A 144,179-nucleotide genomic window follows, 5' to 3' on the forward strand; every position below is an offset into this window, starting at 1 on the left:
GGGTAGGGTATAGGTGCTTATTTAGATGGCAATGTCCAGTCAAAAGTCTGGTTACCCATCTTAGAATTCCCCTTTCCAAGGCTAGGGATCGTTTAGTTGTCAGGTTTTAGTTCTCCAATAAGTTTAGCTTGTCTCATATCTGTTGCAGATCTCTGCAACAACCTATCATTACAGAATTCACTCAAAACCTGCAGAGTGATTTGATCTAAAACCCAGTCTGTAATCTGTAGCGACCTATAACGTGAAAGATCTGCAACAGCATTGGTTTTTTACACTAAGTTACCTTTAGGCAAGGTTATTTTCCTTTCAAATTGAACGTAACTTTTAGCAAATAACTCCTCCTCTCCTCCCACTCCCATGGAGGGGAGGAATGATGCTTTTGATATTGTGGCCCATTCGTAGATGTATCCTGAGGCCATTCACTTGGTTTACAGCTCTCTACAGATCACAGAACTGGTACCTACACTGTATTGCAATAAGTTTAAGATCAGAATTATCAGCATTTCACTTTATTTTTCACAATTAAGCATTGTCATCTGGTGAATTAACAAAATCAATGCCTAGATTAATAACATTCACAAGTTATAACAAGTGTTGGAACAGCTGCATCCAAAAATGTTTGTTCGAAACTAGTCATTTTGGGGATGCCACAATTTCTGATAATCCGTTTGGACCAAGTTCCACTAAGTTGATCAGATACAGACAATGAGGGACATCACTAGAAGAAACATATACACATTCCTGGACCTCTTTGCCGCAGAGTCCCTTGGCGAGAGAGTGTGTGGAGTAGGCAACTGACAGGGACGTTCTTCCGACCCTATCCTTGGCATTTATAACATCCAGCGCTGTATTTCGAATACAGCAGACAAGGAATGTGAACACATCTTCCTGAAAGTATAAAAGATTCATCTCAAAACTAAAATTATCCATCCATTTCTCTATAATTGACATACATAGCAGTGGGGATTTGGGGAAAAAGAGTGAAAATATGTGATTTGGGCAGCAGAGGTAATATACAGAGTGTTTCCGGGATGGTGTTACAAACTTTCAGGGATGATGGGGGAAGGGCACATGTATCAATTTTGGATAAGGAACCCTGGTCTGGAAATGACTGAGTCGAAAGTTATAAGCAAAAATAGTTGTGTGAAAATAGAATTGTAATTTCACAACACGTGCCCTCCTTCCCTTAACCTTTGGAACAGTCATGGAAAGATAGTATGGGCAGAGGTCTCCTACATTGGTACTTGACCCGATACAATCTGTGAGCTTGTCTACTGTTTCCATTGGCTCATCCGTATTCGAAAATCAGGTCTGCATATTCCGCTCTCGGGTATTCCTCCATTTCACTAGGACTGATCGACTGGACAATGCAACTTGTACACATACACTGTTGTCTATAGACGTGCAAATCAGGACCGACCATGTCCGTTACACATTACGCCATCTGCATTGCTTTAGTGTAGTTTCCTGTCCCCACCCCTCAGACAGCCCACTGAATGGAATACTGTAAGTAGACAACGTAAATAACGTCAGCTAAATACACATAAATAAGGTGTACTCTTGGTTTCACAAGTAAAGAACCTTCGTTGCAGGGTTGGGTTCAGGAAGCCATAAATCTGACTGACACGCTCCCCCAATTAGTGAAACTGTGAACAAAGATACCGCCAGGAGACCGCCGAGAATGCTGTGTTGTGAATTTTCCATTTTTGAAAGAATCCAACCAGTTGCAAAAGAAAATACATTTAAAGAGTCCAGCCAAGAGCAAACGTGGCAACAGCTTCCCCTGACTGGCCTGTCAATCACTGTCATCTGTGCAGAAGTGGTGTGAGGCCAGGGTTCTTTACTTGTGGAGCCGAGAGTACAGAGAAATAAAATTATTTCATTTCCACACAACTATTTTTGCTTGTAACTTTCGACTCGGTCATTTCCGGACCAGGGTTCCTTATCTCAAATTGATACATGTGCCCTTCCCCATCATCCCTGAAAGTTTGTAACACTAGCCCGGAAACACTCTGTATATACTTAAGAGCGTAAGTACAGTTTTGTGCATTGAAAAATTGACAATATGATATTTTTTCTCAGAGTACATAGTTGATACATGGTTGTAAATTAATACACAAAAAACTCTACACTTTCATTATATTAAAATAATTTTAAATTTTTTACCATAATTTAAATGCATAATGTAAGTATTCAAAATGGCGGCTACTCCATCATAATACAGATCTTGCTACCAGTGTAGCTCAGTCGACTAAGGCACTTGCCTGCCGATACTGGAGTTGCGCTGAAGCACGGGTTCAATTCCTGCTTGGGCTAATTACCTGGTTGGGTTTTTCCGAGGTTTTCCCTAACTGTAAGGCAAATGTCAGGTAATCTATGGCGAATCCTCGGCCTCATCGCCAAATATCTCACTATCACCAATTCCATTAATGCTAAATAACCTCGTAGTTGATACAACGTCATTAAATAACCAAGTAAAAAAATACTGATTTTCGTTCTTAACCAATTTTCAACATTTCCATGTTCTGTTATTTTCATTTTAAAATTGAGATATAGCTCTATAAGACTGACCATAATCAGTATATTTTTAATTTATGTAACAAATTTTCTAGATATTTTACCTTAAAATAATTTTTTTAGACAAAATAACAGAGTGTACATAGCTGATACATGGTTGTAAATTAATACACAAAAAACTCAATCTTTTCATTATATTAAAATATTTTTCAATTCCTTATCATGATTTAAATAATGCAGTTATTCAAAATGGCGGCTACTCCATCATAATACAGATTTTCAACATTTCCATGTTCTGTTATTTTCATTTTAAAACTGAAATATAGCTCTATAAGACTGACCATAATCAGATTTCTAGGCAAATAAGTATATTTTAAATTTATGTAACAATTTTCTAGATATTTTAGTTAAAACATTTTTTTTAGACAAAGTAACAGAGGGGGCTTGAGTCTGGTCACTTTGGTAGATAATGTACGCATATGTAAACATGCAAAAACAAATTTTTTTCATAAAATTCTGTTTAATAGTTTCAGAATTATCACTGATATGGATTTTCAAAATGTAGTTAACCGGAAGAGAGCATTGAAGATATAACATGCAATGTAGTACCATGAGCAGCATCTTGCACTAAAATTCATAACTTTAAAACTAATAAAATAAATATTATTTTAATGTACCGAAGTACATATGATATTTCCATGCAGATATTCTGCGTCATCATACGATGAAAGAGTAATGGAACGGAGAAAAATTCTCTCCGGCGCCGGGATTTGAACTCGGGTTTTCAACTCTACGTGCTGATGCTTTATCCACTAAGCGACACCGGATACAACTCCGACGCCGGTTAGAATCGTCTCAGATTAAGCTCCAACTCTTGGGTTCCCTCTAGTGGCCGCCCTCTGCACTACGTCATAGATGTCTATGAACACAGGACCGAAGTCCACACATGTGCTGAGGTGCACTCGATATGAGTGACTAGTTGGCCGGGATCCGACGGAATAAGCGCCGTCTTAAATCACGAAGTGATTTACGCATATCATATATATTATTTTAATGTACCGAAGTACATATGATATTTCCATGCAGATATTCTGCGTCATCATACGATGAAAGAGGGAACCCAAGAGTTGGAGCTTAATCTGAGACGATTCTAACCGGCGTCGGAGTTGTATCCGGTGTGGCTTAGTGGATAAAGCATCAGCACGTAGAGCTGAAAACCCGGGTTCAAATCCCGGCGCCGGAGAGAATTTTTCTCCGTTCCATTACTCTTTCATCGTATGATGACGCAGAATATCTGCATGGAAATATCATATGTACTTCGGTACATTAAAATAATATATATGATATGCGTAAATCACTTCGTGATTTAAGACGGCGCTTATTCCGTCGGATCCCGGCCAACTAGTCACTCATATCGAGTGCACGTCAGCACATGTGTGGACTTCGGTCCTGCGTTCATAGACATCTATGACGTAGTGCAGAGGGCGGCCACTAGAGGGAACCCAAGAGTTGGAGCTTAATGTGAGACGATTCTAACCGGCGTCGGAGTTGTATCCGGTGTGGCTTAGTGGATAAAGCATCAGCACGTAGAGCTGAAAACCCGGGTTCAAATCCCGGCGCCAGAGAGAATTTTTCTCCGTTCCATTACTCTTTCATCGAATAAAATAAATATTGAAATATATTGTTTCACCGAAATAAACTTTAATGGTTGCTGCATTTGAAAATAATATTGAAATGCATATAAATAATAAAAGTCAACAAATGTTAATTAGACTAGTTAGCACACGTTACATTTGTAATTGCCACACAAAACGTTTCTGAACGTGGCTTCCTATATTATCTCGTCTATCATCCCTAAAAATTTGTAACGGAGTCACAGAATTACCACGTATAACAGAGGTACTGATACGTATTTAATCTTTTTCGCTAATAGACATCCAAAATACTTTTTTTTTTTCGCTAATAGACATCCAAAATACTTTTTTCTATCTTCGTTTCCCCAAACTGCATTGCATTTATATGAGAAACAATAAAATACTATGATTGATGTTGTATGCAAAAGAAATTATTATTATTATTATTATTATTATTATTATTATTATTATTCATAGATACAGTACCGTAAGTTAGTTATTGATACAATAAAAACAATGAATTACGTAAAATATTACTGAAGCAAAGAAAAACAAGATGAGATATTGTAAAAGAGAATATGTAAACTTCAGTAATTATCAACAAGTATAATATAATATTACACAAATTGGCAGTTCACTATTAGTTGGGATCCTATTTTCATGTGAATAAAAATTTTTAATTTTGGTGTAAAAATTTGATTAATTTCGGTGTTATTTCGCACAAAAAAAATCAGCATTATTTTCACGTAGCCTATAGAAAAAACAACTTTTTCATTCTAGTCGTTTAAAATACATTATTGTATGTTCCTACAAAGGCTAGAGGTCTCTACCACCATCAAGGGAACCTTAAGGTTCCTTGTACATTTTAACAGTTTTCTATCCGAAATTCGGCATTTACATGTTGTGTAGAGAAATTTGTGTAACAGTTTGCCATCCTCTATGTGAATAATATATAAACTAATAAGGCATCACAAAACATTCAGGCTATTTCTACTTTTATGTTTAAAAATAAAGTCACTCGAAATCCAGTTTGAATATCAGATTCAAAATTTTGTATTGAAATAAGATTTGAATATTAAACTCTGAATTCTGTAGCTGTATAAACATCAGAGTTTGCCCATTTTAAATCGAAATTTCGTAAAAAAATTAGGCCTAATAAACTTTTCCTTCTTGAAAAACAACTGATTTGAAATAAATTCGTATACTAAAAACAAAAAATTTCATCACTTTAAACTTATGATATTTTGAGCTGGAAGGGCTTGAAACATAATATTTTTGCTCTTAATAGCAGAAAAACCGTATTTCACGAATCCGTGGTTTGCAAAAACTAGTCATCTTTAACTATTAGATTTTGATAAAAGGTTAAATAAATCAAAGTGCATCTTCGTTGTGCCAGGTCCATTCTGTGTGGAAGCCAACACATATCTGTCGAAAACTAAGATTCTCATTTAATAGGTACCGGCACTACTAACGTAAAATCAATGTTATTGTAAGCGTGTGAAACCTAATAACTAATACAATGGAAAGTTCCTGAACAGAGTCTGTTGTTAATTGACCTATCCCACGTACCTAACTTCTTGTGGGATATCTTATTCTCAGCTGGGATCACCTTGAAGAAAGGTGAGTTGAATTTGAAGCAGGGTTTGGTTTCCAGAGGCCTGGCACCAGTGTCTGGCCAGAGTTGCTTCTGGTAACTGGCACCATGATGCCTGTGGGGTTCAGGCACATCCTTTCTGCCACTAAAGTGCTGGCCCGCACCATGTGCACAGCTGCAATGCCGAACACCTTGTTCGCATAATAGCAGTTATTCCTCTTGAGTATTTCGGACATCACATGAAGTTCTTCAATTAGAAGATGTACTATCTAGCACAGGAGACATGAAGACAGACAGGCTTGAAGAGAGGAATATCTGCAGTACCTGTCCCAATCAAAAGACAGGAAAAACAACATAATTATAAGTATTCTAAATGTACGTTACCAATATCTTTGGAATGTTCGTACAAGATCTGCAAATCTTGCTCATAAAATACATATAACTGTTGTTGAGTAGGATTTTAGTGTATCTTTCGGGTTAAGGGTTTCAATAATCCAGAGGCCTTTGTAGGTTTTATACAACTTCAGAAACTAAAATAATTTGGTCATTATTTCACTTACTATTGTTTCCTATTATTTTTACGTTTCCAGTAGATCAGAAAAACCATCAGCTGTTAATTTTACGCTCTTAAAACAGCTATAATTCAAATTCCCGCGCTTTTCCCCTTGAATTCAAGTTATTTCAAGTGTCCTTTCAAGTCAAGTAAAAACGGACTCAACTTCACTTGAAACTTGAATTCAAGCCGTTACTTGATTTCAAGCGAACTTGAAATAGTTCACACTTTTCAAGTTCGTCGAATCAAGTAATTGAATTCAAGTTACTTGAAAAGTGTGAACGAGGCTTAACTGATGACGTCTATCTCATGACATCATCCCTTCTTCAATCTAGCCAACATAAATTCTCATAAACTTACTACCGATATCCTAGTCAAATAGACCCCATAAATTCTCAACTCACTACTCATAGACCCTAACCTAGCACCTAATCACGTATTAATAAATGCTTCGTTGGAATGAAATTCTCGTACTTTATTGTCGATATTCATTTTTTTTTCTTTTTTAGATCTTCATCTTCAGAAAATCTAAAAACATATAGCCTACTTTAGTTTTAGCACCGTAGTTTCCCCTACAATTGGACACACATTTATAGATCATAATTTAATGCGTATATCATAAAAGGTGTATATTTTAGCACACAATGAGTCAATTTTCAATACGCTGGATACACAATGCAATCGCCTCTACAATTCATTTTCATTTTAATCTCGACTCCATGCAAAGGCCTTGTAATCTAGGATTCTAGGTGGTATTGAGTAATTTCTGGAACAATAGTAATCATCTGATTGATATTCATAATTCAAATTAGCCCAAATTCCTGAGTTTGTAAAGTTGGTTGTATTGTTTAATAACGACCGTGGGCAACACCTATATGACGTCATCTGACATCAAATTCCTGAGTTGTAGAAGGTTGCCGCTAGGTGTCGGTGAATCCGGGAGATATTCAACATGGTTGTTGATTGTTACTGTGCACCGCGTTGTCCAGAATCCGTTATTTTGTTTAATACAATCTTATTCTACTTCTAAAAGTATCTTATTTTTATATATACACATATATTTGAAATAATGAAAATGATGAACATTTGAACAATAATTTTGATTATATGGCCGTATTATGAGCGGAACTGTCAGGCTGTCATTTGATTGTAAACCTACCTAGGCCTAATTTATTAAAGGTAAGAAATATACATAAGTGTTAATGCTTGGACATAATGTCTCAGGTTTGTAGGTTGTAACTAGATGCTTATTGTTGTTAGAAATATTTAACATGTGCCAGTACTGTACAGTACTACTATTTTTATAAAGAAACATTTGCTGAATGTGAGGTTATTTAAGATGATAGGTTGGACTGTTAAATTTTGCATGTTGAACATTTTTGGCACTGAAATGTTCAATAGCTAGTATTTCATAGTATACTTATATTTATAAGAACAGTGTTCACATGTCGTAATGTAGATAAACAGAATTGTAATTAAATTTTTAGCCTCTGGAGACATGTTTTCTAAGAAAAAGAAGAAGCCCCAGATTTCTCCACCAACAAACTTCGAACATAGAGTTCACACCGGTTTTGATAAACGAGAAGGACGTTACGTGGGTCTTCCCCTTCAGTGGGCAAGCATTGTTGGAAATAATCAAATACTAAAAAGTACAAATCGTCCACTTCCACTAGTGGACCCTTCAGAAATTACACCGACAGAAATATTAGATCTGAAGGTAAGTGACCAGTGCATTAGAAAAGTTGACTTGAGACCATAATACTGCCGCCAAATGTGAATGACATTAAAAAAGTTACGCTATTTTGCTTAGCTAAGCTTATCTTAGTATAGGCCTAGGCTAGTTCACATTTTACGCCCTGTTGTATGGAGTCACCACCCATATTATACTAGTAGTCCACAATAGAATTCTACTTTCTTGTAGCACTACACAAACTAAAATAAGAACAATATGTGAACATTAAGACATTTTAAGCTTTTTATTTCGAAAATTACCTCAGGTCAGAATAACTCATGCGGAATTCTTTCTGCTGAAATAATGTTTATTATTATTATTATTATTATTATTATTATTATTATTATTATTATTATTATTATTAACTTTGAATCATTGGTTTTTTTTCCTATCCTTAACTTTGTTTAATTACTTGCCATACTTCAAAATTTGTTTTTGGAATTCTGTTATGCATTTTTTCGACATGATATTTTCACTGTGCAGTTGTTTGTTTGGAATAAATTCTATAGTTGGTTGTGTTGTTAATTATTTTATAATATCAATTTTATATTTAGGGCCTAGTTACCTATGAAGAAAATTCTTATTATAGAGCCCACATCAGACTTCCAATCTTTTTGAAACATTCCATTACATTAAATTTTTTTTATCCATGACTGGTATCTAAACTGGTCTTTATTTCACCATCCTTAGCAACCTAAACGCAATGAATTTATTCACAGCAGTGAATTAAACGTTTTTAACTCAGCAGTGAATTAAACTTTTTTAATAATTTTCTCCATGAAAGTCAGCATATTAGTAACAAAATCTATACATTCATTCATTTATAACTTTCCCAGGTAATTAGCAAGGGACTGCCGGTCTTTTATTATCGCCACGATCTCATGCTTAAAATTCAGCAGCTCTTTGAGCGGCCTTGTGCTTAGCATTCGGCAGGTCTTTGAAATTTACTTATATTATTGTTTTCAATTTCTTATGCCGCCTCTCCAATCACTTGCCTCAATTTCAATGTTGCAACCAATAAGCTGCTTCCATTATAAAATGACATCTACTTGTCTAATCCATATGGACTAAAACCGAGATTGCAATGTCTTGTGCTGAAGACGAACATTAAGGTATGTGATTAAAATTATTATTAAAGAGTTATTATTAAGAGTTAAGAATGTCAACGTACTCGTATATGAAACAACAACAATAATAATAATAATAATAGCCATTTAACAATATAACTAACTAGTGCTTATTCTTATTGAGGAAGTAGATGTGACAATGTGACGCTTAGAGTGAAACCTACAGAGCAACAATTGGTCAACAAAATTATGTTTTAAAAGCACGCCGCACGTTATTGTATGATGCCGGCACGTTAAGCATGAGGCCGCAGCAATTATACAAGGTATGTAACAAGGCTAATGAGTTAGTTGGGAGGATATCTAAGTGACGCGAGGCCTAGGATCTTAAATCTTTGAAATCTTTTCACATACGCCTTGGCTACATGTTGCTTAGATATTCCCTCAACTAATCCACTAAACTTGTGACAAGTCCTGTAAAAGACAGATGGTCCCTTGCTAATTACCCCTCTTCACAAACAACACATTACAAAGAAAGACCTACAATTTAAAATTAAATTTAGTTACCAGTAATGGATAAAATATTCTATAGACCTTCCACACAGGAGTAAACAGATTTTATGCGCTTGTGGAAATTATCACCCTTGACTTTGCCTCGGCTGCTAAACTTTCCATTCACGGATAAAATCTAATTTTACCCTTTTATAATATAAATTAGTATTATTTCGTCTTCTTCTTCCTATCACGTATTAAGCCTATGGCAGTCTCACTTCATTGTTTCAGCGGACGGCCCAAAGATCTTGGGGATTCTTTTATTATAGGATATCGCTTAATTTTCGTCAAGTTTGACAAACGATTCTGACGTCACAACATGGCCGACGTAAACCAACACGATGAGTAAATAAAACTCACTGAGATATCACCTTAACTAACCCACTAACCTTCTCACATACGTCGACCACATGACATCACCCCATTCTCCAATCTAGCCAACATATATTCTCATAAACACACTACCTATATCCTATAGTCATATAGACCCAGATCTTGTTCCTAAAAGGTGGTAATTTAATGCTTGAGGTGGTATCCTTGTTCTAGGCATCCTGAGAATATAAGAATTCTATTTCTGTCTGTAATTTTGAATTTTATCTAAAATTGGTTCAATATTTAATTATTTTAAAAATTCTAATTTTTCTTCTTGTCTAATCGAGTATAGCGAGCAGTTCTTCTTAAAAACTTCAGTTTATTAGCAGTGATTCGATATTCATCACATTTACCTATGATCCAAGTTTCATTTTCATGCATGGGAACAGGTCTTGCCAATGTTTTATAGGCTTTAATTCTTGTATGTTTTTGGATAATTAAACCGAGGGGAGAGTGGTATGAGATGAGGAATACAGTTTCTAATTTTTTTCTTAGTAATATACACAAACAGCACTGAGTTCTTATCAAATGAGGGCTTTGCCAGTACAATCTTGGTGGCCATATTTAGGTTTCAGAGAATGTAAAACTATATCATTAAGTTGAAATGAAATACCGGTAAGCATTTATTGATATCTATTCACACGATATTACTATATGAATACAGTGGAACTTCAATTATCATTTCTTTTAACTGCAGTCTGCTGTTTTGTGGTGTTATGAATCACGTGGTCGGATTTATAACTCAAGAAATGACATTGTGACAGTAGAATAAAATTAGTAATGAACTTATAATATGAGTGACCTAGTGAAGGTCGTTGTCTTCTTACAGATAATGGTGTAGTTTTATTTTATTCCAAATTTCACCAAAGAAGAGTGCTACAATATTATAAAAATAGTTAAAAAATGGTTAAGAGATCTAGAAATATCACTTCCTAGTGATTTAGAGACAGATAAACGAATTGTGGACATAACCCATAGATAAAAACGTCCTCATATAATGATTGTTGTTATTGTTTAATCAACTGTCCGAAGACAGGTCTGGACCCCACAGGTGACACTCGCTCATGAGGCAACTAGGTCAAGAGATAATGGGGTAAAGTGGTCAGTTCCTTTCTCCTTCCATTGGACACATCACTGACTAGTTACTGTACATATTACACTAATCAGACTTCAGGTGTATACAAACAATTGTTCTTTCTCTAACACATCGTCAAGTGAGATGTACTGCCTGATAATAGATGTACATATTCAGCCAGAACCTCAGTCAGAGGTAAATATAATGGTTAATAATCTGAAAATGCTAGATGAACTTTTGTTTTTAATTTGTTGATTTTACAATGCTTTATCAACTACAGTGGTTATCTTGGATCTGAATCAAGCGAAGATGATAATGCCAGTAAAATGAGTCCAGGGGCTAGCATTTACTCTTAATGGGTTGAGGGAAAATTTTGGGGGAAAAAACTTGTCCCAACCAGGATTAGAACTCGGGCCCACTTGTTTCACAGTCAGACATGCTGTTATTCCTCAGTGATGAATGCCAGACGAACTGTAATCGATTAAATTTAATCATCATCATCATCATATTCATCTTGTCAAATAAGAAACCCGTTACAGTCTGAGAAAGTGATTTTCATGCCATCTTAACAACAACAACAACAACAACTTAATAGGCTACAATCATTTCTTTTTATAATTTGTAACCTGTCAGGAAATTCGTTTGCATGTGGGTTGAACTTTCGAAAAAAAAGTTATGGCTATAACTAGAGACGAGAATTTCATCCACTATAAAATCCCAAAATATGCATGCATTCATGCACTATCAAACTATGAAACATGCACGATCAAGCAAAAACTATATTAAAACATGCACTTTCATTTTTGTTCCAAATTTCTTATCTCACTTGACTTTTCTTTTTTACACAGTTAAGTTCCTGCTCTTTTCAGTCAATATGTTTTTGTAAACAGAGAATGACCTCTCTACATCGCAAGAAGTTATGGGTGCAAACTTGAATGAACCTTTTTCTGTTACTTAGTTTTTTTTTTCCTTTTCCTTTTTCAGTCCTTATTCCTGAAGCTAAATGAGGTTCATAAAAATCGAGAAACTGAGGTGTCCACTCAAAACCATTAAAACATGCATTTAAACTGAATATAATGTATATTATATGCATGATTATACTAAAAATTGCTTAAATATGCATTATACATGTTTTTATCCCCAAAAAGGCCAAAACATGCAAATATGGACGAAAAAAGTACACATATTTGGAACCAGAAATAATGAAATGGATAAGTACTAAGTTTGAGCTGTGTCTTATGTTCCTATAAAAACATGCATTTGCATGGAATTCTCGTCTCTGCTTAGGTTTAAATTACTTGCTTATTGTTTTGATGAACTTACTTCATGGCACGCATTCCATTTTTTCAATCCGCTTACATCAAGATCATTCAAAATAGTCCCTTGGAATGTTATGATTGCTTCCTAACATTGTGGTAGATTTTGGATGCTGCTTAATTCTTCTTTGAAGTTTAGGTGTCGGATGCATTGAGTGACAGCTGTATTCAGACCATTTAACATTGCAAAAAGTTGACCCCAAAGTGGATTTTTCACGTTCGGGAAAAGATCATAGTCAGGTGGATTCATGTCCAGACTGTAGGCTAGCTAGTGAGTGTTTCTCACTTATAATCAGTCATATGCCATTCACTGGCTCAGCAATTTTCGGTCTTGCATTATACAGACTCCAATAGCTGCAGTTGGTTCTGGCGAATTTTTGAGCGCAGTTTCCTGTGGTTATGTCTGCACATGTTATCTGTGTCTTCTTTCAAACATTGACAACAATTACCTCTGTAGTGAAGTCCGGTGATGATTTCGGCCTTCCAGTGTGTTGATTGTCTTCTGTAGCAATATGACTTTCTCAGACACATCGAGACCATCAAGAAATGGTACTGCAATCTACTGTAGAGTCACCACACACTTCTTTTAAAGTGATTCATAAATTCCCAGTGGCCTACATCCACGTAAAGTTTCTATTTCAATGAATGATCTTTGATCTCAGACAATGACATGACCTGAGTGATTTCCGTCATCCATTTCAATCGTGTATACACAAAAAAAAAGTTTTTAAGCAATTTAATTGAACTTGCACAGAATTGTTCGGAATAACTCTCACTATTAACGCAATAAATAACAACCACTCATATCTTGGATATGGGAGCACATGCGCAGTGTGCATTACTTCTGGGATTGCCCTTGTAGTTTGCGAGAATGAATTAACGACATTAATTGAACTTTCACTGTATGACCTACTAATGTTTAGTCTTCCTTTAAATAATTTATAGTAAGAAACCAACTCCTTTATTAACAATAAATTAAGCTGCCTCATTTTGGAGATGCTATATACAGGGTTATTCACGAGGATTTACCGTCCTTTACGGAGCTTATTTCTGGAGAAATTTTGAGCAGAAAAGTCATATAAACATAGTTCCTATAGTTCCTGTTCTCAATATTTTCAGAGTTACACTAATTTAAAGTTGTTTGTAAAATACGTTTTTTCTCTAGTTTGAAGGTAAAAGAATAATACAAATAGAGAATGAACCATTCAGAAGTATCATTTCTTTAATTGGCAAGAATTACGAAGCTAAAAATGTGCTGTGAACTCCTTAGTTGCTTTGTACAGACATCTTTTTCTATTTTTAACTAGAAAATTACATTATTCTTACTCACTTATCACAACAGTTATTACAAATCACACCACTTCCACCAACTTAATTATTTGCAGTTCAATTTTGCATCCTAATTTACAGTCTTGGAGAGTTTACGACACATTTTGAAAAATGTCCTCGTCCGCTTGAGTACACTTGGCCACACACTTGTGAATGGCACTCGACGCGCTACGTAACTGCATACGGCTATCTTTGATTTCCTTAGCGCTCGCACTGGCTGCTGACTGCACGCTGACCAAGATCACGCATTCACAGCAATGCATTCCAATAACGAAACGTAACTCTGTAAATATTGAGAATATGACCCATTTTATATGGCATTTTTTGCTCAGAATGTTTTCAGAAATAAGCTCCGTAAAGGACGGTAAATCCTCTTGAATCACCCTGTATGTACAGTGTACTAATCAGTTAATTCTAGTTTAATAATTTTCAGTAAAAATAAATTAAAGTTATTTCCAAAAAGCTGTCCTATGACTAGGGTATTTGTAATGTACATAATACTGTACATATGACAACAGTGCAGTAAGCAAATGATTATGTATGGCACCAATTGTGGTTTATAATTTCCATTTTTTCTTTCTGTTTAGACTATAGTCAGAGGAGATCCAAGACTTAATGGCATTCCAAAAACTTCCAATGTTGCACGTTCCAACTCATTACGTTCATCCAGTCCTCCAAGGTTACGAAGGGACTACAGATCCAATGCAAATGTCCCACCTTCTGTTCCTGAAGGAGAGGTGATGACAGCTCCTCCTCATCAGTATCCCAGTAATCGACGTGACCCTCGAGACTCGGCTTATGTAAGTACTTGCAGCAGCATTTGAATTACAAAAAACTTTAATAAACACTTTTTGAGAAAACCTACATAAACAAAGAAGGTGAAACTGTAGCTTGTTATGATGGCCTTTTTTGTTTTTCTTCTTTCAAAAATGGCCATAATTCATGATTTTTCTGTAACTGAAATTATTGAAAAATGGCGGAAAAACACAATTTAAGTTTCTAACAAACTCCAAATTTTAAGAATGACTAAAAGTGTATAAGTAACTTAAAAAATGTAACACAAATTATACTTCTGCTTGTGTACCTGCCCACCAAAAAAAACATATATGCTTGGCATACCAAAAGCCTGAACAAACCAAACCCAACCTGTCACTTATCCTTTCCGTCTCTGTATTTTTTTTTTTATTTTGTTATTTAATGATGCTATATCATCTACGAGGTTATTTAGCGTCGATGGGATTGGTGATAGTGAGATGATATTTGGCGAGATGAGGCCGAGGATTCGCCATAGATTACCTGACATTTGCCTTATGGTTGGGGAAAACCTCGGAAAAAACCCAACCAGGTAATCAGCCCAAGCGGGAATCGAACCCGCACCCGAACGCAACTCCAGGTCGGCAAGCAAGCGCCTTAGCCAACTGAGCTATGCCGGTAGCTCCGTCTCTTTATCTACCAAAAAAACGTACATGCATGGTACACCAAAAGCCTGAACAAACCGAAGCCAACCTGTCACTTATGCTTTCCATCTCTGTATCTACCAAAAAACGTACATGCAAGACATACCAAAAGCCTAAACAAACCGAACCTAACGTGTCAGGAAACTAACATTGTTCCTTTACTATATTTACAGCAATACGAGTTGTATTTTTTTAACATAATACCCAATGTTGTCCTATGGCAACTTCGCAATTATTTATACTGTATCATCGTGTCAACAATAGAAACTTATTTTCAGAATACCAGTAAATGAGAGCATTAAAGAAAAGGAAATTTTCACTTTTAAAAGCAATTAATTTATATTCCCAATTACAGTGGCGTGCCCACGGGGGCTAAGGAGGATCAAGTCCTCCCCAATTAAAAAAGAAAAGGGGGGTAAGGAAGAGAGAAAGCAGAAAGCTTTTTAATGCCTTGATGTGTCTATCTGTTATTGTGGAAAGTGTGTGATCTTCAAAACATTTGTTTTTAAACAGGCCTGTATGATGTGAATGGGCTTTTACAACATACTATTTTTTTTTTTAAAGCTCGAACTTTGGTTAATGTTCAAAGTTGTGTGACTGTTATTTGAAACTTGTCTGATAGCTCCAACAATTCCAACCATCAATACTTCATTTAAGAATAGCCTATAGCTATATAGCTTCAATGTTGCTGCATGATATTGATTATTATAAATAGCCCCTACCCAAGCTATATTTCTGTCTGAGACCAATTATTAAACTTAATTTCAAATTGACTAATTATGTTTGTTAATCATTGACAATAATCATATTCTTGCTACCTGTAATTTAACATTGGTAGCTTTTAAAACATTAGTAAAAGTTTGTTTTCACGTTATGAAATAAAGAAGTACAGGCTATACCAAATTATGTCAAATTGTACCAAAAAAATCAATTTACGTGTCAACATACGGACCATTTAAGATTGTACCATATCCATACAATTGTGCAAAAAGTGATAACACTGTGTTGAAGAGTTCATCTTGCATAATTTCCTTTGAATGGGTTCTTGTTTGATTTTAGTTTTATATTGTTAATAAAAAAGCACAGAAAGAACAATAATAGTTGTGGTAATACAATAACAATGACAACAATAATAAAACAACAAAAACAATTACAATATAATAAATTTAGGGTAGGTGTCAATCCATCTGAAAATGACTGTGTTACAACATTAAAATGCATTTAAAATATGTCGACCCGTCTGAAATGATTATGTTACACCATTAAAATGTTGAAAAGGATGATCAACAAGCCAATAACATTAACGATGAAAAGAAGTCTATTTACAATCCATGTATTCCTCACTTCAGTGAGCGATACAAAATGAATATTAATACATGGGAATAGAAAGGACTTCTTTTTGGCACTAGGGGAACTTTATTTAAGTTAACCAAAACCATTCTCCTTTCTCTTAAATTTTCTAATGAAGACATTAACAAACTTTGTGTAACGGTATTGAGCGATTCATTATCCATTTTACACACTCACTTGTATAACACTATGTAATATTATTTACTTCATTTCATTATTTTTGGTATGAAATAACTTTCTTGATATTTTGGAATATAATACCCTGCTCCTGATGTCCCATTATTGGGATTTAGAGATCCATCTGTATAAATTTGAAGGTGATCTTTATATGTGCTGCAGAGTAGTTCCATGGCATCTAACTTAAGAATGTACGGAGGATCGGTTTTGGAATGATTTCCTGGAATTCGTATGCTATGTTCTGGAATCACCCATTTCCATGGAGGAATTTCGTTCACAACTGGAGTTTTAGCTTTTTAGTTTTTAGTTCATCCTCCTCCAGTCTTGACACTGAATTGCTAGCTATTGATGCTGCTCTTCAGTGTATTACTCAAATTTCTGAAAAATTTATTTGCATACTTACTGACTCCATCCCATTGTGGAATCCTGGGAAACGAGAATGCGGATGCTTTAGCAAAGAAGGGCAGCACTGCTACTTACAGACCTGTTACTAAATCTACGTATTACTCTGTGAAAAGATTTATTAAATCTACATACTTAGACTTCAACAAACAAAATTTGATAACACAGTCACAAGGGAAAAAATGGAACTCTCTGCATCAAAATCCACAGTTAATTCCCGATTTACCACGAAAATCGTCTGTAGCTGCATTTAGATTGGCAACAGGCCATGATTGTTTGGCCAAACACCTGCATAGAATTGGAATATATCAGTCCCCTAACTGTCCATTGTGCAGCTCAAACCAAGAAATGGATTCGGAACACCTCAAAATCTGTGCTTCAGTGGCTGGCCATGATAATATCTTTGAAAAATATTGGAGTGTAAGAGGTCAAATGACTTTATTGTCAAACGCCTGGCATTAGAAAACAACGACAACAACTTACTGACTCCAAGGGGGCTATATTTAATATAATTGAATATGTACCAAACCTATATGCACATAGAATTATTCCAATTCAGAAACAACTAAGTAAACTAAAAGAGCTCCAAAAGGAAATAACATTTCAATGGATACCTAGTCATTGTGGTATACCTGGAAACGAGAAAGTCGATAAATTTGCAAAACAGGCAACATATTTGCAACCAAGACCTCTTCAAGTGATATCTCTATCCATTGCTTTTGCTTCAGTAAAGTCTCATTTTACAAACCTATGGATCAACAATTGGCTCTCTTCTGACAAAGGAAAAATTTTACAATCTGTTCAAAAGAAACCAAATGACCTGGAAATGTACAAAAACTTGCCCAGACATATTGAAACATTTTTAACAAGAGCTAGAACAGGTCACATTGTCACTCAATTGTACCTACACCGTTTTCACATTTCTGATAATCCTAATTGTCTGTGGTGTAATAATCATGATAAAGATCTGGAACACATTCTTCTATACTGTGCATCCATAAACCACAAAAGAAGTAAATTAAAATCATCAGTACCGGTTGCAGAAGACACAGCCCTTCAGTATATATTGAATACACCCCAACTCTGGCTACTAACAACAGGCATCTATAATGAACACCGATGAAAATACCCCTCATTTTTCGTAAAAAAAAGAACAACTGAATAGACTACAGTGGACTATATGTTGTCAGCAAACAGCTGGATACCTTAAGAAGATTGATTGATTTCATTATTTTTCATTGTGCTTTCATCTCATGTTTCTCCAAAATCAAATTGTACTTTATTTTTGAAGAACTTTGCAGTAAAATTAAAAAAAAAAGAGATATATTCAGATTTTTTTTTTTAGGTGAAGCCTGGTATCAGAGATGGGTCTCCAGCTGAGTGGAATCAGGGCCATGAAGTCAGGTCACCAATAAACCCACCAGGACAAGAGGTACCTGAATATAGAGGTCTGCCACCATACTACCAGAATCATGTAGTCAATGGCAATTTACCTCCGCAGGTAAGAATCTTAGCAAGTTATTATTTATTTGTATTTTGGATTTGTTCGATCCTCTGACCACAATATAAGGACATACAGTAGGGACAACAAGTATATTTTGCTGCAACAAATTCCGAGTATACTTGTCACGAAACTGAATTTACTACATTTAATCTCCACCAGACAGTTCTGCATAAATATACAGTAAAACCTCAATAAGACGCGCCCGCTTATTACACTATCCCGTGTAATACACTTTTTTTTGTCCAGTCCTTGCACATTTCATATATAATGCCTTTATAAAATACCTCGTTTATTGCGCTCAATTCCCACATAATATGCTGATTTTGTGGAATATTTTCGATGTAATTTTCAGCAATGTACTGTAACAGCAATGAAACATTTTGGCTATTGAACTTACTGGTGCCATTAACCTGAAAAGTATTGGTATTCAACTCTTTACCTGCGCATTTAAACCTTCATACTATACAATACCCAATCTGTATGACTTGAGGCTTTCCTGGCATTTGATGTAGAATAACTCTTCTTGGGTTCTCAGCCAGGTGAGTTGGAGATTTGCTTCCAAGCTTTCGACGACTAGCTCTGCCATCTTCTTCAAATAATGAAGAAGATGGCAGAGCTAGTCGTCGAAAGCTTAGACGCAAATCTCCAACTCAGCTGGCTGAGAACCCGAGAAGAGTTATTCTAATACCCAACCTTCTTGTTACGCTCTCTTATTGGACCCTTTACCTGCACAGCTTACAGTTACAATAATCCACCCTCTTGCTAATCCTCTCTCTCTCAAGCAACATTCCTCACTCGACCGTAATAAAATTCTGGAAATTTTTGCTGGTCAGTTTGTTGTCCTTGTGTATTGAAGTGTCTGTGAGTATGATTACAATGCGTGTTAAACGAAAAATGCTTTCTGTATCGGAAAAATTGGAAATCTTACGAAATTACGATGAAAACAGTACTCTTCATCAGAAACAGCTGTCTTATTCATTAGGAATCCCATCATGGACATTAAGAACGATAATAAAAAATCGCGACTCGATCACTGCAGTTGCGACGTCGGGAGGATGTAAGCGCAAGAGAGTGAAGTGTGGTAAACATGAGGACTTGCAGAACACGCACATGGTAAACAACTATAAATGACTCTTTTCGAAAGAATTAAGTACCGTACATACATACAGTACAGTAATTACATAATAGAGTAATACTGTATTACCTTTCATGAATCATGTATTTCAGTAAAGAAGAATGCTAATAGATACTGTATATAAGTCAAAATTAGTATACCCGCCTAATATGCAGTCTTGGTTAATACGCGGTTTACACACGGTCCCTTAAACAGCGTCTTATCGGGGTTTTACTGTATGTAAAAAGCTGACAGGAATGGCATAAGTTAATACTAACTGACAAATGAGGATTACAATCGATAACGGATCTATCAGACAGTTAAATTATTGTTGATTGATGTCATGTGATTGTTGTTGTTGTTGGTATGTAATCCTTATTTGTATTTACTAAAACTATAATGTATTACTGCATACCTACTTATGAACCCTTTTGTATGTTATTCATTTTTTTAACACAAGGCAAAAGAATGGGGACATGTTGTTGTTGTTGTTGTTGTTGTTGTTTTTGTTTTCTAAGCCAGGCATTTGACAATAAAGTCTTTTGACCTCTGCACTCCAATATTTTTCAAAGATATTGTCATGGTCAGCTACTGAAGCACAGATTTTGAGGTGTTCCAAAACCATTTCTTGATTTGAATTGCACAATGGGCAGTTAGAGGACTGATTATTCCAATTCTATGCAGGTGTTTGGCCAAACAGTCATGGCCTGTTGCCAATCTAAATGCAGCTACAGACGATTTGCGTAGTAAATCGGAAATTAACTATGGATTATGATGCAGAGAGTTCCATTTTTTCCCTTGAGATTGTGTTATCAAATTTTTCTTTGTTGAAAACCATAGTAATCATTATTGTCATATGTAAACATTCTGAAATATTCACTAATTGATGGTAAACTTCAAGCCACTGATTTATGCTTATGTTGGCAGTATTTAACCATGTTTTAGCATGTAATTAGGTTACAGAAGAGATCATGGTAAGGCGATATTGCTGCTGTAAATAAAAAATGAAGATGGAAAAGAGATCATGGGATCTTTTTAGATGAAGTGCGGATGTCAGCAATGAATATAATTACTTTGACTTGCTAGTGACATTATATTAGTAATGTATATTATTAAATGCCAGTAACGTACTTACATGATGATTTGTATTGTTTACAGTAATATTCATAGTGATTTGGCTTTCAAATTGGAATTAACATAGATATTAAAATATCAGACTATATCGGTTGAATAGGATGTCTCTAAATAAGTGAAACCAAACCAAACCTAGGTTATGTAAATACTCGACTATCTCTAACAGTAGGTATTATGTGGTAAGATATTCTAAAAGAAATGAATACAAAAAAATTAACAACTCGAGCTGGTATTTTTGCAGTGAACAGTGACATTTCATATGTATATTCATATTATTATGTAAATTAAGACCATTGATTAACTTTACAACTTTTGTACCGTGTTAACTTTTAGAAAATTACCTGGCTGATTAGTTTCGAAGTGTTATTCTTCATTGTCCAAAGGCTAGTGAAGGTCCCACACTATCTTCTGGTTTCCTATTGTGATGGGGTGTGTTTATGATTGTGTCGAAAAGGGTGTGTGTTTTGAAATAGAGTTGAGTGTTCAGGATGTGCTGGGGGTGTGTTTTTGTATGTTTCTAAATTTCGTATTGTTCTAGTGTGTCAAATTTCTGATTTTTTGACTGAATGTGTAGTATTTTCATGTTGGTGTCTATGTTGCTGTAGTTGTGATTGGAGTTTGTGATGTGCTCTGGTGTAGATTTTGGATCATAGGCGTATACTTATTTAGTTATATGTGATAAGAGTTGAAGTAGATAATTATTAGTCCCACTTAGTACATCTAAGCAGTTAGCTCTACAATTAGTACATCAGTTGCACAGTGAACACATACTTTCAATTGTAATAGGTTACTCTAAATTCTTGTTCATTCATTAAATATTTCCTTAGTGTATGTATTTTACAACATATTATGATTCAAGACGAAATACAATGACCATGAAGAATTAGATGGGCACATTCCTTTGTTAAAATTTCACACATGACTTCAAATGTCATTGCCAAAGTAATTAATCACTTATACTTAGTTGCATTGACAAAATGAAATGCAATATTGAATAGTGATGTTTTATTTGTGATGTATTCATCACTTTATCTTTATGAAAAATATATTACAAAAATTAATTTTTGTAAATGGTATCAGCAGTCCATCCATGGTGATTTAAGTAGTCTTCTTGAGAAAAGGGTGGTGGAACTCTGTGAAGAATATATTATGGGGGATGGGAAGATGACTACTGTCCAGCGCATGGGAATTTTCTCATTTTTAACCTCTTGTCGTCCAACTTTAAGATATTCAAGGCATAAGTGGATTCAAAGAAAAATTATGTTAAAGACATAATTATTAACATATTTCTCGGTTCCGTGGCAAAAAATACAACAAAAAGGTGCCAGAAAAAAGCACTGGTTTTATCTCAGTTGTTATATTAATACCCAAAATGACCATTATCAGAACTAAGAATTATCATCATTTAATTCGAGAAAAATTCGTTCCGGCACCAGGAATCGAACCCGGGACATTTCAGCTCTGTAATTACAACGAGAGGAGTTCGGCCAGCACCGTGGATCGTGTCCCGGCATAGCTCAGTTGGAAAGAGCACTCAGCACGCAGAGCTGAGAGGTCCCGGGTTCGATTCCCGGTGCCGGAACGAATTTTTCTCGAATTAAATGATGATAATACACATTGGCTACTTCATAATAGTCGTGTAATATTCAATGAGGTAGGCGAGACCTCATATATAATGAATATGTGATGTAGAACTCAGAATATTCATACAAAATATTGGAAAAAACTGGAAGATGATATGCAGTCATTCTCGCATAATTATTAAATCCTATTTTTTTAAAGAGATGATAAACTCAGAATTTTATGTTACTTCAATAATATAGACTTCACTTTGGGGCAAATTAATCGAGGAAGAAAGTAGTTACTTCAGTGTATATGCTGTCAATTATTTAATGGCTGAAATTCATAATATCTTTGATAATTACATTGAAAGTCGTAAGATGGTCTCTTGAGTTCAGTATGTATTTTTTAATAGAAGGTTAAAGGTACAGATAAGGTATGGTAAGAATCCTCAACTAGTAACAAATTCCATGATTTGTTCTGTGTGTGCATACACAATATGTTAATAGTCAGTCTCTCCTAAAAATAATTAATATTTGAAGTTTACCACAAGAAACGAAGAAATTCCAACAGCAGAAAATAATAATAATCATAATACTGTACTCCAACCACGAGAAAGTCTCCAGGGAATGAAGGAAAGCGGGATGATGCTGTGAATGAATGTTGGTGTCATAAGATGTCATAAGGTCACACACGTGGGTACTCTTATCTCTATTGGCTAGCTCTCACAGCACAAACCATAACATTGATACAGGCATATTGATACTACCCTACTTACAAAATTAGATTACAGTTAATCTCCTGGTCTTCTAATCTCTTCATACAGGAAATAACATATGCAGGAGAGCGCATGGTTTTTAAACTGACGTTATAACGAAAATATTTTTTATCTACTTCGTTCCAATAGATGATGCAATAGTAAGCACATTCCTTTCACGGTTGATCTTCTGGTTGGAGAACAGTAGTAATAGTAATGTCGGAGTTAAACAGATCCATGGTTCACTGACTCACTACTATTATATGTTGAACCTTTCACAGACACCTCATAACAGCCTCGGTCCTCCGGGTACTGAAGGTCCAGGTCCATATACCATGGGTTCAGCCTATCCATCAGTGAGACCAGCTCATCTTCAAGCCAACCCTGTAACACCAGCAGCCAGTAGCGCAGCTCCAAGTCCACAGTCGACTCAGCTGCAACGCCCCATATCTCAACTTGTTCATCAGGTTCCACACAACATCAATAAGGTGAGTAACACCCATTGGCGGCTTGTGCCTTTCTTGATAGGTGTTCACAAACAAATATGAGTAACGAACACACTGATATATTCTCGTATAGCTGAATCACATGTCAGAGATAAACGAGTTCTAATATGCATGCACCAAATCTATGCATATAAAACCAAAATTAAAACTATTAAACAAGAGTTGAGTAAAATTAATTCATAAGGCTCACATTCACTGCTGTTGTAGATGGTGTTGAATATCTGGATTTATTTGTAGAGAAACTCCATGCGCCTAGTTTTGAGAGATGCAAACTTATCAATAACTTTATAATTGAAGTCTCTAATGTTGTTAAGTTTTTTTTTTTTTTTTTTCCAACATAGCCAATGCACTTAATCAGCCTTCTTTCATGGTGTTACAGAGGAATGTTTTAATCCTCTTTTAATTTAACACACAATTTCTCACACGTCTGTCTCCAAACTTCAAGTATTACTGTTTCAAGACTTTCAACTTTCAATACGCACCAATACAGCTTGTATTTTCCTTACTTTGCTGAACAAAAGACAACAGAATCAGCCCCCGTACGTAACAGTATTTTGAAAAGAAACAGTAAAGAGAGGAAAGAGGGAGAAAGGAACAGGATGCCAGACCCAAGGGAGATGGAACATCTCTCTTTCTCTGTCATTAGCATGTTAAGACCTCTGCGAGCCAGAGCTATTGTAACCATTGTAACAAACCAGAAAATATTCTCACCTGAGGCTATTTCACCCTGCTAGAGAAAAATTGTGCGAGCTGCTGTCAACCTGTTCAATGGAGATTTAAGGACAAATGAACGGGACATTCTCTCGAGACGAAAAATGTAGGAACGTAATTGCATATTGGAAAGTAATAGATGTAATAATATTAATACAGTAATGCGTATGATTATTGTTGGTTTTTAAGGTGTTCACATGCTCCTGTGCTCATATAGAGGAACCACTGCTGGTAACACCTCACTGATTGACATTCTTCCTGAAATTCATTGTATATGCAAATACTCATCTCTTCTTTGTAAAGCTTGGGGGGGAGTATTAGAGAGTTAGAGAAGGCCATATGGCCTTAACTCTGCCAGGTTAAATAAACCATTATTATTATTATTATTATTATTATTATTATTATTATTATTATTATTATTATGTCAGATTCTGAATAAAAAAGAGTAGTTCCTGTAAGTCAGTCATGTTTATAGATGCATGTTTGTAAAGTTTATAGAAGATTAATGTGGTGGACTTCGAAAGATTCTAGATCAGAAGTTGTTCAATGCATTTTGTATATTTGATGTTTTGGAAGATTGTAAGTCAGGTTATCAGGGAGAGGCTTGAAATATCTGAATTAGCTTTAAATAAGGATATCGTTGCTGCACCTTCAAAATCTGCTATGTGTTTTTAAAACAGTTTTGCAGAACAAAGAAAAAGCATTGTCACTTTTAATTCCCTGCATTTTCAAAGCTACTTTCGGTATAATTTCGTCATTTTGCTTGTAATGGTTGAAATTATATCGAAAGTAGCTTTGAATATCAAGGGAATTAAAAGTGACATTGCTTTTCTCTTTGTTCTGCAAAGTCTTTTTAAAAACACATAGCGGATTTTGGAGGTGCAGCAATGATATAATAGACGTTGAAATATTAGAAACATTTTGAGAAAATGGATTACAACAGAGTTCCAAAGCAAATGTTTTTTTCGATTTAGTTTACGAAAAAAACATTTGCATATATATATATATATATAGAGGTCCACACCTGTGGAGTAACGGTCAGTGCGTCTGGCTGCGAAACCAGGTGGCCCGGGTTCGATTCCCGGTCGGGACAAGTTACCTGGTTGAGGTTTTTTCCGGGGTTTTCCCTCAACCCAATAGGAGCAAATGCTGGGTAATTTTCGGTGCTTTCATATCATTCAGACGCTAAATAACCTAGATGTTGATACAGCGTCGTAAAATAACCCAATAATAATTTTATATATATATATATGACATGTGGCAGTGTCCGAAACTTGCGAGTTCCTGTTTAAGTACTAATGAAATATTCATTTACCTAAGAATCTGGGCCCTACTTTTAACCGAACATCAGCTAACTAAATGATAGAATTTTACATAGTATCATAACAACTGCAACAATGGATCCCTATGCATGTAGGTTTTGTGGAAAACGAAATGGCAAATATGCTCGCTAAAAAGGAACAATAGTACTTTAACAAATCACACAGGAATTTATAACTAACAACTAAAATCCAAAAGAGTACCAGTAGCAGGAAAAATGTATGCAAACGTTCAACAGACACACAGTCTGAATATGCCAGGAAAATCTGAAGTTGCAATAAGATGTGCACTGTGCAGTGAGTCTGGTCAACTTCGCAAGAAACATCACCATCTAACCTGTTGTAAAGTGGAGAGAAAAAACAGTTCTGCCAAGAAGAATTAGGACTGTATTGGGAAGCAAAAGAGAAAATGACTCAACCTGGTAACCTAGTTAAACTTCATCAGTATTCGACAAAAACAGCAACAACATAGTATTGTAATTAATAAAATAACATATCATGCATAACATGGCTGCCAAAGTGTTATACAACTTGAAAATGGGTCACAGTCCTGTCATCTATCTCCAGTATATGGAACCTGAATCACACAAGTGAAGTGGATAGGCATTACAGTCTATACAAAACTAGAAAGGTATTGACAGTTCAGCTGCTTCAAAGCATCACCATTGCAGTGAGCACGTGGTAGCCAGTTGCTTTGTTCAGAAGTGTTGAATCTTCGTTATTGTGTTACAGCAAGTATTGATGTTCTGTCATGGCTATTGTTTTCGTAGGTATCTTGTTGTTGATGACGGTAGAATTAGTTTGAGTTTAAATTTAATTTAGTTATGAGTGTATTTGAAACGCAATTTATAGTGTCCGTGTGTTTCACTTATACAATGTCGCAAGCAGGGTTGAGAAAAACCCGGGTATTTAAAAAAAGACCCAACCCAGTGGGTTTTACTGGGTTTCTTTGGGTTTTTATGGGTTTCTTTGGGTTTTTATGGGTTTTATTGGGTTTTTCTCTAATGGGTATTAAATAGTTCAATTTCGTGACTAAGTGATTCAGAACACCAACATATTCTAAGAACTACTTCATGAGCAAAAACTGGTAAATTAAATAAGCAAAGATTGGTAAATTATTATTAAATATTCTTAAGTTGGCAGCCTGCCCTTCCACTATCTTGCTAATATGTTAGATCCAAGATTCAGAGGGGCAAGAATAACTGCAGATCAAGAGGAAAGTGCAGAAAATTGGCTCACAGAGATTCATCCAGAGTGGGTGACAAGTGTTATGTCTTTTAGGATTGCTGATTCTGATTATTTTCCTGCTACTATGTTTTCTGACGCAGTTGTACAACAGTTCAGTCCAAAAAATGGTGGAAAATAATGGAATTGAAAACAACAAAAAAGGGGAACTTACCAACAGGATTTATTAGCTTTGTGAAAAGTTTAATTTCTTGCCCTGCCAGCACTGCATCCATTGAGAGCATCTTCTCCACCTATGGGCTTGTTTGGTCAAAGTTAAGAAATAAGTTAGGAAAGGAAAAAGCTGAGAAATTAGTGAAGATCTACAGATTTCTGCATGTTAAGAAGGACTGAATTGTGATGTAGTTAATATTAATACCATTCTACAATAAAACACTGTGTTGATGAAAGTAATTTTTTCTTTATAATGAAACATTACCTAATTAATAACTTCTGCTGACAAATTGTTATAGTAAATAAATATGATGCACCTTTTTGTAATATTTTGTATGTTGATTAAATTACGAGAAATAAATATATGGGTTTTTTTGGGTTTTGTGTCGGGTTTTATTGAAGGGGTTTTTTTTTAAAAAAACCCATATGGTTTTTTTGGGTCTGGTTAAATTACAACAACCCTGGTCGCAAGGCATCACACCTGCGGCACAAAACGAACCCCGGGCTCAGAGGGAGAAAGGAGTGCTACAAGGGACAGCAAGAGGTCTAGAAGTAACGGAAAAGGTGCTCCTCTTACAAGTAAGGCGAGAGAAATGGTTTGTAATGTGCGGGACTATTTCGAGAAAGAAGAGACGATGGTAGGCTTCTTATTCCTGTACAACAGGTGGTAAACAATACTGCAGAGGCTCTCAAAATAGGAAAGGAGAAATTTAATTTGAATGAGTAAGTGGATGGACCTTCCCGACTTGAAACCCCGGAAAAGAAAAGGAACATGGAAAAGCAAGTGACAAAGTGACAATTTATATGTCTTTCAGGGGGATGCAATCCGGCGGCATCTATATTTATATTACCAATGGAAGGAGCATCCTACTTTAAAAAAAGCTACAACCTTCGCTTCAAGATGCGGATCTTTTCCATGGCAGTTATTCCTTTTTGCATACCGTCTTAAAGAATTTAAGTTTCAAGGATTAAAAAATATCAAGGGTCGTAAGGTATTAATGGAGATAACTTATTACTTATATGTTGTTGTTTTCTAATGCCAGGCGTTTGACAATAAAGTCATTTGACCTCTTGCACTCCAATATTTTTCAAAGATATTATCATGGTCAGCTAATGAAGCACAGATTTTGAGGTGTTCCGAATCCATTGCTTGGTTTGAGTTCCACAATGGGCAGTTAGGGGACTGATATATTCCAATTCTATGCAGGTGTTTGGCCAAACAGTCATGGCCTGTTGCCAATCTAAATGTAGCTGCAGACGATTTTCGTGGTATACTATGTACCATATTCGCATTCATTCATACGTTTATTATTATTATTATTATTATTGTTGTTGTTGTTGTTGTTGAACATAGAGAATTTAATATAACAACGCACTTGGCATTCATTGATTACCATAAGGCATTCGATACAGATGACAGAACAAAACTTTGGGATGTTTTAGTTGAAATGGGAATACCCCAACATGTAATTTATACAATCAAGAATATGTACAAAAACACAAAAATCAAATTAAAAGTAAATAACACTTTAAGCAAGGAAGCTAGAACAATAAATCAAGGAGTAAAGCAAGGCTGCCCAATGTCACCCACCTTATTTAATATTTATATAAATAACATTACCAAAAAGTGGGAAGACGAATTGCTCACAAATTTTATGATTGGCAACTTCCCACTTAACACATTACTTTACACAGATGATCAGATAATCTTAGCAAATTCTGAAGACAACTTACAATACACACACTATACAAGATAGTAAAAAATTATAATTTGGAAATCTCTATAAATAAAACCAGAATCATGGCCTTCCAAGGAAAGAATCATGTAAGATCCAAAATTGCAATCAATAATAATTGTATAGGACAAGTCAACACATTCAACTATCTTGGCTGCAATCTTTCTTATATAAACTCAGGGATGTAGATATTAAACTTGCCAAATTTCAGCAACTGTTAAAGACAATCAAATCAACTCTATTAAAGAAAGTTCGACCAGAAACAATTTTGAAATTCTATAAAGTTATGGCAGTCCCGGCATTATTATATGGATCAGAGACATGGTCATTAACGAAAGGACAACTTCGAAGAATAGAAGCTGCTGAAATACGATTGCTAAGACCTCTTGCACGATATACTCTTTACGACCATAAAAGGAACGCTGACTTACGAACAGAATTGAATATCACCGCATTATGGATACTATAGAATCTTACCGCAACAACTGGTATGAACATGTATTAAGAATGCCCAACAATAGGCTACCCAAGAGACTATTGGACTATACACCTCATGGAAAACGAGACATCGGAAGACCAAGGAAGAGATGGAAAGATCAACTTTCTTCTGGAAGCGGAACAGGCCAGGAGGCCTAATCCAAGACTGTTAAAGATGATGATGATGATTATTATTATTAATCAGGGAACGGATTTATATGGACTAAAAATATATGAAATATGTAAATATATATGTAGTTATTTTTACCAAAATATGGAATTAAATATGGATTTTTACCAAAATATGGAATTAAATATGGACTTAAAATTATAAAAAAATGACTATGTACGTTAAATATTGGTACATTTTAATCAAACTAAACAAAAAATATAATGGACGTACCTTATCTTCCAATGTAGTTTCAACAAAACACAATTTTTATTGTCTGTTACCATAACAATAGGTTACAAACATTTCTTTCAAGTGCTGAAAAGTGAATCTTCTTCTATTGTCTCTGAGGATAGATTTATACTGACTAAAAGAGCGTTCGACGTCACAAGAAGTAACTGGTACATAATTCAATTTCACAATGTCTGCTGGGGATAAGTCCAAGTTAATCTTCACTGTTGATTCACCACTCATCACAGCAACAACCTTTTGTAGTTCTTCATATCCAGGGTTTTTTGAAAGTACAGTGTCCACCTTAGCTCTTACTGCATCTGCAACTTTACCTCTACCACGATTCAGTTGTTCCACAGTACTATTTATAATTTCAAAACTTTCAGATAGTGAAAGGTGCCTATTTTGGAGACTTTTGAGCGTTTTTATGATGCATGAAAATGTATGCTGAATGTGAGCTAAGTCATTCTTCACACTTATGTCACAGGTAACTGTTTTCGCAGTATCAATTGAGACTGCATCTTCAGAGTCCAATGCAAGGAGAACATTGTTAATAGAGTCTATATGTTCGGCATAATATTCAACTGCTTCTAGCCATGTACCCCATCTAGTTAAAATTGGCTTTGGTGGCAATGGAATTTCAGGGTACATTTCTTTCAACACGTTAACTCTACTGGGAGCTTTGAGAAATACTTTTTTCACTGATGAAATCAACAAATCTACTTTAGGGAAATTGTCTCTGACCACTTCTGCCACACGATGAAATGCATGCGCCACACAAGTAAAATGAGTCAATTTAGGATATACAACAGATAATGCTTGTCCAGCTTTGACCATATAAGGGGCAGCATCGCTAATAAAGAATAACACATTATCGTACATAATACCCTTTGGCCACAGGATACCCATAGCTTCGTTGAACAGTTTAACTATAGTTTTGTTATTGCACTTTTCTAGAACATCACAATGTAAAAGAATTCGTTCAGAATATTGTTCACTTAACAAACCGATAACTACATTACCAACAAGTCTACCTTCTTTGTCGGGAGTCTCATCAATGGAAACCCAAATTGAACTATCTTTAATTTCATCTCTTATCTTCTGTATTGTCTCATCGTAGATGGATGGAGCATACGTCTTCCTAAGTGTTGACTCATCCGGGATTGTATGTTGAGTATATTTTTCAAGGAATTCCCTGAAGACCTTATTCTTTAGTTTGTAGAGAGGAATATCAGCAGAGATGAGAGAACGGCACAGGTCGATGTTAAACTCAGATCTTACATTCGATGTTGTTGGTTGTGTTAAAAACAATTGTCTCTGCTTGGAATTTAGTTGTTTGTTGGCCTGATGTTTACTAGTTGTAATGTGTTGTTGCACCAGGAACTTTTGTGTAGATGATACTGCACACTGACACAAATTACAAAATAATATTTTATTGTCAGTTGATAAACCATCTTCTTTAAATTCTGAAATGTAACTTGTTAGTTTTGATTTTAAATTGACTGAATGACGTACTTTTGGCATATTTACCGTCTTTATAGTATGATTTACAAAACTGAACCTATGTGTACTCTGACTGGCATTTAACTGTTGAGCTGCACAACTGAAGTCTGTTAAAAATTTTAAATTAAATTAATACAGTTTTGTAACTTACTTTCCCATTGTTGATAGGACTGCTAATTTTCAAATAACTCTGATGTTAAAGGGATTACTGAACATGTGTTTAAATCTCTATTGTTGAAATGTATTTTTAAAAGTTAATGGAATTTTGTTTTGTTTTATTGTTAAACCTAATATAATATGGACTGTTTTATATGAAATATGGAAAATATATGGAAATTAACGAAAATATGTACTAAACTCTAAAATATGGAAAAATATGGAAAATAAAAGTAGGATTTTTCAACCCTACACATTGTGAAACATAAAGATAATGCAAAATATAAATTATATTAGCTTTATAAGTAAATATGTATTTACATATAAATCCTTTCCCTGGTCATGATGATCCTTTAAATTCCTGTTTATCCATATTATATGCATTATACAAAAGGTTGGATAAAAAGTAATGGCAACAGTTCGATATTTCTAACATGGCTTTATTCACAGAGATACAACATTTACGTACTTTCAATATAGTAAATATATATATTTATTACCTTTTTCCAAACATTTGTAAGGCAGCGTACACTATCAGTGCGTCCATCTTTGTTGATGTTCCGTATTGACCGCCCTATAGCACAGATAAGTTCATCTTTGATATTGTACCGGATCCCTCACAGTGGTTTTTTCACTTCGATGAAGAGATCGTAATCGCATGGACTCATCGGGTGAGTACGGTGGATGTTTCAGAATCTCCCATTGCCAGTGGCGCAAGAGGTTCTTGACAACAGCAGTGGTATGACTCCTTGCATTGTCATGAAGAATGATGGGGTTCTGTACCACCAAGTATCGTCGTTTTCTCCTGAGCGCTGGACGAAGGTGGTGCTGCAGGAACCTGCAGTAGTAGTCAGCATTTACCGTCTGCCTTGGAGGTACACCGTGGTGCAGTATTACCCCATCAATGTCATACACCACAATGAACATCTCCTTCACACCACTTTGTGTAGGGCGCACTTTCTTTGGACGAGGAGAACTGGGATGCTTCCATTCATTTGATTGGCTTTTCAAGCTTGGTTCATATGAGCGAGTCCAGGTTTCGTCCATAGCGACGATTCGTCCATGAAAATCGTCACCTTCCCTTTAGTACCAGTCCAACAAGGCCTTCCCAGAACACTTTAACCCATCGTGCCACTGTGCAATATGGCAACGCTGCATCGCCACAGCTTCACGCAGTTCCTGAAAACATTCTTGTGCACTATGACCTCGTGCCACATTAATTGTAATCCAGAAACGTTGCTCTAGTTTCGTAAACGTGGTCTTGAAGCGCTCACACTATCCCTATGAAAGTCAACGTTCTACACACTGCAGTAGATTGACAGAGTACTGTCGCCACTGGCTGCACTAACCCAACTAACAGTCCTTGTTCATGTCCACACAGCTGGCAGCTCTCGAACGCACCATCGTCATGTGACAGCAGTGTTGCCATAACTTTTTATCCAACCCTTGTATATTATGCAACCAAGCTTGGGATTAGGATCAGTGAGTTTGGGAACTACAACCCTGGTACACTTGCATTCTGGTCATGTCTCCTTGCTCGTTCAATGATGTCTTATTAAGGTACGGTCACACATCGCTATTTTTGCAGCGCTACTTTTATACTGCAGCTGCAAAAGTTGCGTGTCGTGTTCGCACGTAAGCCAAAAGTAGCGCGCTGCACGCTACTTTTCATGCTGCGCAACCCGAGTGCTGCAAAAGTTGCAACTGGAGGTTGCGAGTCTGTTCACATGCAAGGCGCTACTTTTGCAGCCGCAGTCATGCTGCAGGTTACCATCTCCGTGTTGACTTCTCAATATACATTTTGTGGTTATGTTCGCATTATTAAGAAACTCATGCGAAAGCTTCCTTATCTATTATTTGCTTTTCTGTCGTATCTAGTATTCAGAAATTGACATTATTTTTACTATAAAGCTTTTAAAAACCCCTATATACTTAAATGATTTTTTTTTATTGGATTATTTTACGACGCTGTATCAACATCTAGGTTATTTAGCGTCTGAATGATATGAAGGTGATAATGCCGGTGAAATGAGTCCGGGGTCCAGCACCGAAAGTTACCCAGCATTTGCTCGGATTGGGTTGAGGGAAAACCCCGGAAAAAACCTCAACCAGGTAACTTGTCCCGACCGGGATTCGAACCCGGGCCACCTGGTTTCGCAGCCAGACGCTCTGACCGTTACTCCACAGGTGTGGAAAGAAGACCAGAAATGTCGAAAAGACAACCTGGTGGCATTGGATAAAAAAAAAATATATTATACACACTATTTAAAGGGTGTATTTTGTTATTGAAGTGTTGTATCAGTGAACAAGTGTGTTGTGTCAGTGAAGTGTGTTGTGTAAGTGAAGTGTGTTTCTGTCAGTGAAGCTTTATAGTTTATAGTGGCAGTGCAAAGTATTGAACAGTGAAATGTTTTTGAAGTGTTAGTGAAATCAGGATAGAATCAGTGAAATGTGTCATAGTTCCAGTGCAGTGAGTGAGTTGTCAGCAAAATGAGTGTAGTGCTGAAGGGTACTTATGCAGGTATGAACATAACATACTCGTGGGTTTTAATTCGAACTTAGGTTAAGATACAAATTAGATTTACTTTAAATGTTATTTTAAGTGATCGTGCTTCTTTTAATTTAGGATGCTCCCTGTTGTTGTTTCTATTATATTATTATTATTAATTATTATTAGTATTATCATTAATTTATTATTAATTGTCATTATTGAGTGTAATTAGTTACCACTGCCACCAGGTATATACCCATTTGCAGTGTGAATAAATATATACATACATAATGCAATTAAAATAGAGGAATAAACATATTAAATATGCTTTCACGATTATATTAATATATTGGATATAGGTTTACATATTTGCATATTGCTTTCTTTCCTGTGCATATCTATATATATCTCTAGTAGTGCTCTCTTTTTTTGTGTTTCTGAATATAGAAGCGATTATATTCTCACTATCCCTTTTTAAACTTACGACACTGTGCAAGACTGAGACTCTGTTATAACACTTTGTTTGTTCAAAGAATGTCTAATACTGGGCTTGATTACTGTGTTGCAGCCTGTGGCTGGAGTTGGTGGAGACCATCCCCGTGCTCCTGCACACCCATCACCAGATCAGAATCAGAATGTAAACGTGAAGCCTGCAACATCAATACCTACTTCTGTAGCATCTGTTGCTGCAGCAGCTAGTCAAGCTGTAGCCAGTAAACAACATCACGAGCAACAAAGACTAACACACGAGCAAGTATGTTCATGTTATTATTGCCATTATAGTCAGAAGCATTTACATCCCTCAGTACCATAATGGTTAATCTTACGTTGTCAATTTAGTTATGTATTGTACTTCTTCCTGTACATTGGATGACTTTTGTCTGTGGCCAGTAGTCATAGGCATAGTCATTCAGAAATTATACATTTGATGTTCATATACGTTTTAAGGTAAGCGTTCACTACATCATATCGCATAGATCAGAAAAAGACTATCTTTGCTGTAATTGTTATGTAACTGCGTTCACTACATCTTATCGGACTCATTGCCTCACGGCAAATCCGTCCACGTTTCTCGGATGGGCAACTTTTCCGATGCGTGCGATCATGGCCTTCTTTAATAAATCGATTTTAATTGGTCGACTGTTACTATTATGTTGTGCCATGTTCAGTGTCGCGCCAAAATGGCAGATGGAAAACTTACTTAGCGTGTATAAAACTGCGAAGAATTATATAATTTGAGGCGTTCCCATTACAGTAATCAAGTCATTTCTTGCAAATATATTATGTAACCAATATTTCTTTCATTTCTTCCTCTTCAATTAAAACGCATGAAGCAATTACAAATTCTTATTCGCTAACAGATGTAATTAATAGATCTAACCTCAACTCCTTTGCTTTTAGTAATGTCAATATCGTATGACGTCATGTTTTAAACAGCTGATAGAGGAATCCGATGAGGTGAAGCTGTTACAGTGAACGCACTGCACTTAAAATATCCGTTGCATGCGATTCGTACGAGCAGTGCGATACGATGTAGTGAACGCTTACCTTTACTCTTTGTCATAAAATATTTCGAAATAAAATACACTACAGACATGGTCTTTTGGATCAGTGGAGGAAGAGATTTGAGATTGACATTTAGGCCTTTAGGCTTTTGGATCAGTGGAGGAAGAGGTTTGAGGTTGACATTTAGACCTTGTCTTCATCTTAGAAGTGTGTTGCATACCGGACAGTGTGTAATAAACTAAACAAGTCTGTGTTACAAATTTCAGATGAGGAAGTGTGAATGACAAAACAAATTGTGGGTACAGTGTGCATTCTTGCAGTCTTTGAGTTAAAAATATTGTCTACTACAGTAGACATCCTTTCCGAACCATGTTGAGGACACAACGTCCTCTCCAGGACATGAAAGTTTCCCTCCTTCCAAACATAAATTCTGAAGACACCTTCGTACCAACAAAATAACAGTAGCAGTCAAAGTCCTCACTTAAACTAAGCTCCTGTCAAGCATTTTATATTACTTCTGTTGTGTGAAATGAAGCCTTCAGTGGAATGAGAGATGGACTTTAGAGTCTGTCTCAAACTATAAAACTCTAACTTCACTGTTGTTCAGTAATTACTACTGACAAATTTGTTAGAAAATGATTTAACAGACCTATCAGTAAAGAAGAAAGTAAAATGCATTCCAAATGATCTAAAAGTTCTTCAAAATATTAAAAATGACCAAAAAATGCCGAAAAAAAAAAAAATGGCCTATTAATTCAAAAACGTCAAAAAATGCAATATAAGAAATTTCTTTTTTACGTTGATATTAACATAGAAAGGATTTCTGTATTAATAGGCATCGTCCTAATGTGAAAAACAAGAAAATGACTTTTCATCAACATCCGCCCCCTAATTATTACCAACAGTGATCTGTGCTCCCAACCATCATTCCAAATCCCTTTCTGTCTTCTCATTATACAGAAAACAACAAGATTTATTTTTATGATCCTTTAAAAAGTGCATTTCGATATTTTTGCAGAAATAAACGTTTTTAGTATTCTGATGCTGTCTCTCTATGTACAGAAATTTCTCATAACCTATTGGTAGTGCATGTTCTTGTTCATACTCAGTAATATCTACAAGGATCCTCGGCCTATGGCAGCAAAAAGAGCTATAACTTTGATGTGTTGCTCATAGATGGGGACACTTAAATGAATGACGTAGTCAAATGCCCATCATTGGATTAAAAAAATATATATAAAATGCAGAGTCTGGGTGACTCATTGCATTGGGAAGATTGTCTGTCTTCGTAGAAACCACAGACATTCATTTTTTCCTGTTCTCTTGGTTGTTGTTAGGTTCTTAATTTTCTTGCAGTTTCGAGCAGCTCTGCAAATGGTGGTTAGTCCTGGTGATCCACGTGAGAACCTTGAACAGTTCATGAAGATAGGTGAAGGTTCAACTGGTACAGTGTGTATTGCTGTCGATCGCACAACAGGAAGACAGGTTGCTGTGAAGAAAATGGACCTAAGAAAGCAACAGCGACGAGAACTCTTGTTTAATGAGGTACAAATAAATTATATCTTTTTCCTTTTTGTATATATGTAAGCCTATATATTTTGTGTTATTTTTCGTAATGTGTTTCTTACTGGAGAGAGACTTCTGATGCTTGCGTTTAGAAAATTTGTAGATTTTTCTATTAATTTGTACTTCAAGACTTATTTGTATAGTACCAGAATATTATATGAGAATGTGAAGACAAAGTTATAAATATTTCACTTATGGAGATATTGTAAATAATAATTACCCATTGTTTATTCATCTACAATAGCCGTCGGCAAATTTGTACTCATGATGACATCACTGAACGCAAGCCACAATACATAAGATATAATATCAATCGAGGAGTGTAGAGCACTCCGTTTGGATCCCAGTAGGGGATTTTCAACACAAGCATCTGACACAGACTACACAATATTGATTTATAGGTGGACAGATTATATTTTATTTCACCTTAGTTTTACTATGCTACAACAACCTAGAAAAATACGTCACAAATTGCCACTCTTAATGCAACTCGTAAATTTTCGTCTGCTAGTCACGAACTTTGTTTAGATCTTACAAGTTTTCGTTCAGAAAACAAATGTTCTGAAATATATTGAATATAGAGTCAAACATAGCAGCTATGTAAAGTAGTGGCAGGTGACCTATCATAGGATTACACATATTTTCTATGGAGAGCATTTTAAATAAGTCTAAGCCAGTCTGATGTGTTATACTTGTACAATGACAACATTTTATGACCTCACTTATTTCCAGCTCTCTTAATAACATGTTAGTCCACCTAGTAGACTTTTTAAAGTCGTATTTCGAGTCCTGTATGTTACTACAGATACAAGTTACTTTATGTACAGATTCATTTCTTCTATACATTTTCTTCATGCTTGGAATAACTCCTTTCCTGTTTTATTTCCTTTAAGTTCAATGACATCGAGCAAATATTCTTATACAGAGAGATCCTTCGTAACTCCACGAGTGACCATTACCAATTCACTCTATCAATATCTATGTTTCCATCTAAAGTGAGAGATTAGACCACTGTGTATGGATCTTTGATTTTATTTTTCGTGTTTCAATATCCCTTATCCTCCTCTGTATTGTTCGTGTGCATAATTTCATACAGATTATTCGGGACAAATAATGTTAGCAACTTTATTCAGACATATTTTAATGAACTATACTTCATTATAGCACTTCAAGGGTTTTGCAATTTCCAAAGCAGTAACATAACTTACATGGAGTTCCCTTTCACTCATAGCATGTTTTATCATATTTTAGTGCTGGTACTCTTATTTCAATTTAGTTTTTTTATGTTTTAATTGCTTCGCCCCTTCCAGCCCTACAAAAAGAAAATTATGCTTATACTTATTTTCTACTATATACATTTCCGTTTACAATTACATTGGATATGTTCATGCTTATCTATGATGTGATAATCTTATGATGTGTCGTAATGTCGCTAGATGTTTGATTTATAAGTGCCTATTAGAATTTTAGAACACAAGAGGCGTCTACATTGTCACCATATACACAACAAATACTATTCCTCCCATTCTTCCTTAAACACACGTTTCTGAACAGACGTTGAAGGTTTAAGAAAGAAGCAATCTAAATCTAATCAGTTAACCCGCCACTGATAGATGCCTGTGTACTTGAGTTGTAGGGGAGTTGGATAGAAGGGAGGAGGTGAAGCAAAGACAGTTTACTGCTCTGCCCCTGTGACGTCACTATTGCTAGTGATCACGATGACATTTTTGCTGATCCCTGATCTACAGCATTAACAATATTTCTTACCTATTACGAAGTTGTATCAAAAAGTTCCCATGCTAGCTCTGTAGTGCACCAACAGATGACAGCACAGGGTTGCACATGCAGCGATAGTGAGCTGTGATCTTGATTTGGTAGTGCCAAGTGATATGTACTAACATCGGGAGTTGTTATATTGGTGTTTTTGTGATCACGTGCTTATGCTAGCCTGCGATTAGATCGTGGCACCATGGACAGAAAGGTGCAACATCAAGCCAACGTGAAATTTTACGTTAAACTTGGGAAATCAGCCACGGAAACATTGGACATGCTTCTGCAATGAGTTGTATGCAATGTTTCAACAGGCACAGATGCTTCAAAACCGGAAGAGCATCTCTGGAAAATGAGCTATCTGGACGATCTTTCACAAACATCATCCCCGAGAATGTGGAACAAATTCGGCAACTTGTGTATGAGGATCATCAGAGGATGATCGATATTTCTGTCATTGTTAGTGTGTCATACGGATTAGTGCGGACAATCCTAACATCTGAATTGGACATGTGACATGTCGCTGCAAAGTTTATCCCCTGGTGCAGAAGGAACTTCCCACCACAATGTGTCAAGATCTTTGTGAGTGTGCCGCAGATGAACCATCATTCACATCCAGGATCATCACTGGTGACAAGTCTTGGATCTGTGTGCATGACTCTGAGAGAAAGCGACAGTCATCACATTGGAAGAGCCCATCATCTCGATGATCAAAGAAGGCAAGAATGAGCTGCAGCTCAATGAAGAGCATGCTCGTCCTATTTTCCTATATCTGCGGCAGCATTTTTAATCGCGAATTTATTCCCCAGAGCCAGACTGTCAACAGAGTTTTACTGCTGTGTTGTGAGATGTTTGAGGGAGAACATTAGGCAAAAGCGACCAGATCTGTGGCACGCAAAGAATTGGATTCTTCACGACGACAATGCACCCTGTCACTGAGCACTTCTTCTGAGTTTCTCGCCAATCACAACATGTTATTGCTTTCATAAGCGCCATACTCGCCAGATTTAGCTCCAGTAGACGGACTCACAAAAAATGACTTGAAGGTCGAATTCCAAAAGTGGCAGGAATGCTGGGACCGATGCATTGCTGCGCTAGATGACTATTTCAAAAGAGATAGTGTTTAAACTTGGGCAAAGAGAGTACTTTTTTGTAAACCGAGCTAGTACGGGAACTTTTTGATGCACCCTTGTATGCTGTAAGAAAATATAAATACTAAAAGGTACTTTGTATGAGAAATGTTATCTGAAAATACTGCCTTCATGTTGATTTTTTTTTTTAACTTGGATGGTGTGGTAAGCAAAACATGACAGCAAATTTTCAAATTTGCTCTCTTATTGCCATATTAATTTATTCACATAATCTCCACACTTCTATGCCAATGATGAACAAGTTTCTTGAAGCTATCAAGATTAGAAGTATGATTCTTTGGTATTAATGGAATACGCGAAATGTTTCAAAACTTAATTGTATTCGCAAAAAAATTCAAATTTCACGAGAATGAGTTAATAAATTACATTTAACCGTGATATGTTGCGAAATCTATTTCCAAACAACGTTGTTTACTGAATTTTTTTTTTTGATTATGTTTAAAAATTCGTTTTGAATTTTGTTATTCTCCTATCTACTTCCAGTAAAAATCATTTCCAGTTCAGCTTGAGGATAATGTGTTTGCACACGTCTTAAATTGAAAAGATAGACTGTAGTTTTAAATGTGTCTTGAAGTTCATACATTAAGTGTACAAAATTCCTATATAATTTCAGGTGGTAATCATGCGAGACTATCACCATCCAAATATTGTGGAGATGTATGACAGTTTCCTTGTGCAAGACGAGTTGTGGGTGGTGATGGAATTCCTGGAAGGTGGTGCCCTCACAGATATCGTCACGCATGCTAGAATGGATGAGGAGCAGATTGCCACTGTCTGTAAACAGTGTCTGAAAGCTCTGGCGTATCTTCATTCACAAGGTGTAATTCATAGGGACATCAAGAGTGATTCCATACTGCTGGCAGCTGATGGCAGGGTATGTTGAATTATAAGTTCGTTACAGAAACTTAGTCGAATATAAGACTTTTTCTGAACACAGAGTGCATGAAGTTGGTCTTTTTATTTATGTTGATAACTAAGGGGTGGATTTCTGTGACATGGCATATTTTTTCCTTTGGAATTGTTTCGGTTTTTAGACCGATTTAAAATTGATTCCTAGCATTCTGAAGAAAATGGGAGGGTTTTTGTTGGGCATATAAATTCATATTTTGATAGTTTTTAATTTTGTAGCATATTTAGTACGAAACTGCATATTAACATTATATTTTGGGAATAACTGTTTACATATTTAGGCATTTTTTTAAGTAAAAAAAAGGTCTCTCTCTTTTTTTTTGGGTAATATGTTCAAATTTAGCAACCCAATTTAATAGATTTTTTCCTTTCTTTTATAGGTAAAATTATCAGATTTTGGGTTTTGTGCTCAAGTATCACAGGAGTTGCCCAAAAGGAAATCACTGGTAGGGACACCATACTGGATGTCACCCGAAGTTATTTCTCGTTTGCCATATGGGCCAGAAGTGGATATTTGGTCTTTAGGTAATGTTGATATAAGGGAATATTTTTATATAGTTTTTATGTAATTGCTAATTATCACTTGGCACATCAAGTATAAGACTACATATTTCATTATGTACAGCATAGCATAAAATGCACAAGTAAATTGTATCCTATTGTATACAACTGACCTTTGTTTTTGGAAACTTGTTGATATCATAAACGTAATTCTTCTAACACGCAGAAAAGCATTAGTTTTTCCCCATGTTTGTGTAACAAGATCTAGTTTCTTCACAATGACATTCTCTGTTTTGAAACTACTCTCTTATTGTTATAAATTATCATAGAAAACATATATGCAATGCATTTCCTCTCTTTGTAAACTTTTCGATGAACCACAATGTAATCTTTAATTTCTCACTGTCCAAAATATGAATAGAAAATATTGTGGTGTTACAATTCGATTTCGAAATTGTCCCAGAAATATATGTTTTCAGCATCCTCATACTGAAAAAAGTGGCATTGTACATTCTGTCTGTCTTGTATAGCAATTTTTCTTAAAGCAAATATTCTGATGGGGGCAGATAAAAAAGTTAAATTTTTTTTCTTCCACCATGTTAATAATGTAAAAATATGTACTTATACAAATTTTGGCCACTCAACCGCAAATATGAGGGCCATGCAGAAAGTGATTTTCCTTGGGGCTGTTTACAGAAAAAAAAACACAATTTTATTGCATGGAAAGATTTATTGAAACAGATACAGCAATTGTTGCGCTATTTGTCAACATATTCCCCACTGGAATTGAGACATTTGTCATACCATGGGATCAATTTTTGTATCCTTGTGTCGTAGAAATCAGCCTCCTGAGATCGGAACCAGCGTTTGACAGCTGTTTGCACCTCTCTGTCGATCCCATGATATGACAAATGTCTCAATACCGGTGGGGAATATGTTGAAAAATAGCTCAACAGTTGCTTTGTCTGTTCCAATAAATTTTTTCAATGAAATCGTGTTTTCTTTCTGTTAACAGTCCCTGGATAATTAATTTTTTTACAGCCCTCGTAATTGTGGTCGAGTGGCCAAAATTTGTGTAAGCAATTCTTTTGACATCATTAACATGGTGGAAGAAAAAAAAAAAAACTTTTTTATCTGCCCCCTTCAGAATGGTCAAATTTTGTTCATATTCAGCATCTGCTTTGTTAAATCGTCTTGTAATTAATCAGATGAAATATAGTCTGTATTTGAAACCAAAAAACACACACAGTGGCACTCCACTTCAAGACTTGGTACACGATTTTCTTTTTGTTTCATAGAATAAACTGTAAAATAGAAAGATGATGTTCGTATTAAGCAAGAAACAATTCCCTAAGATAAATTAATTATTTTATATAGAATTACTTTTACTTTTCGTTGCAAATTTTGTCAAGTATTTGGATCCTCAGACAACCAGAGTAGGTAGTTTGTGTGCCTCATTGTTAGAGGATCATTACAGTCCATGCTGTAAACATATTTGTTACATGTAAGTCAACCACAGAAGCAAGGTGGGCAAAAGTCACTTAACCAAAATTTGAGATTTCGATAAAAGGACAGAAAATATGAATGAAAACTAGATGTTTATTCATACTTTGTTTCTGTTACAGGAATGATTATGTTTATCTTGAATTTTCAAAATGTGAACCTCCTTGTTCAATAAACATGTGACATCAATCTGGAACAGATCTGCAAAGTGACAAACACAATTCCTTATTTGAATCAATAATTTCAAAAACATTCTCTATTAAATTTTAAGTTGTTCAGTATCTTGTGATCTGCGCATACACCTTGTCTTTTGCTATTCCCTACAAGGAAAAATCATACTGTATATTACATTACAATAGCATAAATGTATGACTGTAAAGAATCGTCTAATTTCGAAAAGTGGACAGTGAAACAGAAGGTGGTTTACAGTTTGCTGTTCGTCACAGATACACAAGTAGCCATTTTCCTTATGTAATATAAATCTTTAAAAATAAGAGCCAATTTTTCCATGATCGAACAAAAATTGTGTTAATATGAAATGTAGTATAATTTTGTTACTGTATAAGTGGGTATCAATTTTTGGAAAAAATATTTCTCTCGTATCTGTAGACATAAGTGCTGTTTGAGAATCATTGGAAATACAAAAATTAGAATTATGAAGTTCAGTCCGTATCAGTGCCTCCTTAATTGCAAATAGCTTGGATTGAATAATTGAGCATTTAGGTGTAAGTTCGTTCATGTGTGTGTAGATTTCTTGGCCATCACAGAATACCACAAAAACTCATCCAATGCGTTAGTTATGCTAAGTTAAATATATCATGCTTCCAGACAAAATATTGTAGCCACAAAGAAGATGAGATATATGAACTAAGTCACGTGAAAAGCATTATAGATCATTTTCATCCATCTGTATGTAGGGGAGAGTCGGGTAGTATCGGACAGTGCGGTTTTTTCACCTACCACCATATGGTAGTACCTGAATGACATGGTTACGTTTCTCTATGCGACATTACTGAAATGTAACCATGTCAATCAGGTACTATCATCGTGTGGTAGATGAAAGAAACTCACTGTCCGATACTACCCGACTCTCCCCTATGTATGTATGTATGTATGTATCTATCCAGTGCCTACCCACTTCACTTTACGTGATTTGGGTTCCACATGTTGCGGATAGATGGGAGAACTGTGATCCATTTTCTAGTTGTACACCACTTTGGCAGGCCACATTGTACATGATGTGTATCTGTGGAGAGTTATGTCGTGTACTAGGGTGAGTGTGTGTGTAAGTATTCGTGTGAGTGTAGTGTCTAGAATGAGTGATGATGATGATGATGATGATGATGAAGATTAGGAAGGAAGAGGGAGAAATCTGGTGCTGGCATGTAGCCTTCTCCTTTCGAATAGCCCCAAGGGGCCCGCCAGGCATTATATCCCCGTTCAATGGACGAATCACTATCAACAGTGACATATGTCTTCTCTTCATATGCACTGCGGAGAGATATGGGATTTAACCCAGGCATATTGATTAGAAGTTGTGCACTGTCATCTCTCCTAGTCCCAAGGTACAAATTTTACATTAAAATTTCTGACCCCGCCAAAAAATCGAACCTGGGCCACTTGTCTGGAGGCAGACACTCTACCACAGAGCTAACTTGGCGGACTTGATTCGTCTGTAAAGATCTGAAAATTGTGGCTCTTCATGCAACTGGTGTATTTGACGAAATCGTGAAAAGAAGCTGGGTGTCTGGCTATTATGAAATGAACAGTTCCTCAACCTTCATCTTTAAGATCGCATCCTCATATGTGTACTCCTTTTGGAGTAATATAAGTTCTGCTTTACCTGTTCCAGTCAAGTACAAGGGCTCGATACCTGCAACACTAACGCTGCATCTGTAGATGTGGTTGTATATGCTTTTATGATCTGCAAAACGAAACCCCATTGTGTTTCCTCTTTTTCTTGGCTTATCAGCCTGTTCCACAGATAGGAAATCGCTCAATCTCTTTTTAGGTCTTCCAGGACTTCTTCCCCCTCTTGGCACTCCCTCTCTTACTCTTCTTACTAGTTGATTCACTGGCATGCATTCAACATACTTATTCCATTCATCCCTTCTTCTAGCAATCCACTTCTCAATAGGCTGAATATTGCAGATATCTCTAATTTCTGTATTTCGTATTCTATTCAATTTGGTTTTACCTTTTAAATTTCTTAAAACTTTCATTTCTTTTACATTCATCATTTGGTTCAAAAGTATTGGAAAGCACGACTGCTAATGGCTTCATTGCGAGATGCAAGGCTCTAGACAACAACAACATTCATTATTTGTTTTGTTTTGTTCTGTTGTGTCTGATCTAGTTTCCACAGCATAAGTCATGATTGGCCTCACCACTGTTTTATATATTCTGGTTTTCGTTTTTCTTCTTAAATATTTATTTTTCCAGATGTAACTATTAAGATATCCTGAAACAGTTGCTGCCTTATTAACTTGACCCCTCACTTCTTCCTTTAAATATCCATCACTTGTTATCTTTGCTCCCATATAGTTAAAACTCATAACCTGTTCTAGTACATGTTGATTTGATTGTAGTTTACATCTTAATGGATATTTATTTACTGTTAAAACACCATTGTATTTGTATTAATTTATTCTGAGCCTTACCAAAGCATTTTCGAAAAGTTGAAACACAATACAGACTCTTCTATAAATAATTCTTAACACACTTGAGTTTATCAGATTTGAATGTTAAATGCTTGTCAAAGACTACACTTAAATATGAAATCTGGTCAACTAATAAGTATATTTTCTTGATTCATTTTGATTAATGGCAACATGATTTTGCTTTCCTTTGTGACAATCATAGCTGTTGTTTTCCGAGGATTGAATTGAAGCTTGTTTTCACAACCCCACTGATACAGGCTATCTAATACTGAATTGATATGTGAGGTCAAAATCGGTATAGTTCCAGCTTCATACATTAATAAAGCCTTCTACACCATTAGTTAGAAGAGGATTGACTAAGTAAGTACATTAACGATGTATCATCCGCATAAGCGAACAATTGCCATTCTTCAGGAAGAGATTTTTCGATCATACTGTCATACAGAATATTCCAAAAAATTGGGCTGCACAGAGACCCTTGGGGATATCCTTTATTAATGCCCTTCGTGACTATGGTGCTTCCTATTTATAGTTAGACTCCATGTCTGTTGAAGTAGTTCTGAGTTAAAATGTTAAAAAGATCACAAAACTCTTCATTATAACTAATAAATAACCAGAGCAGTAAAAATCTCCTCAGTAACAGCACTTCAACTGTACATACACCCACCTATAGTCGAAGAAGTTACAAAAGCAAATTTCAATTACGAGCATTAAACGAAAGAATGACAAAAGAACTACAAATCCCAATTTCTGAAAACACCATCTTTTTCCAACCAGAAAGTGGTGCAGCATCAACTTCAGGCAAAAAAAAAAAAAAAAACGTTGAATCCAAGAACCCCAAGATAGCTCCAAACTAAAGAATAGAGAAGGAATGGTATTCAGATAGGTCAAAATATGAGTTTTCATGCTGAGATAGAAGACATTCGTTTTGCATTAAGGGGTTAGGTACAGATTACTGTGTCTTGTACAATAAAGAAAATTGGTATGTGTAGAACACTGTCGTTCTGCTATATGAAAAAAAAAATATTTATACGATTTAAATTTTTTTTTTTTTTTTTCAAAATTCAAAATGGTGGGAGTTCACTGTGCAGTAATGAAGTTTTTCCCTCATAACTCATAAACTTGTTAACTTTTTCATGTTCTCTTTTATTTTATTGCTGAAACTCTGTTTACAATATCATGCTCTTTCAACTACATTTTGAATCTAACCTTACCTAGGACATGCATATCAAACACACATGCTAGAAGGTATTTTTCCACTCTTCACTCATTAAAAAGATTGTACCACTATCCAGCTAAATTAAAGCAGACGCTTGTACAGACTCTTATTATGCCTCATTTCGATTATTGTGATGCTTTATTCAGTGATCTCAGGGTTGATTTATCTCAGAAACTGCAACGTGTTCGTAATGCGTGTGTTCGTTTCATTTGTAATGTCCGCTACTACGATCACATTTCGCCTCCTTTCGATAAATTATTGTGGCTCAGGTTAAATGAGAGGAGAAAGTTACATTCCCTTTCTCTCTTATACCGAATTTTGCACACCTCTACTCTCTTACTTATCTGTCTGATTCCACAGTCTTTCTCGGTATCATAACTTAAATACTCAGTCACAATATGTGATTCGTATTTGATTCTAACAACATTAATATGTATTCCACTACGTTTATTTTTATTTTATGAGGTTAATTTTTATGTAACTACCTCTTTTGATCTCACGGCTTTAACTCTGCCAGGTTAAATAAAGCCATTATTATTATTATTATTATTATTATTATTATTAATACATAATATTTTTTTTTATTTTGTGTTAGAAGAAAATACTGATATTTGATCATTTTTTAAAATTAATTTATTTTTTATCAGAAAATCTATCAAACGTACAGAAGTGATTTTGCATCATATTATAGCTATGACATGCATAAATACACACAAAATATTTTATGACAGAATGTTGGATAGTTTATGAGTTATGAGGGAAAGGCTTCATCACTGCACAGTGAACTGCCACCATTTTGAATTTTGAAAAAAAAATATAAATAATTTTTTTTAAATCGTAAAAATATTTTTATCATATAGCAGAAGGACAGTGTTCTACACATATAATTTTCATAATAAACATACAATATATATAAAACACAGTTGTATGAACACTTTGCAAGTACAACTGTGTTTTATATATATTGTATGTTTATTATCTAACCCATGAACACTGTTTAATTGACCCTACATGTGTGAGTTAAATATAAATTTCATTATTGTATTAGATACAGTAATGGAGGAAAAAAAGTTTAATATTTCCAAAATTTTACTGCTGCAAGCTGTACCTAACTCCTTAAAACACTTTAGCTTTCATAATAAATATTTCCAAAAAGTTACAAAGTAATCGAAATTATAAAACTAATCAGGAAATTAATAGACCTGAATAAGGTGATATTTATGAACTTTCAGTGGGTACCATCATGTAAATCTTACAGAAAGTGAATATGCAGGCTATCTGGCTAGAAATGGAACATCCTGCCAATAAAAAGAAGTCAACATGCCACACGACAAAAACAATACTTACAGGAAAATTAAAACTGATGGTCTCACTAGAACAAAAAACGTTAATAAAAATACAGCAGAAATCTAGAAATACTACTCAGGAAAATTATGAAAAGAAGTTAGAATTAAAAAAAAAAAGTTGATAAATACTGTATGTTAAATATTGATTTTAGTAAAGCCTTGAATTATAGTACAGTCTTCATACTCTAAGGAATTAAATGGAAATGCGTGTTATAAAATGTTTAAAAAGTTTAAAAGACTATTTTACTTCCTTCCAGGGATTATGGTAATAGAAATGGTGGATGGTGAACCTCCATTCTTTAATGAACCTCCTCTTCAAGCTATGAGAAGAATACGTGATATGCCTCCTCCAAAGCTGAAGAACACTCATAAGGTGAGTTTCTAATTACGTTGATTTATGTTTTTGTCAGTTTTTAGACTTGCATTTAATTTTGTACAGATTATAAGTTCGTATCTTCTTCATATTTGTCTTTTATATTGTACATGCCCCTAGTTGTCTCATAACAAGGTAAACTTTTCGAATATGAGGCTTATATTTTAGTTATGTTCACAAAAACATTAACTCTTTGTTATCTTCATCATGTCTGTCCACATAAGATGGAGTACTGCAATTTACTTTTTTTTTTTTTTTTCAGTTTTACTCTTTCTTAAACATCTTACAAATATTAATGCTATTAATAGTGTTTATTGTGTTTATAATTTGAGTTTGACAGATCTGTGTTGCATATTGAGTTAAATCATTTATGAGTAATAGAATATGCTTATATAAACAGAAAGGATAGTACACAACTGGTTTCACCAACCATAATGAAGGTACCTATAGTCGCGATGCTGTTATTCCTGGCATGACTCCTCCTCTTTGCTTACGTCTTAGGAAGTGAAGCCTCTATAAAGTCTAGGTAGGTAGTATCATTCGCCATTTTTGTTCTTTCGTTGCCGAGCTACCATACGAGGAATCTATTTGCCACACCGTTAAACATTATCATGTCGTAGCTCCTATGAAAATAAATCAAACGCACTGTAATTCAGCAAATAATTGAGCGGCAAATAACGTCTTCGTATGCTTTCTGCAAACGCCATCGAAAGAGCCAAAATGGCGGGCGATTATATTAAGTATTTATCGAGCCTTCAGAAATGAATATCGTCTTCATCAGCGAATCACAAGATGCACACATTTAAATGTAGCCCACCTGCAACACGATTGGCTGCCTGAAATTAGAGTGACGGGACTATAACATGCCCATGTTGGGTCATATAGGGTTACTTGTATCATTGGAGTAATAATAATAATGTTGATAAAATAATTAAAAAGATTAAGAAAGAGAGAGTTAACAGAATTTATACAGGAATATTATAATCAAGCATACAGTAATACTATTAGTAATATATTATAAAAACTTATAAAATTAGTAACAATTAAAAGAATAATAAAATAAAACAGAGAAGTAGGGTTGCCAACTGTTTTTGAAGAAAATACTGTAGACTAAGCGATCTACAATATTTCACATAGAAAAATTGACAAATTATTCATTTTAGTTGGCAGTATTAAAATACAACTACTGTATATTCTACACTTAAGCAGTATTAGACTTAAATTGAGAATATTTTGAGAAATTTTGCCTGGCTCAATAGTTTCAAACATGTTGTAAAAATTCCCTACATGAATAGTTAATGTTAACTGTGATTTGCAGTTCTGATTTGATTAGGTGTGTTGTGCTCTTGTTTCGACATTTGTTCACTTTTTCATAAGTAAAACTATTCTGCATGGACTTTGCTGCCTGATATGCTTAGGCCTACAGCACAACTCACTATTTTTTTTTTACTCTAACATTGTTTCATTTTAATGTACCGAGCCCTGAAACTATTTCTGGCTAGTATTACCTTCTACAGAGATTGTACATTTCAGTGCATCTTTGGAACAACAGAATTCATCGTATAAGTCACCTTCAATCACGGAAAAATTAAATGTTTCGAAAAGATTTTTACATTATGCAAAAATAAAGGAGAAAAATGTTCAAGGAGAAGAAAAATACGGGAGTCGGAAGACTGTTGAAAGTTAGAGCTAAATATAGGAAGTCCCGGGAAATATAGGAGGAGCCACTGGCGTGGCTCAGTCGGTTAAGGCGCTTGCCTGCTGGTCCGAAGTTGCGCTTGGGCATGGGTTTGAACCCCGCTTGGGCTGATTACCTGGTTGGGTTTTTTCCGAGGTTTTCCCCAACCGTAAGGTGAATGCCAGGTAATCTGTGGCAAATCCTCGGCCTTATCTTACCCAATACCATCTCGCTATCACCAATCTCATTGACGCTAAATAACCTAGTAGTTGATACAGTGTTGTTAAATAACCAACGAAAAAAATACAGGAGTGTTGGCAACCCTATATAGAAGGGATACCAATTTCGAGTGCTATGTATTGCTAAAAAGCAAAGTTTTTCCAAGGACCTTAGGCTTGGAAGGTTCATTTTGTGCATCATCTGGTTAGTTCACTATATTTAAATAGTGTTACAGAGTATGGGAAATTGCTGTGCAAGGCGAGTGCTTAAGTGCTAATGTGCTGCAGCAGGTGAATTTAAACAGGAATTTGACAAAAATATTTCAGAGGAGGATTTATCTATAGATCAAATCTATTTATTATTCGGACGAAACTGGCTTGTGTTGGAAGTGTTCACCATCTGTATAGTTGTTCATGAAGCAGAAGAATGTGTACCAGGCCATAAGCCCTTAAAAGAATGAATAACTGTAATGTGTTGTGCTAATGCTTCTGGAAAATGAAATTGTTGGTGGTAGTCTGATAGTGAAGATTAAAAAACCTAGATGCTTTAAGGGAAATGAAAATGACAATATATTGATACTCTGTATGAGCTGGTCCAGCCAGAACTCAAGACAGTAACCACTTTAGGCGATGCCACAGTGAGGTTGAAACTTTGGCTCATGTCTTGGGTTCATATCCATTTGGTGAAACTCTTCGTAACAGCAGACATCATAAGATCAGATCTGCAATTGCAACATGCCTTAAGTCCAATGGCTACACTACCTATGAAGAAGTCCATGGAATAACAAATACCGAAAGTCTTCGGCATATTGATATTATAACATTTAAACCTGGAGAGACAAAAGGTTATATTCTGGATCCAACCATCAGATTCGAGACGCATCAGAATCAACTCGAGGAGGTTAATCTAGAGAAAAGGGCAATTTATGAACCAACTATCCCTTATTACAAAACATCATATAAACTCGGGGATATACAAGTTATTGGATTAATGGTGGGTGCTAGAGGGACCATAACAAAACAATTCGTGTCATTCTGTCATAAATTTGGAGTCCCAACAACAACAACAATTAAGGAAATTTCTGTGATATCTTTGAAGAGTTCTCTGCAGATTTTACGGTGACTCTTGTACTTCAATTCAAATTACAGTTGAATTTTCATTTTTTATCTGTTTTTTATTTTACTGCAAATTTTCATTATTGTAAACATTATCTACTGTAAATTTCAGTTTATTGTAAAGAAACTTCTTGTAAGACATTCTTAATGTCACATCTTAAATGTTATTTTTTTAACATTCTTTGTCTTTGGCAATCTCACCAAGTTGAGGAAAATCATTAATTAAATTAACCAATTGGAAGCATGGATAAACCGAGAAACGTTCCAAGATTGGTTTCAGTCCAAATTTGTTCTAGAAGTTATGGATTACCTAAAACATAAAAGGTTATTGCTGAAAGCAGTCCTATTCTTAGATAATACTCCTTCACATCCTTGTTTCTCATGATGGACAAATAAAAGTGAAATGTTTGCCCCCAATGTAAGTCATTCTTCAACCCGTGGGTTAGGACGTCATTGTATCAGTGAGCTTATCTGCCATTCACAACTTGTAAAAGTTGCTGAGGAATGTGATAATGTGATTAACTTTCTAGAAGAGGCTTTCATTGCTAGATACTGTACATTTGGTTTCAAAGGCTTAGGAGACAGAAAAGTCGGTAACAATTATACACACTCATGACATAAACTACTTCCAGACATAGAAGATGACTTCCATGGATTTCCTACACATCATCACGTTCATTTCCTGCATTGAAAATGTGGACAATGAAAATATTGAAAAGTGGTTGTGTGTGGATGCATATGAACTGGGCGTTCAGCTTATGACAGATGAAAAAATCGTCAACATAGTGACTGGTATGAAGGATATAATGGTATGGAAGAGGAGGTCCTAGCAGTGAAACTTGCTCCACTGTTTCATTAGAAAGCTTTGGTGTCCACTGTTTTTACTTTTACTCACAATACCAGTTGCCTTAAATTGACGAAGCCATCGCATGCTTTGGTGACCTGGCGTTGAAATTCCAGGGTATTGTCTCTGGAACGTATGCTGTACAATAACAAAGGAAAATGACTTCTCATATTCCAAAACTGCGAATGCTTTCTTCTGCATAGACACCATTTTGAAAACTATGTTGTGCTGCTGTCTGTCTACACGTGCCAGAGTTACAACAATGGAAAAGTAAACTTTCAGAGTTTTTCTTTTGATTCATGATTAACACAAGCATATTGCATCCATAGTTTTCGCAAATATTTGCTTTAAAACCTGATTAATCATTTGTAATTGCCCTTTATACATATGATTCTTGCTATGACTGAGAAATCAGGACAGTTCTATCTTACATTCATTGCTTTTGTGATAGTCAAGCTCACGTCATCTGTCCCCCTCCTTACCCTCTATGTTAGTGAAATAGTTCTGATTTAACATTTATTTGATATCAGTTTTCAGTTTGACATTTCTGAAGTGAAATCTGCTGAATGTTGGTGAAACTGGCTGTTATTACTACAACACTTTGTATAAGTGACTTAAAATAAGACTAAACAATTACAAAGTTAATTGCATTGTAATATTTTTTATATCAGTTGTTGCAGCTTGTTTTTGGGTTGTAATTAACGTGTGCATTGTACACGTTTGTTATTTTTCTTCCCCCTTTTTATTTCCATTTTGCTTATTAATAGAATTTAATGCATAGAAAAATTACATAACACTTTGATACGATCTACACAGGTATTTAAATAATGTTGATGTGTATGTATTATATTGTACATATGTATTTTTAAACATTAAAATAAATAATAATTTCATTTGATGTGCATTTGCTCAAATTTTGAACTGTCACAGTAATGTGCTGTAACTTTTAATATGCTATGATTTTTAATAATTTAAATAAACATATTTCAAATTAGTTTTATTCTTGCCAAAAGTTAACTTTCATTTGTATCATTTCAAATAAATTAATAATAAATTATTTACTACTTTTCATAATAAAATATATTTTTATTAACAGATCACTCTACCGATTAATCAGTCGATTAATCGAAGAAAGGTAAGTTATTAATCAATTAAAATACTACTTCATTGATCTCTAATTCTAACATTAAAAATATACATACGTTATGAAAACATTCAATTCACTTGAGACTTCAACTTAGGAGTCATTACAGTGTCTCATTATGTGATTAGCTGTATTTAGTACTCTGCTAATTTCCACATTTTGAAGTTAATTTAATAATGTTTAAAAAACGCATTTATTTATTTATTTTATATCCGCCTGTCATAACAGGTGAGCATATAGGTCTGGAAAACAATTAACAAAATGTTCAGTTTATACCAGATATACGTTTGAAGAGCTTTAGCTGCAATATATTGTTGTAATACGGTCATAAGCATGATTATTTGTAAATTGTACAACTACTTGCAAAAAAAAAAGTTTGGTTGTGGTTTTACTTGGTGATAAGTTAACATTTACTGTACGTATTTTTTCTTTCATTTTATTTCATATCACAGTATAAGCATTTAACTATCTTTGCTAACTGTGAATGAACATCTTTTATGATTTCTTTAAATTTAGCACTTACATTAATATGAAATAGTTAATTTAAAAACTCCACTACCTCTCCTGGTGTATGTCTTTACCATTATTTAGTTCTGTGTTTGTTGTATTCTGCGTGTAAATACATTTTGGAAAGAGTACACGGTAAAAAGATTTATTTGTTCCACACATATTTTGAAAAGTGTGCTAATCTGAGACTTTTTTTTTTAGTATTATTAAATACTAGCTTAAAGCCCAGGTTTTCCTTTTGCTTCTGTTCTTAATTTAAACTGATTGTTAGACTTTTCAGACATCTCGATACCACATCTATAGAAAACTAAAATGGATTGTCTTGATTAAGCTTTCCTCGTCCCTAAAGATGAATCTTTACGTAGCATCACTTACATGAATTAATGACCTTCTTAGTCAAAATGCCTGCCAGGATTACCTCAATTTAAAATAGCTGAAAATTGGCACCAAAAAGGAAACATTTAATTGTGTCCCTTACATTTAACTATGTTTGTCTTTAATTAGCATTGTCTTGAAGTTTAGCAGAACAAAAGCACACTCCTTGGTCCATATATGCCTGCTTAACATTGACTCATTGTTCTACATTGATCTGAAGCTGTGCTGATATATATTTCATGTAATATCATGTCCATGTGTACTTTCACTTGACCTACAAAGACAGTTGACGATAAATAGGGAATTCCTTTGTTCCCAGTCTGAATCCCTTGGGGTGTCATGGTGAGCTAAAATTTATCTTTTCATCAGTTGTACCAAAGAATCAATATATACGTATATGATGATTTTTTTTTTGCCCCTTGACCACTGTATGCCTGCTTATATCATACCCTGTATTTTAAATATGTTTTTGAAAAAGCACATCTCTCAAACTCAGAACATATTAATTATATTATTTTTATTTTATATTTCAGAATACATTATAATCTTGCATTAAGTCATTTTTGCACCTAAAGAATAATATTTTGAGATTTTATAAATTAAGAGATTGTTCTTTCTAATAGACAGTGACTGTTCTTTCTAATAGACAGTGACAACGTGATTATACAAATATAATTTCGCAATAACACATTTCCAGACATGAACAACAATATTTTGAGAGACATATTTTAGAATTAATAGACTGTTATTTTCAATGGGCTTACGTACATTCACATACTACATTACCAGCACTGCAAAAGTATAATTGCATTGCTTTTTGTTATGCATACAATTCTTTATTTTCCCCAATATTGCATAGGTTTAAGTTTGCCCACTCAAGAGTAAGTTATAGTTGTCAGTGTGAAAAATCGGAGTTTCTGAGTTAATGCTTGCAACTTTGAGCTACTGTCTTGAGAGCCCACATGCCAGTCATTTCTTTCCAAATGTTACAGTTGTTGTTGCACATTGTTGCATTTGTAAACACCAATTGGTCTTTCTATTCTAGTTGTGAATGAACTGTTATATTAACTCAAAATGTCTCAACCTACAATAATACTTCAACTAAATCTGGCAAAAAGAAATCAACCATGCCATGTTGATGTACTTCTGTCCAATACATTCTTTAAGCATAGAAGTAATAATTTTCAGTAGATCAATATGGAGTACTTAGTCATATATATAACATTTCTAATACTCCACTTGAAATACATGAAGTTGTATATGCTTCTTATGTGAATCTATATATATTTTTTTTAATTGCGGGTTTTTTTCTCCTGAAGTAAAAGCAGAAACTACTAACTACTCACTCAACACTTTCTATAGCAGTTTACGACCTGGACAAAGAGACTTTCTGTAGCTGCTTTCGAATGCTAGTTGTTGAGAAGTGCTCGTATGTGATACTACTGTGTTATAGCTTGCTCGCAAATATGTGCCATAATAAGAAGTATTTTCAAATACTAATCATCCAAGTAATCACTGTCAAGTCTCAGTCGAGCCCTGATATCAGAAGTCATACTAAAGGCGTTATTTATCAAGTTTACTGTTTCTTGAAAGAACTTAAAAATTGTGAGGACATTAAAAGTGTCCTATCATCAACGCAGATAGCCACTGCCAAGGCATTTGTGTTTCTCTATGATCAGTGTAGAGAATTTGTGCAGAACTATTTTTTTAGTCTTAATGTATTATTTTAAGCTAAGCCATTATTAAGTGTGCTTCTAATACATAAGTATTTTTTTATTATGAAACTCGTTCATTTTATAATAACGTGTACATTTTCTACACACAATAAAAATATATTAATTTTTTGCACTTTAATTTTTTATTTTCTCATGATTCACAAAGTTGATAACTGTATATACAATATTTAGTATTTACTATTTCAATACAATATTCTGAAAAATCATAGAAACAAAATTTTACATTCTTCTATACTGTCCATCAATGAACTATAAAAAAGAGTAAATTAAAATCATTAGTAGCAGTTGCAGAAGACACAGCCCTGCAGTATATATTGACTACACCCCAACTCTGGCTACCAGCAACAGGCATCCACAATGAACACCAATTAAAATACTCCTCATTTCTCATAAAGAACAAAAACAGAATAGACTATAGTGGACTTTATGTTGTCAGCAAACAGCTGGACACTTTAAGAAGATTGATTAAAAAAGAAAAAAAAAATGTGTGTAATGCTAAATATTTGATTTCTCGTATTAGGTTTACATTACATTTGTGAAATGGCTAACTTGTGAAATATAATGATATCATCTAAAGTCTGATTAGCATAATATATTTTTTACTTGGTTATTTAATGATGCTGTATCAACTACGAGGTTATTTAGCATCGATGGGATTGGTGATAGCGAGATGAGGCCGAGGATTCGTCATAGATTACCTGACATTTGCCTTATGGTTGGGGAAAATTTCGGAAAAAACCTAACCAGGTAATCAACCCAAGCGGGAATCGAACCGCGCCCGAACGCAACTCCGGATTGGCAGGCAAGCGCCTTAGTTGACTGAGCTACGCCGGTGATTAGTGTAACATGTTAGTATTCAGTGATGTATGCAATGGAGGGGGAAAGAGAACTGGCCACCATAACCCATTATTCCTGATTTAGTTACCTCATGAGTGATGCTTTATTATGAGTTTCAGACCTGTGTTCAGACAGTTGACTAAACAAAATAACAATATTCAATAAATAGGTATTTGTAATTACTAGAAATCACATTATTATCTTATTTGTTCTTTGAAGTTGTCCTTTAGTGCAAAACGTGTGAATAGAGGAGTAAGTTATTTGGGACATACCATACACCAAGTAGGTATAGGAGTCGGGGTAGTGAATAAGGAGTTTGCCATACCCACCTATTTCTTTTGTCACTAGTATAGTATATAATTTAATTGAACACGATTTACACACATCATGTGACAGTTTATAAACTATAAATTTAAGAAAGTTGTAATAGCATATCTGTTACTTTGCATACGAAATGTTTGAGAAATTTTCTCGCACTTGTCGTCAAGGATTAAATTAAGAAAGTTTTAATCTTCCGCTAGTTATCTTTCTTTTCCCTGACCTCAGGTTTATGAACTTAAGATGAATTAAATCACAAATATAATTTATATTGTGCAATCAGGTTTTGTGTGGTGCAAATATACTGTATATCAATTCAAGACTTACTGCATAAAATTTAAATTTACTAATAAAAGTTGTAGTCTGAGTCAAAATTGTATGTTTATTCCCTGTGCGTAGGCATAGATTGTGTATCGTAGGAGTATGTTCATGATAAAGTATTTAATGTTTTTTATCATATTTGATCATAACATAAAAGCCTATGAGGGTAATGGGAAACAGTTTTACATTTTTTGCCATTGTAAGTTTTCAGACTTGAAAATACAAGTACTGAAAACTCAATGGAAATGGTTTAAAATAATTTAGATAAATAATAAGTTCTTTTCATATAATGAAAAGAAAGAAAAAGCTGAGCTATAATAAACTTGAAAAGAAAAATAAAAGTTTTAACGACAGAATCTATAGGCATCCATTTAATATTTCTGTAAATCTTTGCATTCAAGTGTTCAAATCTATTTGAAGACCAATCTTTCCAAAGAGGCTAACTTCCAGTTTTTCAAATTTCATTTTATTGAATCTGTTTTGTTTTTGGCCCTTAGCTCCTTTGAAAAGATAGATCTTCATGTATGATAGTAATACAGATGTTCACCAGGATAGAGGTTTTGCCCAGGTAAATACTGTTGGCCTTTTACTGTTATAGATAGATGTAACTGCCAAGGAAATAGTGTGTACATTTCTCTTGGAAACGTTACAGTTGTGTAGTATGGACAGATAACACAGGCTGAAGGGACATCAAGGTTAGAGCATTAGTATACTGACTTCCATTCAGTGTGGTTCAATTTAGTTCGTAGTGATGCAGTACACATTAGAAAGTAATCCTTCATTTATGATGTGTTGTGCTGTTCAGAAATATTCTGGCATTCAAAAATCGTCTGATTCAACAATTTAAAATTTAAGTAGTGAAAAAAATGAAACTGACTTATTTTAAATAAAAAATGGAGGTCTTAAATCACGTTCTAACTGAAGAAAAATTCGATGACTTAAGCTGTAAGCAGTCTCTCATGAAATTAACATATATATGTTAGATGTGGTATTTCACTTGTTAACTACAGTAAAACCCCAATAAGATGCTGTTCAAGGAACCGCATATTAGGCGGGTATACTAATTTTGACTTATATACAGTATTTATTAGCATTTTTCTTTATTGAAATACATGATTCATGAAAGGTAATATAGTATTACTCCATTACGTTAAAGACATTTACAATACTGTATGTATGTACTGTACTTATTTCTTTTGAAAAGAGTAATTTATAGTTGTTTGCCATGTGCGTGTTCTCCAAGTCCTCATGTTTACCACACTTCACTCTCTTGCGCTTACACCCTCCCAACATCGCAGCTGCAGTGATTGAGTCACGATTTTTTATTATCATTCTTAATGTCGATGATGGGATTCCTAATGAATCAGAGAGTTGTTTCTGATTAAGAGTACTGTTTTCATCGTACTTTCGTAAGATTTCCAATTTTTTCGACACAAAGCGCTTTTTGTTTAACACTCATTGTAATCACACTCACAGACACTTCAATATACTAAGGACAACAAACTGATCAGCAAAAATTTTCAGAATTTTATTACGGTCGAGTGAGGAATGTTGTTTGCGTGAGAAAGGGTTAGCAAGAGGGTGAGGTATTGTAACTGTATGTAAGCTTTAAGCACGCAGGTAAAGGGTCGAATAAGAGAGCATAACAAGAGGGTGGGGTATTGTATAGTATAGAGGTTTAAATGCGCAGATAAAGGGTCGAATACCAGTACTTTTCAGGTTAATGGCACCAGTAAGTTCAATGGCCAAAATGTTTCATTGCTATTACAGTACATTGCTGAAAATTACATCAAAAATATTCCACAAAAATAGCGTATTATGCGGAACTTGAGCTCGACAAACAGGGTATTTTGTAAAGGCGTTATATATGAAATGTTAAGGGGCCAGACAAAAGAAGCGTATTTACATGGGATAGTGTAATAAGTGGTAACGTCTTATCGAGGTTTTACTGTACTATCATGATTATAAACTGTAGGACCTGCAGATACTTAATATTCGAGCAAAAATGTTCGTCCGCATATAAAATTGTCTTAAAATAGATAAGCTGTTGACAGAACTTTCGCTTATATGTTAATATTACTGGCTTATCGGAACCACAATGTCTCTAAAATCCCATAAAATTGTTTAAGTTCACTCAACAGACAGGTGTATCCAAGATATCAGCTTGAAAAGCAACGAAATTGTTGAAACTAAAGTTCTATAAGACAACACTTAAATGAAACAGACCATCCAGAGTGTCTAGAAATCTTTTCAAAAGATGTGAAATGTGCATTAAAGAGGATGGTTCAACAGTTCCATCACTTATTATAAGGTAAGCCAGTAAATTACATCTGTAAGATAAATATAAGTTGCGAGATTTCATTGCTGGAAGTTGATGCTGTTAGCAGCCCATGTCACTATTCATATGGCACTGTACTAAGCAAAACCTGTTTTCAGGTGTACATCTGTTATTTATGTACACTTATCTCCCTATGCGCAAGTCTTTTCTAGTTGACACGTAAAATAAAAAACAATTTTGTCACATTTGTGACAAATTAATTTGGGACTGTTGGTATACCTTAAGTGTTTTATATGACAAACGATAACATTATTGTCTTGCCCCAGGTCTCACCTCGGCTGCAAGGTTTCTTGGAACGCATGTTGGTGCGAGATCCAGCACAGAGAGCAACAGCAGCAGAGTTGTTGCAGCATCCATTCCTGCGACAGGCTGGAACACCTGCCCTCCTTGTTCCACTCATGAGAGGCTCTCGTCACAGCAACTGCTGAAAGCACAGTGCCAACATGTTGAGACTTGCCATACTAAGCAGTTATTTCTGCGTACATATCTTACTTTGCAGGCAAGGAACAAATACCCAAAGGAAATTTTTTATTGGCAGTTGTCAATCAAGGGGTGTGTACATTTATCTTTGTGTTGGTGTACAAAAGTAATTAAATCTTCATTGTGCATTTGCAGGGATTCTCAAAGAATGTTCTATCTTTCCATTATTAACACTATAACACTAAACTTTGCAGTGCTGAATCTATATTGGTACCTGTGTAGGAGTGAATATCATGCAAAGTCATTAAAAGTAGGTATTGTTAAGAGACGTAACTTCCAACCGGTAACTATAATATACTTTCTGAGAGGTGAAATAATCTGTTCTTAATAAGGCAGCATTATCAATAGAAAAGCTCCTTACGCTGCAAAGACTGAAGCTATTTTTCAGGAGTAAGAGTTACACGAAATTCATCTATGTATATAAATATACTCATCAAATACAATGAAATGCTAGTATTACGAAACTGCAAGGTTGACGAAATTAATACCTGTAATTAAATTTGTTAAAGAAGAACATGATAGACTGATAGATAAAACAGTGTTTCACAGATTGTCTAGTTACTAAGTTTTAAATGTAACTTTTCCTGCCGCAATTTATTGGTAACTATTTCTAGAGCCTGGATATACCAGGTGAGTCACCTGCGCCTTACTTATACGGATTTATGCAATCCCCATTCACAGTCAATTCCATAAACATAGTACTCGTAATCATATCTGAAATGAAAAAGGGAGTAATGTGCCTATCACACTATATCAGTTAATTATTGTTTGCAGGTTTGAGTCTTATAGAATGTGTGTTACTTGTCCACTGCTGTGGAGTAACGGTTAGCGTGTCCTATTGTAAAATGAATGGGTCTGGGTTCAGATCCTGGTTGGGACAAGTTATCTGGTTGAGAATTTTTCCGGGGTTTCCCCCCCTTAGTCAATTGAAGCAGAATTGCTGGGTAACTTACGGTATTCTCATTTCGCCTTCATTAATTTCAACTTCATCTGTCATCTTTCAGCTTGAATGTAATATTCAACCAATGTATGTATTACAAAAGGATCTAAAAATACATTTAAAATTGCAAGCCTCATCCAGATCTCAGATGTTCTTCAAACTGTCAGATAATATCCTGTGTAATTTCTATAAAATAAACAAAGAAGAAATACCAATCTATATCACAGACACACTCATTGCTAAAACTCCAATTGTAAACGAAATTCCTCCATGGAAATGAGTGATTCCAGAACATAGCATACAGATTCCAGGAAATCATTCCAAAAATGATCCTCCGTACATTCTTAAGTTGGAGGCCATGGAACTAATCTGCAGAATATATAAGGATTACCTTCAAATTTATACAGATGGATCTCTAAACCCTGATGATGGGAGATCAGGAGCAGGGTATTATATTCCAAAATATCAAAGTTACTTCATACCATGTTCATCCTCCTCCAGTCTTGACAGTGAATTGCTAAGAATGAATTTTTTTTTCCTGGTCTATGTATATTGTTTATTATTTTCTTAGAGCACGTGCTACTAAAACAAATACAGTTAAAAAGTTGAGTCTTTCATACACTATAATAACGGGAAAAGCAGTATTACCAAATTTAATTTATAATTTACATTTAGTGAACCTGTCATAGTAAAAAATTTTTCTTATAGTGGTTATTATGATAAAACAAAATATTGCTTTGTCAATAGATGTAAACAATAAATATCTTTACATATTCAAACATAGATTTTTGGATATACTTCCATATCCTGGAACTTACCATCTCCAACATACAGGTTTTATCATCAGTGAAAATATGTAGGATCTGAAGAGTCACCTATTCTTGGACTCTATTCTGTTCTGAAATGTTGTAAATGTTAAATTCCAGGACATCGTGGAATACTCGAAAGTCCACTTCTGAACACATTTATTGTGAAAGCCTAAAAACATATCATTACATATATACATTTTCTTATAGAACTTATAACATACGCATATCAAATAGCTTTTCATTCAGACATGTATTTGTATGCTCAGTAAGTGAGTGTGAAATCATTGACCAAAGCATAAATATACAGCGTGTCCGCAGAAACATTCTGGGGTTATAAACTACAATAAATCTGTTACTATGTGTTTTACGAAATTCATACCGGTGTCATTAGAAAGAACAGCTCAAAGAATTTCAGGAAATGCGTAATTGATAATTGTTGACCGAAACAACAGATGGCAGCACAAGAAGAAAGAAAAAAAACATTGTTTCCGCTATTTCGCTTGTCATTAAGACATTGTTGGATATAAGCAAATTGTGTTAAATGATCTGAATGTGAGGAGGTGCTCCATCTTGTTGGAAAAGAAATTCATTGCCTTCTTCTTCCAATTGTGGAAACAGCCACTGAGTAAGAATATCGAGATAACTGATCCATTGACTGTTCTCTTGAAAGAAAAATGGGCCGTACACTTTCTGTTTCGAAACGGCACAAAATATATTTAGCTTAGGGGAGTCATGTTCAGCCTCCAAAATGAAATGTGCTTGTTTACTTTTCCATTGACGTGGAATATTGCCTGATCACTAAAAATGAATTTGGATGAAAGATCATCATCCGCCATTAGTGTCAATAAATTTTCACAGAAAACACGTCGTTTTGCATGGTCATCAGGTTTCAACTTATGAACTAATTATAGTTTGTAGGTGTGATATCGCAGACGAGAATGTAGGACCTTGGAAATGGTCGATTTAGAAATGTTTAACTGCAGGCTAGCTCTATGCACAGACTTTCAAAGACTATGTACTACATTCCTGTGGATTCGCCATAACCTAAATAACCGTCTAAATGCTGCAGAATTCACACAGACTTGAAAATTTAACATTCAGATATTTAACACGATTTGCATATATCCAACAATGCCTTAATGACTAGCGAAATAGCAGAAACTGCGTTCTTTTTCTTTCTTCTTGTGCTGCCATCTGTTGTTTCGGTCAACAATTATCAATTACTCATTTCCTGAAATTTTTTGAACTGTTCTTTCTAATAACACCGGTATGAATTTCGTAAAACACATGATGACAGAATTATAGCAGTTTATAACCCAGGAAATGTTTCTTGCTGACACACTGTATAAAAGAATATCACTTCTACATACATTTTAGAAAGTTATGTGCAATGGCATTTTGTATGTAAATCTGGGCTCTGTTCGTCACAATATAAACTTTTTTTTGGGGGGGGGGGGTAGGAAGACCTAGAAAGAGATGGCGTAATCAAATATAATAGAAGTTTGGAACAGGTCGAAGGGCGTATTCTGTAATGTAGATGATGATTATGGTGAACAATGTTTTAAAAATCTGTGATTTTATTTTTGTATTTGATACTAACTTGTTTGTGTTGAGATAGCATCAACAGTAGTGCTGTGCATGCATACATACATGGGGTTGCTTACTCACACACCTAATATAATTACGACTATTTGTTTTCGCATTATAATATGCAAAAATTTATTACATTCCAATTGTTTTTTCATTTGAGCTGGGAGGGAGTTGGGTTTGGAAACTGTGTACACATTTTTCTATCATATTTGCCCAATTTTAACCTTTGAAATTAAAATAGTATATGAAAATGACACAGTCTCTATTCAAAATGAGAATCCCTGTATTTGTGCATTTAGATTTAAAGGTTCTGTCGAAATCTTGCAATACCTGTGCTTGGGATGTTTGTTGTACTGATACACTTTTTAATTTTATGAAGTTTTGAACCATACATAGATTGAAAATATCCCTGGAGCAGGAATGAGGAAACATTTTTCTCTACAAATAAAAAGATTACACATTAAAAGACCTGTGTTGAAAACTTACCTACAGAATAATTCACACGAAATCATACAAGCACTTACGAAATTTGTTCTTTGAGATTATTTTGAGTTATGAGTTCATGGGGCAAAACAAGAAAGCATCTGTGCCTTTTCTGGAAATTATTGGTATTTGATTTAAACAGTTCCATTGAAGATGAAGATCCATTCCAAAAATCGAATTCTTACAACAACGGATTCGCCTTTTGTCAAAACCTAGATGAAACGATCATTCCACATTGTAGAACAGAAAAGTGAAAGTGTATTATTTTGTGGCCATTGATAATGATGTCTTACATGTGGTGAATATTAGAAACTATAGTTTAGTCTTACTCACACTGTTGTTCATTCAGTTTGATTCAATGAAGTATCTAACAAAAGCTGTTCTGAGAAAATGTCTATCTATTTGCTCACATTTATTTGACGTGCAGTTCACATATATGTGGGCAGGTGCAATGGGTCGAAATAATATCGTAATTCAGTGCGGGGGGGGGGGGGCGAATTTTTAAAAAGAAATATGTAAACATTTTATGCAGGAGAAACATTAAACATTGATGCTCTGAGAAATAAAATGAACATTCTTGTCCCAGACTAGTATCCCAGATCACATATAGATTGCTCATTCCTATGTTAAAATCGGTTGCACTTTGAAGAGAACAACTGCCACCCGTCTGCCGTAAACGAACACAAGATGGCAGCACAGTCACTAATGCAATTCAAATGGGAGTTATGACGTGACTCCTTATGTAACAACTAGATGGAAGCATAGTAAACCTGACGAAAGTTGTTACCATCAAAACCTATAATGCCGAGCAATCTGGGTATATATGATCCAGGCTAATATACATACACACAGATATTAATGTAATTCAAGAAATGAGCATTCAGTGTTTATTTTCTAAATGCATACTTGTGATTGAACTTAATATTATTTTACGAATTCGTACTTTGCTATTTCGTATTTTTTCTTCTGTAATTGACATAATCAGTTATTTTTATTATTACATGGAACACCTGGCAAACTGCAAATCATCTCAGTCTTTTGTGGATCTTACGACCAAATATTAGGAGGCAAGAAGGAAGATAACTTCATTATTAAACCGTGAGCATTATATATACATACTTATTTTGTTATGGTTTAAATTGTTTTAGCACTTTTAGCATTGAGAAATTGAACTCTTGTTGATATTATCCATTACTCCCTATGATTCAAGAATAAGTTCCAGTCAGTCTGGTTGGTATAGCGCTAGCCTTCTATGCCCGAGGTTGCGGGTTCGATCCCGGGCCAGGTCGATTGCATTTAAGTGTGCTTAACTCTTGCAGGACAAAATTCCGGCACACCGATGACGCTGATATAATCTCAGCAGTTGCGATCGTCATTAAATAAAACATAACTTTTTAACTTTAACTTTTTAATAAGTTTCATAAATAACAACTTCATGAATCAATCAGTATGTATAAATATGGGAAGTAATAAGGAACACATTATAGTAATCAGAGTGCTGCATTGGAGTTAAATCGCTCGCTTGAACTCGGTCGAATGTCGCACCCTCGAGTGAGATAAGCTCTATCGTGATACGCTCGTAATAAATAGAAGCACAGTACAAGGTCATCTCACCAACATGTCTTATCTTGCATGGAAGGTGACAGATAAGATACACATATGTTTTGCTCACACTGTAAAAATAAGGCTTTATTTTCTGCGTTTATGACAAATGTCTAATGGAGCATACCAAACAGTAACATGGAGTTATGAATAAAATAGTGTGAAAAACTTCGATATACAGTTATTATTGCTAATTAATAATTATTCAATATTTGATTTACCACATATATAATATGATAGGTCCATACATAGTGTTCCACCTATATACTGCGACAATGTAGAAACATTTTACAAAATATTATTGATACAGCAGTAGATTAATAACAATATTAGTACAGAGATAACATCACAGAAAATATAATAAAACGAATAATCATGCTGCACAACTGTTACAGACGCAAAGATTGATACACTGAGTATCACAAGTAAGAATTTGTCCCACACATCACTCTTCATACCTTCTTCAGGACTTTACTTGTATTCCTTGTTGAGTAGTTTCAACTTCACTACATCTTTTAGCTCGCTCTCCATTTTGTCAATGTACTTCTTGCCAGTAACAAGAACGAATGCATAATTCTCGGCTTATACCATTCAAGGATTTATCGCTCGCTACAATTTTACCTATCATGCATGCGCGCTACCTATCGGATTATGCTATGAACTACTTGGCGCTCAAGCAAAAACGTCCGACGCAGACCTCTGATAGTAATCATCTTGAAATATTTGTTATTTGTTAATGGTAAAAATCGTGTTGGAAGAGCAGATGTAATTAAATAGTTATTACAACGAAATGGAAGCAGCTGATTTCGTCAAAATTTGGTTTTACACTGGATGTTGACATTTTATTTCTCACTAAATGTGTTAAAACTTGGGATCATGATGCTTGTATCATATATTACATTTGGTTGGATAAAATTTGTAGTAATTTTAAGTGGAAAGGAATCTATCTCTCAGATATGTATATTGTGGAAGCCATTACTTGCTGACAGACCAGTTTCCTCACTCCTGCTCTGGAGTCAGTCTGTATTACATTTTCCAGATTACTTTAATATTTATTGCTTTTATTTACGTTAATATTGTCTTTCCATGCCAGGATTAAATTGTTTGAAAATGGGTGTCCCTCACCTGTTTACAAGAGAACCTTTATATATATATTTCAATACATCGTTAATATATGATGATACTAGGAAAAGGCAGGTATTTGTGAGTTGGGTTTGTAAAGATATACAGTCATGTATGATATTTGTAATTACTTTTCGTGTAATCAGTGATTTTTTAATACTTTTTAAACTATGTCTATGTAAGAGCAGCTTGCAATTGAACCAACAACTCTGCAGAGATTCCTAAGAGGTGTTGGAACATATTTCTTCATATATCTGTATAAGGAATAGGTGAAAGTATGTAAAAATATATTTACACGTCCATAACATTTAATACTGAAATGCAGTGTATTTGTCGTGCCACAGATTAGTTTTGTAATTAGTGGTGTAGTTTGTATATTATCGGAATCAACAGAATCTTAATACTTATTACCAGTGTGTGTTACAATGAAATCGCAACAGAAATATTTTTGTTTTCTTTGTTCACATAACCTTCAAAATTGAAGTTTATATATATATAAAATATGAATGAAGGAAGGTAGGTGCTGTTGAGTGGTATGGGTAGTTGGCAGTTTGAAAATCTTCCCTTTTTTCCGTTGTCCCATTGGAGACTTTTGTATCAGTAATTAATTCTGGTCACTTGAGGCTATTATCCACATTATTACTAGAAAAATATTTTTCTAACAAAATTCTTTTTGGAATGATATGCTTCTGACAACAGTTAATACGACCAACCATTATGTTTATTATGTTATGGAATTACCTTTGAAGTAGAGAAATGCCAGAGAAAAGATTCAGAGATATTGTTATTCTGGCTGAAAAAATACTGTAAGAAAAATATTTGTTCTTTATATTTGAAATGGAATGATGAAAACAAGATAAGCTGGAGGCAAAGAACACTTTAGAATGCACTTTTTTAAAAGTATCATTTGTTTGTAAGATCGTTTGTCAGTACTTGTCTTCATGCCACAAACCAATAACAGAGCATTGTGAGTGTTCAGTAAATACTATTATGTTAAGTATGTGATACATTTATAGGAGACCAGAAGAAACATTGGCTCTTCTTTCTCTGAAGAAAGAAGTAAATATATGTACTTACCTGAAGATTAGTTAATTTTAAGGCATGTTCATACAGCAGGTCTGTGTTATCAATTGACCCATGTTTGTGGTCTAAGGTTATTGAAGAATTAGTGAATATATTAAACTATCATATCAGATATTTTTAGCCTTTTCACTTACAAGCAAACATTCTCATAGGGGCAGATAAAAAATTTATTTTCTTTTTCTTCCACCATGTTATTAATGTCAAAACAAGTTCTTATACAAATTCTGGCCACTCGAGCACAATTATAAGAGCTGTCCAGAAGGTAAGTTTCCCTGGGGCTGTTTACAAAAAGAAAACACAATTTCATGGAAAGATTTATTGTAACAGATAAAGTAATTTTGAGCTATTTTTCAACATATTCCCCACTGGAATTGAGACATTTGTCATATCGTGGGATCAGCTTTTGTACTCCTGTATCATAGAAGTCTGCTGTATGAGATCTGAACCTATGTGTGACAGCTGTATGCACTTCTCTGTTGATCCCACGGTATGACAGATGGCTCAATTGCAGTGAGGAATATCTTGAAAAATAGCTCAACAATTGCTGTATCTGTTCCAATAAATCTTTCCATGAAATTGTGTTTTCTTTCTATAAATGGCCCCAGGGAAACTTATTTTTATGGCCCTTGTAATTGAGGACCGTTTATGCAAAACTTGCTAACTGAAAAAACTAAATTTTACAGGAGAGACAAAACACTGTAGCAAGCAAATTTTGCTGTAACTCTCACTTAGCAGAAAGCAAGTTTTGAAAAAACGATCACACTTTGCCGACACACTACACTGAAGAGAAATAATCCAATTTTACTAAGATGCCTTTAACATCTTGTAGAGGCCTGCCTTATGTTAACGAATTCATCAATATCTCAATTTTGCAAATTTTGCAGTTAGCAAGTTTTGCAAAAATGATCCTCAATTGCTTTCTAGTGGCAAAATTTGTATAAGCACTTGTTTTGATGTTATTAACATAGTGGAAGAAAAAAAAAACTTTATCTTCCCCCATGAGATTATTTGCTTGTTAGTCACACAAGTTAATTACGTGTATCTGCCAAATTAGTCTTAAGAAAAGCTAGGAAATACTTGATCCTCATATGCATATAAAGAAGGACATAAAACGTGTTCATTGTAGACCTAAATTAATAACAAGAATGTTTATTGTAGGCCTAAATTAATAACAGTGTTTATTCTAGGCCTAAATTAATAACAAATATTGGAACAAGGCAAGCTTAAAATGAATAGTGGTTTTAATTCAGATTAAAAAAATAATAATGAATTTTACTGTGTTGTAAAAACACTATTTCTGAAAAATAAGGAAATAGAGGAAAAAAATTAATTGCAGATAAATGGCGAATAAATAATCCTAAATGATAAAGAGAATAGTGCCTAACAATTATGTGCTCCTCTATATGAAGATAAATGCTTTACAGTAGAACTCTGTGGGTATAAATAAATACAGACATGTTTATATTATTGTCATAAAATTATAAATTTTCGTATTACTGCGTATTCAGGATAAGCATAAGAGTTGTTCTCGGATTATTAGAAATTTATTTCTTGTTGCACATATCCTGGACATCTAACTATAGTACAATTCCCTTTCTTCGTAACTGCTTGAATACATGGTGTGCAAGATGCGCTGGAAACCTCGAACAAGAAATCATATTTTATAGTTTTCAGTTTTGGGTTTTTTTGGATATATCAGTGCATTTAAACTGTACATCAGTTTTTTTTAATTAAATTTTAAATTCATTTGATGATGATGATAAAAAGGATCTTCTGTATTGACGAAAAATTATAGAGAGACCATTATTTCAAGGTTTATGATTATAAAAAGGGAATAATCTCCAACATTCCATTTTATATATGACGATGCCTAGTAATTTCCTCAAATAGGCCTAATTTGCTACATTTGCTGCTTAAAGCATTTTTAAAATTATCTTCGTTATTATTTTGTATATTCATATCACATTTAGGACCCATTTAGTGTATTTGAAAATATGTAATTGATTTTATTATTGTTCAGGATTATGTTACATGTATATGTGAATAATACTGAAAGCACAGTGTTTGATATGAAGAATGTTTTCTAGAGAAGAGTAACTGATGCAAATAGACTCCCTCATTTCCTCAAAACTATGTATCTATATAGTGATAAGTAATTTGAAGTCAATGCTGCGTTATTATCCTGGAAGACATTGTGTAGTAGGCACTAACACTAGGGGTCGCACATAGTTGCCCCTTTGATTTGGATTTGACTGATTTTTTATTTCATTTATTCATAGTGTTCTGCAAAAGGGAGGTCTTTCACTGCAAACCCAGCATTCTCAGGCTCTCCTATTTTCTGCCTTCATCTTAGTCTCCGCATATGATCCATAAACTTAATGTCGTCTATTATTCGATATCTTCTGCCAAAAATTCTTCTCTCGTTCACCATTCTTTCCAGTGCATCCTTCAGAGTGACCCAGCCAATTTCTTTTTCTTTTCCTGATTAGTTTCAGCATTATTCTTTCTTCACCTACTTTTTCCAACACAGCTTCATTTCTTATTCTGTCTGTCCATTTCACACACTCCATTCATCTCCATATCCACGTTTGAAGTGCTTTAAGTTGCTTCTCTTCATTTCGTTGTAATGTCCATTTTTTCTGGCCCATACAATGCTCTATTCCACATAAAGCAACTCACTAGTCTCTTTCTTAGTTCTTTTCCCAGAGGTCCTCAGAAGATGCTCCTTTTCCTATTGAAAGTTTTCTTTGTCATTGCTATGGAAGCTTTTAATAGAAAAAGGAGCATCGTCTGGGGACCTCTGGAAAAAGAACTAAGGAAGAGACTAGTGAAGTGTTTTGTGTGGAGTGTAGCATTGTATGGGACAGAAACATGGACATTACAACGAAGTGAAGAGAAGTGACTAGAAGCACTTGAAAAATATGTTTTTTTTTTTTTAATTTTTTATTGTATTTTATTAAATTTACCATTTTGTGACAGTGTTAACTGTTTTGCCCATTCTGTAATCTATATTTGAATATTATTAACTTAAGAGTAATAATTGCCAAAAAGTTTCTGAAACAGTCAGAGAAGCACAGAGAATAAATTCATATTACATAATACTGAAGCAAGTAAACGCAAGTTATAATTTAAACTTCTACGTAGAAGTAAATAATATTATTATTGTACAGGATACAGTAATGGAGGAAAAAATGTTGAATATTTCCAAAAATGTTACTGCTGTAGGCTGTACCCAACCCCTTAAATAACTATAATTACATTTACAGTCCTTCTCATCTTTCATTAACCTACAAAAAAAAACCAAAATCAGTTTTCCTATTTAACACTTCACACATTTTTGAGTAGTTCATTTCATTGATCTTGCTTAATCTTTCAAAATATCTTTCTCACATTTCTATGAGACTTCAATTTATCTTTCACCTTCATTCCTGTAATATATCATCATAATGAATTTGCCTCTCCATTATCACAATAAAGAACCACCAGTATTAACCATAACCTTTCCTTATAATATTCCCCACTGCCCCAACCTAAAATCTTATTTCATTCCTGCAACAATTCCTCAGATTATATCCTTCATGCTTTTTATGCTTCTCATTGGCATATATAACATTGACTCCTCCACATCACTGCTGATTCTTGATGTATTCCGATGGGTGTGCATTCCTTTGCCTCTTGCCCCTTCATCAGCCTCCATTTGTCTGGTGTCACACTGTTTCTGTGTCTTCACTCTTGACATTTCTCCCCTGTCACTTGTCCTTGTTTAGGGTGACCAGATTCACATCTATAAAAAAGAGGACACAAAGCTTCAAAAAAGGAGGACATTGTTCGAAAAAAGAGGACAGAAAATATGTACTTAGATTTAGGCTTAGACTTATACTACAAATTACATCAATATCTATTTTATTACAAAATATTTACAGTACAGATTTAGGCTTATACTTAAAGTATATTAATATTACAAAATAATTATGATAAAACTTAATAATGATTTTACAGATGAAAGTCAAAGGAACTATAAATATTAAAGAGGACAGAAAATATCTATTTAGATTTAGGCTTAGACCTATATCATATTTAAAATTATGTCAATATCTATTTTATTACAGCATTACATATGATAAAAGTCAATAATATAAGTTAACTACATATTAAAGCCAAGGGAACTATAATTATTATCAAAATACATACTACTAAGATTTCAAATCATCCGTCCTCAAGTGAGGTTGACCACTGGGGTCCAGAATTAACAAAATATAAAAGATAAAGAGAAATGAAACGAGCAAAATACTGATTCGATTTGTACATTAAAACAAAAATTTATGTGTTAACATACAGATGATAGTGTAAAATTTGAAGAGAGGCCTTCAGAATTTCCATTACAATCTTCTGAACCTCATAAAAGGGAATTTTAAAGGATTTAAGGATATTACATGTAAATTTTGGTAAACAATCTCTCGCTCCAAATAGTAAGCCTGCAACATCCCAGTTGTAAAGCGAAATGCCATATTGTTCACTGAGGTATGGAAGACAAGGTACATATTTAGCTCGCTTGTCATCATTTATCTGCAGTGCTTGATTTGTGTCTCATTCAAAGCAAATCGTAGGGTCTAAGACCATTGCTTTCTGGGTTCTTCTATTGATGGCAATTATATCGACTCTTCTATGAGAATCATCTTCAGACACGCAATGAATCTCCTCATGTAATTCCCATCCTCTGTTTCTTAGCAGGTTGGCAATTGCTATATGGGCACGATGGTGTCTGTTGTTATGCAGTAGCTCTCCCTTCTTACAGAACCCCAGTACGTGGCCAAGTGTTTCAGTCTCGCTGCAGTGGAATGGCAACAACGGGTAGTACTGAAGGTTCTGCCAGGGACAGATCTCACTGCGGTGACATTGCAAGACGTCTTGATGGCATTGATGTATTCAGAGGACGAAAGACACTTTTTAGAGGAGATCCGGGAGTTGGCTTTGGGGCATTCTTCAAATGTACAAACACCTTTGCTTTTATGTGGGAGCTGGCACCATGACTGGAATGATTGTTTTCTGAGAACTTCTCTGAGATGTTTTCCTTTAGTTTGAGGAGTGACGCTGTTTGGAGCAATCTTCAGGCGCGTGAGAGATGTTTTCTTCTCCTCTTCTAGATTTCTCATGTGATGTAGATGTGCATCATTCACGTGTTCCAGTCGCTAATATTACTTTGTAAGCAAAGAGATTTATGATCGTTGGCAAAGAGTATATTCCATCAATGCTGCTGCAACGTACAGGCAAATTACTTGAAAAAGGCGTTAAATCAGATCATTTCAAAATATCAGGTATGTAAAAAGGTAAAAGGTAAAGGTATCCCCATAATATGCCATGGAGGTAGAGCCCCATGCTTTCCATGACCTCGGCACTAGAATGAGGTAGTGTGGTTGGCACCGTGCTCTGACCGCCTTTTACCCCCGGGAAAGACCCGGTACTCAATTTTATAGGAGGCTAGTGAACCTCGGGGCCATTCTGAAAGTTTGGCAATGAGAAAAAATCCTGTCACCACCTGGGATCGAACCCCGGACCTTCCAGTCTGTAGCCAGCTGCTCTACTAACTGAGCTACCCAGCCGCCAATATCAGGCATATACGTTACGAAAAGGAGGACATTTCTTGATTTTTTTAAAATCTATCCAGACCCCAGAGGACATGCCCGGACAAAAGAGGACATCTGGTCACCCTATCCTTGTGGCCTGTTTATTATTTGCTGATCTCCTACTTGTCTCTGCAATGTTGTTGTGAACTCCATGAATTATGTTGCTCATTTCACCCGATTTGCATACTTATAACATTTACCCATCTGTCCAGATCTTTATAAAAATCATTAAATTCACAAATAAAAATTGTAACATTATTGAATGTTTCATTTTGTTAGTGCAAGAAACTTTTTGAATTGTCTCTGCTATCAAAAACCATTGGAAATATCAGTAGTAAAAGAAAATAGATTAATGAATCATCATAGCTACTACAAAGGAAGTGGGACTCTTATTAGAAGTTCTCAAAATGATCGTTATATTTTAAAATGAACTCCTCCCCTTTTTTTAAAACTGATATTAGTGTGAGTAATATAAGGAAGAGAGAATTTGTGTGTGTACTAAATAATTAATGAATCAGTGGACTCCGAGATATGACGGCATAGGGTACTGCTATTGAAATATCTCGAAATAATAACGAAATTTGCAAAGTTTAGCAACAATAGTAATGATATTTGTGATATAGAAATCTATTTTGAGGTAGGTTTTATCGACGTACTTAAGTTCCCTGTGATCTTCCTTCCCATCATTGGGACTATTATCATTATAAACAATGCTATATAAATTGTACAACCTTCCTTTTTTGTACATATAAGCAATTGGTTTATGAAAGTGAAAGGAATTTTGTAAGAGTTGGTGTGAAAAGAATTTGAACTAAAATAATAGTAAGTAGATGGTATATTGAATGGTTTACTTAAGACAAGCCTCATTTTAGATAAATTTCGTTATTTAATAATTATTTTCTCCGATATAAATATTCCTGAAAGTATTCATTTACATGTTTTTGTTACTTACGTATTTTGTAAGGCAGAGTTTATTCCCGATTTACCACGCAAATTGTCTGTAGCTGCATTTAGATTGGCAACTGTCCATTGTGCAACTCAAATCAAGAAATGGATTCAGAACATCTCAAAATCTGTGCGTCAGTGGCTAACCATGACAATATCTTTGAAAAATATTGGAGTGCAAGAGGTCAAATGACTTTATTGTCAAATGCCTGGCATTAGAAAACAACAACATTTTGTAAGGCAGAAATAATATTCGTCATTTTTCGAGTGAAGGTATTATATTGTCTCTGCTATATTAATGAACTTGTTAACACTTAATAAAAGAACCATCTACAGTAGTAGTTTTCCCAAAAACTGCTGGAAACCTGTATTTATTTACAATTCTATATATTAATTTTTGCAGGATAATAGTACTTAAACTAAGAAGTAAAAGATCTTCTGTGAAACACGTGCTTATAATCTTATTTACATATATTATGTTACATTCATTAACGGTTTAACTATTCTCGTATTACTGTGAAAATTAATTAAGTAAAGTGATATTTATGCAATATAAAGATAGTGATTTTTAAAATGTATTTTATCACTGTCTTTCGAAATACATCGCCATGTTTTAATTACCTGTCTCGTGTTTATTGCATTATGTCTGTATTTCAAAACATGATATAAGGATGTATATGTTACAAATATCTTAGAACATTTATTTCGAAAGTTAAAAAAACCTTAATTATTTTAAGTACAATCTGGCAACAGGCGAAATGTTATTACTTTGCAAGGACAATTTTTATTAAATTTGAGTGCTCAAAATTTTCAGGGGATGTGACATTTTATGTTGTTTTTATGGTAATAGAACAGCTCACAAATATAAATTGTTGTTGAATGTTCGATAACATAAGTTAACTTTTCTTTCAGACTGTTCGCTCTTACCAATAGGAGTTCCACGTTTATATCATGTAGTTTAACATATAAGTACATTATACTTATATTGTTTTAGCCTAAAACATTAAAATCACCTAGGTATGTAAATATATGTATTGCCTTCCACATCAAATTCTTACTAGATACAGATACTCATTTTATCACTGTGACTGTGAAAATACATGATTGACATATAAATTCCTTCCTTGTATGTGGGCCCACTATCAATTAGATTAGTACCATTTGTTGTCTGTGTGTAAGTATGGGAAGTTTTAAAATACAAAGGTATTACAGTAAAATTCCTCATATCTGGCACCCAAATAACCAACAATACCAAAACAATGGCACTTTCGGGTAGGCCAAAAAAAAATCATTCTTGCTAAAGGGAATAGTCAAAGATGTGAATGATTTCGTGGATCGCACATGCCGCATATTGTTTACTCTTTACATTGTTCATGTGTGAAAACATAGACAGAAAACTCTGTTATGTTCCTGGAGATCAGTAAGCTGTCACTTGGGCCTTGCAAACAATTCACAGAGACGATATCTTTAAATTTACCACTTGAACTCGCCCGTTCGAAGGGATGTTGGACAAGTCTAAATAGGGAAGAGTGAAATTCTCTGTTCCTACAACGTGTAAAAGTTTCATTCGAGTGATAAGACATTAGAGATATGTTAAAGAGGTTCAAATCATCGAACGCTACTTCATCTTCACAGTTGCGACATTGGTTACACTGCTCTTTACATCACATGGCCGCGATTTAAAATTGTCATAAGGTTATGTAAATGTTTAGTATTTTTTTATGCTATTATGCATTACAATAAATTATGAACTGATGAATGTGCATTACCGTATTCAGTACTAAAAATAAACATTGTATGTATTTCAAAACTTTATTTTTAAATATCTACATATATGAAACTTGCTAAATTTAAACATGGGAAAAATTTTTTGTGCAGTACAGTATGTCTTTACATAACCTATAAACGTATTGTCCAATTAGCTGGCAAATTCAGTTACCCGGCACTGGCTTTGTCCAACAGTTGCCGGATACGAGGAATTCTACTGTACTACGTTTTTGTATGATTTGTTGAGATTTTCATTCCTAGTGACACAGAATAGGACAGTAATTAATAAAATATTTTTTATTAAAGAAATCTTTTGTTTAGACTTTAACAGTTCCCGTAAGGACAAATACTTGCCAAGAAGAATAAGAAAGATGTTACTTACAGAGAGTCATTTGTAGTTGGAAGGTAACAGCAGGATACATTCACAAAATGTTCTGTGAAAAGCTTTTGTTCAGGTTTAATTTATGCCAAATGATATTAGAATTTATTTGCCTAATATAGTTGTCATATTTCTGTGTTTTTACATGCGAAAGATTGATTTGAATGATGTAATGCAATTTCGATCAGTTTCGACAAATGGTAAGCAAAGAAAGTAAACATGTATATAGTACATAAGTTATAAAGATTTGTAAACCACTCATATTATGATGAAGTTTTCTGTACAGTATTCATATCAACATTGGTGAGGTGAGTTAGAGATGTATATTGAAGTCTAGTTTTCATACTGTAGGCAGCTATTTTTATTTTACTCAGTGATGATAGAAATATGCCTGAGCCGTCCATATGTGTCTTACGAGGCATTTCCAAAAAGTGACTGAATAAAGTATTACAATTCTTTGCACATCTAACATAAATGCTGCAAAGGAATCTTACAGAGTTTGTTGAAGTAATGACTGTATTTATACTTAATATTTGTTACGTTAGTCTGTAGTACCACTAATAAATTTTACTGTAAGAGATGTAGTTATGTGTTGTTTTCAAATTAATTGTTTCATAATGAAAAAGGAGCAGGATATGTAGAGAAATTATGGATGTACAACTGTAAACAGTAAATCATAACACATGGCCTATTTCATAAGTGATAAGTTAAATGAGAGGCATATGAAAATTTACATGAAACATATCTTTCTTGTAACAGTAGATGGTAGTCCTGTCTTTCCCCCTCCCAGTTTTGCAAATGAACAGTAACTGGTTTTCATGGAGTGAACAGCAATAATTCAAGAATATATAGTTGAGAAGTTAATACAATGGCCAACATGAAAATAATATTTGTTAAAAATACCATTTGAATAAAATGGAGAAGTGTAAACCTGAACTTCGAAGGTAACTACAGTTAAACTTGATGTTTTTGTGAGTCTGTTTAATTAATTTTAATTTTAATTATCTTTAATTAAGTACCTGTTAATATTGATTGAGATGATATTCAGTGACCAAAAAGAGTGACAAGGTCACCTACCTAAATGCGTGGAAAATTTTCTTATAACCGTCATATCCAGTTTGTGCCTACATCTGATTTTGTTAATTTTGATAATAAGTCTTAGTAATTCACGAATGTAATCGAAACCAATGTTAAAACCATATATAAATCAAAATACCTATATTGAATGTTCATTGCTAACTTAAGGATTGCTTCGGAAAACGTATTATGTGTCTTTCACATGTTAAATTTTACATTACCTTGTTGACATATCAGCCATCTTCAGAACTGATTGTTGCTGGTCTTGGCGCCTTTTGTTTGTGTTGCCTGTGGAGGTGTGTTTGTGTAGCGTGATGTGGAGTCAAAGAGTGTGTGTATTCTGAAATTGAGTTGTGTGTTGAGAATTTCATCCAAACACATCCAAATGAAATTCTCAACACACAACTCAATTTCAGAACACACACTCTCTCTGACTCCACATTACACTATACAAACACACCCCACAGGAAACACAAACAAAAGGCACCAAGACCAGCAACAACCAGTTCTGAAGATGGCCAATAGCAGGTTGAAACATGTCAACGAGGTAATGTAAAATTTAACATGTGAAAGACACATAATACGTTTTCTGAAGTGATATAGTGTTAAAAGTTGTGTAATCAAGATATATTAAGGATTGCCTGTTGAAATTACATTTAGCATAAATAATATAGTTGCCAATAATATGTACAGTAATAGCATTTGTTTGTAGTTAAGCTATTTGCAGCTAGATTACAGGCAAATTGAGAAGTTACCGTATTGTAATATTTTGGAAGCTGGGACAAATTTTTTTTTAATCTATTATTGTGAATAATAACCATTCGTGCACAGAACAATTTAAAGTCGAATGGCAGTCTTTATTGGGCATTTCTGATATTGTCAGTCCACTGTCTGCTAGTATTCAAGGCTGGCACAGCCACACTTTATCTAATGATCACTAACATGTTCTCATTAAATTTCCATGGATGGAACATAAAATTGAATTACGTCTTCATTGTACCTTCAGTTGAAGGAATATAAAAATCTGTTTAACAATTTTACATAGCTTTGACATTCCGGGTATTGAAAACAACAGTTGTGATATATAGACTGTAATCATTATAATTGCAACACTTTTTGACTGAGACGTCTTTTCATTCTTGTTGAAAAATCGTTATCACTGTTAGAGAAAAAAAAATAAAAGATTATATTCTTGTTTCTCTTAGCTGTATTTGATACATAGTAAAGCCACTTGAGAATGCATCACTCTTGTGTTAAACATATGAAGTACTACTAATAAATTTTCGCAACTATAAAAGCATTGTCTAGTATATTGCCTTTCTTCAGCTTTAAACTAAAGCTTATATTAAATGTAATAAAGCAGAAGTACATCATAATATCAACTAACGTAATATTACAGACACTTAAGAATTACATAATACGGTATACTATAATTCACTGATTCCCAAACTTTTTGAAGGCGCAACCCACTTTTTTTTTTTTTTTTTTTTTTTTTTTTGCGATTTCCACCCTCGTACTACCGTACAGTACTTAACCCTATTCAAAAAATACAAATCCTTATAAAATCGAAAATAACGATAACTTTACTCAAAACCATTGGATATCAACTTAAGAACGATAAAAATAAAAGTATATGTCGTAACAATGACACAAAATATTAAATAAACATAATTTCTAATACTTCAAACTATTACCATCATGGCATTGCGGTAATAGTCTAATACAGTGTGGTAAATTTCATCAAAGAAAGAGTTTTGCAAACTCGTATTTTCAGCAAAGTTTGTGAAGACATGGGTTCGTTATATATATATTATTTATCATACGAAAGTAAGACGGCTTTCGTGGAGTAATATGTTGAAAAGAGTTTTACAGTTATGAGCAGAACTTTTATTATACTGGTACATGCAAGACGAGAAATCGGAATATAATAATAATAGTGGGGAATGTGTAGGATCTGCAAACCTATTTTCCTTATTCTCTTTGGTTTCATAGATTGGCCTTCCTTGCTCATATTTTCGAACAGTTAAACACTTTGAATAGTAGTTTGCAAGGCCGAGATGTTAACATAATAACAGCCAGGAATAAAATCGATGGATTTATAAGAAAACTCGATTTCTGGTCAATATCACTTGACAAATAGAAATTTAATTCTTTCCAATGCATTAAAGAACTCGTGGAAAATTTATTTACGTATGACAGACAAATACTGAGCTTGTTTTTGCTGATAAGCAATAAAGTTTCCACAATTTTAAACAACAGCTTTTTGAGTATTTTTAGAAAACTCAAAATAATTACGACAGTGATGGATGGATAAAGAATCCGTTTTAGATATTTTTGTTCAACTGGTTGAAATTCCAGAAAATATGAAAGAAAAGCTCATTGAAATATATGCCGACTTTGGAAAGTATAAACTAGATTTCTTTATTTTGAAGAGCATAGACCAGTTTTGGTTAAAAGAATACAAGAATACCTCGAACTTGCAAAAATACGTAGTTCATGAATTTTTTGTAATATTTGCAACCTTATACTTATGCAAAATAAATTTCTTGTCTACGATCATCATCAAAACAAAAGTGAGAAATTTTCTTGAATTTGAAAATATCGTTGTCTGTATGGAATCTGGAGTCCATATTTGAGAAGCCACTTTCTGAAAAACAGACTCATTTATTACATTAATTATTTTTTAATTTATACCTACTGAAACGTTTTTTTATTCTTATGTTCGACGTTGTTTATGTTTCTAAAGACAAAATAAATTTATGTTAATAAACCTTGTATTTTGTAAATCATCTCGCGATCCCCCCTCAGCTCCTTACACGACCCCCACTTCGGAAACCACTGCTATAATTAAAGACGACCAATTTTCGCGACTGATTTTTTTCACGAATTTCTGCTAATTGAGTTACTTCATTCCCAGAAGATGGCAGAGCTAGTCACCGAAAGCTTGGAAGCAAGTACCCAACTCACCTGGCTGAGAACCCCAAAAGAGTTATTCCATATATTATATCACTTAAACATTAAATATATATTATTCCGCTAATATCATTCAAAACAACATTAATACATATTGAATTTTGATAGACGCATTTATATGTGTACTCATGTATTTCCAAGCAATTGTTGTCATGACATTGAGCATTTATGATTTTATAAATAAAATATTGCAGTATATTACATCTCTGCTTTTTAAATTAAGGGAAGGGATGTGAAAGAACACAATCCAAGTTATTTCACATCCATTGCTTTATTCTTGGGCCAACAACAATACTAATACAATAGCAGTATCAGAGACCGCACATCTATGTTAACGATTCTCATTATGTGCATCTGTTGTTGAGGGTTAATTTTTAACTGAATTTCTACAATGCCTTAAATTTCACTGACTGAACATTCTAAGCATTTTCCAAATACAGTAATTCGTTCATAATTAAGAGTATAAATCAAATGTAATATCTGCAAATTGCTAAAAATCAAAATTTAAGTAGATGCCCAGTTGAATGAAGAGAGCTGTGTGAAAATAAAATTAATATGGTCTATGTTGACTGAATAACTTAATTTTGGAGATTTAATTTGAAATGTCACTGCCAGATACATATTAGAATAATTGCATTGCCAGTTACATATTAGAATAATATTAGAGTATGTAGTATGTTATGTTTTTAGTTTTCATACTAGTATTGAACAGATATGTCGATCATATCCAGAAATATGATTTGGGAGGGGGGTAGCTTTTTATAATCATTGTCTTAGAGCACATTAAAGTTGTATAGCTGCAACCTTATGTGAAGCAGGGATGGTTTGAGAAGCATAGACTGCGTCACAGATGTGATTGACTAGTGGAAATGATTGGGGCTACCAGACACATTTCAAATAAAAGTTACAGAACTTCAAACACTATCGAGAGTTCGAGCTTCCTGAATCCAACTCTGGATTACGAAGGGAAAATTTATGAATGTGCATTTAATTCAAATTTTGATATAATTTGTCCAGAAGAGTTCGTTTCTTAGAAATAATGTGTAGAGCATTAATTGTTTTTTTCATTATATTTAATTAACGAAAAATTGTATAAAATTTAGTTTTGTTCCCTGGGACATAATATAGTCTAATTCGTGAAGTTACATCAGGGGCAGGCTATGTGCCAGCACCTGGTTTCCCCTTCTCCCTTCATCTTCATTATTATTCTCACCCATTCCCTACACTACACTTACACGAACAGTTACACATACACTCACCCTAGTACACGACATAACTCTCCACAGACACACATCATGCGTAGTGTGGCCCACCGAAGTGATGTGGAACTTGGAAAAGGGTTACACTCCTGCCAGCTGTCTGCAATATGTGGAACCCGAATCACGCAAATGAAGTGAGTAGTTATTAGATACACACACATATCTGCACTAACTTTGAGTGAGAGGGTTATTATGAGCATAAAACTGACTTCAAATAACACTAGTCTACAAATTTTAACTTTGAAAATTGTGCCGAAATGAAACATTGTTACTATCCACATATTTGCCATGCTGAATCCAAAAATGGAACCCATTTTTCAGCAGCACCCTCAGATTTTCAGTTATTACCCTTATTACACTTCTGAAAAGTTCGATACTAACTAAGCAGTTCCACATTTTTAATATCTAATGCAGAATGCACAAACATAGTCTTCCACTATTATAGTGGTGTTAGTACTAAAAATAAACTATCCTTCATGTTATAATGATGTAAATGGCTATTTACATTTATGTAGTGGAAGGCAGGCATCGCTTTAAAACACTTTTTTGTGTATGTTGTAGTATTCTCTCTTTGTATGAACCAGCAGTAATCACTCATCATAGATTGATCCCATCTCCCTTTATAACGCTGTTCCATCTGTAAAATGTCTTGATGAAAGCGTTCCCTTTGTTTGTCATGCACTGCACCCAAGTTTTTAGGAAAGAAATCTAAATGAGAATGTAGGAAGTGAATTTGACAGACATCCTGTATCCAAAATTCTTATAATTTTGAAAAAGATTCTGAACTAGTTCGTCATGATTTTCTTCCTTCTTGTTGCCGAGGGACCCATTCACAACACTTGTAAATGAGTCCCATGCTGCACGTTCGTTTGGAGTTAATTTTTCTTAAAAAAATTGGTCACCCATCACTTTTTTAATCTGAGGTCCAATGAATATTCCTTCTTTTCATTTTGTATCACTCAAACTATGGAATATTCTTCTTAGATATTTCAGACCTTCGCCTGTTGTGTCCATACCTTTCATAAAGTTCTTCATGAGCCCTAATTTAATGTGTAAAGGATGGAGATATATTTTTTGTGGGTCCACTAAAGGTTTAAATTTTACATTGTGTTTCCCAGGAGTGAAATCTTCTCTTCTTGGCCATTCCTTGACTGTATAGTGATGTTGAGTATCTCGGCTGTCCCAAACGTATAGGAAAAAGGATATTTAGTGAATCCACTCTGCATTCCATGTAGAAAACTTTAAGATCCCGCAAATATGCCAACAATGGTTTTCATATTTTAATGGCTTCAAGAATACGACACATGTTTTTGTACTGTATGTTTCTTTCATTGCTGCGCTGTATGCTACAGATATGGAGGGAAGTTTATTGCAATTGTGTAACAAAATGGCTTTCAGACTAATTTTAAAGCATCTATAAATAAGCGCCGCGATTCAGCATTATGTGTAATACCTAGTTTTAATCCGTCCATTTACATCGCTGCATGCACAAACTCCAGAACCTGTAACTATGAAAAATGGTAGATCCTTATTTATGTTTCTAAGTACTGAAACATTAGCATATTTATCCAGCACCTTCCATTCCTGAAGACGAGATCCTAGAAGCTCAGTCAGCTGTTTAGTTAAGTACAAATCACGTACACCAACCTATGTTATTAAATGTGGCTTTTCTTCTCTCTCTTCATCTGGGATGTAGACGTCATCCCTTGGTGTAGAGGGCTGCACATCATCAGATGACGTTATGTCAGATTCCGATTCTTCTTGGTATGTAGAAGGTGGAATGGGAACAGGTAAATTTTCTCCGTAAGGTATTGGTCTTACAGCTGACGGGAGATTAGGATACTGAATGAGTCTCTTATTTTTTTAAGAAAATCCAGTAACATTGAGTAAGCAGAAATAATAATCATCTTAGTGGGTTTTCTTTTGCTCACACCATACCATTGGTTCGGAAAGTTTTTAAAACTACGCCTTTGCTTCTTCATTTCATTTCACACAGAACAGCTCACACTATTAACAAAACCTCTACACCCGAACTAAACAAAGTACAGACTGTCTCTGTTTTCATTACCAGGTACCCTATAAGTCTATCTTATCTTTCAAGTATCAACAAACCATGATTCAGATGTGTCAAGTGAAGAGGGACTTGGCATAATGGATAGAAACCAAAGAAGCGCTGCTACATATATTTGAAAAATGTGTATAAATTATATATTTACAACATTAAATTATTGAAATTTATTTCATGTGTACCTTGTTAAATGGGAATACGTATGCATATATCAAAATTAAACGTAGGCACCTGTGGCTTCCACCAATTTCCTCAAGCGGCCAGTAATGGAATCCACAGTCTTCTGGAGGAAGTTGCGTGGGGCATTGGTGATAATGCCCCGAATCCGTGATTCCAATTCTTTATCGTCTCTGGACGGATTATGGCATTCCTTCCTTTCTCCATATGGCACCATCTCGAACGAAAACAACGGAAATCCACACTTCATAGCGAGCAGCAATCTGCGCACTCTCGCGAACACATAGGTGACCGACCATCTTTGCTATTGTTGCGCGAACTGCCCCTCACGGCCATCATCTATACTACGGATGAACAAAAGTTCAAATTCTATTTAATGATTTATATATACACACAATTTTCATTATGGTTCCATCGATATTAAAAATTAATGATACCTAGTTACTTCCCGCCCGCACTGTAGTTATGGCTATTCATAAAATATAACATTGTTGCAGTGCTCAGAAACCTGACGTGATGGGCAAAATCTGATTACATATTCGTAATCAGCGGATCAGACTTGGTAATAATCAGCATTCTGTTTGTCGGCACAAAAAATGTTGTAGACTAGTGTAATTATGCAATATTTTTCCATTTTGAAAAATTTAACTTGGCTGTAGCTCATCTGCACCTATGCAACCTTGACAGATATAACCAAGCACACTGACCTGCATATCTTTGAAGTTCTTGTGAAGCAGAAAATGATTTCTTTTAAATCTGCAGAAAATGTTGTTTTGCCAGGAAGAACAAATTCTATCATATATGTACATAATTCATGAAATGCTGTTTTTTTTTTTTTTTTTTTTTTTTTTTTTGTGAAATAAAATATTGGCAGTCATTCTTTTTCCATACTACATTGGAATGTTATTCATCTCCCCCCCCCCCTTTTTCCAAAAAAAAAAAAGACTTACAACATTCTGAATTTTAAGCATGTATTCGAAATTTAATGAAATAGGCCTAGTACTTTTTTTACAAAATGTTTTTCATAATTAAAACAATTACTACAAATTTTCTTAAGATTCATTATGTTATATCATTGTAATCATAGAGAAGCAGACCCATATTCACATGCTTTTTATCTACTCGAAGGTAACCAAAAATAAGCTCTGCAAGTACTGGTATAACTATATAGATCGTTCTACATACATAGTTGGTGAGTTCGTTGATCTTAGAAAGCATGATTCGTCATTTAACAACCCTATTCATTGTTAATAAAGAAAGTGTTATTTACCATTGACCTAACAGCTCGTACAGCAGGTGCATGAAGCAGAAAATGATATATGTTGTAAAAAGCCCATTGATTATAGGCATGTTTCCGCTTTCTGTGCTGAGGATTGAATTTAGATTTGTTTCATGAGAAAACATCAGCTGTTAGAGTAGACTGACCATACGTAATGTTTTCAATGGGACAGTACCATTATTTTCCTATGGTCCTGCCATCCCAACATTTTAGTAAAATTATCACTTTTGTCCTGGTTTTTATAAAAATATTTTTAAATTGAAATATGCTTAAATATTGGTCAATCATACAATACAATCAGTATTGCTTTATGTGATGGATTGGCGTAATTTTTTTTATGAATGAAAAATACCTAGATTTTCAGAATTTTTGTGACGTAACAGAGTTTATTCTCCCTCTGCCAGGAAGTGTAGCTTCCATTGAAATAATATTTTATATGATTAATATTATATGGTCGAAGGAGAAATTCCCATCAAGCATTAACGCAAAAAGAGGTATGCTAACTGTAAGACAGAATTGTGACCTCGAGTGTAATAGGTTTTATGACAGGGTACTGAAAGGCCGAAATTTGTTACGTAAAGTAAGATATCTGAAAAGTATTCATGGTGTGATCGTGATGAAATGCAGCCCCCTCCCTCTACATCAAATGAAAGATTTGTTGTGTGTTCTGTCAAGATTAACTATTGTGAGTTCAATTATAGTCATCACTTTCTCGTCTCGTTTTTGTCTCAAGAAAATATGATCAGTCTATGTTTTGAGTTGCAACTAGATTGTAAACCTTTTGTAGCAAATTGGCATATTTTGTTTAATATTGTTATATGTATTACTATTATTATTATTTATGAACCATTTTAATAATACGAAATAAGTTATGGCATCTTTAATCATAAATAGCATAGCTGCCGTCCAAAAATAATTACCGAATTTTCGAGCCTAATAAGACTTACGAGTGCATAGGACACATTCCATTTTCCGTGGACATTTTTGGGGAGAAATGATTTTAGTACATGTCAGCTTACATAGTTCTAATGAACACTAGCAGACCTTGACTGAACAAAATTCTACGCGAAAATTCAGCTTTCGCTGTAGATTGAATTAAAGAAAAGTTGAAACTTATGTAGGTTGGTAAATGCGATATAAATATACAATATCAGTGATTCTTAACCTAGCATGCTAAGCACTTCTTTAGAACTGTGAGGCATTCTAGAAATCTTAAAAAATTCATAACTGTTTAATTTTAAAATTTATTATTATATCTATTTGGATTTCATACAAAGACAAGTTTGTATATTCAGTGTGATTTTTAGGGGATTAACATTTTGGTGTGCCGTATTGAGTCTAGGCCCATCTAGAGTGTGCTGTGAGTAGGAAAAGTTTGCAGAACACTGACCTAGATGGTATGCATTTGTCAATCCGATGCTGACAGGTTATCCATCCCCAGACAATTACTTGATAAAGCCCATGGCTTGGAGCTCGAAGTCCTTCCTATATCACCATCAGAAACCTATATTACCCCCAGAACTTCACCCCAGCCTGTTTTTTAACTATTGCAGATGATAGCTTAAATGAGGAGAAGATGGAATGTTGGTGGAATGATAGTGGGAAACCGGAGTACCCAGAGAAAAACTGCAGTCTGCTTCTCCACCAAGACCTCTTCAAGTGATATCTCTATCCAATCTTTTTCTTCAGTAAAGTCTCATTTTACAAACCTATGGATCAACAATTGGCTCTCTTCTGACAAAGGAAAAATTTTACAGTCCATTCAAAAGAAACCAAATGACCTGGAAATGTACAAAAACTTGCCCAGACATGTTCAAACATTTTTAACAAGAGCCAGAACAGGTCACATTGTCACTCAATTGTACCTACACTGATTTCACATTTCTGATATTCCTACTTGTCTGTGGTGTAATAATCATGATGGAGATCTGGAACACATTCTTCTTTACTGTCCATCTATAAACCACAAAAGAAGTAAATTAAAATCATCAGTACCAGTTGCAGAAGACACAGCCCTGCAGTATATATTGACTACACCCCACCTCTGGCTACTCGCAACAGGCATCCATAATGAACACTGATCAAAATACCCCTCATTTCTCAAGAAAAACAACAACTGAATAGACTACAGTGGACTTTATATTGTCAGCAAACAGCTGGATACATTAAGAACATTGATTGATTCTCCACTAAAAATCTATCATGACCTGGCTGGGAAACGAACGTAGGTCGCCTGGATGGAAGACCAACACTAGCACCAGAATCATAGACACAGGCTCAAAAAGATACGATTACTCAGGAAAACGATAACAAACATTACTGAGGAATAGAAAGAAGATAGAATATATGAGTAGTTTAATATCAAAGACGGACATCTGTCGTCTCCATAGTTTTGATCTAGAGGTAATTTTTTTAATTCACAATGTTCTTTGTAATATTTAACACAATTTATTTTATAAATGTAGTGTTAGAGTTTGCATATGGTTTCACTATAACTGGAAAGAGCTTGAAAAATTGTATAAAAACCACAGCTATCTAAATTTCGATTGAGGTCGGATGTTCGTCTTTGATATTAAGCTACTCATATATTACATAATTACAACTGCTCCTTAAACCTGTTTGCAGGTTTGCTTTATTACCGCTTACTCTACTGGTATTAAAATTAATTTTTGTTGTAAATTTCTTTATTTTGTACAGCCAACACCTCACAAGCTGTACATTTTAGGGGAGAAACACATACGAACATTTTATTCATATTAGAACGTGCTGCAATATCAGTATAAAATGACATTGTAAATGTATTTGTATTTGAAGAGGATAAATACAAGAGCAGTTGAAGATAAGATTATATATAAACATGCACAGGCTGAAGTCAGAAGACTAGTAACCGAAGAAAAAAAGAAATATTGGAAGAGAAGATGTAATATAATTGATAGCTATATAGAGGTACAAAGAGCTCAGAAGCATGGCGCATATTAAAAAATTTAAGAGTAAATTATGTAAATAATAAATATTTAAACTTTATTTCATTGGAAAATTGGAAGAAATATTTTGAAGAGCTATTGCAAGAAAATAGACCAGAATATGAAATTAATATAAATGATGAACAGATTGTGGATAATGACAACGATAATGGCATGCACATTGAACTAGAAATTGTGAAACAAGCAGTAAGTCAATTAAAAAACAGAAAAGCTAGTGGTAATGAAGGAATTGCTGCAGAATTGGTGAAGCATGGAATAGATAAACTTTGGGAAAAATTAAGAGAGTTATTTGAAAGATGCAAAAATGGCGAAGACATATCAGCTGAATGGAAATTGGGGTATATATCCACAATCCATAAAAAATAATCAAAGAATGAATGTAGTAATTATAGAGGTTTGACTGTTACAAGTACTATTAGTTGTTTATATGGTAAAATATTGAAAGGAATTCTAGAAGAAGAATACACAAATAAAGAAGCTGAAGAACAAGCAGGGTTTAGGCCTGGACGATCTACTACTGACAATATTTTTTGTCTAAATTAGATTATTGAAAAGACAAAAATTTACAATCAAGAATTACATATATTATTTGTGGATTTGGAAAAAGCATATGATATGGTCCCACACATTAAACTTTGGGAATATTTGGAAAGAGTTGATATTTCAAGTTTAATTAAAGCAATTTAAAATTTATACAGACATTCTTTGGCAAGAATAAAAATAAGGTATCAACTGAATTTCGTATTACTAAAGGATTACGCCAGGGATGCTGCCTGTCTCCAACACTGTTTAAAATTTACCTGGAAGAAGCTCTGAAAGGATAGAAGAAGAAATGTAGGCATATGGGTGTTTTGGTTGGTGACAAAAATATATATACTCTACAATTTGCTGATGATCAAATTATACTAGCAGAAGACTATGATGATATTGAATACATGAGTAGAAAACTCATTGAAGAATATGAAAAATCTGGATTAAAATTTAATTTTGAAAAATCTCATTATATGGTTATTGGGGGGAAAAAACAAAATCTGATACTTGAAAATAAAGGTGTTATTAAATATAGTAATAAATACAAATATTTAGGTGTTACAATCACAGATGATGGAAGGAACCATGTAGAAATGAAAGAACATTTGAAGAAAGGAAAATATGCAATATCCACTCTTAATCAAGTATTATGGGATAATAAAATCAGAATTGGAACTAAACATAAAATTTATAAATCAATTGTGAGAAGTACAACTTTATATGGGGCAGAAACTTCGCAATTGCAAAACGCATTCAAAAATAAATTTTTGGCCTTAGAAATGGATTATTGGAGAAGATCAGCAGGCATTTCAAGAAGAGATAAAATTAGAACCGATATAATCAGAGAGAAAATGCAAGTTAAGAATGATATAGTAGAGGATATTTTCACAAAACAACTAATGGTATGGGCACAGTCTAGTATATAGTAGACTGTGGTATGGGCATATGATGCGAATGAATACGGAAAGATTACCAAGGTTGGCATATGATTGGATCCCATCAAGAAGAAGAAAAAGAGGAAGACCTATGACAACATGGAAAAGGGGCATTCTGGAACCTGTGGAAAGAAGACAATTAGGAGAAGATCTATGGAGAGATAGAGGGGGAGTGGTATCTTGTAGTGCAATACATTTATCAGTGACTGTAAATTAATATTTGGCTGTCAGAAAATGTCAAAAGGCATTGTAAACTGCTTATATATATATATATATATATATATATATATATATATATATATATATATATATATTAATATGGACCATTAAAGTTAGTTCAAAGATCTTTCTTTTTTCCTCAAAAACCGTAAATGAAGGAAAATATCCCAAAGAGCTTTGTTTGTTTTACTACAAGGATTAATCACTGACTAAATTCCTACAGTCTCATTTCACTCTGTTTATATGTAATATGAGATTTGCGCAGTGGCTTACAGAGATTTAGATATTCAAATCATGTATAATTAAAAGAATCGAAAATAAGGAAGGTCACGTCATTAAAAGGTTTTCTCTCACTTTTCTAATTTAATTTTTTTCTCTTTATATATATATATATATATATATACTATGATTATGATATTAAGTAATGAATTCTTTTTTCCTGTATGGCTTTTTTTTTTTTTACATTAACAGATGGACATTGTCTTTTGTTGTAATTGCTCAGATATATCTAATTTAAGCAAAACATTTAAATGAAGATGGACTAGTTCTTTTTTTGGGTTTATGAGAGCATATTTTGAAAATCAAAGGAGTGCAGACAGCAGAAAGGGTTAAGAACCATTGTTTCATAGGATATAGAAATTCACAATGTAAGAAAGAAAATGTTATTAAGAGTATTTGTTGGAGAGATACAATTCAATATTAAATTTGAGCTATTTATCAGAATGACCTAAGAAAAGATCCCTTGCAACTTCTTGTCTGAACATAGATAACTAAGAATATCTTGCACACTTTCATATTTTACATGAGAAAAACTGGGCCATTCTGAGAGATTATTGAAAATAATTTACTGACTGTTGCGTTTATAAAAAAAAAAATATTTTTTAGAATTTCAATGTTAATAGTGTGTGTAGATTCCTATCATAATACTGTTTCTGTGAAGATTGACATTTTGCAATATATACGGTATTTTATGGTTCCAACAGGTCATTGAACTTGGAATGGTTAATGTTAGCTCATAATTACTGTATTTTGCAAATTTAAGTGTAAAAATAATTGAATCAGTGCCTCCATTATAACCTTCATCTACATCTACTATATTCATATATCTTAACATTCACATAATAAAGATTTTGTTAAATTGTTTTATTTCATAATTTAAGTACACTGCAATAATTGTTATACATTATCAGTTAGAAGTAAGGTAAGGCAGTTTGCCATCTGTATGTGTATATATTCTGAATAACAGATACTTTTATTATAATTGTATTTTTATTCCTTTCATTAAACATAGGCCCTACAACATATTCTGGGGTATAAAGTATCATCATCTCATCGCAGGTACTAGAGCTGAAAATACAGTGAGAGAACAGAGAAGATGATGCAAAAATGGTTGCTGTGTGACAATGCATTATCTTGGAGGTAGGTCTGTATCTCCATATCTGTGTGTGTGTGTGTGTGTGTGTGCACATGTGTGCATCTTGTTTGAAATTTGAAAATACTGGTACTCTAAGTACTGGTATGTTGTAGAAACCAGTTTACATACGTCTTATTCTTGAGATTTAGTTATAGAAACAATTTTTTTACTTTTAAATTGAAACTAAGTTGCTAAATTACCTTAGTTCATGAGCGTTACGACAGATGGGACAGGGGAATCCATCCCCCCAATAATGTTCCGAAAAATAGTTCCGAGAGAAACTAATTTACTCTTACTTACTGGCTTTTAAGGAACCTGGAGGTTCATTGCCGCCCTCACATAAACCTGCCATCGGTCCCTATCGTGTGCAAGATTAATCCAGTCTCTATCATCATATCCCACCTCCCTCAAATCTATTTTAATATTATCCTCCCATCTACGTCCCGGCCTCCCCATAGGTCTTTTTCCCTCCAGTCTCACAACTAACACTCTATATGCATTTCTGGGTTCGCCCATATGTGCTACATGCCCTGTCCATCTCGAACATCTGGATTTAATGTTCTTAATTATGTCAAGTGAAGAATATAATGCGTGCAGTTCTGCGTTGTGTAACTTTCTCCATTCTCCTGTAACTTCATCCCTCTTAGTCCCAAATATTTTCCTAAGAACCATATTCTCAAACACCCTTAATCTCTGTTCCTCTCTCAAAGTGAGAGACCAAGTTTCACAACCATACAGAACAACCGGTAATATAACTGTTTTATAAATTCTAACTTTCAGATTTTTTGACAGCAGATTAAATGACAAAAGCTTCTCAATCGAATAATAACAGGCACTTCCCGTATTTATTCTGCGTTTAATTTTCTCCCGAGTGTCATTTATATTTGTTACTGTTGCTCCAAGATATCTAAATTTCTCCACCTCTTCAAATGATAAATCTCCAATTTTTATAGTTCCATTTCGTACAATATTCTGGTCATGAGACATAATCATGTACTTCGTCTTTTCAGGATTTACTTCCAACCTATCGCTGTACTTGCTTCAAGTAGAATTTCCGCGTTTTCCCTAATCGTTTGTCGATTTTCTCCTAACATATTCACGTCATTCGCATAGACAAGAAGCTGACATAACCCGTTCAATTTCAAACCCTCTGTGTTATCCTGAACTTTCCTAATGGCATATTCTAGAGCGTGCTAATCACTGTAGCTCCCTAAATTCTTCATGATGTTGGGTAGACACTGTTCCTAGTGGCCAACTTTCTTCCCCCCTGAAGACTTGAATCAGCACTCATTATTCCATAACTCTAGTCCAAGGAATAACACCTTCAACCAAGCATTTCACACCTGTAGAGTAACTGTTAGCACATCTGGCTGTGAAATCAGGTGGCCCGGGTTCGATTCCCAGTTGGGGAAAGTTACCTGGTTGAGGTTTTCCCTCAACCCAATATGAGCAAATTCTGGGTAACTTCCGGTGCTGGACCCCAGACTCATTTCACTGGCATTATGACCATCTCTTTCAGATGCTAAATAAGCTAAGATGTTGATAAAGTGTCGTATAATAACCTACTAAAATAAATCAACCAAACAGCACAGGATTACCAGTGGCGTAGCGTCAATGTAAGCTAAAAAGCTCAGCTTCCCCAGTTAACAACCCTGTAATAAACCTGCAGTTTATGAACAAAATTATTTATTAATTTTAATACAATTTATACATCTTAAATGTTGTGTTGCGGCAGCTCAGAATGATTTGTGATGCAGCAGTAAACATGAAGCCTGCACACACCAGCTTCCAACCCCCTCCAGAGACTCGTTTCTTTCACACATTCTTCTATGTAACCCACCCCGCAGATTTTCCATCCCTTTCTAACTGAACTACCTGGTCGCAAGAAGCTAGCTTTGGCATTGGAAAGAAATTAGCTTCTGAGTTATCCCTTTCATGAGTTGTGTTCAGTTGAAATGTTAGTGTGCACTGTGGCTGATATAATAAATAAGTGAAATAACAGTTCGTGACACTAATTTATGTAGTCAAAAATCTTCTGATAAAGATTTTAACGTTGATTGACGTAATTTTACTAACACTGTATCTATTGACCATTAATAATGTGATTTCTCTAAATATGACAGGGAGTGAGCTAATGTTAAATTATACGTACTGTATGTGTTTATTTCTTAGAAATATGTGTAAACCATGAAATCATATTTTACTACGTACCATTTGAGGTGATGCCTTATTGGTGTTACTTACGAGGTTCCAACTAATCTTCGGACTGCTGACTTGACATGGACTACGATTTATTTCAAGACTATATTTTTGCAATACGTTTTCTCATACATGAAAGACAATTTGAGTTACATATTTTAAGCTATTATGAAATGGAGAGCTAGAAACAAAAACAGGATTGTTCGAATTTTTAGGCAGCATAAGTTTTGTCTTGTTAGTTGATAAAACACATGGTTACATGTCATTCAGCTGATGCCAGTATTTCAAGCAGGGAAGCACTCCAGTGAATCAAGGTGTTAAATACCAGACCTTCAGTTAGAAGTTACAAATTAGAATTACTGTTGTGTTCATGACTTCAAATCATAAGAGTTTCAAATTTGATTCCTAACTTTAGGGAAATTTGGAGTCCCCATAAACAAATACAACAATACATTAGTGTAGTGACCAGCCTCATGGTCTAGTGGTCAGAGCTTCTGGCTATAGTTCATTGAGGTCCGGGGTTCGATTCCCGGTTACAGCACAGGAATTTTTCCTTAAAGGGGATTATTCCTGTGTTCGTCCATGGTCTGGAATTTAGGTTAAGTTTAGATTTAAGATCTCTCCTGGCACCACATTATCATAATCATCCTATCACATCATCGGGGTAATGTAACTCCACCTTCCAGGCGCCCCAACCTCAGAAGTGAGTTACAATTAAGCCACGGCCAGGAGAGAAGACCAGAAATGTCGAAAAGACAACCTGGTGGCATTGGATTAAAAAAAAAAAAAACATTAGTGTAGTAGTACGTAATATACTTAAAAACAATAAACTGCCACTGAACTTCTGAATTTGTACTTGAGTAATGCAGTTAACAATTTATTTTTCCATTGATGTGAAGCTGCTGCATTCCAAGTTGCCAAGCTAGATAGTTCTGATATCTACCGTAACTAGGCTAATGTTCTCCATAATCTACTGTTTATTTTTGTATTGAAAATTGTACAATATTTATTTCATAATCACTGGAAATTAATATTTCTTCATGTCTGTCTGTTCAGGATCAGAGAGGTTTATTTGTCGTAAAAACATATCATTTAAAATCAAATAAAAGGTGAATGAAATTCGGCTGTAAATCACTATGCTTTTCGTCTTGTCTCCACTTAAAAATGGAAGGAACAGAGAAGGGAGGAATTAAGGCCATAAATGGAATAATGTCAAACTACTTCATAGAGAATTACTATATTTAGTGTATCATAATACCAAACATTTATTTATATCTAGAGAAATTACATTTAATAAATTAATATATGTGTATGAAAATGAGACTATCAGTAGTGTAATATAATACAACAGAATATTCTTTGCATACTTTTCTTTTTTACGTGTATTTGATGACATAAATTAAGAAAGAGACTGAGAAATATTGTGGAAAGAGTGGAACAAAATTTAACTTGTACATTAAATACAATTCTTTTTTTTTCATTTGTCGTAAGTTACTGCGATCTCTTTAATATAGTGATAGAACAACATAGACCCATATAGTATATAGATTAGAGTAACAGATCCTGCTGACTTTAGTTCTGGTAAAAAATTGTGGTTATTATTTCAGTTATTGTTAAAATGAAGAATAAATTTTTGACCCAATTTACAACACTATGCATTTTAATACGATATGAATATACTCAAGATTAATTTGGGGGAAGTTTGTAATATATTACTTGAACTCAAACTATTTCATGTTATAGGTATGCAACAATAAAATTGCCATTAGAAATAGATTAATAACCTCAATATCTCTGACAAGCTTACATGGAATAGCAGTTTATTATTTATCACTGTGTAAGTTACATAAAGCTTAGTTTTCGAACTGTCAGGTATTCACATATGGAATACGATTTTAAAATAATTTATAGTGATATTTTATCTTCTTCTCGGCAATTGTAAGATAAATCTGCCCAATCTGGTACATTATTATGCTTTAAGTATGCTTCTTTCGTGAGGGAACGTGTTGAAATCATATCAGTTCCTCCAAAAATGGCTCCTGTAATAAAAAAAAGTGTATTATGCAATGTGTCAACAGTTCTGAATACTAATATTTCAAAACTAAAGTGCAATAAATTTATGGAAGGAAACACCGAATGTTACATGTAAAAAAAAAAAAAATAAATAAATAACTTTTTGTTCCTACGAATTTCTGTAACACACTGTGTAATTATTAATTACTCTAAACAGTAGACGTTGGCCAACCCTATAACAAAAATATTTTCGGCTGCACTAAAATACACTAGTTATTGAAATGTTCCAAAAGGTTACATATACAATATGAGCAATTGGTATATTTTGGTATATTGTCCTCAATCCTACTATAAGTCATGATGATCCTTTAAATTCCTGTTTATCCATATTATATGCATTATACAAAAGGTTGGATAAAAAGTAATGGCAACAGTTCGATATTTCTAACATGGCTTTATTCACAGAGATACAACATTTACGTACTTTCAATATAGTAAATATATATATTTATTACCTTTTTCCAAACATTTGTAAGGCAGCGTACACTATCAGTGCGTCCATCTTTGTTGATGTTCCGTATTGACCGCCCTATAGCACAGATAAGTTCATCTTTGATATTGTACCGGATCCCTCACAGTGGTTTTTTCACTTCGATGAAGAGATCGTAATCGCATGGACTCATCGGGTGAGTACGGTGGATGTTTCAGAATCTCCCATTGCCAGTGGCGCAAGAGGTTCTTGACAACAGCAGTGGTATGACTCCTTGCATTGTCATGAAGAATGATGGGGTTCTGTACCACCAAGTATCGTCGTTTTCTCCTGAGCGCTGGACGAAGGTGGTGCTGCAGGAACCTGCAGTAGTAGTCAGCATTTACCGTCTGCCTTGGAGGTACACCGTGGTGCAGTATTACCCCATCAATGTCATACACCACAATGAACATCTCCTTCACACCACTTTGTGTAGGGCGCACTTTCTTTGGACGAGGAGAACTGGGATGCTTCCATTCATTTGATTGGCTTTTCAAGCTTGGTTCATATGAGCGAGTCCAGGTTTCGTCCATAGCGACGATTCGTCCATGAAAATCGTCACCTTCCCTTTAGTACCAGTCCAACAAGGCCTTCCCAGAACACTTTAACCCATCGTGCCACTGTGCAATATGGCAACGCTGCATCGCCACAGCTTCACGCAGTTCCTGAAAACATTCTTGTGCACTATGACCTCGTGCCACATTAATTGTAATCCAGAAACGTTGCTCTAGTTTCGTAAACGTGGTCTTGAAGCGCTCACACTATCCCTATGAAAGTCAACGTTCTACACACTGCAGTAGATTGACAGAGTACTGTCGCCACTGGCTGCACTAACCCAACTAACAGTCCTTGTTCATGTCCACACAGCTGGCAGCTCTCGAACGCACCATCGTCATGTGACAGCAGTGTTGCCATAACTTTTTATCCAACCCTTGTATATTATGCAACCAAGCTTGGGATTAGGATCAGTGAGTTTGGGAACTACAACCCTGGTACACTTGCATTCTGGTCATGTCTCCTTGCTCGTTCAATGATGTCTTATTAAGGTACGGTCACACATCGCTATTTTTGCAGCGCTACTTTTATACTGCAGCTGCAAAAGTTGCGTGTCGTGTTCGCACGTAAGCCAAAAGTAGCGCGCTGCACGCTACTTTTCATGCTGCGCAACCCGAGTGCTGCAAAAGTTGCAACTGGAGGTTGCGAGTCTGTTCACATGCAAGGCGCTACTTTTGCAGCCGCAGTCATGCTGCAGGTTACCATCTCCGTGTTGACTTCTCAATATACATTTTGTGGTTATGTTCGCATTATTAAGAAACTCATGCGAAAGCTTCCTTATCTATTATTTGCTTTTCTGTCGTATCTAGTATTCAGAAATTGACATTATTTTTACTATAAAGCTTTTAAAAACCCCTATATACTTAAATGATTTTTTTTTTATTGGATTATTTTACGACGCTGTATCAACATCTAGGTTATTTAGCGTCTGAATGATATGAAGGTGATAATGCCGGTGAAATGAGTCCGGGGTCCAGCACCGAAAGTTACCCAGCATTTGCTCGGATTGGGTTGAGGGAAAACCCCGGAAAAAACCTCAACCAGGTAACTTGTCCCGACCGGGATTCGAACCCGGGCCACCTGGTTTCGCAGCCAGACGCTCTGACCGTTACTCCACAGGTGTGGACTACTTAAATGATAACCAACAGTATATTCACGTAATCAATGTTGGCAACCCTCCTGTTTGGAACTACGCTACGGAAAATTTAAAAAATTAATTATATCGTCACCAATTATGCTCAGACTGTGTTGTGTATTTAATAACCAACTCGTTGTTAATAACTGTTACAAATAATTTATTTTCATCACATTTAACATTCAAATATATCCAAACAATAAAAGTATCATTGACACATTTGGGTGGTAACACTGGTTGCAACCGCAGCAAAAGTTTCAACAAAACCAATATAAAAAATGCTGCGGCTGCAACCCTGAGAACCCTTTTCACACGTCGCTACTTTTAAGTTGCGCGCAGCATGGAAAAGTAGCGGGCAGCAGGTTCGGCAGCCGCTACTTTTCGGGTTGCACCATTGTTCACACGTCGCAGTACAAGAGTTGCGCAGTTTTTTGTACTGTAGCACTGCAAAAGTAGTGACGTGTGATCGTACCTTTACTCTGCTAGATGGCTGACTCTGGACTTCAATTTGAAGCAGTGCATGGGAGGAAATTTGCACGGAAAAAATGCATGTTGCGTTATATACTGTTAGGAGAAATTGGTGCATTTAACTGGTGTTATTGTGAAGTAATTATTACAGTCTACTTTGTTGAAAATGGTTGTATCTTGCAGTTCATATAACTATACAGATGTAACACAAAATAAGCAAGAAAAAATCTTTCCATAGGCAAATAATTATTGTGGACTTTCTTTAGATATGCTACCACAATATATTTGTAAAAAAAAAAAAAAAAAAAAAAAAAAAAAATTTAAGAATGTTTATATACGATGTAATAGCTATGGGCAGGGGCAGGTATTTATGGTGATTAATTTTATCATTTGTGTCTTTTAATATTGGGGTCGGCGGAGATTGTTGGAGATTGATGTGTACTCTTACCGGAGATTAATGGAAATTTTGGAAAATACAATTATTTTGGAACTAGGATATTAACTCACTGTCAGTATGAATATTACTTTCCAAGTAATTAACGTTAAAGGTTCGTTGGATTCTGGTAAAGGTGCGGTATGGTCAATAGAATATTTGTTGGATTGAGACTATTTAACACACATTCATTAAAAACGAAAAAAACTTGCAGCCCTCAAGTTAGCCTAACACTTTCAAATTATTAGTGAAATGTTGAATTCTCCGTCTTTTGAGTTCACTAATGTACTCACTGTCAGTATGAATATTACTTTCCAAGTAATTAACATTAAAGGTTTGTTGGATTCTGGTAAAGGTGCTGTATGGTCAATAGAATATTTGTTGGATTGAGACTATTTAACACACATTCATTAAAAACGAAAAAAACTTGCAGCCCTCAAGTTAGCCTAACACTTTCAAATTATTAGTGAAATGTTGAATTCTCCGTCTTTTGAGTTCACTAATGTAATCAGAATACCTGGAATACCATGTAGCCTACTGGGTTATATAACAAATTCAAGTGAAAAAAAAAAATCCGAAAAAAAAAACTCAATATGAAATTCGCTTAAAAACGACGCAATAGTAATAATTCGCGAATGTGTTCATATTTCGCTATTATAACTCTATGTCGCGATTGTTTTATCCGCATATTATTAATCAGAATCACTTAATTCGTAAAGATTAGTAAAAATCTATTGTTTATCTATTATGTTGTGATTTTCGCGATCTCCATAAATACCCGGCCCTGGCTATGGGTAATATCGCATGTGTAAGATCTTTGAGTATACCAGTAGGCCATTGACTATTGTTGAGTTACTGTTTCCATTGTCGTGTGTTATAGATGGTTTGTATTCATGTAGCTGATTTAGATTTTGTTTTAATGTTTATGCTTATTTATTTATTGGTTATGAATCATGGTATGTAAATGTCCAATCTGACATTTGCCTTTGTGACGTGAGGGAAACCATGAAAAACCCCATCAGAATGGCTAGCAATGGGGTCTGAACCAGAACCTCCTGAATGTGAGTCTCAAATGTTGCCGTCTCAGCCACTTTGCTCGGTAAAAAAAAAAAAAATTTAATTCAGAAAATGCCAGTTGGTTGTAGTAATTTCTGCAAGAAATTTTGTAGACCTATTATTTAAGGGATTGTAACAATGATATTTGTAATAAAAACATTAAAAAAGCAAAAATGATAACTCAATATTATTGGCATCATATCAGTTGCCTCTAATGATGTGTTAAAATTCCGCAACATCAGTGGCTGTACAGTATTGTTACGTTATGATATCTTTCTTGCCATGCAACATGGCAGCATTCGCGGCTTCATGAGAACCAGTACAAAACAGGTCATCCATCTAGCGGAGTAATAAGACATCATTGCGCTCGCTATAGCGGTGCCACTAGTCCATCCTATTCCGAGCTTGGTTAGGTAATACGGATGTAATGTTGTTTAGTCAACCATCCAAAGACAAATTTGAACCTCACAAGTGACACCAATAAGGCATCACTCATGAAGCAACTAAGCCATATAAAAAGCAATATTAATAAATACAGTATGAAGTTACAGGTTCGCCTTACCTCCCAGCCAGGCAACATAGTTCTCTTTTGCCGGTGGTTTGTGAAATTTGAATGTTTTAAGTGCCAATTTTGACGCATATTTTGGATCTTTCAAGAGGTGTTTCAACTCTTCCAAAAGTCTTGCTTTGAAACCAGGAGTCATGGCTGTGCCTCCTATAACCAAGATGTTTTCCGCAAGGGGCTTCCTCATGTCTATGGGACACTGAAAACAGCAAATAAATCAGTTGTTACAATTACAGATAAGGAGTCATCTTCATTGAGGGCAGTGGTCAGTGTGCTTGCCTTTGGGCCCAAGTATCACAGATTCAAACCTGGCTGAAGGCAATGGATTTTCAAGGGCCAATAAAATTCCTTAGTTTGACTTTAAGAGGTGTGTGAAGCAAGAAGACGTGTCATAGATTTACAACATTTAAAAGAACTGGGTCAGCAAGGCAAAATTACAGGCTAGCTGTCCCTTGTCATTGAGTTCCTACGCTATATGGCTAGACTTCAGAAATTTTTAAGTAGCAACTTATATACAGGTTAAGTTTGGTTGTTGCTGTTATAGTACAGCAGAGTTAACACTAGTAAAACTAAATATATGATTGCTACAAGAGAGGAAGGTAGATGGATACACTGTAATAACATAACAATTGGAAGGAGCATTTTGAAAGAGTACAGAGCTTTAAATATCTCGGGAGTGTGATAACTGATAATAATATGGTACTGACAGAGGTTAAAGAAAGATTACAGGTGGAAAACAGATGCTATTGGGCCTTACTTTTGTTACGATCTACGGATCTCTCAAGAAATGGGAAAAAGAAAATATATAGGACAATAATCAGGCTGGTGGTTACATATGCCTCCGAAACTTGGTCTTTACTAATAAATGAGAAAAGGAAAATTGCGACATGGGAAAGGAAAATTCTGAGAAGAATATATGGGGCCAAAATGGAGAATGGAAAATTAGAAATAACAAGGAACTATACGAGATTTATGGTGAACCGCATATAATGGGAGTAATTAGAAGCGCAAGGTTGAGATGGGCCAGCCATGTTGAAAGAAGTGAAGAGAGATCCTTACTGAAAAAGATTCATAGAGGGAAGCCAGATGGTAGAAGAAGTGTTGGGAGACCTAGGAAGAAATAGATTGAAGGCATTGAAGAAGATATAAAGCAGATGGGGTATAAGGGCATGGAGAAGAAGAACTCAGGACAGAAGAGAATGGACTTCTCTTGCTAGGCAGGCTCTGTTCCTTCAAGGAACATAATCGCCGTGGAGTAAGTAAGTAAGTTATAGTACAGCAATTTTAAAAGTATTTTTAATTTCAGAAATGCAGTAAAGTCCAGAAACTTGCGTTATCTAAGACGAAAATTGACATTCTGAACACATAAAGGACTAAGTGAAAGTAGAATGAAGATAGAATTCTCATACATGCAGAGGTTGTTCACTATTTTTTTTTAAACTGTTGATGTATTCCAAACTGTTAATAGGAAATTACACAAAACAAAGAAATGTGTATATTGTACTGAAAATTAATTTTGTTGATAAAATAATTATAAAAAGAATTTTAGGTGTATCGTGTAGAAGTCAAAATTAGACCAAAATGTTCTGTGATTTTTCTGAGAGTACTTTATATTAGGTAAGTGCACGAAACAATACATTAACAATATGTTTATAACTTCAATTCAAAATTATGTCTTTTAACTTGCAGACAGAGATGTATTCATAATCTAAATGGTTTTATACTGTTACTAAATTCATTCAACTCATTTCAAATAGTTTTGACACCATGTCAATTTTGTCACTGCAGTTCTGTTCTGTTTAGAAGGTCTCAGCACTGAAATCCTGTGAAGTGAAGTGGACTTGAAGACAGGGACGGAAAGCACTACATAGGCAGGGGATATATAGATGCATAATGACAATAAGTTAAAGTACACATTTATCCAAAACATTGACAGTACTTTGATGCTTCGACTTATGAATTAATACAATTTTTAAAAATAGACGGTAGTTTCCCACTATCCTTTTTGCTACTTTAATACCATCTGGTCTGCATTCTGCATTCTCAGATCTGTGACGTACACAGCAGTGTACTAGCAACTTCAAATGACCCACACTGATAGGAGTTCCGAGTGGATTCAAGTCCGATTATCTGACTGACCAAACAATCACATGGTCCATCTATTTGAGTGAATAGATAGCATTAAGGTAATTTGGATAGGGTGACCAGACATTCTCTTTTGTCCAGACTTGTCCTTCTTTTTAGGTCTCTGTCTGGGGTCAGGGCAGGTTTAAAAAAAATAAAATAAAAAAATGTCCTCCTTTTCGTAACTTTTATTTTGAAATTATCTGATTTGACGTCTTTTTTTCGAGTAATTTTCCTGTAGGTGGTAGCAACATCATCGACAAAATATACTCTTTGTGAACGATCATAGATCTCTTTTCTTACAAAGTAATATTAAATTCACATTTTGTGCGGCCTTTTTATGAATTTTGATAATAATTATAGTTTCCTTGGCTTTAATATGTAGTTAACCGTAAAATAATTTTATATTATTGACTTTTATCGTATGTAATGCTTTAATAAAATAGATATTGACATAATTTTAAGTATAATATAGGCCTAAGCCTAAATTTAAATAGATATTTTTCTGTTCTCTTTAATTATAGTTCCCCTGACTTTCATATGTAGCTAGCTACCTGTAAAATCATTGTTATTAAGTTTTATCATAATTATTTTGTAATAAAATAGATATTAACGTAATTTATAGTATAATATAGGTCTAAGCCTAAATAATCTAAGTACATATTTTCTGTCCTCTTTTTTTCGAACAATGTCCTTCTTTTTTGAAGCTTTGTGTCCTCATTTTTATCGATGTGAATCTGGTCATCCTAAATTTGGAGTACAACTATACATAAAATATACACTTACTTATATAGAAAGAATACCTAAGTTTGTTTTGTTTGCTAATGGTTCTTGTTACTAAAACTCTGAAATAAAGCAGGACATTTTAAACTTGTCTCGACCTCACTTACGAAATACTATATACAGGATGTTTCCATTTATGTGGGTAATAACTGGGGTATGTATAGTAGACTTTAAAACAATACAGATCGTTCATATGAATATAATATGTCCTATGATCGATCGTTTCTGAGTTACAGCCTTCCAAGGGTTTGCTGGAATTGAAGACTTCCCTGATATCTATAATTCATGTTTCTGGTAAAAGGAAAATAATTTCATTGACATATTTCATTAGTCCTATATTTACTAGCAGAATCATTTCACCAACCAAGGATATAAGTTTATTCAGTTATTGAATGCAATAATTTATTGTTATAAATGAATGCTTCAAAATTACTTTTTCCACCTAAATCACATATTTCAATAATTTAATGTTACTTCCGTTTTCTGAGGAAGTCTTCAATTGTGAATAGCCCTACTTGATACACTCCTGTTCGTGTAGCTGCAGTCATATATCACGCTACAACAAAAGCTCAAAATGTCCACCTTGCTCCTGAATGCATGCCACACCACTGACCGACATGTTCAAACACCCCAGGTATCAATATATCTTCTGGTAACCTTGTTCCATACGTTGGCAAAACCTTGCAATATCTGTAACAGGTGCTACATAAAAAAAAGCTCTTGAAATGTCTTCAAACGGATTGGATTGAAATCTGGGGAACGTGCAGGTCAGGCAATTGCTCCTGCAAGGCTTATCCATTTGTCCGGGAACCACTCATTCAAATAGGTTGTAGCCACACTACTGAAATGTGGTAGCACCCCATTGTATATGAACTATATATGCCATACCAGATCCAGTAAGGCACCATCGAGTATCACGTGTTAAATGTTACTGCAGAAACAGTGAACTTGGTAATATCAGAAATACTATTTGGGATCCAACATGAGTTGAATGTTAACAGTGCAATGGGACTAGCAACATAACCCAAGTTATTATCTAACCACAATTTGTACACAAACAAGGATGTACCATCAAATGCTGATACATACAGGCCTGTAACTTGTAAACAATGTGTTGTTCTGAGGTCTACTATCTACACCCAAGTTACTTCCCACATAAACGAAAACCTCTTGCATAAGGAATTTATATAAATTTTACATATAAAATTCAGATTAATATCTAGCTATATTATATACATTCACTAAAATCTTACCTTTTTAATGATAGACAACTATACTTCCTTAAAAAATATGAAATGGAAGATGGAATATGATTAATTAATGAATTAATATCTTGCCTTAACAATTGCGTCTAGGATCATTGTAGCAACAGATATCTGGTCATTGTCCTGTTCAAACAGTACTTCATATGCTGCCTCTCTCACTTTACCAGGAACTGTGAATGTATCACTGCCACCTTCCCGATACAGAACGTCTGGTGGTGGATCAACTTCATCTAATTTTGTAGCTCGATCTAATTTGGTTACGAAACATGTTCGCACTGGAGGAGAGAAAAAAAAAGAACACCATGCATCAATAACTGCTACAACAATTACTGCAACTGTGTAATTGAATTTAGCACTGGGTAAATCAAATAGTCAAACTCCATTATTCCTAACAGCAGGCTTTACTTGCATATTCAAATATGTTGCAAACCTTTTATATCTTCTATGGTCGAATCTGGGAAGTCTTCTTTCTCATTATGATTCAGTAACATACTCTTCAGTGAGCTTGGACAGATAAAGCAAAAATATATTATTATTATTTTTTTTTTTTACTTAAATCGCTTAACTATAATATAATTCCTAATGGTTTTAAAAGCTTAGGACTATTTTATTTCCGTTCTTCATGAAAACTGCTATGGTAAATGATAGACATATTTTTGTTTATAATACAGTGTGCATACATTTTATCTTTCCACGCTCACATGAGTGCAGCTGTGCTGTGCACTGCTGCATCTGCTCTATATTGGTGAGCGTGGAAAGATAAAATATATGCACTATATAAGCAGTGAAAATACTATCAATACCTCTGGAGTCTCATTTTATGAACTCATCCTATTATATCTTGCATGTTTGTATGACACAAGAGACTAACTACTGTTCAATTTACTTTAACGTTTTCTGTAGCAGGAAAGTTAACATTAAGTTAGCATTAAGATCTCAGATTTGTGGATTCACATCTGACCTATAACAATGGAATATTAAGAGCAAGAAATATCCCTAGTATGGCTTTCATAATGTGTCGTAATTATCATTCTTCAAGAATCCAACTTCTTTACCATTACTTCAAAATAGGTAATCACCTCTCAACAGCCTCAGCAGCCCGAGGTTGTGCCTGCCAGGCATGTAGCACAGGGACACCTTCATATACAGGTATCAGCACTGCTTCTACATATCCGACATCCAGAATCAAGGCAGTGTTGACACCAAGCGTGCACAAAGACACTAGGTGAGATGGAACAAAAAGCAAGGATGACACCTGTAAATAGGTAATTAAGTTTTTTTATAGTTACTGCTAATAAAACCCTTTCGATTCGAGAATTAATCGATAGGTTACAATTCTCATGTATAAAAAGAAAATAATGTACATCAGACTCTCAATAGGGCCTCCTCGGAGCATTTCCTCTATTTTTTTATGTAAAAGTGGAACAAGATGCGTGAGCAGTTCCTGTATCTCTGGATGACGTCATTGACCGCGACGTTTGATTAAACATCTGCAACCGCTACGATGTTGTGTCCATCTCCGAGGAAAGAATGTCCTTATTACCGCAAATGTATGAAGAAATAAAAGCTTTCATAGGGAAAGTGAAATTGTGGGAGCCGCAAGTTTCAGTGGGTAACTGTTACCACTTTATTAATCTAAAATTGTTACCTAATTTGAATCAAGACCACTGTAACAAATATAATGAAGTACTGAAGGATTTGAGAAAAGAATTTGAGACCGGATTTAAGATTGTTTGTGAATTTCTAAGATGTTTTGGTTATTTTTAATTATTGAAAACATCACGAACTATATTATTTAACTATTATTGTAATTAATATATTAATATTGACCAATCATAAAAATACGTAGTTTAACAACCAACAAGTTTAATTGTAATTTTGTTATTATTTAATTGAAGTTTATTTCAGTAAATATAGTGTAAAAAAAAAAAAAAAAAAAAAAAGAGAGATACCAAAAACCATTTACTAGAAATGAAGTATTGTTGTTGTTTAGTCAACTGTCCGAAGACAGGTCTGAACCTCACAATACCAACAAGGCACCGCTTAAAGACAACTAGGCCAGGAGGTAATGGGGTAAGGTGGCCAGTTCCTTGTGTTTAAATAATTACGTAACATGTATGGTTCTTCATGCTTCGGATGTCTTATTTTTACTCATTCATATATCATTAGAAAATAAATTTATTATCATTATTATTATTATTATTATTATTATTATTATTATTATTATTATTATTATTATTGCAAACTACTTAAAAAATTTTATTCCTTCCGAAAACCGTCTATTGTGAAAGTACAACTCAAAAGTGCAGATTTGTGGCATTTCTCACGCGACAGTTACAACTTAGCTTGCTAATGCTTGTAACATGAATCAATGATCGGCTATCTTCGGGTACTGCGCTTATCTCTTCTGCTGACTACGCTGTCTACATATGCTCTCTGTAACAACTTTCATGCGTTGGCCTTGAGACACCTGATGTACATAAAGGACAAATACTTTTAATCAAAGGCATTTCCTACAGAAAAAGAACATGAGCAGCAGTGAGGAAAAAATGTATTGGTCTTTTGAACGACCATATAACTGCACAGTGAAGAAATATTTTTAAAATATTGTTTCATATGCAGGGAAATGTTAAACATTTTCCAGCAAAATGGCAGCAACAGCAGTATATGTCTTCTAAGCATTTGACATACTTACTTACAAATGGCTTTTAAGGAACCCGAAGGTTCATTGCCGACCTCACATAAGCCCGCCATCGGTCCCTATCTTGTGCAAGATTAATCCAGTCTCTATCATCACATCCCACCTCCCTCAAATCCATTTTAATATTATCCTCATCAGCATTATCAGCATTTGACATGGACAAACTAATTACATACTGTAACAGGTGCTCTAGCTGTTAAGAAAACAGTGTTCAATAATATCTACGACAATGATGAAGACGAAGATACCTAGCCTTTTATTATTTTATTCTTTTATTTAGGCTGTTAACCTGTTAATAATGGTAAAGAATAAGGCTTTTTTTTTACTTGGTTATTTAATGATGCTGTATCAACTACGAGGTTATTTAGCATCGATGGAATTGGTGATAGCGAGATGAGGCTGAGGATTCGCCACAGATTACCTGACATTTGCCTTATGGTTGGGGAAAACCTCGGAAAAAATCCAACCAAGCGGGGATCGAATCTGCGCCTGAACGCAACTCCGGATCGGCAGGCAAGTGCCTTAGCCGACCGAGCTACGCTGGTGGCCATCAAGTTATCTCTTGCAGGATCTTCAAGGGCAGTAATTTCCATCTGGCCAACCTGTGACGTCAGAGCACATTTCCCCTCTCAGAGCAGAGCTAGAACAGCACGTGAGGGAGAGTAATGTTGTGTCTCCACTATTTAAACATCTCCTCCGTTGCACTGTCACTCCCCCTACTTTGTTCCTTTACCTATACTTCCCTTCTCAAGGAGCTCGAGAGCAGAGACGTGTGATGTCATAGAGCTAGCAGTTGGAAAGCCTGTTCCAGGGCCTCTTCTTCCTGTTGGTATGTTGTCTTTAATAATTCTGGCTATCCTATCTTCTGGCATTCTGGAGACATATGTTCCATTCCAATCGTCTTATGGTGATCCATGCTTCTATTGACTAAATTCTGCAATGCTTTCTAATATCTTGATTTTTAATATGATGAAGCTTGATTTTCTTAGGGTGGTATTCATTTTGGTTGTTTCAAAAATTTGTTTACTTATCTAAGTTGCATATGTGAAAACTGATCTTATAACCGATTTATGAATTCTTACTTTTGTTTCTTTCCTTACATATTTGTTGTCACTGATTAACTTTATATCTTCTTTACTGTGTTAATATGAGAAAATTACCTGGATGACTTGTTTCGAAGTGATATTCTTCATTGTTGGAAGCCTAGTCTTAACACAATAAAGAAGATATAAAGTTAATCAGTGATTAGATAAATGTCAAAAGTGTATATAGAACAATGAAGAATATTTGTTGTATTATTAAGACAGCTTGAAAATTTATGCTATCTTTTATGCTTGACGTTTCACCTAACCTAACCTAAGAGTTTTTTTTTTAAATGTTCATGTTGTATTTGTGCCAACAATCTTTGTAAATTATATTCCCTGTCTGCAATGAGAACTGGACGTCAATATAACAAATTATGCTATTTTTTTTTTCTTACCAGTCATGTAACTCTTTGTTTCACATCTTTAATGATTTCGTTCATAATCAAATTAAAAAGCAGTGGCTTAAAGAATCACCCTTACAAATTCCTGTCTTTACCATAATCTTCTTTCATAATTTTTCTTCTCATTTGACACTTAGTGATTTAGCCTGAAATGGAATTAAGTTTTTGAATATTTTTCAGAGATATAGAAACAGAATGGGATGCAAAGTAGGGAACAAATGAAGAGAAAAGAACAGAATATCTTAATAAAGATAAAATTCGCAAAAGAACGAAGAACAGCCAGAGAATAGCTATGTAATGAAGCACTGATTGTGAAAAAAAGACAAAAAGATAGAGAAAAGTAAAAGCTTTAAAAAATTGGAGTAGGAGGGGGACGAAAGCAAGAATAAAGCTGATATTGATGGTTCTATATTTGACACTTTCAAGAGACCAAAGACATTTGGCGGTTAGGATAAAGCATGTATTTCCGAAGAGTCCTGGGGATAAAATAATGTGCTTCAAGTTATTGCCTACTTGAGAATTTTAAACTGGTTGCTCCGAACTTTTTTCTGCAAACAAAACTGGACCAAGGAAACTACACAGATTGTACTGCAGCTTTGTGTGTCGGATTTTTACCTCAGTGATGAAATTTCGATAGCTACAGGTCTCTAGAAAACATGAAAGATAATACAATTACAAGAAAATGAAATTTGAAATAAATACGACATGGTGATGGATATTAGTGAAGTATATGAAGAATTCAAGCAGCCCCACCCAGAAGTTTCCATCTCAAAGTCTAAATGTTATATTCGTCAAGATTAGATACTACCAGTAAATTAGATACCCCTAAAAATGTATGTCTAAGTATCATGTAAACTTCATTTTTCTTGTTGATGCAATAGCACAAATAAATCACAATTTTTCAGGACTAACAAAGATTTATTAGCAAAGGTTTTTCACCAAATGAAAAATGTATGACTAATCAATGTTCAAATAACTGTGTCTATGAATTGCAAATACTTATTAACTTATTTTGCACGGCTAATTTCGGAAGTTAACTTAAAAAAAAACTGAAACTATTAAAAAAAAAAAGCCACAACAAAGCTCTCTGAAGTATGGCTATTAACTTCTTTTAAAATCCGAGCCATTTCCCAATTGGCAACATTCACATAATGTTACATAGGCCACTAAGATGGTTTCATTTTATTCCTTTATAATCAGAAACATTCAAAGCACTTCTTGAAGAAGTGATGTGTAAACAACCTCAGTTGGACTGTGTATTAGTTTCTTCAGACAACTGCGTAGCACAATTTAAGAATAAATACGCCATATGAAACATATTCACTTGGAAGGCTGCATGAAAGCGGAATTCTTCATCTAGCCACAACTTTTAGATGTGGTCTGAAGTTCAAGGTGCCTCCTGTAAAAAGGATTACGTATGGGTCTTTTCCGTGATAAAAGGTGGCAAGAGAATAGTGCTGACCACATCTTTCTAGTACCGAGGTTCGGAAAGCATGTGAACTCCACTAGGATCGCTACTATCGCCTCATCATAGACAATGCGACAGTACCCTCATAAACTCAAGCTTTGTGACTGTATATACTAGACTTTGCTTGCACATCATTTCGACACCATAGACCAAAAAGGAAGGATCTAAGTTAAATCAGGATGATGACGAGGACTGGTGATGTGTGTGAAATGCCAGCAATGGAAAAGGAAGTGTCCAGAGAGATTTTGTCCCAAATATACTTTCTGTCATAACAAATTTTTCAGTTCTCCAGGAATTGAATCCAGGTCTTTGGTGTGGAAAGCCATTGTCCAAACTATTTAGCTGTTAGTGAGTAACATCCAAATAAGCAAAATTTTCGTAGTTTGATAACTTACCTCAAAGTGCCGGAAAAATACTTTTGCTAATGTCTCTCTAAATACTGTTGGACAAAGTAGCGATTCAACTACTACAACTCTTCTGTCCTTAGGACTGACAAGAAGATGTCTGAAAGAAACACAAACTGGAACTTTATATTAGACCTATAAATACAGAAGATGCCAAAATTTTGTCAGCTGATCTAAACCGGTACCATATTTACAGTACACTTACCTGAAATATAAATTGTGAAGAAATTCTACTAGAAGGTCGTACAATTCTTCCTTGCTTGAGTAATTCAAGACTTTTTTCACTTGTTTTGTTTCTGGACATCTGATTTCTGTCCGTACAATACATCTTGGTCCTGATTCCCCAGCAAACCCAAACCTATACGGCAATAATATATTACATTTTGATGGGCTTCATGCAATAGTCCTTACTACCAAGGCTACCAATAAAACTACAGGCCTACAAAAACTTGCAATGCTTACAGTAATTCTCAAACTTGACATCCCAGTTGAAGTTACATATGAAGTAGCAATACAAACAATTTAGTGTTGCATAAGATAAAGGTTAGAGGGAATAGTTGAATGAACTTGTAATTTGCAAAGAATAAAACATAACCTCAAAATATCTTACTTTGTATATGCTGCTCCAATGTCTATAACTACAGCCTGTTTTTCAGTCAAACCTATACCCTCATATAACGGCATAATGTAAAATAGTCACTATAGAGAAATGCACGTGTATAAATTTGTTCAAATTTGTAAACAAACTTGTAAATAACTCAAGTGACTCATGTCAATGCAACTCCAAAGTTTTCACAGGTGTCGTAATCTACGAATAAATTGAAAGTGAGCTTCTCAACTTATAAATCATATTATTAACCAAGTTTTTGGATTCTGAATTAAAATAATTGAAAGAAAGGGGTTTGAAATATATATATATATATTTCGACAATGAACGGGTTTTACAGGTTTGGGTACCAGGTTTGAATAAAATATCTGATTACTGAAAAAGAGAATTAAAAATGCGTACTGATTATTTGAATAAAAATTAGTTTTTAAATTAAAGCAACCCAGGACTGTTTATAATTTGTACTAAAATAATAGGCATAAAAGAATTGCATGAAGGGCTTTTTCTAGAGAATCGATGGTTCGATTAAGAAAAACCTACTGTGGGTGTAGAGTGAAAGCCTACATCATAGTGTGAAAGGTAGTTCATATCGTGTAATAAATCGCAAAAACTCGGAAAATTTGTTATTTATTATTGCGATCGTGACAATGCTGAAGCATTAAAGTTTCACTAGGGAACTATTTTGTAATGAAGGTCAATTTAGAAACGTAGTGGGAAACTGCTGCTTTAGCGGTTGGCAGTTTTAATTATTACCACCGCCTTCTCAATCATGAATGTGGTTGCCTGCACTGCCTGCAGAATCGCACCTTCGGTTTCGTCGATATTCTCGATTTATTCATCCATGTGACGTCGATTATCGATATATCTTGAAATTTGAATACAAGCGGCTCGACTAAATGGGTGAGATCGTGAGAATTTTATGTTATTAAAGTGTAAGCTATTGAACACTTATTCGTTTTGTTAGTGGTGAAGTACTTTTTTTCGATTGTTATCTTTCCAGCATATTAAGAGTTTCGAAGGTTTTCAGATTGTTGATCCTGTTCTTTTTATTACTTTCCAGTCTTCGTGATGGCTTGTCACTTTAAAATATTATCTTTGTTCGTAATTTCGATTCAATGATCAATAACCTAATTGCGTTACCAAAGGAAGGCTGATATCTATCCACAGGCCTACCTACCTGCCGACCAAAATAGGTACCAGTATGCAAAGCATACCAAAAGCGTGAACTAACGAAACCTAACCTAACCTGTCACTGATACTCGACCTTGCGAAGACTCGCTCTCTATCCATCTATGTATGTACCTAAAAGCTTAGCTACATGCAAGGGATTTGAATCCGCCTCTCCACCGGTCACCACGTTCAGAGCAACTTTCCGCACTTATTCTGGTGCGAAATTTGCGTCTCCGCTCAATTGCCTTTTGTTTATGATATATATATATATATATATATATATATATATATATATATATATATATATATGACTCGACTAGAAGCCAAGTACACAAATACATCCTAACTTTATTTGGTACTACGGTAACGCAATTGTGAACAAATATGAAGAGACCTCGGGAAATCAGGAATTAGGTGTTTATTCTCTAACATTTCACTCCACTGTTTATCTTCATTTTCAATTCTGAAATATTCTTCCAATTTTACTTTCTTTGTATTTTGAATTTTTAATGTTGCTACTTCAAAGTATATTGCAGAGATCATCATCATCATAATCATAATAAAGCAAGCAATCAGTGATATAAGCTCCATGGCCTGAGAGCCTACCGATCCTATAATGCATAGTAAGTGTAGAAGTATCTTTAGAGGTCGACCTTGTCTTCTTTCATAGGTAACAATGATTATCAGAGGAGAAAAATTCTCTCCGGTGTCGGGGATCGAACCCGGGTCCTTGGTTCTATGTGCCAAGTGCTCTAACCACTGAGCTACGCCGAAGTTCAATCCACACTAGAGGAGAGGAAATCGATCCGGTGCTGTGGATTGAACTTTGGCGTAGTTCAATGGTTAGAGCACTTGGTACGGTACGTAGAACCAAGGACCCGGGTTCGATCCCTGGCGTCTAGTAGACCATAGCTTACATGACAATACTTAAATTAATAGACCATCTAGTACAGAGAGATCAGATGAGGTGTGGACAGGACTGACTGGGTTTTCACTGTGCACTGCTGATGCACTCGTGGTGGGGAATGGACGGTGTGAAGTCACGGTGATACAACCATACAAGTTTCTGTAACTAATTTAAAAAGTGTCTTACTTACCAACTTTATTGATGGAAGTGCTGAAAATGGCCGCCTCCATTGTCCACACATTTTTGGCATCTCTTTGTGAAATGACGTCTGAGAAAAATATTAAATGTGAGTCTATTAGGCCGTCATGAATATTATTCAGCATCCACTCATAAAATGCGTGCCTAAGTGCAGGATCACCCAATTGAATAGCATGTGTCTTATAGTCCATTTGGCCAGTTGATAGATTTTGCCATGACCCAGTAATAATAGGAGAAGAACCACACGATGCTTCAAAACTATGACAACCAGAAGAACAGCTATAAGATTTTTTTTACAGAAATTAGAAGTCATTGCAAAGGTGAGCTGAGTCCATAAACTCACCAAATATAGTATAGTTATTTTATACGGCTGCAACTTTAACAATTTAGTAGCTTTTTGCACAGAACCATAAGAAATTCGTACTTGTTGTGAAAGGTGCCTAAGTGATTTTCTAGGAGACTGATCCAGTCGATGATCATTGTCATCTAATGTTTCTTCTGTGAGAACATTATGCTGGCTGTTTTGTTTCTTAGACTGTATACTTCCTGTTGTCTGAAATTTATTATAAAGATTATGAATTGTTGTACATGATGGAATTTTTACACCTGGGAATCATGTTTCAAAACTGCCTTTGTACTTTGCTGGCAGACTGGGTTAACAAATAAATGTTAAATGTTACATTTCGGCGTTTGCAGCCGCCCTGCACGTTCGTCTGTCTCAAAGGACCCATGCTCACACAAACGCCGACAAATGGCTCCAAATGTTGTGTGATGTGGGTGGTGCTGTCTGTCAGGGTACGTGGCTCGGTACATTCGTGCTGCCTCTCGACCGTTTCCACCTGCTTGACCATACATGAACACCATCTCGGTTTGTTCCTGGAATAAATACCAGACCATTATGCTTCTACATTGCTTAAATCACACTATCTGCAACACACAAAACGCACACTGCAAGTTATGAGAGAATGTCGTCAGTGCCAGTACCATGGAAACTATGTATTTCTGGACACAAGGTGATACGAACTTTTGTGCTCCATTTTCAGTCAGGAATCACCCCCTGAAGTTTGTCGGTGGACTTAAAACTCACTCTGTATATATGTATATATATATATATATATATATATATATATATATATATATATATATATATATACTTACAAATGGCTTTTAAGGAACCCGAAGGTTCACTGCCACCCTCATATAAGTCCGCCATCGGTCCCTGTCCTGAGCAAGATTAATCCAGTCTCTACCATCATACCCCATCCCCCTCAAATCCATTTTTATATTATCTTCCCATCTACATCTCGTCCTCTCCAAAGGTCTTTTTCCCTCCGGCCTTCCAACTAACACTATATATATATATATATATATATATATATATATATATATATCTACATACACCGTATATACATACACAGTCATATATATGAAGCAAGGGTAAACGCAAGACATTCCACATTAATACTGTAACTTTAATTCAAAACAAGAATGTAACTTTTATTGTTACGACAATAATCACTTTCTATAATTGAATGTAAACACTCCCGTCCACAATGGGATTTCCACTGCACACAGTAACACAGTATTCGTTATTGCACTCCACAGACGACAATGACAATTTACTTGGATTATTGGGAACAACAATGTACTGCTGATTTTAACTAATGTTCACAAAGCACTATTTACAAATCAGAACTGTCAGTTTTCAGTTCACAGTTCGTTTGCCTTGGCTAGTTCTTCTAGCTCAGTCACTCGAGTTCACAGTATCTCGAACCCCAGACCTTCAGAGACAATCCACTGAACTTCGAACTCAGGTCCCCCAACTGCGGTCCACTGCACTCAAACTCAGGACTTCCGGCTCCCACAGTTACGGACACAACTCAAGTCGAACTCCGGTCTCGAAGCTGGCTTCACTTCTACACAAGACTGCCTTGCTGTCCAAAACTAGCAACGACTGCAGCTAACTAACTGCTGCTCAAGTTCACTCGCGTGTCGTATTTATAACTAAACCATAGTTTCCAGAAAGTACGATGCTGGAAATTTCTACAGATGCCCAGAAGAAGGCGCCTCTCGATTTCTCTGGATTTCTCCCCTCAGTCGCAGGCGCATTACTTCCCCCTCTCTGCCACGGTCACCGTCTCTCCTCTCCTCTCTACGCCACAGCACATGCCCCAGGAAGCAGATGCGCATGCAACTTCACTTGCTGCGCCGAGCCACCGCCAACCTTGCCCTCCTTCTGCCGGTCGCAAGATCGTATCCCGGCTGTCACAATACTATCCACAGTGTACTAATTATGACGCATCACACATCAGTTTAGGAGTTTCATTGAGCTTGTTCGATGGTGGACTGTGAGAATGTTGCTAGTGACAAACAGTCAGGAATTACTTTTCAATGATAAAAATTATTTTATACAACCAATTGTATATATACATAGCAAATACATGTGCATGCATGCGTGTGTGTATGTGCACTTGTTAATGTCTCCCTTTGTTTTTGGGAGATACTGAACACTTTTTTTAGTATGCTTAAGTAATTGATGCTTATTGCACACACACATGCACACACTGTTTTTCCTAACTCACAACAAAGTTTTTTAAACAAATAAAATACTTTATACAGTATTTTCTCCTGCCTGACAACAGAAAAATTCTTCTTCTTACTTGTACCTTCGAAAGAGACATGTTTGTCATGCACCAATGATACCATGTTGATCTTCATTTACAGGGTTGTCAAGAATATTGACAACAATTGATTGGATTATGCTTACATCATCCTAATTATGGTCGCGAAATATGGTGGCTTATTTGAGCCATGTTTGCCCATGTGTGTCATATATAGTCATGTAAATGTTCGTATTGTTGCATTGTGCTGTATGATAGATCTGTTGTTAATTCATGACATGAAGAAGCAGCATAAGGGACTGCCAAGCTAAAGAAACTGTCTTTAATAGCATGTTTTTTAAAACCATCAGCAGTATTTGAAAGTGAATTAAAGCCTGAATTGTTGAAATTTAGTCGTATTTGATTGTATTAATGTTTGCAGATGGATAAGCAGGAATACGAGCAGCAAATACATGAATTGCGTAATCAGCTCAAAGTGTCGGAGTTAATTCACAAGGAATTTGTTGAAGATGTAGCGGTACTGCAAAAGGAGTGTGACCGTTTGAAAGATTCCAGAGCAGCAGATGTGCAGAATGTAAAAAGAGAGTTTGCACTGTCTCTGAAGGAACTATCTGCCAAGGTAAGTACTAGCTAAGTATAAGGGCATGAAATTTTTAAATCAGGTTTTATTGAAGCTACTTTATATTCATTTCAAAAGAATTCAAGGAACCCTCCTGTAGTACAACATTCTATTTTTCTTTCTTTCACTTTAAATATGGCACTACTATCTAGAGCTAGAAAGATTAAGTTTACAGTTGTCATAGTTCAAGCCTTTATTCTCATAATGCATCTCCTACAAAATCATTTTCATTTCCTGTATATTAAAATTACTCTAACATTCAATAACTCTATGTATTCTGCCATGTTAAAATCACGAGTATAGTCTGGATCAGCTTACTTAATACCCTAAGGGTAAAACCATTTTTCCACCATTACTACGTATGCTAGTGGATTATGCTGATTTTTTAGTTTGAAGGTTGAATTTTCTTTTGCCAACTTCATTTCGAATTTCGATACTGAGAAATACTACAACTAGTAGTGATTTTCCAACTGTTATGTTGGCAGCAGGAACAGCTGTTGTCGGTAGTGCAAATTCTGAAAATTCAAATTGTTCTAGATTTCTGAGTCGATTACTGGAAGCTAGTGAAATTCGGACATACTAATAATTAATTAATATCAGTATCGTATTAGTATATAATAGTTATTGTATATGTTGCGTTGTGGTTACAATTCCAGATTATAGTCAGATAAGTGTAAATAAATACGACATATAGTGTGATACATGCACTTGGGTGATTGGTAGAAAATGCACACAGAGACAGTAATTATAACTGGAATAGCAAAATTATTAGAAGTAGGTATTCTTAAGCATACATTTCAAAGTGGCATTCGGTTTTCGGAGTTTGTACTAATCATTTCACGTGATCAAACAAAATATATTTTTAGGTTAGGTCTCCTGAATCGTAAACTGTTTAGTCAAAGCAATGAATTTCATGTTGTCAGACAAAATATATTTTAATATTAGATCAGATTAAATTACTAATTTCCAACATACCGTGCGTGAAATCCAGGAGGAAAATATAGAGCTACTCTTTCATAAATTATTGAACCATTTAGAAAACACCTCCCAACATAAAAACGTGATGTAGTTAGTAAGTAAATAAGCAAGACATTGTCATTGTTAATAGATTATTATTATTATTATTATTATTATTATTATTATTATTATTATTACTATTGTACATGACATTGTGATTTTACCCTCTTTGGTGATATCTTTTATTAGTTGCCAACACTGAAGAGATGGCCAAATTAGCCTTTTAGGAACTACTCTTATGTGATTCTCACTATAATCTTTACTTTTTAACTTCGCTCTAGAATATGCCATTAGGAAATTTCAGGATAACTAAGATGGTTTGAAATTGAATAGGTTGCATCAGCTTCTTGTCTATGTGGATGACGTGAATATGTTGGGAGAAAATCCACGAACGATTAGGGAAAACACGGAAATTTTACGATGAAAGAGTAATGGAACGGAGAAAAATTCTCTCCATTCCATCACTCTTTCATCGTATGATGACGCAGAATATCTGCATGGAAATATCATATGTACTTCGGTACATTAAAATTATATATATATATATATATATATACGGAAATTTTAGTTGAAGCAAGTAAAGCAATAGGTTTGGAAGTAAATCCTGAAAAGACAATGTATATGATTATATCTCGTGACTAGAATACTGTACAAAATGGAAATATAAAAATTGGAGATTTATCCTTCAAAGAGGTGAAAAAATTTAAATATCTTGGAGTAACAGTAACAAATATAAATGACACTCGGAAGGAAATTAAATGCAGAATATATATGTGAAATGCCTGTTATTATTCGGTTGAGAAACTATTGTCATCTAGTCTGCTGTCAAAAAATCTAAAAGTTAGAATTTATAAAACCGTTATATTACCGGTTCTGTATGATTGTGAAACTTGGAGTCTCACTTGAGAGGGGAACATAGATTAAGGATGTTAGGAAAATATTTGGAGCACACATTGTATTCTTCACCTGATATAATTAGGAATATTAAATCGAGACTTTGAGATGGACAGGGCATGTAGCACATATGGGCGAATCCAGAAATGCATATAGAGTGTTAGTTGGGAGGCCGGAGGGAAAAAGACCTTTGGGAAGGCTTATACATAGATTGAAGGATAATGTTAAAATGGATTTGAGGGAGGTGTGATATGATGATAGAGACTGGATTAATCTTGCACAGGACAGGAACCGATGTAAATTATTATTTGTCGATAAAATTATCTCCTTTGCAATAAATACTTTGATTCTCAATCATTGATTATCTCTGTGTGCCCCTTAAGCCGAAATACGCCGAAACTGTAAATCACTCTACTATCTTTGGCATTTCCCTTATTTGGTGAAATGTTAGCAGGGAAAATGAAAATACATTGAGAAAATCCTTATCTGAAACACAGTTTTTGTATTTGACTTAGACTTGCTGGGATTTGAATACAGATGTCTGGTGTAAAAAGTGTTTTTTTTAGCCTTTCAGTTGATGGTGTTTTTATGTTGGTAGATATAAATTTTCTTGTTTGTTATCTTATTACTTGAATAATTTAGCTTGAGGTAAAATTATTTCAGTAGATTTGTATTGATATTTACACATAATTGTTCTATTTTAACAGAATGAGTTGCTGGAACAAGAGTTTGCTTCTCAAGAAGAGAAGCATAGAACTGAAATCATGGAACTGAAACTAAAAATGAACAGTCTTCAAGAAAAATTGGAACAAGTGCCTGACACAGAGCCTGTGAAGCAGTTAGAGGTGGTTATATATAACTTTATTATTATTTGTAACCATAACTGAGTTAATAAGTTACATCTAGTATAGAAACGAAAGAGAAATTAAAAAATAATTATATAAATACTAACCATAACAGTGCGCTTTGCTGCATGTCTTGTTATAAATAAATATTATTGACTTAAATCTGTTATATTTCCAAATACAGCTTTGTTATTATTAATGAATAGGCGTAATTAGTTTATTGTAAGTTATAAGTCGTTTGCTCCTGAATTATTTTCAAAGTTTTGTTTAGAAGTATGAATGTAACTGTTATTACCATGCAATACACTCTGGAGTTGTTCAATTAATTCTACTTTTAAGCTTGGTATTACGTTAGATCTAACAGTGTCTGAAACAGAATACAGTAAATCCTGTTCAAAGCGGAAGTGACATGGTTCTGTTTTTTTTTCCGTTGTGGACAGGTTTCCATATTATTCAGATGTGAAATTAAAATGGAATATTTTATCATTCGTATACATGAAAAACATAATGGCATGCCGCAAACTGCAAGAAGTACAAAATATTCCGTTTAACACTACTCACATTAAATTAGCTTTCTGCCGCTTATTCTGTTGGTGAATCATCTTGATTAATCTCATTTTCTGTATAAATATCGTAACTCACTAAAGTTTACTAATCTTATTCAATTTAATATCTAACACTATACTATAATACTGTACTTTATATCATTGCACATTGTTAATTAATTGGACTAGGAGCCATCCATTAGATGCCTTGAATTCTGGTTTATCTAATTTCTTTGCCAGTTCAATGGCTTGCTTTGCAGAATGGATCCAGAAATTGACATGTTCTTTGAAAGGTCATGAAGATCCCACTCCCACAACAGCTCATTTATTTTCACATAATTAGTTGGTTTCTGGTTTCTTTTATGTCACCAATATTGGCCGCAAGCCACTCACTCATTATGATCTTTATTTTTTAAAGTGTCACACCTGAATTTTCCACAACAGAACTTCAATATTAATTCACATACACTTCGTTTCTAATTTTCCTTTAACTCGATAATCTTTACTTCATCACTTAATGTTAATAACACATTTTATGCAACTTCTTTTTACCAGGAAATCACTACATTTCTGCTCTATCTAGCTACGACAGTACACGGGTGTGAAGCATTGAAAATCTTTGAAGGGTTAACAGGGTAATACAGTTTATTACTGACAGGCCAACACACCCTCTAAAATTTTGCAAAGAAAACTTGTTTTTATCTTAGTGACCTACATATTTCATATATTCCTTAAAATTACACGCTGTTTCGAAATATAGTTTACATTAAAGCAGTATGCCCAAAATATTATTTCCGTTTTGAACAGTAGCAGGCAGTTTCCGTTTCCATGTTGGACAGTTTTCGTTTTATTCAGAAAAAATTACACATAATACATACGAATTTCGATGGGACCAATAAATTGTTCCGAAATAGGATTCCGGATTGTTTAGGTTCCGATTTGAACAGGCTTCACTGTATGTTTGTAAGAACTGAGGATTGTTCTCTCAGCTGGAAGAAGGCTTTGTCACCAAACGGCACCACTTGGAATAAGGTGTTGCACTGTCGTATATTATTTAAAACATGTGTTGATAATGGATGTAGCGGATGTACTACTATCACTAAGTTTTTAAATGGTTGTGAGGGATCTTGAATCTCAGAATTAACGTTTCCAGCAGCACAATGTAATCTGTTTGGTCCATTACTCCATTTTTGCATTTTATTTTATCCGTTTTACCTATTTGAATATCATTAAAATGACCATAATCGATATTTAGATCGTAATGGAATGCTAACTTACATATTAACTCTGGACTATGCTGTCTAGTTCTAGCATTACACTCTCGTTATTTGTTAATTCTCTGAGAACGTTCAGCACTGTTTTCTCTTTTTCGACCCTGATAAGTTCGAACTCTCTTATTGGCATGTCAATCAAAGCATTTGATGCTAGTTTCTCTTGCCCGAACCACTAAAATGTTTGTGTAGTTATTTCAAAAAACGATTCTTCTGTTCTTCTTCACTCTTATTAAGTCTCCGAATTTTGTTTTGCTTTCAGACAGAAGTGTTTCGGTATAACTGAGACTTTTATTTTGGCATTTTCAAATACGGCACAGGCCTGCCTGTCGAATCTTAATGTATTTTTTTTTATCCAATGCCACCAGGTTGTCTTTTCGACATTTCTGGTCTTCTCTCCTGGCCGTGGCTTAATTGTAACCCACTTCTGAGGTTGGGGCGCCTGGAAGGCGGAGTTACATTACCCCGATGATGTGATAGTATGATTATGATAATGTATTGACAGGAGAGGTCTTAAATCTAAACTTAACCTAAATTCCAGACCATGGACGAACACAGGAATAATCCCCTTTAAGAAAAAATTCCTGTGCTCTAACCGGGAATCGAACCCGGGACCTCATGAGCTATAGCCAGAAGCTCTGACCACTAGACCATGAGGCTGGCCAAACCTTAATGTATAAAATCTTTTCTCACAGAACACTACCCGAAATTATTAATGTCGAATTTATACACATCCATTAAATGAACAAAACACAAATCGAATTCAAAACACCACATGCAGTACTGCTCCTCTAACAGGCAGCAGAGCCTGAGTGCTGTCTGCCATGATTCTCGATAGAGCAAGGCACAATTGCGTGGTGTCATCTACAGAACGTTCATTTACATAATATAAGTCAACTGGCATGAAGGCCTAGCAACCCACGGCAAACCATCTCCCGAAGGTTCAACAGTCCATTTCAGTTAATCTGTTAGAGTGGCTGTGTTGACATTAGATTGTGTGTTATTCTTCTGATTGTGTTAGTGAAGTGTTTAGATTAACTCGTTCACATAGCATCACAGAAATTTAAAATTTACATTAGTGCAAAGGATTTTCATGGTAGAGACTTATTGGAAAAGAGTGATTGTGGAAAGGTAAAAAAATGATTTGCAAGAAGATTTTCTAATGTTACTGTTCCACATGTCAACACTATATGCAACCTCGTTAAACATTTAGAGTAACTGGGTCAGTATTGAATAAAAGCAACAAAAGACCACGTTGTGTACTTACTAAGGAAAAACTGGATGAAATATGAGAAATATTTCAGTCATCTCGTGCAAAAAAAGTCTCTAAAACCATAGCATATGGAAGCCATTAAAATTCTTAAATCCTTAAAAGATATCAGATGTGTTGCAGCAGAAGGTCATCATTTCCAACAGTAAGTTCAGTAATAATAAAACTGTCGAGTGTAAGTGAGATGGTTTGCCGTATGTTGCATGGCCTTCGTGCCAGTCATGCGTCGCCCGATCGATCTACATTATTTAAGCGAATGCTGTCTAGTATCTAGAACCTTCAAAATGGGACACATTATTTATTAATGTCCAACCTACATAACAAAATAAGGTGAAACTTCGATATCCTCTTACACCACAATGTACTTAAATCAATGAAAATAACCTCAGAATTGTAACAATAGACACAATGTGATCACTGAGAATGTTATATACGTAATAGGTAATAGTTCTGTAAAGTTCACAACACTTCATATTGATTAATTAGCAAAGCAACATCTTTAGCACGATTTGTGGTTTGTAGGCCACCCCAAACCTCGAAATCCACCCCTCTGAGTGCTAGATCTTATATACTCAGTCTGTTATGGCCTAATTTTATGAGTAAAAACAATTAACAATAGGTATCTCAGCCATAACGTCATACAATACCAGATGGAACTATAAAATAATTACATAATTAAAATAATCGGTCCAGGTAGCATCCGTTTTTGGTGCAAGAATAATTCGTTTAACATGTTTCTAAATTACTCTTGAATACATTCCTTAACAAACCATTCCAGACGAATGTGAATATAGTGTGGATTGTGTACGAAGGTAATTTTTTGTGTTGGCATCATTGTGCATCTTTGTTTATGTAAATAAAAACACGTTAAAGCTAACATGGTAACATGGTTTTGGTTGTCTGTAGTTGAGTTTCTGAGATTTCCGAAAAGTCTAACAACCAGTTAAAAAAAAAAAAAAGGAGGACAAGCCGGACAACACCAGGTGATTTCAGCTAGTATAATATATACAATGAAAATATATGCCATCTGCCGGCGTCTCTGTTCGACCTAACAGTAGATGAACACACAGTGAAACTCTCGTGATATGAGATTGTTGCAACCCATACTTCTATTTCAGGCAACTAAGATCATCATTAGAGACAGACAAATTATGAAATTTCATATTCATAGTTCAGTGACTCAGTCTGAGTTGTATTCAAGTGAGATAGCTTGTGTTTGGCCGAAATAGGGTTGATTAATGTTATTAAGAATCAGTGGCGGCCGGTGAGACATTCTGGTGGTGGTGCCAAAAATGTAAAAAGGTGATAATCACAGCTCATGTTTACATTATGTTAAATAAAACAAATTAATTAAGCGAGCTGTTTTACCAGGTGTGCAGTTAATAATGCACCTAGTACAGTATATGAAACCAAAAACAGCAATAAACGCTTTTCTAACTTAAAAATATGCTTATATAAAATTTATCATTTGAATGTTAAGAGAGGATTTTAACTAATCACTAACATTTTTAAATTCCAAGCAATGTACTCACCAAAGTGCCAATCCAACGCCGAGAGATAGACATCTGCATCTGGATTAAAAAGAACGGTACTGGAAATCCATTCGTCGTTCCTTTTTGTTGGCAAACAAGTCTATCACTTTTGCATTGAAACCTTCAATCTTGCATACGAAAGATTTTTCGCACGATAACATTCCTAAAGCACTCAATCTTTCTTCCTTCATAGTGTTTCTAAGAAATGTTTTTATTCTTTTCAGCATAGAAAAGCATCGCTCAGCTTCAGAAGTGGAGATGGGCATTGTAATTAACAATTTCAAAATTTTGATTGTCTCCTCGAAAGTATCACATAGTTCATCTTCTAGAATTAAGGAAAGAAATGGAACTGCTCCAGAAACTGCTCTTAATTCAGGCCTACCATAGAAAACTTCTAGCTCGCCCTTCAACTTTCGTTTGTCCAGAAATGAATAAACTTCTGTCATTTCATCAAGATATTTATCCGGAAAACTTCTAATGTATTTATCAAAACTTTTAACCTCAAACAAGTTGGTAGCAGTGAGGTGTCCCGTGAACCGAAATCGGGTTTTTATCTCAGAAAGGATAGCATCACATACTTCCAAGGCATCTCTTTTTCTGAAGTCATCATCAGTTCGCGATCTCTTAGCAGGCACTACTTCGTCACACTCATTGAAAATTGCACCAATGTCGTCTCTGATTCTCTTCAAAATTCTGAATATCTTGTTTTACTTTAATTGGCTCAGCGATTTTCTTTTGTAATTGATTAAAAATTATGTCGACATGAGGCATTATCTTATTGAAAAATGTCAACCAGAAAACAAAATCTTTATCTTGAAGTCTTTGTTTGTAGGAACCTGCTTTTTCAATAGTAGATGACGACTTTATGTTTTCATTATTTTCAATAGTTTGCATCACTTTAATAAGGTCTTCTCTGTTCTCAAAAAGATCTTTGACTACACGTTAATGGTAATTCCATCTAGTGGGTGATACTCGGGGCAAACTTTTCTCTATGATTTCTCGCATTACTTTTGATCTTTGTGGTGAATTCGAAAAAAAAGAACAAATTCCTGAGAGATGTGCAAAAAAGATGCGAGCCTTACGATTAACAGAGGCAGCTGTGGACATAATGAGATTTAGTTGGTGCGCATAGCAATGGATGTAATTTGCATTCGGGTACTTGTCTTTAATCAACTTTTGTACTCCATTTAACCCTCCGCTCATGACATTTGCTCCGTCGTAACTATGAGCAATAAGTTTTCCTGGATTGTCACCAACTAAGGTCTCGAGTTCTTTTAAAATGCAGTCTGCAATAGCATTCGCATTTTGAGCTTCTGGGTTAATAAAGTTCCAAAATCTTTCCACTGGCTTCCCATTGATAACATATCGTAAGACAATTACCAATTGAAATTCACAAGATACATCGGTGGTTTCATCAGCTATTACAGCTACATAGTTGGCACTTTTTATTTCTTTGCGAACTTCTTCATGATATATCTGCAACATACATTCGAGAAGTTCATTTTGTATAGTCTTGGAAAGGCCTTTAAAGACTGAAGACTGAGATAGATGAACTTTCAGATCTTTATCCAATTCAGCGCTGAACTGAATTAATTCACGAAACACTCCTTTATTTTCGGATGTTTCTGTTTCATCATGTCCTCTGAGCGCCAACTCCAGCGCACCACAAAACCGAATACAGTTTATAATTAAATTTAGAATATATCTATTCTTATCCACTTGTTTATTGTGGTTGATTATTGTTTGCCTATAGTGCGTATCCAGCTTACTCTGAATATTGGTTTTCCCCAAAAATGAAAGACTTAAAACATTGTCCATGTGACGTTTAGATGACTCGTGCACTTTCATTTTAGACCATATGTGCCCTATATCAGTAATTCCGGTCTTACACCAACTTACATCTCCACCGAACAACACACATGCAAAGCAAAAGAAAGCATTTTTCTCTTCGCAGCCACAAATCCATTTGTTCTTGTAATAAATATCAGGATTGAACTTGCGGCATCGACTTTTTGTTTGTTGATGAAGATTCAGATTTGGAAGCGGTCTACCCAAATTCTTTATTGCAATTTTTTCTGCAAGCGTCCTACTACTAAATGGAGTTTGCAACAATTCACTTATTTTATTCATCTCTCCACTTTTTCCACACCAAACTCACGTATTACTTACACCACAATCACTATAATTAACCAACACATAGGTAGCAGTCTGTTGTACTTTATTTATAGACGTCCTATTCGGTAATGATACCGAATTCTAATGTCTTTGTTAAGTCATATTCCAGAAAATCGTTACAATAACAATTCCGCAACTAACAACAAAATTTGCAAATACAGATAAATGCAAAATTTTCACAGTATGGTTAAGTCAAAATATAAATAACTTTTAGAACTAGTAAAGTTACTGGCAAAAACACACGAAATGAACGGTGATACAGACAATAAATGAAAACGTTTACACTTCACTTAAACAGACAGATGAATCCAAGGCAGCAGCTTGAATAACACATGTTCATGTCCTGCACAAATCTCATATATCGTTAACAAAAGCATCAATACTAGCAACAGTGTAACGATATTTAGTTACCGCGATATAAAACAAATATCACACAAAATTAACAAATAGTGTTACATAATATGAGAAAATACGTAGTTGTCTTTCTAAAAATAACCATGACTGACTTTCTCTGCATTCGATACAGTTAAACGAATAATAATTTGTACTTTCAAATCCAAGTTGTGTGCATTAGTTTTGAATTGGTAACATTGCATTAAGATTTGGCGCCAAACTTTTCGTGTAAGTCTGCTCTTGAAACGACGATTTCCTGCCAAACTTTTCCAACAAACCCTGCCATCTATGGGAATTTCTGCATTACTGTGCTCTAGCGGGCGGAATTTTAACTACTGAGTCAAATTGAACTCGGCTCTGTCTCCGCCATAAGAACCGCATATGAACTAAACCAGTAGCCTTTTGTATAGTGTTATATGGGCTTACCCGGTGCCACAGAGAACTGGCTCCAACGTTCGAAAAAACACTGCAAGAGTGCGTCCCGATCTGTGCGCGCGCTCGTTCAAATGAAATAGGAATAAAATACGTAGAAATAAATTATTACAACTGTTTTTTAGGGTATTATTTTTTGTTTCTTTCATTGGTGGTGCCATGGCACACTGGCACTGCCCCAAAAGCCGCCCCTGTTAAGAATGAAAACATCTCTTTGCATGTTATGTTGTAAGATGTACATTTTCCAACACAGTGGTGGTGGATGGTTTTTTTGTTATTCAATCTGCCAAACTCAGTTTGCAGTGACAGAGGTTCATGTTAAATAACCACATGAACAGTGAAGTTATTTTATTCAAACTACAATATAAGAGCGAGAAATACACTAAAACTTCATATATATGTTTTTGTGGGGGTGTAAAGAAAAAACTCATAAGTGAGAAAAACGTGTAATTGAAATTCTATTTAATAGCATCTGAAATAGCATTTGAAGACTATATGAAGAGAACAAGTTATATCAATTCAGTAAAATTTTCCCAAGAGAAATTAGTAACTTAACAGTTAAGCCATCTTTGAGGCTATAATATAGTACTATACTGAAATTTATAACACATATTCTTGAAGAATGTAAGATTATTTGTAGGAAATCTTAGCTGCTTAGAGTCAAAGTTGGTCGATATATTTACATTTCAGACTCTAATCCGGAAAATTTTACTTTGACTTATCTTGTTCTTCCTGTGTGATCGTCATTTAATAGCATGTGATTATTTTACAAAAAAAGTAAGTTATTTTGGCTACTTGCTCCTAAGGAATAAGCCATGCCTTCAAATTGTGATAACTCTTATGTAATTTATTCAGTATTCAGTTACATCATGGTGTGTTATGAAATGTTCTCTGTTTCTGAAGCAGTAACAGCGTCATTCAAGGACACAATGTTGTTGGAGACAAGCATGGACAGCTTCGAATTTCCACGAATTTCAAAGTGGGCTGCATCTTAAGAATGAACATGTGGTGTGATTTCGCATTCTTACATTTTTGTGGCAAATGTAATTTTTGAGCAAAATTGATTTAGAAAGTATAAATTAAATTTAATATCTCCTGGGGATTAATATACGATCATATAAGTGTAAAAAACATATAAACGAAAAACGTGTAACCAAGGTAAATTAAAATAGAAAATATAGGAATTTTGCCAGAACTTCAGAACAAATTGTACAGGTATGAAAAACATACAAGGTGATTCACGAGGATTTGCCGTCCTTCATGGAGCTTATTTCTGAATACAATTTGAGCAAAAAATGTCATATAAACATAGTTCCTATTCTCAATATTTTCAGAGTTACACTAATTTAAAGTTGTTTGTAAAATACGTTTTTTCTTTAGTTTGAAGGTAAAAGAATAATACAAATAGAGAATGAACCATTCAAAAGTATCATTTCTTTAATTGGCAAATATTATGAAGCTAAAAATGTGCTGTGAACTCCTTAGTTGTTTCATACAGACATCTTTTTCCTGTTTTTAACTAGAAAATTACATTATTCTTACGCACTTATCACAACAATTATTACAAATCACATCACTTCCATTGACTTAATTATTTGCAGTTCAGTTTTGCATCCTAATGTATAGTCTTAGAGAGTTTACAACACATTTTAAAAAATGTCGCCGTCCGCTTGAGTACACTTGGCCGCATGCTTGTGAACGGCAGTCGTCACGCTACATAACTGCATACGAATGTATGATTTCCATAGCGCTCGCGCTGGCTGCTGACTGCATGCTGACCAAGATCACGCGTTCACAGCAATGCGTTCCAATAACGAAACGTAACTCTGTAAATATTGAGAATAGGACCCATGTTTATATGACATTTTTTACTCAGAATGTCTTCGTAAAGGGCGGTAAATCCTCGTGAATCACCCTGTATAAGTGCAAAACATATTGCTGTATATTGTACTGTTAAGTGGCAAATATCAGATGCTTACAAACTTTTATTTTCATGTTATAGTTAGAAAATATTGAGTTACGTAGCAGAGGGGTAGAATTAAATGAGAAATGTAAGCAGCTTGAAGAACAGAACCTGCTGCTGAGCAGAAAAGTAGAAGAGCTCACCTGTACCCTTGATGAAACTAAGGAATGTTTAGCAGCCAAACAGGAGGATTACATATCATGCTCAGATTCTCTTCAGGTATGTATAACAAAAATTGGAGTTACGAGTTACCATTTATTGGTCTTTCATCACATTTAAGTTCTTGTGGTTAGATTTTTGTGATTCAACCCATTTAGTGAAAATTCTTGAGGTTCTAATAGTTACCGTGCTTGCCTCAGTTCATATCCAGTTGGTGATTTCCTTCCTTCATCCCCACAATTCGAAAAAAAAATCTGAAGTAAACAGCTTTTTTCAATACAAAAATAAAGCTAAGGTCATCACACTGAGTTTGTAGCACGTGTAAAAGAAAACCTTACAATATTATATTTCATTATGCAGTGTGACCGGGCTAAGGATATACATAAATAACAGCATATAAAGCGAGAATTGTGAGATACCAAAGAAACTTATTAAAATAGTTAAAGCCACTATGGAAAATAGTAAATGCCAAATTAGAATCTAAACAGATATGTCTGAAACACTTCTAACTAAAAAGGAGCTGAGACAAGGAGATTCTCTATCATGTCTACTGTTTAATCTGGGTCTGGAAAAAATAATAAGGGATGTGGGCATCCAAACAAGAGGGACCATTTTTTATAAGTCAGTACAGGTACTAGTTTATGCAGATGACATCGACATTATTGGCAGGTCTGAGAGACATAAAAAGAACATTTGTGGCACTAAAAAACTTAGCGGAGAGATTGAGATTGGAAGTAAATGAAGGAAAAACGAAATATATGATAGTTAATGATAAAAAGAAAAACATAAATAAAGGTTTCCTAAAAATAGACGATAAAAAATTTTAGAAAGTAGATAGTTTCGTATACTTAGGATCCTTAATGAATAATACTAATGATATTAAAAAGAAATAAATAGACGAATACAGAGTCATCTGCCATTCTACACATTTTTCTCTATTGCTAAACAAATCTCTATATCCTTGGCCTGTAAAAGTTGTCTCAGTCATCCATGATACTTCGAGACTCTGTTGAAAAAGATAAAAACAAACAGTTGAAATTATTCAAAATAAATTCCTATAGTATCTTTATTTTGAATTGTACAAAATTCCATGTTCCATTGAGACATCAGGAACATTGCTAAATTTACGTTCAGTATGCAATCCATATTTTGTATTTGACAGATAATGGAGAAAAAATGGGAGTATAAGGGTACAGTGCATCAGTTATTCATAGAGTTCAAAAAGGCATATGACTCGGTTAAGAGAGAAGTTTTATATGATATTCTTATTGAATTTGGTATTCCCAAGAAACTAGTTCGATTAATTAAAATGTGTCTCAGTGAAACGTACAGCAGAGTTCGTATAGGTCAGTTTCTGTCAGATGCGTTTCCAATTCACTGTGGGCTAAAGCAAGGAGATGCACTATCACCTTTACTTTTTAACTTTGCTCTAGAGTATGCCATTAGGAAAGTCCAGGATAACAGAGAGAGTTTGGAATTGAACTGGTTACATCAGCTGCTTATCTATGCGGATGACGTGAACATGTTAGATCCCGAAAAGACAAAGTATATGATTATCCATTTTTGAATCTTGCGTACACCACTTTTAACACTTGAATATAATTAATTGATGATCTAGTGGACTTACTCGTGTTAAATATGTAATATTTTCCGGCTTACAGCTGTTTCAGTGCATCACGCACCATCATCAGAGCCTACTAGATCGCGGCGTCATCTCGAACTTCTCTGCCTGTTAGGAGGGTGTGTTTTATTGTTGGAATGTGTTGGATTGTGTGATCGAATAGTGTGTGTGTACTGAAATTGATCTGTGTGTTGAGGATTTGATCGGGGTGTGTTTTATTGTGTTTGTATATTTCGTACTGTTCTAGTGTGTTGAGTTTTTGGTTCTTGGGTTGTGTGTGTAGGATTTCCATGTCCGTATTTATGTTAATGTATGTATGGTTGGCATTGGTTATGTGATCGGCATATGTAGATGTATTGTGTCCTCTGGTTATAGCTTTAATGTGTTCTTTGTAGCGAGTTTGGAATGATCTGCCTGTCTGTCCTATGTAGAACTTGTCGCAACTATTACATGTGAGTTTGTATACACCTGTGTGGTCGTATTTATTTGTTTGTGTTTTTTGTGTGTTGAGATGTCTTTGTAGTGTGTTTTCTGTTCTGTAGGTTATGTTGTATTTCTGTTTTCTGAATGAAGATGCGATCTTGTGTGTGTTTTTGTTTTCATATGTTAGTGTGATGTATTTCTTGTGTTCTTGTGTTTGTGTTGTGTTTTGTGTATTCATGTGTCTGTTAAGTTTTTGTTTTGTCTTCCTTACGATGTTGTCTATTATGTTTGGATTGTATCCGTTTTCTTGTGCTATGAACTTGATTGTGTTCACTTCAAAATATACAGAAAACCAACCACCACCACCACACACATACACAACACATCTAACCACCCCATACAACACAAACATGCTGCATTCAGGACAATGGTACACAGATTACTCAACATACCCATGAACCAACAACACTACAATGAAGAAGTGAACACAATCAAATTCATAGCACAAGAAAACGGATACAATCCAAACATAATAGACAACATCATAAGGAAGACAAAACAAAAACTTAACAAACACATGAATACACAAAACACAACACAAACACAAGAACACAAGAAATACATCACACTAACATATGAAAACAAAAACACACACAAGATCGCATCTTCATTCAGAAAACAGAAATACAACATAACATACAGAACAGAAAACACACTACAAAGACATCTCAACACACAAAAAACACAAAACAAATAAATACGACCACACAGGTGTATACAAACTCACATATAATAGTTGCGACAAGTTCTACATAGGACAGACAGGCAGATCACTCCAAACTTGCTACAAAGAACACATTAAAGCTATAACCAGAGGACACAATAGATCTACATATGCCGATCACATAACCAATGCCAACCATACATACAATAACATAAATACGGACATGGAAATCCTACACACACAACCCAAGAACCAAAAACTCAACACACTAGAACAATACGAAATATACAAACACACTAAAACACACCCCGATCAAATCCTCAACACACAGATCAATTTCAGTACACACACACTATTCGACCACACAATCCAACACATTCCAACAATAAAACACACCCTCCTAACAGGCAGAGAAGTTCGAGATGACGCCGCGATCTAGTAGGCTCTGATGATGGTGCTTGATGCACTGAAACAGCTGTAAGCTGGAAAATATTACATATTTAACACGAGTAAGTCCACTAGATCATCAATTAATTATATGATTATGTCTCGTGACCAGAATATTGTACGAAATGGAAATATAAAAATTGGAAATTTATCTTTTGAAGAGGTGGAGAAGTTCAAATATCTGGGAGCAACAGTAACAAGTATAAATGATACTCAGGAGGAAATTAAACACAGAATAAATATGGGAGATGCCTGTTATTATTCGGTTGAGAAACTTTTATCATCCAGTCTGCTGTCAAAAAATCTGAAAGTTAGAATTTATAAAACAATTATATTACCAGTTGTTCTTTATGGTTGTGAAACTTGGACTCTCACTTTGAGAGAGGAACATAGGTTAAGGGTGTTTGAGAATAAGGTGCTTAGGAAAATATTTGGGGCTAAGAGGGATGAAGTTACAAGAGAACGGAGAAAGTTACACAACACAGAACTGCACGCATTGTATTCTTCACCTGACATAATTAGGAACATTAAATCCAGACGTTTGAGATGGGCAGGGCATGTAGCAAGTATGGGCAAATCCAGAAATGCATATAGAGTGTTAGTTGGGAGGCCGGAGGGAAAAAGACCTTTAGGGAGGCCCAGATGTAGATGGGAAGATAATATTAAAATGGATTTGAGGGAGGTGGGATATGATGATAGAGACTGGATTAATCTTGCTCAGGATAGGGACCAATGGCGGGCTTATGTGAGGGCGGCAATGAACCTCCGGGTTCCTTAAAAGCCATTAAGTAAGTATGCAATCCATTCTAGTAGATCAGCACATACAATTCTCTTGTTGAGAAATATCATCTCAAATAAAACAGATTCTCCAGAAATTTTTAAATTACAGTATATTCTCAATTATCCATGTGCAGTTTATCCAGTTTGTGGATTACCCATGCATGGCTTATACTCGAAAATAATTTATTACTTATTAATGTAAAGTGACAAATCTGCAGTAGCAAAATTCAGACTGCTTACAGAACACGATTATTTGGCCAAACACTTGAATAAAATAGGAATTTACACAAATCCAAATTGCCCTCTATGCAACAAAGAAGAAGAAATGACTGAAGATCATCTCATAACCTGTGAAGTTCTACCTGATGGATCCAGCACAGAGAAATATTGGAGAGCAAGAACGCTAATGGCTTCATTACCAAAGCCCGGCATTAGATAACAACAACAACAACAAGAAATCATGAAAAAATTATACTGCACTTCAAATTAAAACGGTAGGTTTGAACTAAGCTTTGTTGCTTCGAATTTAACAATTCTCTGTTGAGGAGGTGGGAAAATAAATTTACTTTTGTTTTCTACAATCTTAAATATTGTAAGTGAATTTTAATCTTATGTGTAAAATTATATATACCTACTGTGTGTATCACAGTAAATATGAAATTAAGTATAGATTTAAAAGATTTATTCACCATGGTACATGCAAAATAATAAACTTTCGTATTATCAGATTTTTTGCATTATCTGGATACCTTTTCCCGGTCATTAGCTGGATAATCGAAAGTATACTGTATTTCCTTTCTATGTATCATTCGTCAAGTCACGCAAAAAATGTACTTTTCCAAATTACAAGATCAAAGACAGTCAGTCACAAGAATTCACCCTTAATTAAAAAGTTGTTATTTTTTAACATATTAAATTATTTGAATAATATTCATTTATTTTCGGGAACAGATGATGCAGTTTAAAATACAAATTTATTCTTACATGACTAATTAAGTAGCTACTGTTCTCTGGCATTACATTTTGATTTCTCATTTTATATATTATAAATAATGAAGTTACATAACTAAAGAAGGTGCTTTTATGGGCAATGTGTCTATGTACTTTCAAATAAGATTAAATAAATAAATAATAGCATAAGTATCATAGAAGTACTGTACTTTGCTCTATTGTATCAAACATGTGAAGTCCAACTGAAAATAATCAGAACTATGCAATGGCAGTTGCAACTTGCAAGATACAATTTGCTGTGTCACATTGCATTCTTCCGTTAAGTAACTGTGTGAGACATGTATTGTCTTGCTGAGGAATATGTTCATTTTTATAACATTCAGTTTTCATGGTTGTTGTTTAGTCAACTGCCCGAAGACAGGTCTGAACCTCAAAAGTGATACCAAGAAACCACCACTTATGAGGCAATTAGGCCAGGAGATAATGAGGTTGTTGTTGTTTTCTAATGCCAGGCGTTTGCACTCCAATATTTTTCAAAGATATTATCATGACCAGCCAATGAAGCACAGATTTTGAGGTCTTCCGAATCCATTTCTTGGTTTGAGTTGCACAATGGGCAGTTAGGGGACTGATATATTCCAATTCTATGCAGGTTTTTAGCCAAACAGTCATGGCCTGTTGCCAATCTAAATGCAGCTACAGACGATTTTCGTGGTAAATCGGGAATTAACTGTGGATTTTGATCCAGAGAGTTCCATTTTTTCCCTTGAGATTGTGTTATCAAATTTTGTTTGTTGAAGTCTAAGTATGTAGATTTAATAAATCTCTTCACAAAGTAATACGTAGATTTAGTAACAGGTCTGTAAGTAGCAGTGCTGCCCTTCTTTGCTAAAGCATCCGCATTCTCGTTTCCCAGGATTCCACAAAGGGATGGTATCCATTGGAATACAATTCTTTTATTGAGTAATATTAATTGAGAGAGCATTTTAGTTATTTCTGCTGTTTGAGATGAAAGTGTGTGTTTAGAGACTATTGATAGAATAGCTGCTATGGAGTCTGACACTATCACTGCATTCTTAAATTTATTGATGTGGGATAGAAGATTCCTGAGACTTTCACTTATTGCAATGATTTCACCATCAAAACTTGTTGTTCCATATCCAAGAGATCTATAAAGTGAGAAGAGACAGCACATAACACCTGCACCAGCACCTTGTTCTCTGGAGATCAAGGATCCGTCGGTGTATAAATGAAGCCAGTTTTGTGGAGGGTACCTAATATTAATTGTCTCTAAAGACAATTGTTTCATTATTTCAGTGTTTACTTCTGATGTTAGTATTTCTTCTGTTAAATTTAGATTATATTCTATATTTAATAGAGTTAAAAGGTTTGGTTTAATTTGTAAGTTTTCTTTTAAATTCGGGATATTGATTTTCTGTTTTAATTCTTGAACAATGGATATGAAACTTTTTTTAGTTTTCAATCTACAGAGAGGACTGTATGAATGCCAATTGTTTCCTGGTAATCTAATAAGTTTTTCATATTGAATCAGTGCTTTTTGTTCTATGTCATTTTGATAATAATGAGATAATGGGGTAGGGTGGCCAGTTCCTTTCCCCCTCCATTGCATACATCACCAACTAGCTACATAGTGCACTAGTCAGACTTCAGATGCATATAAACAAATCTTCTTCCTCTTCTGATATATCGCCAAGTGAGATGTACTGCTTGATAATAGATGTACATATCAACCAGAACCTCAATCAGAGGACCTTTCATGGTAATTATAGTAAATTTAAAAGCTGCATATAGGTTTCTTCTTTTAGGTATGTGCGAGAAAGTTGAATTGTTCACGTAAGACAAACTTCATTAGTAATTTTTGCAATTTGTTTTCTCACTGACCCTAATATTTTTCACACTAATGTATGTAAAGATTTCGGTTAAGTGTTAGGTTAAGTTTTTCATAAAAAGTCATCAATTAGCTTCTTGTCTAATGAATACTGGGATCTTGAGAAACATCTTAATAACTGTAAATAATTCTTCTGTAACAGAGTACCAGAGACGAACTGGCTATAATGAGAACTGAATTAGAAATGCTGAAATCTCGTCCTCAATCTGATGGACAAAAGGGTAACTCAATATTTGCTGAAGTTGAGGATAGTCGGCAAGTTATGAAAAACAACCTGGAATTGGCTGTCAAGAAATACAGACAAATGAAGAAATTGTATATGGAGAAATGTGCTGAAGTCTCAAAATGCAAAGTAAGTTATAACATTAACTAAAACAATCGATAAGACCATCCTGTTTTTTTAAACACTATATCTTGAACTAGTTTTTTCTTTAATAACATAATGAATGTTTTTAAGAAAACCTGGGTTCGAGTCCCAGTGCCGGAGAGAATTTTTTCCACTCCACCCATCCTTCATATTTATGAAGAGTTTGTCAAATTTAACATTTAATACTGGTTAATATAAAAAAAATCTGAAACATTTTATGTACCAGTATGTAAACAGTCAGAGAGAATTAGTAGAGGAGACTGTTGAACACTGACATTCAAAGGTATCTGACCTGTGTAAGTAAACTTTCTAACCACGGAATAAGTCAAAACCAGAGATATAACAAGTTGACAAACTTCGAAATAGTTTCGCTAATTCTCAATAGGTGACACCATTATTGGGATGATTTAAAAAAGTGTCGAGGAAAATGATGGAGATTAAGCATAAATTATTCTTATAATTGACAATATCAGGGGTTTCCAGCTAAACTCAGTGTTGATTTACAATCAATAGAGTGGTATAAAAAATTGAATTCTATAATGCGGGTATGTTTATGTACGATTGGTGACACTGATTATCTATGCCGACTATTCATAGAATTAATAACTACAGAAGGCACACTTACACCAACAAATTATCGTTCATTATCGATTAGTCGGGTCAGATATCTTTGAGTGTCAGTGTACTTTGAATCACTTTTCACATTTTATTTTTTTTTTTTAATTTTGGAAAAAGAAATTTTTTAAATGAAAAAATGCTTGAAATAATTACTGAAGGTTCCTTTACAACTTCCTACAGGTATTTTCCTGTTTTACATACCTATTAAGGACGAAAAAATAAAATGGAGGGATATGTAAAGTGATCCATGGTACACCAGGTTCGTACCTTGGATCATACCCTCTTGTACCTTAGAACATTGGAACAGATGAGCTTCGAAGTGATGCACTCTATTTCGAAAAATTCTTGGCCTCTGTGGTCGTTCAATTATGTTGATCGCCTCCTCATCATCTCTCATTAGTTCTTCAAAAACATCGACAATATTTACGTGTATAGCGGGAACCACCATCTTGCACTGTTGAGCTTTGAACTGCAGTTTAAATGGCAGACGACTGGCGATCAAGTTAAACTGAAGTTAACTTCAGTTTACTGGAGGTTAAGTTTATAAAACGAAACAGAACGAAAAACTTGAGTTTAAACTGAACGTAAGGTTGTAACTGTGTTTATAAAACCGGGCCTAAGTGGTAAGATGAAAGGAACGGACTATCAGTAGAAGCAGTAAAGGGTATTGTAACAGTACAATATAATTTGAAGCATTTTACATGTAAAGAATTTCACATCTATTTATTGAAATCCCAAAAGCTACTGAAGGACATTTCCTCTTCACAGAAGTATGAACAATGAAATTGTAAGATTAATAACAATGGTTAGCTTTGGTACTGTGTTTGCCTATTGTTTTTATTGTTCTCAGTGAATGAAAAGGAATTTAATATGTTGTCAGGCTTTTTTTTTTTCTTTTTTTCTTTTTTTTTCAAAATATTCTGCTTTTTTCCTTCAAATGTTCTGCTTTTGTACATTTTGTTTTGGTCACCCTAGGTATCAGGCAATGTAAGTAATGATTGTCTATTCTCAGTTTCAAAAAGTTAGGCTCACAAAACACATTTTTTTCTGGGTAAACCTTGAACAGTTACAGAAAAATATTATTTGACTTTTTTCCTTCAGATATTTATGTTCTGCCACCAATATTCAAGGTGAACCGTATGTAATGTCATTAATTTCAGGAGGTAATTGTTTGAAATATTTCAGACAAAAAGGTTTAATACAATTATTCGCGAAAATTGATAAACCCAAAGCACCTTCACAACAGGGGGGGGGGGGGGAATTCAAAATTAAAACTATTCAAATAAATATACCAACTATTAAAGGAAGAGATGTCAGTAAAGTATAAAACAATAAATAAATACTGTTGGAGATTTTTGCTTCCTTTTCAAGATAAAAATTGTTTTATATGAAACATTTCATGCCTTATTTCGGGAAAGCCAGTGATTTAACTCGCAGTATGCTGAAAATGAGGGGCTGGAGCTGAAGTTTACAGTGAATTGTTCAACTATTACATGCCAGTTGGAAGAAATAAAATTGCTTTGAAGGAGAACTACTTGCAATTCTAACTGCTGTTACACAATTGATCGCTGGACCCAAGAAATTTAGAAAAACTGATATACTGATCGATTCCAAAGCTGCAATAGAAGCCATCACATTCAACAACAGTCAAAGAAATAAGAACAGTAGTACATCATTACCAAAATTGGGCAAAATAATAACTATTCAATGGATACCTTCTCATATAGGGTTTCATGGTAGTGATTAAGCAGATTTTTTTTTTTTTGGCAAAAAGGACTAAAATCAATTGTAAAACTACAAAATACAGTAAATTTGAGCTAAAAAATCATGAAAAAAGAGTGAAACAAAAGTGTGAGAAAATCACAAAGGAAAACATAAAAAGAAAAAAAATGGGAAAACATTCGTGAAGAATTCAAACTGAATAGAAAGAAACCACGAAAAGAAGCAGTCGCATTATTTTGTTTGGCAACAGGTCATGACTGCTTAGCAGAACATCTGCACTGAATAAATATCAATTCACCAGGATGCATATTATGCAATAGTCAGGACCCAATGAACGAGCAAGATCTCTTAACATGCTGAAAGTTGTTGTTGTTTTCTAATGCCAGGCATTTGACAATAAAGTCATTTGACCTCTTGCACTCCAATATTTTTCAAAGATATCATGGTCAGCCACTGAAGCACAGATTTTGAGGTGTTCCGAATCCATTTCTTGGTTTGAGTTGCACAGTGGGCAGTTAGGGGACTGATATATTCCAATTCTATGCAGGTGTTCGGCCAAACAATCATGGCCTGTTGCCAATCTAAATGCAGCTACAAACGATTTTCGTGGTAAATCGGGAATTAACTGTGAATTATGATGCAGAGAGTTCCATTTTCTCCCATGAGATTGTATTATCAATTTTGTTTGTTGAAGTCTAAGTATGTAGATTTAATAAATCTTTTCACAGACTAATATGAAGATTTAGTAACAGGTCTGTAAGTAGCAGTGCTGCCCTTCTTTGCTAATGCATCTGCATTCTCATTTCCCAGGATTCCACAATGGGATGGTATCCATTGGAATACAATTCTTTTATTGAGTGATATTAATTGAGAGAGCATTTTAGTTATTTCTGCTGTTTGAGATGAAGGTGTGTGTTTAGAGACTATTGATAGAATAGCTGTTTTGGAGTCTGACAATATAACTGCATTCTTAAATTTATTGATGTGGCATAGAAGATTCCCGAGACTTTCACTTATTGCAATGATTTCTCCATCAAAACTTGTTGTTCCATATTCAAGAGATCTATAAAGTGAGAAGAGACAGCACGTAACACCTGCACCGGCACCTTGTTCTTTGGAGATCAAGGATACGTCGGTGTATAAATGAAGCCAGTTTTGTGGAGAGTACCTAATATTAATTGTCTCTGAAGACAATTGTTTCATTATTTCAGCAGAAAGTTTGATCCAACGAAACAGAAAGAAAACAAGATCTCACACCTCTACTGGGATGCCAGGTTCCTGATGGTCTAGATGACCCCAATAGGAAGACCATTGGAAGAAGAAGAAGAAGAAGAAGAAGAAGAAGAAGAAGATGAAGAAGAAGAAGAACCTCTGAAATTAATGATATTACTTACGGTTCACCCTGTATATCGTTTATACCCTGTATAATATCATACATTAGGCCTGTATATCACATCATATTCTCTACATTTGATTAGGTTCTGCTCTTTTGGAGTTTCATTATGAATGTAGCTTGCTATAAATTGAGCAGACCTGGGCTAAGAATTTGAGCAAGTATATTTTGTTGTGCCAACTTTAAATGGCTTGTTGAGTTTATTTTTATTAATGATGGAAAATAAAATAAAAATATAACTATTATTGTACATAATTGATATTTGTATGTATGGTTGCAGTCAGAGTACATGTGTTTATGCCGGGAATGGGAGAAAATACAGTTCACAACACAAGAGCAAGAGAAACAACTCGTTGAAGCCCATAAAGCTCGGATTAAGGTAACTTTATGAAACCAGTTCCTTTCCCCCTTCATTGCATACTTAATTGCTTGCTGACTAGTAACATAGTTCACTAATTAGACTTGAGATGTATGCAACATTTGTTCTTCCTCTGACACATATCATGAAGTGAGATGTAGTGCGTGATAATAGATGAAAGTTACATATCAACCAGAACCTCAATCAGAGGTAAATTAATTTCTATGTGATCATGTAATTTTGCCAGGACCTGTGCATAATTCTGTAGTGCCTGGGAAAAGTGGCATAAGTCAAAAATGTTAATTTTACAGGAGAAGGAAAAAAACTGTCTTCACACTGGTTTATGTCGATTTGATTTTCTTCTGTATGAATTATTGTAATGGAAGAAATACTTATGTCTCTTTTCCCAAGCAAGCAGATGTTCGTAAGTTGTCAATAAATTAATAAAAAATAAATAATTGATTAACTAGCGGACTTGCTCGTGTTAATTATGTAAGTCTGTGCGCCTTACAGCTGTTTCGGTGCTTCATCACACCATCCTCAGAGCCTACTAGATCTCGGCGTCATCTCGTACTTCTCTGCCTGTTGTGTAGGTGCGTTTGATTGTTGAAAAGTGTTGAAAAGTGGAGTCAAGTAGTGTGTGTGTACTGAAATTGATCTGTGTGTTGAGAATTTGATCAGGGTGTGTTTTAGTGTGTTTGTTTATTTCGTATTGTTCCAGTGTGTTGAGTTTTTGGTTCTTGGGTTGTATGTGTAGGATTTCCATGTCCGCATTTATGTTATTGTATGTATGGTTAGCATTAGTTATGTGATCGGCGTATGTAGATGTATTGTGTCCTCTGGTTATTGCTTTAATATGTTCTTTGTAGCGTGTTTGGAATGATCTGCCTGTATTGTGCGTATTTTGGTGTGATCTGCTGGTTTAAACATATGTGATTGAATCTGAGGATGGTGTGATGAAGCACCGAAACAGCTGTAAGCCGCACAGACTTACATAATTAACACGAGTAAGTCCGCTAGTTAATCAATTACTTATATTCAAGTGTTAAAAGTAGTGTACGCAAGATTCAAAATGGATAATAAAAAATGTTTGTGGAAACTGACTTATGCCACTTTTCCCAAGCACTGCAGAATTATGGATAAGCCAGAACTACATATAACTTGGTTGTGTATAACCCAGGTCTACTATGTTTCAAAATTTTTCTAAGTAGCCTTATATAATTTACTCTTGCTATATATGGACATTCTAATTTTGTTGTTCTTTCTTTCTTATGTTCTATAATTCTTAATTTCTTTTATAATCAAATTGTGTGTCATAAACTCATAAATCAAATGTAAACTCAGGTACTTTACATTAACCTTACTAAACCAGTGATGCAAATACTGTGATGGAACATTTATATTTCCGTATCAAAAGAACAAGAAAAACCCTATTTGTTACTGACAAATACAGGCAATCATAGACAAAACATAGAGTAGTACCAGCATCCTTTGAGAATGTTAACGCGAAATTATGGTTGCACTTGCTCGATGATAAGTTTTTTGCTGACCACTAACAGTGAAAGTGTGTAGGTTGAGATCAGTTGTCAATAGATTACCATATGTTTTGAAATTGTACCTCAATGGTGAGCACAGCACTTCCATAAATTACATAGTTATTTCTGATTCTGTTTATTTTTATGGAACCCAAAGACCATTAGTAAAGGCTGGTCCACGATAAACCTGGAACGGAAACGACAACGAGAACGGAAATATTGTTAAAATAAATGTATTTAAATGTGAGCATTCACAATTAACTATTGTGAATGCTCACATTTAAATACATTTATTTTAACATTATTTCCGTTCTCGTTCTCGTTGTCGTTTACGTTCCCGGTTTATTGTGAACCAGCCTTAACTGAATCCTTTACTTACAGCTTTTAGAGAACTTGGAGGTTCATTATCACTCTCAATAAGCCTGCCATTAGTCCCTATCATGAGCAAGATTAATCCTGTCTCTACCATCATATTCCACCTTTCTCAAATCCATTTTAATATTATCCTCCCATCTACGTTTCGGCCTCCCCAAAGGTCTTTTTGCCTCTGGCCTCTCAACTAACACACTATATGCATTTCTGGATTCGCCCATGCATACTACATGCCCTGCCCATCTCGAACGTCTGGATTTAATGTTCCTAATTATGTCAGATGAATACAATGTGTGCAGTTCTGTGTTGTGTAACTTTCTTCATTCTCATGTAACTTCATTCCTCTTAGTCCCAGATACTCGTATTTCCCTAAGCACCTTATTCTCAAACACCCTTAACCTCTGTTCCTCTCTCAAAGTGTGTCACAACCATACAGAATCCTTTACACTCGAATTATTTTAAAATGTTTGTATATAACGAAGAATTGATATTCAGGGTAACAAATTGGCCGCAGTGCTCTTTGTAGAATCCTAAGTTATTTGAAATTGTTCCATTTTTCTTATAGGGTGTTTACAACTATGAATATTTGAATCAAAAAATGCCACATAGATTCTTGTGTCTGAAAATATGCTAGGTAAAACTTCTGCTGCTTTTATTAATTTTCCACTTACTACTTACATGCAAAAGTTGAAATTTAGGAAAGGATGTTTAAAAGCATAAATATCTATTTTAATGACATCTAAACTCTTTCTTAGTCCTCTTGCAAGTTAGTAATCTAATATGTCTATATTTTCTGTTCTAATTTTTGTTAGAAATAACGTAAATAAGAGACTTAGTGACAACTTAGTAGTGAATGTAACTACAATACTTTCCTTATGCTCCTATATTTAATATTTTGTTTCAGTTCCTGGAAGATAAAGTACAAAAATTGGAGTCAGAGAACCCACCATTTGTTATCGGCAAAGGAGATGATAGTACCTTAGAATTCGTAGAATATTACGCAGAATCAACCCGGTAAGAACATTATGTTGAAGCTTATGCTTACCATAGTTCTGTGTTACTGTATCCTGAAAATAGGAACTAGAAGATCAAGTAGTTTTCCAATGTGTCTAGAATATGTAGAGGAGAACGTTTATTCTTTCTGCTTAAATTCTTGATTATTATCTATTTGGAACTATTTTTGTCCATAGTTATAGTGTGCTCAAACCCACAGAAAACAAAAGTCGACTAATAACTCCAAAATACCAATCACAATAGGAAGCGGACAACTAGACTATGTGACTGAATACATCTACCTCGGCCAACTAATGTCCTTTCACGACAGACGACAGAACGAGATTTAAAGAAGAATCGGAAATGCATGGAAGAGATTTGGAGCCTCAGTTTCATTCTGACAGACAAGACTTACAATTTAAATTAAGAAGCAGAGTCATGAACAGCTCCAGTTCTCCTATACGGAGCACAGACATGGTCTGTAACGGAAAGAAAGTGGGACATGCTGAGAAAGTGCCAACGAAAAATGGAGAGGAAGATGCTGAACATCACACTCAGACACAGACTACGTAACGAAGACATAAGGAGCCAAACACAC

General features: G+C 34.7%; 3 protein-coding genes, 1 long non-coding RNA gene and 1 other non-coding gene across 9 annotated transcripts in view; 3 read left to right on the forward strand and 2 right to left on the reverse strand.

The window, feature by feature from the left end:
- Window positions 1-493: 493 nt before the first annotated feature.
- LOC138701390 (uncharacterized) lies at window positions 494-7,167 on the reverse strand. Of its 2 annotated transcripts, XR_011332538.1 has the most exons (3): window positions 6,306-7,156; window positions 5,721-6,069; window positions 494-888 (listed from the first exon to the last, which is right to left on the reverse strand). It is a non-coding gene; the product is annotated as an uncharacterized lncRNA (long non-coding RNA). The 2 variants fall into 2 exon arrangements; XR_011332537.1 differs by having other exon boundaries at window positions 5,721-7,167.
- Window positions 7,168-7,222: 55 nt separating this feature from the next.
- mbt (serine/threonine-protein kinase PAK mbt) lies at window positions 7,223-75,373 on the forward strand. 2 transcript variants are annotated; one of them, XM_069828241.1, is made up of 12 exons: window positions 7,223-7,477; window positions 7,786-8,015; window positions 14,326-14,538; window positions 18,470-18,625; window positions 23,475-23,681; window positions 34,459-34,644; window positions 36,753-36,941; window positions 40,497-40,757; window positions 41,173-41,317; window positions 48,279-48,394; window positions 53,347-53,385; window positions 60,093-75,373. In XM_069828241.1, exons 2-12 carry the CDS (start codon window positions 7,797-7,799, stop codon window positions 60,252-60,254), a joined length of 1,893 nt encoding a protein of 630 aa, XP_069684342.1. In that variant the 5' UTR covers window positions 7,223-7,477; window positions 7,786-7,796; the 3' UTR covers window positions 60,255-75,373. The 2 variants fall into 2 exon arrangements, with proteins under 2 accessions (XP_069684342.1, XP_069684343.1); XM_069828242.1 differs by lacking the exon at window positions 53,347-53,385.
- TRNAC-GCA (transfer RNA cysteine (anticodon GCA)) lies at window positions 22,382-22,458 on the forward strand. Its single transcript has one exon. It is a non-coding gene; the product is annotated as a tRNA-Cys (tRNA).
- Window positions 75,374-95,005: 19,632 nt separating the features above from the next.
- Arp10 (Actin-related protein 10) lies at window positions 95,006-111,668 on the reverse strand. Its single transcript, XM_069828248.1, has 8 exons — window positions 111,361-111,668; window positions 110,956-111,108; window positions 110,742-110,850; window positions 105,771-105,946; window positions 105,122-105,195; window positions 104,764-104,966; window positions 100,517-100,718; window positions 95,006-95,804 (listed from the first exon to the last, which is right to left on the reverse strand). The coding sequence occupies exons 1-8, from the start codon at window positions 111,432-111,434 to the stop codon at window positions 95,671-95,673; spliced, it is 1,125 nt and encodes a 374-aa protein (XP_069684349.1). The 5' UTR covers window positions 111,435-111,668; the 3' UTR covers window positions 95,006-95,670.
- A 284-nt stretch (window positions 111,669-111,952) lies between these two features.
- The window catches only part of LOC138701394 (protein Spindly-like), a 40,734-nt gene continuing 8,507 nt past the window's right edge, over window positions 111,953-144,179 (forward strand). Inside the window, exons 1-7 of one of the 3 annotated variants that reach the window (XM_069828246.1) lie at window positions 111,953-112,289; window positions 116,675-116,872; window positions 119,491-119,628; window positions 129,249-129,428; window positions 136,366-136,575; window positions 140,604-140,702; window positions 143,493-143,602. In XM_069828246.1, the coding sequence (XP_069684347.1) occupies window positions 116,675-116,872; window positions 119,491-119,628; window positions 129,249-129,428; window positions 136,366-136,575; window positions 140,604-140,702; window positions 143,493-143,602 (935 nt within the window). In that variant the 5' untranslated portion in view covers window positions 111,953-112,289. Of the gene's footprint in view, window positions 112,290-113,551; window positions 113,953-116,674; window positions 116,873-117,393; window positions 117,647-119,490; window positions 119,629-129,248; window positions 129,429-136,365; window positions 136,576-140,603; window positions 140,703-143,492; window positions 143,603-144,179 lie in introns of those variants that run through there. The other 2 variants (XM_069828245.1, XM_069828247.1) reach the window with 2 other exon arrangements.

This window comes from Periplaneta americana, chromosome 6 (assembly GCF_040183065.1).
Source record: "Periplaneta americana isolate PAMFEO1 chromosome 6, P.americana_PAMFEO1_priV1, whole genome shotgun sequence".
Classification (NCBI taxonomy): domain Eukaryota; kingdom Metazoa; phylum Arthropoda; class Insecta; order Blattodea; family Blattidae; genus Periplaneta; species Periplaneta americana.

What these genes read in the sequence shown, in the direction of transcription:
- mbt (XM_069828241.1), top strand. Translation starts at nt 7,797, where the DNA reads ATGTTTTCTAAGAAAAAGAAGAAGCCCCAGATTTCTCCACCAACAAAC. An exon ending in ACCCTCGAGACTCGGCTTAT is followed by an intron (nt 14,539 to 18,469) that starts GTAAGTACTTGC and finishes TTTTTTTTTTAG; the next exon opens with GTGAAGCCTGGTATCAGAGA. An exon ending in TGCTGGCAGCTGATGGCAGG is followed by an intron (nt 40,758 to 41,172) that starts GTATGTTGAATT and finishes TTTCTTTTATAG; the next exon opens with GTAAAATTATCAGATTTTGG.
- Arp10 (XM_069828248.1), bottom strand. Translation starts at nt 111,434, where the DNA reads ATGCCGTTATATGAGGGTATAGGTTTGACTGAAAAACAGGCTGTAGTT. An exon ending in CTTCACAATTTATATTTCAG is followed by an intron (nt 110,851 to 110,955) that starts GTAAGTGTACTG and finishes TGTTTCTTTCAG; the next exon opens with ACATCTTCTTGTCAGTCCTA. An exon ending in GACCATAGAAGATATAAAAG is followed by an intron (nt 104,967 to 105,121) that starts GTTTGCAACATA and finishes TCTCTCCTCCAG; the next exon opens with TGCGAACATGTTTCGTAACC.